Genomic DNA, 144,179 nt, shown 5'->3' with positions numbered 1-144,179 from the left:
ACTTGTATATTATTATTTGATGTGGGTTTATATTATATTGGATTTAGTGTTAATTAAACTTAAATGTGATTCATCGTCATGGAACCCTTAAGAGTTGTAACATGTTTATGTGTTGTTGATGCATGAGTGTATGTTTTGATTAAGTAAAAATAGGTTTTAATGGACTCAAAACCTTCAACAAAGTATCAAAAAGTAAAAATAGTATAACAAGAGGATTCTATGATGAAACATATAAATTCAAACCACATAAAACACAAACTAACAGGCCTCATAGAGAACATAAACCAACAAAAAGTGAGAGGCCACCCTAAAACAAAGTTGAAAGAAACAACAAAATGACAGCAAAAAGCCAGCACCCGGACAACTATGTAGTTTGCAATAGGTCAATAGCCTGATCTGCTAGAATGTGCTTGTTCTTCACTATAGCCTTCATTTCCCCCACCCTGTTTGCATCCCCAACATGTTATTTCTTTTGCTATTCTATTATTATTGTGTATGTTATCATTAAAAAAAAATGTCAAACTTAGTAAAACTTAGGTTAACTTCTTTTGGTTTCCTTGGCGGGGCGTTACATATGGATGTGAATTAATAGATGAATGAATGCATGTGTGTATGGATGGATGTATGAATGAATGTGTGTGTGAATGGATTTATAAATGAATGTACGGATGGAATTTACAAATGAATGTGAAGGTATGGAAAAACACATGGGTAAAAAGATGGATGCATGAATGAATGTGCCTATGAATAGTTATATGTGTAAACGTGTATGAATGTAGTGAATGGATGGATGTGAATGTAGTATATTGATAAAACCATAAATGTATAAATGAATGTATGAACGGTATCTAGAGATGAATGTGAATGTATGTAGATGGGTGAAAGGATGGATGCTTGAATGAATATGTGCATGGATGGACATATGAATGAATATGTAGCATATAGATTTCTTGTATATGTTGTGAGAGAGAAGCTTAGAGTAGAGGTAGTTGATTTCCTCCATTCATGTTGACTAGATAAGTTTTAATTTATTCATCTATTGTTTATTGAGAGTGATTATATAACACAATTTCATCCTCAACAAGTGTTACACTTGCATCTCCAAATTGTATGTGTTGTTGATCATAGTTGACCAACTAATGATAATGTAGCCTAAGGCTATAACTTCCATGTCCAATTTGGAATCCATCATAAAGAACATTTTCCCTAATCATGTTGTTTCCTCCCCTATTGGATCTATTAACAAAAAGACATAAATTGTAGGCAAAAAATAATGTATTTAGTATTATTTGACTCTTGTTCATATACACCTCAAATGTCTACTAACTACTACTTATTGCCTAACCAAAACAAAGACTTGAAGATTGGTTATGAAAGGCAAGTGAAATAGGGGGAAGTTGACTTCTAGAATATGTTGCTCTATCTTAAAGTTATAAGGCATCTTAAACAAAACATTTCATTTTCAAAACAAGGAAAAGAATTGAGAACCTAGAATATGCTAACTATCAATTGATGAAGATAAGATAAGATAAAATTATTAATGTCAAAGAAAAACCAAAACAATTTATGGGACTGGGCATATAAACAGAAGAGCCAGCCAAGCAAAGGCACCAAACAATGACTGAAAAGGGACAAAACAACAAGAAGAAAGAAAGAAAAGGTAAGGACTAAGGGTCCTTCATTGTCACAAAAAAATCCGTAATAGAGAGGTACATCCGTGGACAATCCATAGTCTTTGGATGCCATGAAGAACCCCTATAGGACTGATGTTGCCTATAGAGACTGGTACAATGTTTGACAGATCTGGAATGTGAAGTAGTGAAAGGCCTTTTCAAACCCCGTAGAGAAGACAAGGGAGAGAAAAAGGTGGTAATGAGCTGATCAGAAGTTCATCTTTGATGAAAGGATTGCAGGTTATTCTCTTGAAGATGGGTGGCCTCCTGAAGATAAAGTGCTAAATATTGCTGATCAATATAGCTGAAGAACATCGAGAGAGAAGAATAGTCTCTGAAAAGGCAATAGAATCTCTCTCTAATCTCATAGTAATGAGGACAATGAAATATGAAGTGAGTTTCGATCTCAAGCTCCATCCGAGTGCATAACTAGCATAACCGATTAGCTTGATCCATATGGTGATCAGTCTGAGCCCTGAGATGATGAGAACCAACCCTAAAAGAGCCCAAAGAGAACCGTAATGCATGATTCCAATGTCAGTAAAGATAGGCAGGGCGAACAACAATACCATCCCAAATAACAAGAAAATGCTCAGCATAGAAGGCCATCTTAGGTCACAAACCACCCAGGGGATGACACCAAGTAGTGGTAATGTACTGCCTATAGATATCCTGTCTGACATGCTCATTCAACTCCTAATGAGAGGGAAGAAGATGAGCTGGGGCATCCAGCGAAAACTAATAGGGAGGAAGACGATCAATCTCAATCCTGATTGAACCCAACAAAGAGGTGGCCTGAGCATACTAGCATCTTGATCTAGCAGAAGTGTTGGATCTCATAATCTCCACTGAAGAACAATATGCCAAAAAAGAGTATCTATGTCGCTCAGCACCTGTCTCCATAAAACCATGAAGCTGATGAAGAAACCAAATCAAGTCAAAAATAATGGTAAGTTTGAGAGGATGAGCACCAAACTCCACTAAAACAATGTTGTGAGGGGTGAATCTGTGACACCTAATGATACGACGCAACAAAAGTGTCTGGACCCGCTCAATAGAAGCCCAATTAGAAGCAATAAGAGAAGGTCCCCAAACCACAGAACCATAGAGGATTGTCAGATGAACCAAGGAGTCAAAAAGGGACAACTTGGACAAAATATCTAGAAAATGATGCTTGAAGCATTGTCTCTCCAGCAAAGCCAAGGAGTCCATACCCTTACTGACTCCGGAATGAATAGCAGGTCTCAAAAACTAAAATGTGGTCCTGAGAACTTCACACCAAGATACATGTAAGAGGGAGTAATCTCAACCTCCTTCCCCTGGAAGAAGAAATGGAGATGAGAGGTCTTTAAACAGTTAAAGACCATAACCCGTGTCTTAGATAAATTGACCACAAGTTGTCGCTAAGTACAGAAAGAGGCAAGACTATCAAGGAGTCTTTGTAAGCTATCAGGAGAAGAGGCCAAGAGAACGACATCATCAGCAAAGAGGAGAATAGAGATCAAAACTTAATGTAAATTACATCCATCTCCTGGTTGAGAGGATTTCATAAGGAAATCCTCCAACTCATCAATATACAAGCCAAACAATGTAGGGGAAAGAGGACAACCCTGCTTCACGCCAACAGTGCTCTGAATCAGATCAGAAAAGCCCTCCGGAGTTGTGAGCCTACCAGTAACCTTCTCATAAAGTATCAAAATAGTAGTCTGTAACATATCTGAAATCCCAATCTCCTAAAGCCGCTGAAATAAAACCAACCTAGGAACAAAATCAAAAGCCTTAGGAAAGTCCACAAAACAACAATAGGCCTTCTGAGAGCACTGTCTAGCCTCCTCAATGTAGCCCGCAATGTAAAAAACATGATCCATAGTCTGGTAGTTTGCCCGAAAGCCAGCCTGGCCTCTCGCCCTACATCCTCGTCTATCAAGCTCATTGGATAACATGGTGTTCAGAGCAGTGGCATAAAGTTTGGCAAAAGTATGACCAATCATAATAGTTCTATAATTTCCTAGATCAAAAATAGACCTAGACTTGTGAATAGGGTAAACAACATGTCTAGACCAGGAATCGGGAAACCCAGTGCAAACCACTCTATTAAAGAGTGTAGGAAGGTAAGATCCAAGAACTGAAGCACCAAGTTTGAAAAGTTCTGCTTGAAAACCCTCTTCGTCAGCTACTCTTTTGCATTTCAAAGATCTGATGGCCTCCATAATGCTAGAATAGGTGAACAAATGGCACTGGGCAGGTGGAGTGGAGTGGAGAGGAGGTTGCCTAGGAATGTCATAAAGCTTCATGATATGAGAGGTCAAAGAATGATAGTCGAGAGTGGAGGATGGGGAGGAGCAACGAGGGAAAAGGGTACGCCAAAAGATCTAGGGATTCTGGATAAGCGTGGAGCAAAGGGTTCTGCACTGAAAAGAGACAAAGGAACATTTCTTATGACGAAGAAAATGCAGATAGAAATGCACATATGGGAAAAGGTAGGAGACTGAGCTCAAAGGCGAGGCAATGGAAAGCTTTGCAGTCAGCATCAAACCATTTATTCATAAGACAGGTATTACGACGATTAGCTGTGAGAGAGAGAGGGGACCGGTGGGGAATAGAAAGGAGAGCAGAATCCCATATGGCAGAGGCAAGCAAATCAAACATGTTTGAGGCAGCCAATGAGTCATCAAAACTAGCAGGTGATAAAAGACGCCTAAGGTGATAAGTAAAGAGCTCACCATCACTCTCAGGGTAATGGAAGCGAGTAGGAAGGGAGATGGTACTAGTCAGGCATAGCAAGGGCGGGGAAGGATGGGGTGAAATGCAAATAGAAATGCTAAGAAGAGCATGATCGGCTAGCGGAAGACGTGAAATGGTGAAACTGTGAATGGAAGAAATGAAAGGAGGAGAGGAAATGATATAGTCAACAACACTCACACCACCATAGTGCAGCCAGTAGGTAAAGAGGTATGATCCAGGAAGGAAGGATAAACCATTCAGGATCAACAACCCAGAAGACTCACAAAGTTGGAGGAAGTGGTGACCATAAACAGAGAACAGCCCAAGAACATCCTCTAAAGTGCGTCGTAGACCCATAGTAGTCGGATCTAACTCAAAAATGTAGTTCGAATTAGAGCCACGATCATGTAAAGGGATCTGACGATCCTTGGTATGAGCATTGAAATCACCAAGAATAACAATATCTCCTAAAGCCTCAAACTGTGAAATACTCTCTTGAAGGTCAAAATAGGGATCGCCATCCTCTGGGTCATGAATAGCATAGGGAGAAGAGGTCGGAGGAAAATAAAAAACAACAATAAAAATATCTCTCTGTCTATATTTTTGTCGACCAATCTGGACCCACATAAATCTAGCAAAGGCATCAGAGTGAACAACTGATGTAACCCTAAAAATATCATCTCAAACCAAACAAGCAACACCCCCAGACCCACAGACTCCACCAGAAGCCTGAACCTCATCCATACACACTGAAAACCACTGATAACCATGATAACCTGGAAGAGGACACATAGGGCTCTCGTGAGTCTCAGTAACAGCCAAAATATCTGAAGACCCCACCACATCCTGAAAAAGACCAGGTAATGACCATAAAGAGCCATTACTATTCCAGCAATTGAAGAGAAGAGAAGAAGTGATCAACAAAGCAGTCTGGCTAGTACACCCCCACCCTGTCCAGCTTCCTCTAAAATTTTTACATAAAACATGCAATCATACCTGCAAGAAAAAATACCATAGATTGAATAATCATGGCACTATTTGGCATAGCTTTAAAAAGAAAACTAAGCATATCATTGAGGAAATTAAAGTAATTATGAAGTGAACATTCTTGGTAAGTTAGACAAAAGAATTGATGGTATAAGACATTTCATGTGTATTTCATTATGCCTGACATAGAAAAAATCTTGTTAATTATAATCTCAAATAATTATATTTTTCCTTCATCTGGTTGTATATTTATAACATCATGTGCATTGTGTAAGGGCTCATTTCTTGTAGTATTTTATATATTAGATTATATGTAGTGGTAATCTTTTAATGTTGAGTCATTCACTTTAATTCCAAGACCAAAGTGTATACATGTAATCTAGCAGTAAGAATTTGGCTTAGGCCAGAATTCACCCAAGAACTAAAGAACTCAACACAAGCACGTAGTAGACCAAAATAGATAGAGTATGATCAGAATGATGATATTCATTCAATAACTGGATTGAGAGTACACTAGGAGTGCCTGAATATAAAGGCCTCAGGAGAGCTTCTAGAATGCATAGAAGTTAGCATTATGATATGTCATACAACCAGGCACATGTCCACCAGATATGGGTTATCCTCCATTAAGCATGAGATTAAGTGCGATGATGTGAGGATAAGCCTACAATGGTGTAGCACGCAAATTAGTGGTGTAGACAACATGTGCTAAATGAGGAGTGCGGATAACTGTGTTGTCATCATGACAACTCAATGAATGATGCATACTCCTGTGTTGTAGACACCATGTGCATAATTAGAGTTGCATAACTCAATGAGAGTTCACAAACTCCTAAGTGTCTCACCTAAAATAATAATAAAATAATGCAAAATAATTAAATAATGCATTAACCTAAGTAAAACTTAAGTAAGTGTAATAAGTAAATACTTATTTACACCAACACCCCTCCTTAAGTGCAACTTAGGGGAATGCCCTTAAGCTTATGAAATCTAGGATGAAATGCAATATGGGTCTCGGCTACGAGGCCATGTTAGGTACCCATGTACATAATGATATGAAATCTCCCATAAAGCGGGAAAAGAGGGAAAACCCTCCCCCAAAAAGAGAGATAAATAAGGATGCATGGAAGGAGTAATCAAGACCCCCCCATTGCGACATACATCCAGTATATACATAAGAGAATGATGAGAAGAGGAAGAGAGATAGGATAGGCTCCCCCCCCCAAAGAAGAATGTCAAACAGTGACTACTCCGATGAAGAAGCTGATCCACGACTGCAAAATGGTGTTCCTCCCCTTAGGAAGAAACAATGCCAAGGGTACAAATGAGACGCTTCCACTATGTGTAGAAAGAATCCCATGGATAAGCGATGTCTCTGAAACCTGCTCAACTGGCTGAAGAACCTGTCCCAAAGAACTGTCTGACTCTACAACTGATGAAGAACCTTGCTGCAACTGCTAATCATAAGTATCCACAATTACTTCAACCTGTGAGGATCGATCATGTAGAGAATGAACAAGAGAGTCTGATGGAACCCTCATGACAACTGAAGAAGGTAATTTTGCATGAAGAAGAAGAGGCAGATCATGAATACTGTCCCTCAAATCTATCACTGAACCTGTATCTGGAAGACTAGAAGTATCCTGCTATTCTGGACCTATCACTATGGAAATGTATGCATGTGGACTGAACTGATGAAGTTACCTCTTTCTGTAACTATCGATAGAACCCCACGTGTCTGAAGTTGTTGAAGTACTATCGATGGTGTCACTATCAGTTTCCACACTGTATGATGTGCGAAGAGGAGTAGAGGACAAGCTTGGAGAAATTTCCTCAAAATGTACATCCTTCTCCACAAAAATTTGATGTGTCTCAGGATCTAGAAGTCTGTATGCCTTCACACTGTCTTCATAACCAATGAAAGTACAAGGCCGAGATGGTTGTGCCTTGCATCCCTTGGAAGATATCTTTGCCCATGCAGGACAACCGAAGACTCTGAAGTGTGTCACAATAGGTTTTCTACCGCACCATGCCTCAAAAGGAGTTTTTCCATCTAAGGTTGGATGAGGAGAACGATTAAGAATGTGAGTGGCACTAGAGATTGCTTCGACTTCTAATGATGGATCTAGAGACTTGGCATGAATCATGCAACTTGCCATAGACTTAAGAGTGCAAATCCTCAAAGCTGCAACATCTGTCTTATGTAGACTAAATGTTGAAGGAGTCTGAAGATCAATTCCCTCATGTCTACAAAAGTCCTTAAGTCTTCTGTTCACATCCATGTTTCCATTGTCCATGCAGAGTACTTTGATGGCTTTCTTGGATTTTCATTCTTCATGAGTCTTGAAGGCTAGAAATTTGTCCAACACTTCACCCTTACTATGCAGAAAGTAGACCCAAGTGAACCTTGAAAAGTCATCAACTAAGGTGACTATGTAGTGACCTTGGCTGAATGCAAAGGGACTTGCTAATACCATGTGAACCATCTATAGAACACTTGTTGCTCTTGAAGACTTCCCTCTTTGTAACTTCCCCTCTGGATGCATATCCACTGAATCTGTTGAATATTCACCCTTAGAAAAGTTGATTTAAGGTAGACCTTTCACCATGTGGTATGTGCAAAGTTGTTGAAGGTAGCGATAGTCAAGATGACCATACCGCTCATGCCATAATTACATGTTTGAATTTGATTGTGATAACAAGGCTTTTGAAGAAGACTTGGGTACAAAATGCAAGAAAGAGTACAACCTCTTGTTATCATTCACTTTCCCCACTACAACCAAGGAATTATCTTTAAGATTTTACACTTTTACTGATTCTGGAAGGAACTCAACTCTATGTCCATCTCCAAAGTGAGTGATTTGGTAGATTGATAGGAGATTTGAACTTAGGTTTGGAACATCGAGAACCTCTTGAAACTCTCCATTTTCCATCTCCACGTTTCCTTTTCCTTCAACTTCCATTTTGCTAGAATTCCCCATGAAGATGTGCGGTATCTTTGAGTGATTCATTGAAGAGAAATCCTCCTTTGAAGAACCCATGTGATATGAGGCACCCATAATATCCATTCTTTTGAAGAGTTTGCATTTGCCATGAATGCTTGCCCTTTGCCCTTTGAATCTGAAGACGATCCTTTCTCCTTGTAAGCATTAGGCAATGGAACATTATGTTTCTTCATGATGTTGGTCAACAATCTTTTTGAGATAACACTCATGCTCTTCATGACCCGATTTCTTGCAATAAGCGCACTTCTTCTTTTCCTTATTGTTGTTGCCCCCTTTCTTGTTGGAATTCGAGGACTTGCCTTGTTGATTTGATTGAGGTGTTGTCTTTTCTGCATCCTTAGATTTGCTCTTCCATTTCTTCTTACTCTTTCCTTTATTTGATGACTGTCTAGCTGAATGTTGAGAACCCTCATTGGCCACCAATGCTTTGGACTGAGGTGATTTGAGAATCCCCATTGATTTCAACTTCTTTTCTTCATCATCCAACAGTTTAGCATATTCATCAAAAGTGACTTTCTTGTAGGCAAACCCTAAGGTAGTCTTTGAGGTGTTAAAAGAAGATACAAATGTGGAATATTCTGATGGCATCTCATTATGGATGAGATAGATCAGTCTGTCATCTTTGATAGAACTCCCACAATCAGTAAGCTTTGTCCTTAATTCATTCACCTTGATGATAAAGTCTTGTATGGAGTCATACAACTTAGGATCTAAGGATACAAGCTCATCTTCAATTTTGAACACATCCTCTTTAGACACTTTACCATAAAGGCTTTCGAGGGTATCCCAAGCTTCCTTGGATGTAGTACATTTTTTGATTTGATACATGATCTTATCATCTACCCACAAACATATATCACCTAGGGCTTTCCTATCCATGGCTACCCAATTTGAAATATCACTTGCAAACACATTATCACTTGTTGGTTAAGGAAGAGTACCATCTACATATTGTGAAACTCCATTATGCATTAAGTGATACAACATTTTGATTGACCACGAAGTATAGTTATGAGAAGTTAATTTAAGAAACTTAAAGTTGCCCATAATGCAAAAAATAAAATAAAAATTGCAGAAAAGAAAGAACACAACACCAAGAACACCCCCCCTTTTCACTAAATCAAGTAGCCACCCCAAAATAGATGTTTTGGGCACTTTATTAGTAGTGCGATTACAATGTGCCACTTGCCAATTTTGGCCTTCGTGGACTTCTGATTTTGCTTATTACAACCTCTTAATGGAGTACAAATCTGAATCTTTACAATGTGCTACAATTCTGAAGCATTACAAAGCAAAGAAAGGCCCTATTGCTGAAAGTGACAATTTTGTCCACACAACACTGTAATCCGATGCTAGATCTGGAAAGTAGACAAAAAAATACGCACTTTCAAAAAAAATGGAACCTATTTTCGACTCCAGATGTGCCTGTACAGAGCGTTTGAAGTTGCAAAATGTAGGATTATCCAGGTACAGTGGCCAAAAAATGCAAATTCTGAACAATCCATGAACCAAAATCAGAAACTATCTGTACCTATGAAAAATTTAAAAAAATTTACCCAATTTCAAAAAGCATTGCACCTGATTTGGAGTCTGGATGTGCGAGTTATGGCCTCTTGAAGTTGGACTACAAAAACCAAAATGAATTTGGAGAGGGGTTGCATCAGCGAATGATAGGGTTAAATTTGATAGTCATACGATCGTCGCAATAGTTGAAATTTGCCTACAAATGACGTCCAAATGGGCATCAAATTTAACCTCTATTAAATGATGACATCAGCAGAACTGCCCAAAGATGATGTCAGAATGACGTTCCGATGATGTCAGCACTATACAGACATTATGGAAGGTCCACATGCTTGCTGACTCAGTGTATAGATTGGTTGACTTGGAGCTGAGTTGACGGATCAATCTACTGCAAACGAGGGTATAAGAGTGCTAACTCGGATGATGAGTCAGTGCCACATTTGCAGGTGAGGTGGTGGGCAATGAGTCCTGTGCAGGGTTTATCTCCACTAAATTAGTGCAATGTGGCACTGTCTGGGCGGGGTCTGAAACTGTTAAAGTGATTGTTGAAGTTCAAATAACAGTCGTCGAAGGTGGGATGTTGATCATCGGAAATAACCATCGTCGCCGGGAGTCAGACTGTCCATCGCCGGGGTTTGCAGGAATGCGCTGGGTTTTTCAAACAAAAATCCCACATGCATGGGAAGTTGATGCTCAGGGCTGAATAAAATCCAAAGTGCTCGCAGTTTATGGCGAAGAATAGTCCCGCCAAAAATTGAAGGGCTTGGTTGGTCAAGATTATGGAGGATTTTACCAGAAATTGGTGCCGCTTGCCGCTTTGCAGAAATCAGATTTTCCACGGGCTCTGCTGGATTTAATGCAAAGTACGACCTGTGGAGATGCTATGTCTACCCTGTGAATTAATAAATATCCCTATGAAATATAAAGAATAATATTCCGCCAACAATATATATAGCCCAGTCGGGGTGTCACTGCCCGGTTCGGCAAAAAATTTCTTCTATGTATATGCCCTAATTCGGAGAATAATTTCGAAAAAATACAACAAAATTACAGAGAAATAAATGAAATGCTGATCCAAAAATATAAATAATCATATCGAATTAGATCATACCCAAATTGCAAATCAGGGCCTCCGGGTTTCGATTTGCAAAAAAAATTTGCCTCACGATCAACTTTCACCCAATATAGGCAAATTTATAGTCGATCTTCACCAAATCGACATTGCGGACGCAACGGTGAGGTCAGATCTGGCTCTAGACACTCCCAATTTCTGTGGATCCTCTGGATTCGTGTCGAGGTGTTGAAGCATGAACAATCTTGAATGGCTACGTGATGAGAAACCTCCTCAACTCTGATACCATGTAAGAATTTGACTTAGGCCAAAATTCACCTAAGAACTAAAGAACTCAACACAAGCACACAGTAGACCAAAATAGACAGAGTATGATCAGAATGACGATATTCATTCAATAACTAGATTGAGAGTACACTAGGAGTGCCTGAATATAAAGGCCTCAGGAGAGCTTCTAGAATGCATAGAAGTTAGCTTCATGATATGTCACACAACCAGGCACATGTCCACTAGATATGGGTTATCCTCCATTAAGCACGAGATTAAGTGCGATGATGTGAGGATAAGCCTACAATGGTGTAGCACGCATATCAGTGGTGTAGACAACATGTGCTAAATGAGGAGTGCGGGTAATTGTGTTGTCATCATGACAACTCAGTGAATGATGCATACTCCTATGTTGTAGACACCATGTGCATAATTAGAGTTGCGTAACTCAATGAGAGTTCACAAACTCCTAAGTGTCTCACCTAAAATAATAATAAAATAATGCAAAATAATTAAATAATGCAGTAACCTAAGTAAAACTTAAGTAAGTGTAATAAGTAAATACTTATTTACACCAACACTAGCCAGTTATTTGGATAGAATGTTGATAATGGCCTTATGATCTTTCTTTGAAGGATGAGATTATTCTGTGTAATTTTGTATCACAACTATCATTTTCATATTGTCATTTTATATTAGAGGTGTGGATTTATTGCATCCAGTGTGTTGTGCAAACAATTATTGAAGTTACACCTCCTCAAGGTTATGATTCTATCTCTGACTCATCCCCATAACCCCACCTTGAGTCAATCTTCATATGTTGTTATTGTTTGCATAGTTTCATTCCTAAGCCTTGGATGTTCCAAATCTGCCCACCTTTCTCTTATTCAACCAAAAATGGATTCATACCTTGGGCAGTTGTCTTGGAAGTCAAAACATGTTTCTTTGACATTCACAACACCAATTCAACCCTTTGGATTGGATTCTTCACACACCCAACACCCTGATGCTTCAATTAGACACAGTTGCCTACTAGCCCTTGAACAACCTTTTCCATTTTTACTCCAACAATCTCCAAAGGACCCTATTATGTTTTTAGGAAATCTCAATATATTCCTTGATGCAACACTTTTGGCAAAGTTACGAGGGTGGAAACATTCAACAAACCACCTAACCATGAAACCCTCACTTGGCTTGAGTAGGCCAAATCAAACCCTTACAAAAGGAACTACCCTTCCTAGTTGGAGTTTCTCCAAAAAAGAAATTGGACGATTAGGAGGCATGAAAAAAAATCTTATATCTCCATTTATGGGGTTTGAAACAATACCCATCAAAAGTTATGAAGATTTTACTTGACAATGTAATGTCTTTTTGCCAATCACATCGAAATGTATGGCAAGGGTTTATATTTTTCTCACATAATCTGCAACCTCCAAAGCCAAAAAAAAATTCATTGTAAAGTACAGTCTCCAGTTTCTCATATCACCAAGTTTTAGAATTTTCCCATTGTGACAACATGAGATATGGAGAGGATAATAAAAATCATAGGAGCAAACAGTTTTTTGACCTCTCTATGGTTGTTACACATTTTCTCCCTTAATTTATTCACCAAATAGCCTCAAATTGGATTCAAATGAAAGAGGACTGAACAAACTAACTTCTTATTTAATTCATTTCTTTGTATACCTCCATACAGATCCGTACCAACAGAAAAACTAGTCAAAAACAAGGGGAAAATACAGTTTTATGTATATAACTTGAATAATTGTTTGCACAACTGAACTCCAGTATAAAATGGCATTATTGTTGTTTGCACAACTGAATTCCAATATAGTCACACAGAGTAAAGAGGATTTAATATTATTATTATGACATTAAACTAGACACTTGTATCATGAAGAGAACTTTACAAAAAATCAGTGAGGCAAAGAGAACAACAATCATTTCATCTTGATTTCGAAGGACATATGAATTACATTATTTGGTTTTGCTTCAATTAAAGCATCCTTATGGAAGAAAGTTTAAGAAGATAAGAATAGGAAATGGTCAGTAGTTATTTATTATTAATAAATTGAGATAATATGTGAAGTGAAATACCTCTGCTACAATAAATGTCTCTGTGACAGTGAAACAACTCTGCTACAGGCAACAAGCTACTCCTTTACAAGCAGTAAGATCACAACTCTACTTTCAAGGGTAGCAGTTGGTAAAATTGAAATCTGATAAGAAAATCACAATATCATACTAAAGCCACAAAATAACCATTACATAACAAAATTGGTAGAAAAAATACCAGTACATCTCATATTCCAAATGTACTTTAAAATAAAATGAATTGTCTAATAGATGGCCACTACATTGTAAAATATATTTTACCTTCTGAATCTTGTACCTATATGAAGTGAGGCTTGTTTAGATGGCGTAGAGTATAAGATAAAATTGTCTCAAAAGCTTGTCAACTGTTAAGGAATGCGAGATCTTATGGCAGAGTATTCTGATCACTAATTCTCTGATATTTTTGTTACTATTAACCTCATTAGATATCTTGAATGATTAGTACAGTTACTAGTTTATCTTTTCCATGATGTCTCTTGCTTTCTTCTTCATTTATTGTGCTTGTTCTTTTGTGGACACCATCTAATGCTCCGTTTGTCCGCTATCTTCTTGGTTGTAAGATTGCAGTCCTATAGACCCAAGTCTTTTGTTGGACATTAATAAAATTATCTTATCTTATCTTATCTATGATAAAAATGTAGGGTGTATACGTCCTTTGCAAGATAATGGAGAATGGAGATGATCATTGTTGTCAATGCTTATCAATCTATAGTAGATTGCAGTCTATGTAGAATGTATTGTATCTGCAGAAAACTGCATATTAGAGTGCTTAATATATAAGAACAAATGATCATGTCGATGTAGAGACATGGCCCTACATGGCATGAGCCATGTAAGGTCATGTCCCTACATGGACATGACTCAAGGTAACATAAAAAGTCTCGTTAGTTAAGCATGATAACCTCAGGGCATAAACATATATTATTCTAAGCCATTTCTTGAGTGCATTGTGCATGTGTAGACCCGACCACATGGCAACATATATATTGTTATATAATCATGAAAATGGTTCAATCAATGATGAACATCACTATTATTATGGTCGCATCTTTGCACAGTGTCAAGGGTCTTCATTGATGAGACTGATCACAGAGATGATGCTTGATCTGGGCAATGCAATATATTACTGTCCAATTTTATTGGAATGGGCATTTTTTTTAGGGTTTATCCGATGTTGGCATAGGTAGTTGTTTAAAGGCATTTTGGAATGAATACCAAGAAGGACACGATTAGGGTTTTGGATCAACTATTTATGTATCTTATTTTGCTACAAATGCTCTTTGTCATGTGCAAAAAATGTATAATATTAAGTTATCAAAATAAGCTAAAAGCATCACAAGGGCACGACAAGAGACAAAATATATATTTACTTCATTTAATGCATTGTAAAGACACAGATGACAAGGGCAGGACAAGAGAAAAAATATATGTTCCCTTCCATTCCCCCAAATACTAGGTTGTCTGTTTCTATTGGATTCTATTCCAATGTTGTGCTATGAAGTTGAACTTCCTATTACCATCCCTTCGCAACTTTCCTAACCAATTCTATCCCATTCCCCCAACTGATTGAGCAAAAGCTTCCATTAAAATTGCAAAGAATGGTAATTTTTTTTATAGTATTCATGCCTAGTCCACCATTTTCCACCCTCAGAGATTGGTTCTTCTACAAATTTGCATTTCACTTCCACATCTCTCTTCACCCGTTGTCAATTTCCACAAACACAAAAATGAACATCTTCTCTTTTTGTTTCCCTTATATTCTCATTTATGCAGCAATTGTGACAAAGTCATGGACATCATCGCACTTGCAACAGTGTTAGGAACTCTCTCAAAAAAAAAAGTCCAAATTCAAATTATAATCCCACTGCCATCACAAATAAGCATCTCAAATTGACCCCATATGTATTAGTGAATACCGAGACCCAAGGATAAGAATGTTATTGGTACAAAGTTTATTTTCAAAAACAAGCTAAATGAAAATGGATAAGTAACAAGAAACAAAGCAAGACTATTATGTAAAGGATATGCACATGAAGAAGGGATTTATTAGGGTGAGACATTTTCCCTTATTGCTACATTAGAAGTTGTAAGAATTTTACTTGCATATGGTGCTTACAAAGGATTTAAGATTTATCAAATGGATGTGAAGTTTGCATTGGACATAAATATGCAGATAGACACTTTGTCGACGGATATTTTAATATGACAATATGAATGTATTACCAGAGATATACTTTATGAATATAAGTTTTATATCATTCTTATGGGTTTTCACTTGATTTTTTTCAAGCGATTCGGGGTTGTAAATTTAAAATAAGTTTCCTTTCTAAAAATCCTTTATAGGAACAGAGTTAACACTATTAACAATTTGTGTTTGTTTCACTTTCAATACAAATTTGGTTACATAGATAAAGTTTTTGAATTCAGTACTATGATTTTCTCTCTCTATTTGTCAGCTTTTCCATTATAGAAAAGACCCTTTGGAGGTTCTCGTCTTTGAATCAATTTCACTCAATGCCTCTTCTCTTTAGGATAAGGATTAAATCCTTTAGGTCATATGATCTTGATTCGGCAGAGTAAGGACAAAACTACAATTGGGAGTTGGTATAAATGAAGTCCCTCGTATTTTATCATTTGGGTGGAATATAATATATATGAAACATTTATAGTTTGAAAGCGAGGTGGTTATGTAGCAGATACTCTAGTAATCTAGTAGACACAAATTCTTTCGGTCTCTTTAGTGAAATATGAAAAGTCACCATCATTCTTCCTTGAATCTGGATTGTCTAAGGATATGAAACAGGAAGGTGTCACTGTTTGGTATTAGTAGGGGCTCTTAAAATGAACAAAATTATAAATCTCAAGGGACCTCCATCTTAGACTGCCTTTGATGAGCCCATTTCTGGAAAACATCTTAGGGATGTCCTTCTCAACACCCATTTCATAGTAGTGATCATATCAACATTCAAAATTTCGGGAAAGCAATTCATTACCAACATGAATTTGTATCGGTTGGCCAGCCTTAAACATCGCATACCAAGGAAGAAATTAAGTTTGCAAAAAAAAATCAACTTTGACTATTTAACACTTTTAGTCTAGGAATCAAGTCTCAGTGTGTGTTGTTTAAATTGTCCAATAGCAACATCACTTCAATGTTTGTGGCTATAGCATAGTTGGTGGAAATATACAAGGATATAATATCACCACATTATGTAGACATTTGTTTGAACCGTAGTACTTAGGAAATCTGGAGAAAGTATTGGCCAATATCAGAGAAGGCCTTTGAACTTGCAAGCAATGTCATTATGATCTTCCTCAACATGTGAGACAACTTGTCCTGTTATACCCTATTATCTCTACTTTTGAACCAGCTCAAATTATGGAATGGCTCCCTGTTATCTACAGAAATTTAAATTTCCTCTTATGCTTTATATGCATGTTTGACTGCCTCAGGTTAGGGATTAGATATATCGATATGTATTCAAGGACAAAATAGGTGCTTGGGAGAGTGAGGTCGAGGATAGCCTAAAATGCCTTGATACCATGTAGTAGATTATGAGGGTAATTCAGAGGAGTCCCCCTCCTTATGCATAGTACCCCGCTATGAAGGATTAATATACATGTCTCTTGTCACTTGCTTTCAATTTAATTTTCCCTTTGAAATGTTTGGTATTACTAATGGATAATTAGATGATTTTAAATATTAATGCTTAGCTTTCTCTAATCTCTTCATAGTCTTGAATTCTATAAAGGATATAGGTCAGCAAGATGAGTGTGATTGTTCTCCCTTTTTTTTTACTAACTCCTTTTCCAGTAGCATAGATAGTTTTATGTTGGCATTGGTCGTGATGTTTTAGATATAATCGAAAGAAGGGCAGTTAGGAGAGCATTAGGTCATTTGTTGAGGATTGAGTTATGGATTCTGAACTTTTAATAATGAAAATTAGATTCTTGATTGTAATTTCATGTGCTAATACTGAAGAACTTCCACTCAACTCCATCCTCTCAATGTCTCTCAAATTGGGATGTATAGTCTTTTATTTTGTATAATCTATGGCTTTGGTCTCTTATTTTAAAAAAATGGGTTGATAAATATTTGGAGGAATAGAATTTTATCCTTTCTATAAAAAGAATTCATCCCTCTCGAATTTCTTCAGGTACACAGATTAGCGTTGCATTGCACTCTATCTCCATGAGTCCTTGCAGCTTCGTGACCATACTTTACAACTATCATTTCCCAGGAGTTAGACCCAGGCAAAGCTTATTACGGCCTTCTTCTCGCCCTTAGCTCCAGCTCGGGTGTGAAGCGACCATGTAGTTTCCCTTACATGGGTCATTCCAGATCTATGAGACCCCACAGAGGACCTCTTCGCCAGCGATACTCCTCTCATAGCACTCAGCCTTACCACAAGGCCTCTGGTAGCTGATAGCCATATCAGTCGTTGTTGGACTTTTTCCCTTTGAGGATGAATACCTAATCTTTCTGTGATATCTCCTACCTTCTTCTTCATTTATTTTACTTGTTCTTTTGTGGACACGTTTGGTGCTCCATTTGTCTGCTATCTTCTTAGTGTAAGCTTCCAGTCCCATAGACCCAAGTTATGGTCTTTTGTTGGACATTAATAAAATTATCTTATCTTCTTAAAATCTTAATGGCATAGTTTCTTGAATTGTTAGAAAGTGATGATCTAGTGTAAAATGTTGTTGACTAATGATCCACATCCAAGTCCTTACAAAGCATTCAAATATTGTTGTAATTATCTTATTAGACACATTCTATTTATCCAATTATACTAGCCAATTTAACTCACATTTTTTATCCATGACTTCATTATGTTACTATTTATTAAATTATTTAGTCTTATGTCAGGACATGGTTTCCTCTCTTTTGTAATATAGAATTTGAAATGTTTCATTTTTTCACATTAAATGTTGTAAAGTGGTGTGTTTATGTAAATTTTGTCAAATATTAGATGTTTTTAAATAAAAATCTATGAGAAATACTTGCAAGAATGAAAAAACCAACAAAACTCTAACTTCAATTAACTATATTTAAGCAATGTTAATGAATATTGCATTCACCTCTAGTTGGACAAGTTGCTTAACGATTGTCTAGATCAAGGAAACCACCTCAATTTCAAATTTCTCCAAATGCTTGGCAATAATTACTTGTGTAATATAGGACCACAAATGTCTATATGATTGTAGCTACATCCATTGTGGTCTCTCTCTACACCAACTCAGTATTTGAATTGTTTTGATTAAGTAAAAACAGGTTTTGAAAGGACCCGAAACCTTTTAACAAAAGGCAAGAAAGATATAGCAATGAGGATCAAAATAAAATTGTGGAAAACCACCCGGCAAAACAAAGGGACACACTAAAGTTCCCAACAAGAGGGCAAACAACCCAAGAAGTTATAGACTATCAAGATTTACATTTTGGTCCAGTCCTTTGAGAGCGTAAAGACATATCAAAAGAAGGAATGAAGGATTTGCCTTTTTTTCCTTTGACAGATGCCCAACCATCCTCTACCTTCCCAGCAACCTTCTACCAGTCCCAACTGACCCCCAAAAACCTCGCATCGACAGAGTCAGCAACAAAAAAAGGGACAGCAACAACATTATGATCCAAAGCCATCAAAGGGACAGCAGTCGAATCAACAGAGACAACAATAGGCAATGAGTCAAAAACAACAATCTGTTTCGAAACCATCGTAGAGACAACAGCAAGCGATGAGTTAGCAACAACATTCTGATTCAAAACTGTCGTAGAGACAACCTTCGAATCACTAGAAATAGCAATAGAATCCTCGGCCAAAGAGAGATCAATATGCGAAGAGCTATCCGAGCCATCCACCTCCGTAGAAACCTTATGAACCATATAATGATCATCTGAAACCCCCAACCACCAAGAAGGTGATTTCTTTGATCTAGCCTTGTTAGAGGAGCAACTCGCAACAAGATGTTCGATCTTATGGCATTTCTTGCATTTGAAAGGAATACCCTCATAATCAAGCAATTGAATCCAAGAACCAGTTGGAGAAGCCAACTTCAATATATAGCATTGTTAAATATATAGCAATGTGCCTTTATTACAATAAAGAAAGATTTTAGTTCACCTCAAAGATTTAACTCTCATGACTAGTTGTCACAATTCACCTTTAAATCATAGACAAATCATACTCTCTAGGGATAACTCCCTCTCCCTTTAGCCATAGCCCCAAGGGGTAGAGGTGATATGAAGTAAGGGGTAGTGATGATAAAAGTGTTTTTATATTTAAATTATATTAACAGAAAAAAATCACCTAGAATATCATTGCATGCTTATCACATGAACAAATTTTTTGTGATTCACATGATACAACAACTAAATGTAAGTTGTCTCCAAAGAAAATTGGTTGAATCAAGTTATTTACAACTACCACGTGGCCACTGACAGATTTTCTAGTAGTACATACATTATATATGCAAGTGGAAAGTCTTAGCAAATTATTTATTTAGACATTTGCAGATATTGAATTATTAATGTCTACATATCACCTCCTATATGATAAGCATCTTCAGACATTGACAAGAAGATCCACATAAAAATGATTTATAGATCCACTCCTAGTAATGACAATAGTATTTAGATGGAATCAATTGGACAAAGATTTAAATCATTAATACCCTCTTAGCAAAAAAATTTAGAAGTACCCCTTGATGGCTCTTATTGACAAAATCCTTTAATAAGATTCCTCTGTGGATAAGGTTGTCGAATCTTCCCCTTCACTTATGGTTGGATTCTATCCTAGAGGTTGTGGGGGAGGCCCTTTGGGACTTCTTGCTGGTCAATTCCGCATCTTCCAATGTTTTTCGGAGGACATATGCTCACATTCTTATAGAGATCAACGTCTCTGTTGGGTAAAACTAAGGTTCAATTGGATGGTCTTTATATGGATATAGTCGAATCAAAAATTACCCTAAAAATGTCAATCTGGGAATCGTAGACTTATGAGAGATATCACGGCTATTTGCTCAAGGGGTGAGGATAATAAATCAAGAGGTTTATGAATGCAATTACTACTTGCCAATAAATTGAACTGTTCAAATTTCCACACATTTAAGATTACTTTTTGCAGAAAGAATTCTAATCTAACATTCACACTTTAATAGTTGTACACAATGTCTTTATGAATACTATGATCATTATTAACACATCTCTAAATAATTCACAAATACTCCTGTAATTAATTAATTATAATGTCTTTACAAATACTATTACAAAGTTCTGCCTGAATAAAAGGTTGGTCTAATTTTACTTGGATTGCGGCAGGAGGTTTAGTGGCAGCAGGAGGTTATTTGCAATAAACTAAGTGCAACAGGAAGTATGATAAGAGTAACAGGGAGTATGATTAGTAAATGGTGAATAGGACAGGAAGTGGTTTAACGAATGGATGGAGATTTAAGCAATGATAAAGCAATGATAAGCGAAACAGATACAAATGTTTCAGCCAACTATTTCACCGAGCAATAAAATCTTTGATTAACAATAACAGGCATCAATGAACTTTGATAATTGAGAAATACATAAATACACACATTCAAATTAATCTATAGAAAGATGTGTAAAGAATCAATCACTGCAAAATACTTACAAAATAAACTAAAGTGATCTCACTGAGCTTCCCAAGAGGGGGCCCTCCTCTGGTTCACAGGGTGAGAGATGTCTAAAAATCAGCTACTGCAGAGACTACAAGTTCTCAATATCCCAGATTTCCAAAAGTAATATAAGGAGAGTATTTTTCATATATCATGTGTTATCTTTCTTTGCAATTTACATTCACTTATATAGACTTAATAAGTTTTAACTGAATTAATTAAACTAGAATGACAAAATGGCCTACTCCCTAAATATGGAAGATAGTTTGTTTTGGCCGTTGGCCATATAACTGTTTTACAAAACGATCTTGGCCTAAAATAACATACAACCAAAAATTGTTCTGTTTTAAACATTCAAACTATTTGCTAAAAATATCATAACAAAACTATAATTTTCAAACTGTTCCTCCACTCAAACGGCTGGCTCCACTCTTACGCATCCTTGTTTTACTTAGCTCTTGTAGCAGCATCAATCACAATATATCATTTTCATAAACTTAATAACCTTTTAGGAACTATTCTTCCCTCTTTAGAGAAGTACTTAAATATTCTAATTTCCTATCAATAGTTTAGCAAAAAGGGAATTTTATGCCAAAGAAGTGGGAAATGTATGAGACAAAAGATTAACAAAAACAGGGCACTATCAGGACTCATCATCTCCCCCCAACTAAAGGATTTTCATGTCCTCATGCAAACAAAGGATACAAACCAGGTGGAACATTGCTGTCAGGGTGCTCCATGGACTCTTTTGGAACTATAGCTGGACTGTTAATCTTATCCTGTTGTACGACCCTGGATCTGAATTGTTGAAGCTCTTGCTGAAGTTGCATAAAAGTATGTAGAAATTCATTAACAGTAACCATAGGAATGTCTGGTATTGTCGTTGTCAATGGAATAGGATCAAGAAGAGGACTAAAGGCACCCGATAGATCCTTTGGAGGCATCTCAGGAACAATCAAAGATTGTGATCTCACCGAGCGACAAGAACTCTCTGTATTTCCTGTAGCACTTCGCGGAAGGGGTTCTTTCTGAGGTGTTTCAGAGTTGTCTTGCACATTTTGCTTTAAATGATCCTCACCCTGTTCATAAGCCATCTGGATGGTATTTTGCACTATATCATCTTGCCATACAACACCTGGGTCAGATTCACCTCCTGCATCAAGTGTCTGTTGACTCATGTCTTGATCAAGATAGTTCTTTGGAGATTCTGTAGCTTTATCAGGGCTCATTTTTTATATGGGTTCACATTCAGGTTCATTATTGGCTTGACTTTCAAGGATTTCTCCTTCCTTGTTTGTGTCAGGATTTTCCAATTCATCTTGAGGGTCACACTGGTTTGCAGTAGTATCACCTTTGTGAGAATTATCTTCTTCATTAGCAGGATTTAGCAAACTTTCTATGAATGGTGCATTCCTTTGTTTCTTCGTGTGTCTGGTTTGACGGCGGTGTTCCCTACCCACTTTTTCTTTTCGTTTCTTATTAGAGCTACTGGTCAAAACCTCAACTTCGGAGTTTGTAGCAGCTTGAGCAACATTGGCTAGGTTTTCTAAGCGGCTAGCAGAGTGTGGCGGATTACAACGTATTGGAGAGGGGCTAGGTGTTTTTTTACTAGAGGAAATGCATAGGCCTTTTTTGGGTGTTTGCAAAGATTCAGCAACAGGGGTTTTTTCTAGGTCATGGTCTGGAGAGGGTTGTTCCTCAATCATAGTTTCAGTTTATTTTTGCTAGGTTTGAAGGGCATTATATGCAGGGTCAATAAATGCATCCCATGCAATGGGGGTTTCCTAGAGCTGAAGACCATGTATGACCAGTAGCTTGATTAAACCATGATGTGCTAGGGAATTTTCATGACCTTCCCTAAACTGAGTGCAAGCTCTCTTCAAGGAATAATACAGATAATAAGGAAGATTAACCAGTTGCCCTATCCTCAAATGAAGCATGAGTCATAAATGATGTGCATGAACAAAATTAAAGCGGCCTTCATAGGTAATATACTGACCTATAAATTGGGTTACCGAATCCCATGGCAAAGGAAGGATTTTGCGTCTGGCTCCTTGTCCCTTAACAACCTCCACGGACTCATTGCGCTGCAGAAAATTGGTTCTGCCAGTCTTTAATTCTGTAACCCGTGTACTGGCAGTGGGAAAATATAATTCACCAATTTGGGGAAGATCTGTTACAGCGGCCACTGTTTGCACCGTCACAAGAAAGGTGATGCCTCGTATTGTCACAGAGTCTTGATCAAAGGCATGGGCGAATTCTTCAGCAATGGTAAGGTCATAACCCTACAGCCGACGGAAAAATTGATGCCATCCTACATGATGAAAAATCTTGTAGGCTTCATTGTCTACCAGTAGCTTGTCCACGGAGTCTAGTTCAAACCGCTTACGTTTTCCACCCATGACAGCAGAAAAATTTGAATCCAAAAGGGCAAACAGAGAGGAATGGAGGGTTGATCAGAATTCGTCATTTTAATGGAAAATGCAGAGGTAAAATAATGGTAATAGGTCTCCAACCTATGTGAATAAATTATAAGGAGAAAGTGGCAGGAGCGGCAATAATTAATGGGAATGTGGAGGTACGACACCCCCCCCCCCCCCCAAACAAACTTTGGCAAGAAAACGTCCCGTTTTCGCTAAAGCTAGAAATAGGAAAATAAAAAACAAAGTACAACGAAAAAGAAGGGTAAGAAAACTCCCTAAAAAGTAGCAAAATGATGGATTGGTGATGTCAGAACGATGATTGAGCAATATCCATGCCACACGAGCCAAATATGGAGTAATTATGCCAGAAAATTGAAGGAGCATCGTGGAAACATGAAGGAAGCACGTGAAACCTGCAACAGAAAGATTTGAAAAGAACAATCATTAAGAGAGAAGATCACGAACAGAGACACGTGCAAGGAGAGTGGTGGAGGTTATTTGAAAAGGCCAGAGTGACAGGAGAGTCATGAAAAGGGACACCACAAGGATGGCGACAGGATCTAAGAAACCTCCTATCGCATGCAGCCAAGAAGGATGGGGGTGGAAAGCAAAGGGCTACAAGAGAAAGGAAACCTCCTGTCACAACCATCAAGGTTTTTTTTTTTTTTAATTTATTTACGACACAAGATCGCCGAAAAATCAATTTTCAGCCCAGTGTCGCCTGGAAGCGCTGGCAAACCAATTTTCACATCCAGGAAATCTAACAACTACAAGTTGCTGGATTACCCGGTTTTCAACAAGTAGTTGGCCAACAACGCCAGAGATCTAGTTTTCATTGTTGGATCTTTTTTTTTTCTTTTTTCTTTTTTTTTTTTATAACTAGTTTTTCCATATATATATATACTATCAATGTTAAAGGAGACCGAAGGGAACCATGGTGAGTTCCTTGGCAAGTTTCCTTTGAGAGAGGCCTCCTATATAGCTTCAATCGATGACCATTAACAAGAAGCTTGCGACATTCAGAATCCACAGTGCAGAGTTGGACCGCACCATTGTTGTATACATGTTCAATTTCATAAAGTCCAAGCCACCTTGTATGAAATTTACCTTTGAAATCCTAGAATCGGGAGTCGTAAAAAAGTGCCCAATCGCTAGGCTGAAAAGAACGCTGACAAATGTGTTTGTCATGCCACAATGTTCATTGATTTTGAACAAGTTCGGTATGAAGAAGTGCCTCTTGACGTAACTCATCAAGGGAGTGGAGTTGGGTTAGTCGTTCCTTTTGAGCATTAGAGAGACTCAATCCGAGTTCAAGTGTAGTTCGAAGAGTCTTAATCTCAAACTCAATAGGAAGTACAACCTTCTTACCATAAACCAATTCATAGGGGGTCAGACCAGTGGTGGTCTTCCACGTAGTACGATAGGGCCACACAGCTTCAGGAAGTTGTGTGGCCCAATCACGCTTATGAAGTGCAACAATTTTGGTAAGGATATTCTCCAGTTCCCGATTAGTCACCTCAACTTGTCCATTCGCTTGAGGATGATAAGGTGATGATTTCCTATGGCGAATCTCATATTCCTTGATTAATGCAGAAATGAGGTCTGAAGTGAACTAAGGTCCTTGATCGGTAGTGATTTCGCGTGGAACACCAAAGCGAGTGAAGATTTCAGAATATAAGAATTCAGCAACTTTGGTATCCCTAGCGTGTTTTAGTGCAACTACTTCAACCCACTTTGTGACATAATATGTGCAAACAAGAATATATTCCTTGTTTCTGGAAGGTGGGTTAATAGGTCCAACAAAATCAAGACCCCATTTTTCAAAAGGCTCAATAGAAAGTTGAGGGTGAAGTGGCATTTCATCTGATCGTGTAGGACGACCCATGTGTTGGCACTGGTCACAATGTTGAACATAACGTCTGCAATCCTTATGGAGCGTAGGCCAGTAATAACTTGTAGTCAGAATCTTGTGAGCAGTTCGTCAAGCAGCAAAGTGTCCTCCACAAGGTTCAGTATGACAAGCGCGGAGAATGTCAAAGACATCTTCCTCAGGAATGCAGCAGCGCATGATATTGTCAATGCCGGTTCGGAATAGAAGACCATTAATCCAAGTATATTGTCCACTGAGGCCCACCAACTTATGATGCTCACGAGGGGAGAAGTGCGGTGGAAATTTGCATGTAACCAAATAGTTGGCAATGTCGGCATACCACAGACTTTTAGCAGAGATTGCAAAGTGGTGTTCGTCAAGGAACAAGTCATCAACAGGAACAACTTCATTATCTGACTGAGGTATCCAAGACAAGAAATCTGCAACCACATTTTCTCGACCAGGCTTATCAAGTATAGTGACATCAAATTCTTGTAATAAAAGCAACCATCTAATAACCCTACCGGTTACCACAGGTTTATTCATCAAAAATCAAATTGTTGAATGATCAGTATGAACAAACACCTTATAACCAGTAATGTAGTGCCGAAATTTATTAATAGCATAAACAACAGCTAAAAATTCTTTTTCAGTTACCGTATAGTTTACCTCAGCACTAGTGAAATTCTTGCTGATGTAGTAGATTGAATAGAAGAGATTGTCCTCCTTTTGTCCAAGTACTGCTCCCATTGAGAAATTAGAAGCATCAATGTGGATATGGAATGGTAATCCCCAATTAGGACCTCTAAGAATAGGAGTAGTTACTAACTTGTTCTTAATGGTTTCAAAGGCCTCTTGACATTCGGGGGTCCAAGTGAAAACAACATCTTTAGCTAACAAGGCAAACAAAGGAGAAGCAATTTTACTAAAGTTCTAAATGGATCTCCTATAGTATCCGATGTGACCAAGGAAACTCTGAACATCTTTTTGTGTCGAAGGTGTGGTGAGATCTTGAATTATTTGGATCTTTTTGGGATCAACCTCTATACCTTTTGATGAGATTAAATGACCTAAAACAAACCCTTCTGTCATCAACTTATAGCATTTCTCATGGCTTAAAGACAAATTAGTATCAATACATCGCTTAAGCACTTTCTCTAAGTTATCTTTGGCTTCTTCAAAGGTATTTCCATGAACAGTAAAGCCATCCATATAGACTTCTACACAATCATTAACTAATCAGGAAAGATGCTTAATACTGCACGTTGAAATGTTGCAGGAGCATTACATAACCCAAAAGGAAGAACATTGTATGCAAAGGTTCCCCATGGATAAGTAAAAGTAGTTTTGTCCTGATCTTCTGGGGCAATGCAGATCTAGTTGTAACCACTAAATCCATCCAAAAAGGAAAAGAATCACTTCCCTTAAAGAGTATCCAAGACTTGATCAATAAAAGGTAATGGAAAATGATCTTTCTTAGTAGCCTTATTTAAAGCTCGATAATCAACACAAATACGCCACTTACCATTTTTCTTTGGAACGACAACCAAGGGAGATACCCACCTGCTATCCAAAATTGGATAAATAAATCCAACATTCAAAAGTTTTTGGAGTTCCTCTTTGACAATATCACACAAGGCAAGATTGAGTCGGTGCTATGGTTGTTGGATTGGGCAACTTCCCTCCTCAATATAAATGTGATGGGTACAAGTGTCAAGATGAATACCGCGCATGTCTTGATATTCCCATGCAAAAGCATCTTTATGTTCTTTAAGCATACTTATGAGATCCTTAACCTGAGCTGGTGTTAATTGTGGATTAATATTAAGGGTACGCCCAAGAAGGACCTCCATAGGTTCGAATGAGGTAGGTCTTGATGATGTTTCTGGTTTCTCTAAAGATAATAATGGACTATATAAACATTGATGTGGTAGAAGTTGATGTAACGTGAGGAAGTGCTTAATGGATCGAGGATTGCCAACTAGAGGAAAATTCCCAAAAGGACAGTCAACAGTCGCGTGAGAAGGAAAAACCATAGTTTCCAGGATATCATTAGACTCATACCTATTCTGAAGAAAATGTACTAAAATGGCCTCATCAGTTGGATCTTCAAAACATTGTACTTGCCCAATGGTGAGGACTGGAACATAGTCGTCTGAATCACTGTCGACCTAGGTTGGATCCTCGGTATCTAATAATGGTTGAGCAGGAGGATATAAGGTTAACTCTTTTGTTTGCTCACCATTAAAAATAATCATGTTACCTGATCGACAATTAATGTGGGCATTGGCTGCTGCTAGCCAAGGTCTTCCAAGAATGAGAGGATATCCCCCCAACTTAGCTTTAGGCTTAAGGATCATGAAATCAATTGGATAATCCCAACTATCAATGGAAAGAATGGCATCTTCTATAACCCATTCTGGTCTGACTAAGGAGCGATCAGCCATTTGAATCACTGTAGGAGTAGGTCTAAGTCCCTCTAAGGATAATTTTTTTGTTTCGTTTGTCATTACATTTATGGCAGCACCTAAATCCACAAGTGTATTAGGAATAACAATTGTACCGATACTTACCTGGATAACAGGACTGCCAAGATTTGCATATTTTGGGATGCTAATATTTCCCAACATTAATTATGCAAGTTGTCCAATAACTTTCATAGTTTTTGGATCCTTCTTTTTCGGTCGTCTAGTACATAGTTCATGTATCGTCTTATTGTATACTGGTACATCCTTAAGAGCCTGCAAAAGAGGAATTTTGATGTTAACATTGCGTAATTCATTTAAAATATCAAACTCATGATGTGCTAGCTCTTTAGGCTCTAGCTTATGAATGAATTGATCAAGAAAGGGTGGTTCTTTTTCTGGCTCCTCTTCAGGTTCATCTGGGACCTCTGTGATAGTAGGTCCTTTAAGAGCTTTCCCAGATTTAAGGTGTACACCATCCAACTCAACCGAGTTAACAGGATAGGTAGGCAAATTAATCACTTCACTGTGATAGATTGGTTGAGGAGGTTTATTATTGGGATTTGGATTTGGTTGAGTTGGCATGGATGTGGGTTTAGGTAGTTGTGGTGGATTTGAAGGTGGGTTCGAAGAAGATGGAGGTATGGGAGGAAGAAATTGTTGAGGTTGTTGATAGGGGCTTATTAATGGTTGTGGAGGAAAGTACTGTTGTGGAAAATAGGATTGTGTATAAGGTTGATATGATGATGGAGGAGTTGGATATGAAGGTTGCGGCCTCCATGTTTGATGCCATGGCTTTGGGGCCATTGTTGATAAGGTTGAGGTTGTTGATAACCTCCATACCATGGGCCTTGGTTAGAGAATTGCTAAGGTGGTCCGGAAAAATATTCATTGGAGAACCCTCTAGGTAAAAATTGGCGTCGTGGAGCCATATAATAAACTGGTTCTTCGGTATATTCCATAGGAATCATCCCTTCAAGAAGAGGTCGTAGCGTTGAAGTCTTACTAGCTTCCTCAAGTGATGCTACATGAGTCTGATTATAAGGGCAATCCTCCAGTCCATGCTTCTTACGACAAGTTGGACAATATACTGCCAAGGCCTTTTCAGCTTCCTCATGTTTCCTGCGAGAAGACAACGTGTCAATTTGTTTGCCCATATGGTTTAATAAGTTAGTTTTAAGATCTTCCAATAAATTACCAATTTCACGCTTGGAAATACCTAATGCATTACCCATAGTAGAAAACTTACTTGAATTCTCGCGAATAGATCAATGAGACCGTGAATAATTCCTACATATATCGCAAATATCTTCAAAGGACATTTTAGAAATATCACCTTTTCCAATTAAATTCAAGGCATCCATGGTTTCATCGCGAATCCCTCTTAAGAAAAGCATCTTAATGGTTTCTGTAGTCAAATCAGGACGTCGTGAGCGTTGTAGGCTAAAGGCAAAACATTCCAAAAAATCTTCAACTGACTCTTCTCGTTGAGTCATGCGAAAGATTTCATCTCGTACTTCCTTGGTGTTACAGTACTCCTGATATTTGGATAGAAAAGCATCTTTCATTTGGTTCCATGTTCTAATGTCCCTAAGACTCATGAACCATCGTAATGCAGCATCTTTCAAAGTAGTTGGAAAGAGCTTTAATTTTTGTGCATCACTTTGATAATCGTAGCTATTACAAAGGACATCAAATTCGAACAGGAACATATCAGGATCCTCGGAGGTTGACCCTCGAAATATGGGAAGTGTTGAGTGAGGGATATTTTCATAGGGGCATCATCAATGGGAGGCTAAATAGGAAATTGGAAGGTTGTATTATGTTGAACAATTTCATTCCTATTGTTTTCATTATTATTTCCCCCTACATTGTTGTTTTTGACATTGTCAACCATGACTTCTTCCAAAACTTTGGTTGCCCAAGGTGTAAAATATGTTTTAAAGGGTTGTTCCTGAGGCTCTGGAGGCTTACTACACCTAATCTCATATGATTTTGCAAACTGTTTAGCAGTTTCAGAGGGTGTAGTAGGAGAGGTGAATTGAGAGAATGGATGGATTTTAACTTCACCGCTTGGTTTGGTTTCCATGGTTGATGGATTTTTCTCTTTTTGTGATTTTTGATTTTTTGAGCTACCTACGGATTCCTTCTTAACAAATCTACCTTGACTATCTCTAGGCCTATTCATGCACCTAAATGATTTACTGCAGTGGAAACCAAAGGTACTATCCTAAGCAAGGTCGACAATTGCTCAAGATTTCTCAAGGGCTCACTGTTCCTATCTTGACTTATTATAGTTTCATGTCTTTAATATCTCTCCCCGGCAACGGCGCCAAAAATGTTGGGTAAAACTAAAGGTTCAATTGGATGGTCTTTATATGGATATAGTCGAATCAAAAATTACCCTAAGAATGTCAATTCGGGAATCGTAGACTTATGAGAGATATCATGGCTATTTGCTCAAGGGGTGAGGATAATAAATCAAGAGGTTTATGAATGCAATTACTACTTGCCAATAAATTGAACTATTCAAATTTCCACACATTTAAGATTACTTTTTGCAGAAAGAATTATAATCTAACATTCACACTTTAATAGTTGCACACAATGTCTTATGAATACTATGATTATTATTAACACATCTCTAAATAATTCACAAATACTCCTGTAATTAATTAATTATAATGTCTTTACAAATACTATTACAAAGTTCTGCCCGAATAAAAGGTTGGTCTGATTTTACTTGGATTACGACAGGAGGTTTAGTGGCAGTAGGAGGTTATTTGCAATAAACTGAGTGCAGCAAGAAGTATGATAAGAGTAACAGGGAGTATGATTAGTGCGACAAGAAATATGGTGAATAGGACAGGTAGTGGTTTAACGAACGGATGGAGATTTAAGCAATGATAAAGCAATGATAAGCAAAATAGATACAAATGTTTCAGCCAACTATTTCATCGGGCAATAAAATCTTTGATTAACAATAACAAGCATCAATGAACTCTGATAATTGAGAAATACGCAAATAAACACATTCAAATTAATCTATCAAAAGATGCGTAAAGAATCAATCACTGCAAAATACTTACAAAATAAACTAAAGTGATCTCACCGAGCTTCCCAAGAGGGGGTCCTCCTCTGGTTCACAGGGTGAGAGATGTCTAAAAATCAGCTACTGCAGAGACTACAGGTTCTCAATATCCTAGACTTCCAAAAGTAATATAAGGAGAGTATTTTTCATATGTCATGCGTTATCTGTCTTTGCAATTTACATTCACTTATATAGACTTAATAAGTTTTAACCGAATCAATTAAACTGGAATGAAAAAACAGCCTATTCCCTAAATATGGAAGATAGTTTGTTTTGGCCGCTAGCCATATAACTGTTTTACAAAATGATCTTGGCCTAAAATAACATACAACCAGAAACTGTTCTGTTTTAAACATTCAAACTATTTGCTGAAAATATCATAGCAAAACTATAATTTTCAAACTGGTCCTCCACTCAAACGGCTGGCTCCACTCTTACGCATCCTTGTTTTACTTAGCTCTTGTAGCAGCATCAATCACAATATATCATTTTCATAAACTTAATAACTTTTTAGGAACTATTCTTCCCTCTTTAGAGAAGTACTTAAATATTGTAATTTCCTATCAATAGTTTAGCAAAAAGGGAATTTTATGCCAAAGAAGTGGAAAATGTATGAGGCAAAAGATTAACAAAAACAAGGCACTATCAGGACTCATCAGTCTCCAAGGAGCTCCCTACAAAGATAAAGTTGACCACTCCTAATGGCTCTTGGATTCAGCTTCTTGATTATGAAAGGATCCCCTTCAAATACAGAAAATGCCATAAGACCGATCACCTTGCTACGCATTGCTCCTCTGAAAGGGTTCGATCGAAGAAGTCACCTCCTTGGTGGATGGGGGTTTCAGATGATCACTACATGGTTCAAAAAGCTTCCTTTGTTGGGGTTGGAGGGGATTCTTCAAGGGCGGATTTTGCCGCTGTCTTTGATTCAATTGTTGCCCCAACGGTGGTGACCAATTCTGGTGCCCCTCCTATGGATGTTGTAACAAGTGATTCGGTTGTGGCCCCTCTTGCAATTGTCTCTAGTTGGTGTTGTTGTCCCTTCTACTGTTGGGGTCCAAAAATCACATGGTAGTGGAGTTCCTTCTCCTGTCGCAGGGGTTTTGGGGACTGGTTGCGATGTTGCTGACTTTTAAGTGGCAGAAGGCTGCTGGGATGGTGGAGGATGGATGGATCTCAATAAAAGGGAAAAAGGTCAAATCCTCCACTCCATCTTATGATGTCTTTACGTTCTCAAAAGACGGGACTAAAAGGTAAATCTTGAGTCCTCGCATGTTTGAGGTGGTCCTTGTTGATTACCCTGGCACTTTTGGCATGATGTTCTTCGTAGTTTGTCATGGTTCGAAAATAATTGTCCTTTTCTTTTGTAACCATGGGGTTTTCAAGTTCCCGTTCTAAACTTGTCTTGGTGGTGGAAATGTACGATGTTATCTGTGAGACCACCCTGGTCACCTTGTTTTGGTTGGTGACCCGTTTCAACTTTGGGCTATAGTATTTTTGTTTGGGTTTCATTGAATACATTCTGATACGTATAGGGTTTCAGGCACCCTTCAAAACCTGTTATCCTTAATCAAAAACAAAATTCAGAAGTACCAATTTCAAATTATTTATGGTATATTAATTTCATGTAGATAATATATAGTAATATAATTCATTTATAACATGTAGTAATGTTTCCTTTATATTCTAGAATACTACCCCTCAGCACCATTAAGATGTCTGCAACATAGGACTTTGTACATAATATACTTGTCTGAATAAGACCATATAAAGAAACAGATCATTTACTTATTTAACTAACCATTTATTTATTTAGTGATGCAATTATGTCAACTTGAATTTAATTTTTCCGAATAAGCAATGTTGACATATGCTAGAAGAAGCCAATTCACGTCCCGTCTTGCTTGTCATGACTACCATTTCAAAGACTAATTTGCATTACTTTGTAATCAAATTATATATTTTAACCAATAATTTAGCATACACAATAAGTATCAAAATGCCCTGATGCAGTGCATACCAAATCAATACCGTGCAGGGAACCGGTGAAGATAGAGAAATGCAATTACTTTTGCTGTGCACAAAACTTGCTAAGGTTGTTTTCTTGCAACACAGTCTAGGAAAGAATAATTCTAAACACTGACTATTTTTTAATTTAAATGTAAGATAGTACTTGTAAAACTACACAAATATAATTAATAATATGTAAGATGTTTCACTTTATTCAATATGTTGCATACACTGTACGGCAAGTCCCTTGCCTTCTTGAAGGGTGAGCCATCTGAACTTTCTTGAATTATACAGTATAAAAATGCTATCATGCTTCTGAAAACTGCAGTAAAAATTGGTAAACATTAATTGGTAGATATTAAAATATTATCTTGAAAAAGTGCCAACATGGCATCACCATTTTGTATTTTAAATGACCACCACTGAATTTTATGTTAAGGAACATATAAATATATATGTAATCCAATCTATAACAGTAAAGTTGATCTAAGACAAGTCATTGGAAATTGCATATACGTTTCTGAGTCAGGCATCAGAATGAGTCAAATATCTTTATGGAGTGTCATAAAGCTCAAATCTTTATAGTTGAATGGAATTTCATGCTCATATTTATTTACCCTTATCTCTAGCAATGACGAGCTTTTTGAATCATTTATTTGACATAACATTAGTTTTTATCTGATCCAGTCTCATCAATAACTGGTAGATCAGAACTGATCAATGACGCATGTTTACAGTTTTCCAAAATAGACACATCTTGATCATTCATGCAATAAGAATCACGATAAGTATTCCAAGGGACAGAACCACTCAACATATATTTTGGGGATATTTCAATATTTACCCAAATAAAAATAATTTGTACCGAGTACAAATAATGATACAGGTGTTATAAGGAAGCTATTATCAATAATTCCAGACTCAAATAGCCTTATAAATGCTTCTAAGTGAGACCTGAAAAAAACTTACTGTTAGATATCTGACTTGATTCAGCTGTCTCTCCAAATAATTTGAGTACCACACTTTGGCGTCAGAAACAAAGAAGCATTAGATGAATCCATGTTTCTAACTTTACTTGCAAAATCGAGAACTAGGTTTCTACCATTGGTACTCAGTAAGTTGTATGCATTCAAGAATTTTTAAATAAAAGCAGTGTTTCAATTACTTTTGGCATTTACTTGCATGGATTGATCCAATATTTACCATACCCTCCACACAACTGGAAGGATCAAATTTCAAATGAGGATTGGATGGAAAAACAAATAGCTGCATACTAGCTGGATTAGGATGGAAACTAGCCACATACCGACTAGCAGTAAGAATAACCTGCGGTAACTGCTGCAGGCCTGATGTAAGTGGAACAAGCTTGTAAAACAATATATGGCTAGCATAAGGCAAAACTGAAATTGTATCACAATGGGCTCCAGATAGTAGGAAGCTCTGGGAGTCAACTGATGAGAATTTAATTTCCTGCAGATAAGCAGTCTCATTTTTTATGTTCAGAGATAGGGTGAAGGGTACTCCTAGTAAAGCATGAGAAGGGCACTGGACACTGATGATTAATGGTGCCTTCTCCACACATATAGGTGAAAGTTTTACTTTTGTTAAGCTCACTGAGGGCAAGCTAAAAAATGAAGGCTGAGACTGAGAATCACCCTTAAGCTGATCACAAGAAAAAGATTGGATGGATTCCGTATCCCTTTTCCATCTCACATAAATAGTTCCCACACAAAGTGATGAAGACATAATCAAGGGACATATGGAAAATATTTGTTTGAATGTTTCATCTGGCATTAACAAGCGAGAAAGATCAGGTCCTGTTGAGCTGTCACAACTTTCCATATTTCCTGTTGCAATATCCTTAAACCCACCATAAACTACATTTGTTGTCCGTACGGAGCATGAACTACCATCCTCCTCTTCAACACTTATCGATACCAATCTTAGAGGAAGATCAGAGGAATTTTTCACTGTTACCATAAGTACACTGGTTTCATTCAAAGCCAATGAAATGGGTGGAACAGATTCCTTTTTCCTTTGAATATTTGTCAGTAGTAAAGAGTCTCTTCGGAAAGGTGTCATATAACGGTGATTTATGCCAATAGCAGTTATACCCTCTATCTGTAAGCTTCTGTGCACATGGGTCTTTTGAGAAGCGTCTTCTTTTCCATTCTGAGAAACAGAGTAGTATCCTAGAGAAACAAACAATGTCACCGACTTTGGTTTGTGCCAACGTATGTATAACTGAGTTGACCAGGAGTTGCCTACATCTACATATGGAAGACAGAGAAGACCTGAGCAACTCTGAGAATTTCCCTCAGTTCCTGTTGCTCTTTCTAAATTATCTATATTGTTTGAGTCCATCAGAAGCTCTACATGATAAGACTGCACAGATGAGGAGGAAGCCTCCCGTGGACTCACCATTATACCTGATTTTGAATCAACAATATTAATCTTTAACTCCCCAGCATGGATAGGATGCCCTTTAGAATTCACAATAATGGAGACTGGGAACATCTCCCCAACAAATCCGGGCCCCGATGCACTTAAAACAACATCCACTAAAGGTTCTGGCTCTTCTACTTGAATAACCTTCTGTCCGAAGAAAGAAAGATTCATTTCTCTCATAGGAAGCATCTCCAGTCTATCTTCAAATTTCCAAAGTGGCAAATCTTCTCTAGATGCCGGACTTTCAGCTCTGCAACAGATGGTTGAATGAGGTCCTAAACGTGCAATTACTGACACACATTCCAATTTCCCACTTTGACCTGCAAAATCATATGATTATCAATACTAGAAGTAGTAAAAATCAGTTTGTCGTGTTAGAATATTTGGATATGTGATCAAAATATTTCGCAACCCGAAACTCACTAGAGAAAAGGGAGATGAACAGACTGGGGAAATTTGTTTACCTGCATTAACATTAAATGATAATCTCTTCCACTTATTTGGCTGTAACTCCAAGTCTGCCACTGTTAGGATTCTAAGCTGCTGAGCTCTGGAAGGGTCTGCCATGGCTCGTCTATTTTCACTGTGAACAAGGAAATTACAAGAAACTTGATTGAATTGAATTTCCAACTCATCTATTTCAACTGGTAAGGGTAAATGAGTTAGTAATGATATAGTAAAGAAGGCTGTGCTCCCTGGTTTTGCAACGTGCTCATGAAATGCAACACAACCCAAAAGAACTGCTCTCAGAGGACTGACGAGATCAATTTCTAGGAAAATAGGCTTGTCCTCTGTCACAAAAAGGGCACCATCTCCTTCCTGAGCCAATGAAAGAGGGGCTTCTCCTCGCAAGATTCCAATAACCTCTTCATATATATTGACCCTTCGTAAATATGAAAGTGGACCTGCTGGCACATGTTCATCTTGAGAAGTAAGGCCATCCACCTCAGGACCAGATAATATAGGTAAAGCTGCCATCTCAAGAGAATACTCAACATACTCTTTCAACAAATGCAGTTTTCTTGTACATTCCTTCAAGTAACCTAGACTTTCCCAGAGCAATGCTACCCAGGCCTCTTGTCTGTACAATCCTGCAACAGAATCAAAGAGTCTCTTGGCATTTCCATACTCCCCTGCAGAGAAATATTCATGGCCCATCTCACTTCCAACATGGTAAACCATTCTGCTAGCATTAACCATCTTATGCTCCTCATAAGCTTTCATAAGTAGATCAATCACAGCATGCGAATGATTAAACAACTTTTGCTCCACAATGACATGCCCCAAATATTCTGTTTCAGTAAGACTAGAGTGTACATGATGGCAAGTGAATCAGTAATACTTAGTACTTTGGCATCCAAAAATAGTGGACAGTAAAACACAATACATAGTGAATAATAGTCATTTATAAGTTAAAAAAATCACCTTTGAACACAAAACTTGCCAGCATCCTCATAGAATTGTGGATATTGTCCAACATAAAGAGGTGTGTCTAATTCTTGTGAGGATCTTTGAAACACATCTGTGGCTTGATTTTCAGAGGCTTCAAACTTGTCTAGAGCAAACTTGAAGGTTCTTCTTCTCTCTCTCATAAAATGTGCTGCTAACTGAAGTAGCCACAGGATTAAGTCAGAGGCTTCAATGTTGGATGCAAATAGACCGATGAAAAGCAACTAAAAGTGCAATGTAGTCAAGAGCAATGAAATTTGAAATTTCAAAGAGCTAAAATGAAATCATAAGCAGTGAGAAAACAGTAATGATCAAAGAATGTACTTCTTCCCTAAAAATTATTGTCTTGCAAAAGTGTTTTATTACATTGTTACCAAACCTGATAATAGTACCCCGGTTGTTGTTCCCACTTTGTAACAGGTGATTCAGGAATGCCCGATAAAGGGCCTGTAACTGTGGAAGCTCCAAGTGAACTCGCTTTAAGTAACTCAGCAAATACAAGGTATTGTCTGCTGACCCATTCCCAGTGAAGAAATGCAGCTTCTTGTGACCCCACCAATCTTCCATACAAAGTCATATGCTGCCTGAACCATTTTATTGCTTCTATTCCTTTTCCACCATGCAACAGTAATGTTGACACTTTGAAGTATACCTGCTCTGCCACAGCTTTGATTTCAACCAATCGTTGGATTGGATGCAATTCAGCTGGGTTATTTATCAACTGCCATTACAATTAGCAGTTAATACATTTACACTAGTTTTATTACTTTAATAAAATATGGATGCAAAAGATTTTATTGGATACCAACATTGAGATTTTGAATTGTATTGACATTGTCATCATATGTGCAAAAATATAACAGATAAATCACTATTTTCAAAGCTGGATACACATTCGTGACTGTAGTGTCCACTAAATTGCACAGGAAAAAGACAATCCAGGGAAAGCATTAGATGACAAGACAAATCAAGAATGCTGATCTGCCAATTCCCCATCTTCTACTTGGTTTATTGACCACATAGAATGATGCTCTACATTGAAGGCATAATGCATTCAATGCACAAGTGAGCATCTTGTTTTAATTCATGTCCAAGTTAAAAGGCAGATCCAGAGAGGAGAAATGAAGTGGAAAATCACTGTAGAGTAGTTGCAATCCAATACTACAATAGTGTCTAGCCAATTATTGTTGTGGGAAATAAAATTTTAATGCTACCAAACAGCAATAAATCCTTAACTACTGCCCATTCATGTCTCAAGGTTTAATGCATTTTTACAGTGCCCAATTAGGTGAATTATTATCATCTATTGCTCCTTCCAACTAATTAGATTGTTTATAAAATTAATTGTTCATCTTACAGGTTCCTCCTTTTCTTTTTAATTTTAAGCAAGTGGGTAAAATAACAACCCATTTATGGTACTTTCCCTTGCATCAACTTTAGAATACCCTTAGCGCATTTGATCAGAAAGTTACCATCTTTGCTCATTTAGCACCTTATTGATCAACACTGACTTTGCTATGCCCTTTCTGTATGTAGAAATATTTTTGTTGCAACATTATCTTTAATGCAGGTCAAAGCAGTCCCCAGCATAACTAGACACATTTTAATACCTTAGATTTGCATTATTCCTTTCTCCCATTGCTTATATTTTTTGCTTTCCTGACTAGCTATGATTCCTTCACTGTAGAATTGACATTTTTATTTGCTACTTATAAATAACATGAGTTTCTACAGGTAATTAAAGTGCACGTCAGATAGATGTCCTTGAGACTCTCTATGTGAGTTTTGTCTACCACTTTATGTATTCTGTCAACCCACAAACTGCTCACTCACTTGTCAAATAAGGATTGTTCCATGTCTGACTGTGCGTAGTTTCAAGGTAGATTCAAATTTTCAAAAAAGAATTGCTCATACTGCTAAAAACTTTGTCAGTGTCTCAATCACACAAATACAAGAACTTTATGTCTAGATCCTTGGTTGATGTTCTTGTATTGTGGTCTCTTGCATCCCATATGGCATATGCCATAGTTGGAAAACTCAGCAAGTTGTAAGATTTGCAGGTTAGTTTTGAAACCAGTATTCACAGAGTAAGCAAGGTGTGGTAGTAAGACTCAGTGAGTCCATGAATGCAACTTGCACAGGTAACCCAATGTGGCAAAAATGGCACCAAAATTGTAGGATAATCACTGAAAAAAGCAATTTACTGGCATTTCTCTTGTACAAACTGGAACTAAAACTGCACAGTGTTTTGCTTTTTAGTAAATTATAATACTGCTGCACACCATGAAGGTCTAAGTGGTTTCAAAGGGCTTTATTTGGGCTTGGTGGCAGGGCCTCCACCCCTCCAAACCATCTTGTACTACAATAGGGAACAATTAAGGAGCACTGTCCACAAACTCTTGCCAAACTCATTTGATACATTTTTGTAGCTATATTTTTCATAAGTTTGTTTCATTCAGAAATTTGACTACTTTTTTTTCAGTTGCCAGGTTTCGCAAAGACCGAGTTTGTAATTATTTAGTAGACTGTTATTCATTACAAAATCCAAGAATCAAGACACGCTACAACATATAGAAGGTCAAGTCTCCAGTTCTGTGTTGCTGCCCAGATCGTCCACTTTAACAACCAGTTTCGAAGTTACAGAATTGTGTACTTTCTAACCATCTCTGAGTCTATGGTTTACCTGTTCTCATCTGTAATCGGCATGACAAATTTTCAAAGTATCTTGCAGTTTAGGATAAAGGGTACATTTTTTAGCCTTCCAATATTTCTTGTGCCCTGGATGCTCCGGTCTGAAGTGATATTTCAAAGTAAAAATTACAGATTGGAATATGGGTCCTCCCAAGTTTTGAATCCTTAAGATTTCTTGATAGGTTTAGGAGCCCCTATCTTTTGCTTCAGATTATAGGTGCCTTAAATTTCCAATGGATAAAAATGAGCATATGTCCAGTTTTCAACACACCACAAGCTATGGTCTCTGACTGAGTTGACAAGATTAATGGCATAAGAAGTACTCGTATCTCAAAAGTGAAGACCTATCTCCATAAGACTTAATTGTTATACTCTATGTAAAGAAAATAGGTAATGCCACTTTCATGGATCACCTTATATTTGCCCCAATTCACAAATCCAAAACGAAAAAAAGAATAAAATATAGTTAGAGATATAATCCTTGCCCAAGAATAACATGAGAAAGGCCTCTTTGGAAACCTCCAACCAGATTAGACAATAGTGTAGGTATAGTAGAGAGATGAAAATTCTGGATTTGATTGTGTGACATATTTTTGCATCAATGTTTTGAGTCACGCTCAGTGATCCATCATCAAGATGAGAAGAGCTAGAGGAGATAAACAAGGCCAACGTGCAACAAGTAACATGCACTGTAAAACCCAATTTGCATGGAAAGAGGTTATTTTAAATATGTAAATGGGTTTCCAAACCCTGATTTTCACCGTAAGTCTACATTTTAAACATAATCTTCCTCTCCATTTGGGCGTCCAAGTTATTGCAGCATGTTTTTTGCAAAAGCAAGACATTTTAAACATGCAATGGCCTCTCTAAACCCTGATTTTGCCTTGGATTGGGAGTTATGCACTTGCACTGCATATTTTAAACATGCAATTCATTCTCCAAACCCCGATTTGGGCATTTGAAGGAAAATGAGGCATGTAAGAGGGCTGGGAAAGCACATTTTGAATCATGACTTCCATCTTGTATGTCCAAAGCACTTGCTGCTTAGAAACTAGGAATTGCCTTGGATTGGGAGTTATGCACTTGCACTGCATATTTTAAACATGCAATTCATTCTCCAAACCCCGATTTGGGCATTTGAAGGAAAATGAGGCATGGAAGAGGGCTGGGAAAGCACGTTTTGAATCATGACTTCCATCTTGTATCTCCAAAGCACTTGCTGCTTAGAAACTGGGAAGGGGGAGGATTTGGTGGAAGCATTTACATTATTTATGTACATGTGTTAACATCTCTAAACCCCGATTTGCTCTTGAAGAGACATTTTCAAACATGCAAATCACTTAGAGAAGCGTGCTCTGCACTTAGCAGGGCATTTGCAAACACATCTGCATCATTCAACATATGCATTTGCACTTGGAAACCACGATTTAGTGCTGGAGTTTGAATTTTCCAAAAGCATTTGATTTTACATGCAAACACATTTCCAAAACCTGATTTTGAAGAGAAGAGTGTCATTTCAATTTCTTCTTGCTCCAAGTTTTACTCTTTGCTCTCCTAGTAAGTGTAACATTTGGGTTTTGTTTGCATTTCTTGATCATTTTTGCTTATTTATTGCATTTTTTTGCTATTTGTTTTCCTTTTGTTTAAATGAAGCCCTAGATTTTTGTTCCAAGTTATCAATTTGTGTCAAAGAAAGAGATATGTTTTTCTTTTCTTTGTTTTGTAAATACTTTGTGTGCTTGTTTTTGTTTAATTTTTGGTTTGTTTGTGAAGAAAATGACAAAAGTTCTCCCAAAGAATGCAAGTATCCATTCACATTTCCAGCGTTCATATTCATTCCATCTCCAAGTTTGCCCAACTCCATATTTCCCAAATATGTATCAGACTTTAAAAGCCCGATTACACATTTACACAAGTTGAAAATGATGATTTTTCACCACATGTAAATGCATTTCTAAATCCCGATTTTGGGGAAAACTCTCATTTTTAAACATGAAGTTTCCTATCCACATGTTTTCAAACTACATCTACTTGTATTCTTAGCCAAAGAGCCACTTTTTGCCATATACAATCTGCTTGGAAAAAGACAATTTTGGCCATTATTGTCGTTATTGCCCAAAATACAAGCGGCTCCAATCATTTCCAAGCTTCCAAAGCATTCAATAAGTATCTAAATCATACCTAGAACACTTATCCTCCATGGATTTGCCATCATTATTCAAATCTTGAAACCCTCATGGATTCAATCCCAGTAAAAGATGTTTTCACCCTTTGGAATTCTCATGTTGCAGCGAACTCTTCAAGTCAAGATATGTCAGAATTTCTTCAAATAATTGAGACGTTATGTCAAGAAAGTATGCCTCACATCAAAAGAAGCAATAATTCATTAGGTCTCCACTTTCCCAGTGGCTTCCCTTGAACTAAGTTCGTGTGGGAATGTGCCAAGCATTTTGATCCAAAGGGGAAAAAAAATAGTTAAAAATGTTGTAGGGAAAGTTTGTCCTAAGTTTACATTTGGACATCATTGAGAAGGTTTTCAAAGTGTTGGAAACTCCAGAATGTGCAAATCTGACAAAGGAGAATTCACGACAACTATGGAATGAGAAAAGCTTGATTACATCAAGTTTTCATATGACAATTGGCAACTCATCAAAGACTATCAGAGGCTATCAAAAGATGCAACGCCATGGTCATCAAGGTGAATGGAGTGGCACAAAATACAAGAACTCGGAAACCCCTAATCCTGTGATCATCCGCTATTGCATTACGAAGTACAAGGCCATTGCCAATAATCTATAGGATTGATTCATTTAGAATCAACAGATTCAACATTTTCTCCAAGTGTATTTTCAGCTTTGTAGATTCAAAAGATAAGTTGTGTGTAATCTATTTGCATGTAACCCGATTACACACACCTTCAATCATGTAATCCAATAAATCTACTTTCTTAGTTTGACTGAATCAAGGTGGTTAAGTTCCTTCCACATTTTTCTCAATTTTTCTCTCTCCTTTGGCTATATAGAGGAGTGTCCTTCATTGCAAATAATAAAATAATCATTTTTTATATGCAAGAGAGCTCTACCAAACTTGTGCAAGCATAACTGTGATTGTGTGGTACGAATTTGAAACAAAAGTGAATAAAAAGAAGCAACTGGATTAGAAGCTTTGACTAGAAGCAGTTGTGGTAGAAAAAATTGGAACTTGTGACTGCAATTTGTGTCTACTACCTTTAATTCATGTTATTCTTGTATGTTTATTAAAGAAAAGTGAGTACAAGAAACAATTGGAGCCGAACCTTTGACTGGGAGCGATTGTGGTGGTATAGACTAAAAGCTTTGGCTGTGGCTTATATTATCGTCTTGCATTCATGCAATGTGTTAGAATTAAGTTACTTTCATATCTTTGAACTAAAATAGCTTATAGGATTATCGTGTAGAAATCATCTACTTCTAGAAGTATGTGCACCCCAATGGTAGAGATTTACCTTCAAAAGAATTGCATAGAGGCATGTAACCTTCATGGCTGTTCTTATAGATTAGAAAAGCTAGATATAGATCTAAGCCGGTGCACTTTCAATCAGCCTTTGAGTTGGTGTTTAGTATCGGTATCATTGTTTCCAACTATTAGATAGAAGTGCAGTTAAAGAGATCAAGCTTACTCATTGCCCACTCCACAAGTAAGTGGATTTCTTTCTTGAAACAAGAGGAAAGAATATCGGTAACACCCTTATAAATATCTCTTAACTTCTTGCTTACCTTGAGTTGATCCAAGGAACGGTGAGAATGGGGAGCCTTACCTTTAAGGTAGGAGAGACTATGCCTCAAGTTGTGGCTGGTAACCCTATTATGCGACTGAATCTGCATAAACTATCAGTTACAAAATATTCACCCGACAGGTAGCATACACTAATACATATGTTGAAGCACTATGGACTAATGGCTGATGAACCGGCTATTACAATTTTTATTTACGCGGTTTTTGTCACCATGGATGTTTGCTTCAAGCTTTGGGTATTCAAGGATCTTCAACAATTGTCTCCTACATTTCATGAGATGAAACAGCACCAACATCAAGTTGGCATTTTTGGAAGCTAATATGGAGACTATAATCTTCGTAGTGCTTCTGTGATTGTGAAGCGATGCAACCATCTGAGATACCAGTTGATACAGGACGATACATAATTGCTGTTGGTAGTGATGGGATTGTTGCCCTTGTTGTATGATAAACACAGAGTTCAATGAAAAAGGTTGTTTCTGAAGAAAGGTGTGTCGGTTGGCAGACTTGTCACAATAAACCACTTATAACTCACTTTTTTTTGAACTGGTACTTCCTGGAGATGCTGAACTTCAAACCAAAAGACATTATTGTTGGACAGGACAGCAACAGGCTCGGATTTGAAGCCACATTTTTTCCAGGTGCTGCAAATCTACTGTTATGTTATTATTTTGTTGATGAATGTCAGCTGCCGATTTTGAAGATACTGTTGATCGTCCATTCTGTTTGGGTATTATTACATTGCATTGAAGAATCATAATCCCATTGATGAATACCTGGTCTATTAAGTGTTTATTTATTGGGTTGAAGATTTATACTCCGTTATTAATGACTATATTGTTGAAAAAGAAAACCAGTCATTGCATCCATAACTCAAAAGTGTGGGTAGACATTAAGACTCCAAATCATCCATATACAATCAAACAAACAATCAGAACAACTGGTGACAAAATATCAGTTAAAGGCCTAAGTAATTCACAATTCTGCTGACCAATAATTGTTGCTGCTGATACAATCTTCACATATCTTAAAGAGTCTAATAGCCAAGACTCTTCCAAGAGTCCACACCTCTTGTGCTGAGTAATGTTAAAAGTATAAACGATATTTGAGATCATTTGAGTGATGTGAAGAGGACATTCTATTAGTAAGGGGACTATTTGATTAATAACATCAAAATAAGTCATCAATTGACAGATTTAAAGATTAATTATTATCAAATATATTGCGAAGATGCACAAATGCCATAAAAATGTATTTTAAAAAGAGGGGATCTCTTAGACATGTCTCCTAAGATACATCTTTCAGGTGAGGACAAGTTTATAAAGGAGGTGCACATATAGCATGAAAGGTAAATTGGATTGATATGGAATATATGTGACACATGTATAAAGGATACATGCATGGATATATGATAGAAAACTTTTACGTAAGACACTCAGATCATAAGATGGAGCTTATGCATCTCTATAACAAGTATGTACAGTATTAAACATACATGCTCATTAGTAGTTATTATTTCTAGGTTAGGAAGAAGAACAGAAATGCAATAAGGGAGAGACCTGTATAAATCCATCCAATCCATCATTCCCAAGACAGGGTAGGGATCAAAAACCGCAAGCGCCTTGCAGACGATTCTAAGAAAGGCTTACGGACTTGGGATCTATAAAAGCCTTGAGGGAAACTGTTCAGTTTGGTGTCTAAGTAACCTATTGCATCTCAATATTCTCATATACGGGAACAATAACCAGGATAGCATGGTCTGTTCAATTCACATATAATTTATTACTAATTTACCTACAGGGGTAGTCTGCAGAGAGATAACAGAGGTGTATTCAGGGAGAGGCTGGTGTAAATCCAGCCAATCGGTTACACCCAAGATAATGTAAGGATTGGCGACCCTGAGCGCCTTGCAGGCATGTCCCAAGAAAGGCTTAAGGGTTTGGATTTGTAAACTTTGAGGAAAATTGTTGAGTTTGGTGCCTAAGCAATCTATGTATATCCTAAGTATTCTTCATGACAAAAAATAATAATAAGAGCAAAACAAAACAAGCATCCCGCTAAGTATGTCACCTCATGTGGATGCTTAACACCTGCCAAGGAGGCCAAGGGGGGCCAAAGTTCAGCTCTTGTGCTTAGTATGGGTTTGGCTTGGAGTAATTTATCATGACTCACATTTTCTTTGAAACTTATATATACACGTATGTACTAATGATCACTTGTTGTTGTAGGATTCTATTGAAGAAGTAAATTTTGTAAATCTTTCTCTTCATCCTAGCTCACTGTAAATTGAAAATTTTAAAGCATTGATCAAGAATGCATGCATTATGCTTCTACATCGCATCCACTTTGTGTCTTCATGCATTGATAAGTCTTCTTCATGTTTTCATGCACTTACATGTTTATTTTGTGTATGCTTTGTGTTTCCATGTATTAAGATGTATACTCCATAAATCCCTTATGTTTTCTTGCATCCAATTATATGCTTTGTATGTGGTCTCTAGAAGAAAAATTATTATTAATCTTTTTTGTGCTTGAGAACAAGCAAAATTTGAGAGGGAGGATTGTGATATCCCCCTCAAAATAAGATCTATATAATCAAAATATTAATTAATAATTAATTATAAATAATTATAATTATAATTTATAACTAATAATATAAAATAATAATATAATATTAGCAATTATATTAATTATAATCATGTTATATTATCACATGATAATAATATTAAAGTAGGGAAATAAATCAAGTGATAATTAAATATTATTCTATAAAATAATAAAATATAATTTTAAGATAAATGATTAATTGATCAAAATCCATAAACTGCATTAATATTAATAACAATAACAAAATAATTTCATTATTTATAAATAATAAATAATAATATAATAAATCAATCAAATGAAAAGACACATCATTTCTGATTACAAAGTAGATAAAGGAATACTAAACCTTAAAAATGGACATTCAAAAATAGAGAGGAAAATACATGAAACTAGTCTGGAAAGGTTCAATCCAGAAATATAAGTTAAATAATGTAAGGTCCCGACAAGGGACATTACATTAACATGGAACTTGAGCAATGGAGAAAAGGCCCTAATTTGGTCCAATTCTTGGGGAGGATATAGTGCTCTAGGTAAGGTAGCTAATATGGAGACAGCAAAGGATGTGCTTAAATCAAAATTGGGTAGGTTGGTTAGGAACTATATATAGACCCAAAAGAAGGAGAAAATGTCCAAAGGTTGGAAATGGAAGTCCCTAGATTCCATGGATATCCCCAACCCAGAGAAAAACATTTTGTATAAAGTGTTAAAGGAAAGGAAATTGTCCATCAATTTGGGTAAGGACTGCCTTGTCTAACACAAATCGAAAAATGGGGATTATAGCCCAAAAGATGGTTACAACTATTTGTAAACCTCTACCCTACTTGTTTTACGCTGGGACAAGCTTTGTCTTCCTAAGGCAGGCCTATTCTCTTGGTTTTCCCTCCACAATAAGATTCTTACTGAAGATGGATTTTTAAAATGGGTTCTATGGGGCCCTAGTAGATGCCCATTCTGAGCAAATGCAGAAGAAGATGGGGATCATCTCCTCCTCAATTGTAATTATCAAGGTTGCATGAGTACTCATACCCACACCCCTGGTACTCATACCCACATACCCAACTACTGGGTACACGTATCCCAAGTACTGGGTACTCAATGGAGAGCATCATAGCTAAGGACTTTGATTAAGATTTCTGAAAAAAAAAAAATCGATTTTTTGTTTGTGTATCAGCTTGTTTATCAAGCTTAATTCAATACCTAATTGGTTTGAAACTTTGAGACAATATTGATCAACAATAAACTTTATCACTGTTCAAGTCAGAAGTTAATCATTTGAAATATGTCATTGTCATATGATTTATGATCTTCTTGTTCATGTTTAAAGTCTTCTTTCTTTGTTATGCATCTAAACATTATCATATATTATTATTACAAACATACAGCAAATTTGAAACTGAAAATAATACATTACATTTGCAAATTTTATCACTGTTCTTGTTTTCAAAAACCATTGTCATGACTCATTTTCAGATTTTCTATAAATATAAAAGTATTATTAAAAATAAAGTTTAACATACACGAGTACTTCCGTCCCCTATTATGAAAAATAGTTGTACCCATACCTTGAGTACCCCAAGTACCCCCATCCCTGTGCAACCTTGGTAATTATGCATCTCATTGTTGGTCATGAATTTGTAATAAGTTAGATTGGAGCTCAATCATTCCTAAATCCATCCTCAGTATGTTTCAAGTTTGGCCTATATTAAAACAATGATGCCTTTGAAGAGGTATATGGAAGATAGTTCACTTAATTTATGGTCATATTGGAACTAAGGAATGAACGTAATAGACGAATGTTTCAGAACAAGAAAATGAAATGGCAACAATTAGTTATTACGAACTAACTGGAAAATATTTGCTTGTTATTAACAAAGACCGAAAGGTCATTACATACAAAAGAATGGAACAATATTTCCTTAGGAACATTGTAAAGAATAGAAACCTTCTATTCTAGCTGAAAGAAAGCTAAAAGAGCTACAGCTAACTAAATACTAGAAACATTCTAATATTTACAATAGTTTACAAATAGATTACCATTAACTAATAATAGACAATTATCTATTATCGTAATACCCTCCCTGAATGGTTAATCTATCTACAACACCAAGCTGTCTTCTGAATTTGACAAACTTATCAGGACCAAGAGGCTTGGTGAGAACGTCTGTAGTCTAATCTGTGCTAGGAACATACTGCAAAACTATTGTCCCGTACAATGAACATCCACATGCTTGGTTTGTTAATGGAAGACTAGATTTCATGCTAATTTGATAACGCTTTTGTTATCAACAAACAAAGTAGTTAGTCCTGCTGGTGACATCTGCATATCTGCAAGCCTCTGACGAAGCCAAACAGTGTCATATCCTACCTTAACAATCCCTCTGTAATCAACCTTGGTAGAGGGGAGAGAAATTGTCTGTTGCTTCTTATTGGTCAATGTGACTGCACCGGATCCTAAACTGAACACACATCCAAAAGTTGACTTCAAAGCCTACCCAATCTGAATTTGCGAACCCACTAAGTCTAGGATTAGAACTTCGAGAATATAGAATCCATAATTTGAAATGCCCTTCACATAACAAAGCACATGTCTTGTTGTCATCCAATGATCAGCCTTAGGAGTTGTCATAAAGCGGGAGATGTAGCTGACTGTGAAGCTGATGTCAGGCCAAGTAGCAAAGAGGTAGATGAGGCTGTCTACTAGTTGCCTGTATGTAGTATCATCAATGGAAAGAGAATAAGACTTGGCTAATAACTTGAGACCTTTCTCCATAGGGGTAGATGTAGGCTTGCAATCTAGGATACAGAATTTGTCCAACAGAGCCCTAGCATATTTGGACTGAGAGATGAATATACTAGAAGACTGTTACCAAACCTCAACACCTAGGCAATAATGCATGAGCCAAAGGTCAGTCATATCAAAAGACTGCCATAAATTCTGTTCGATTCCTTGAATCAAAGATGTCGAGCTGCCAATGATGATCAAATCATCCACATAAATAACTAAAAGGATGATGTCACTATCAATAGTCTTGATGTGCAAATTTCAGTCTAAAGAATTCCTCTTGAAGCCTTGATCGCTGAGGTACTTATCAATTTTTATGTACCATCCCTGAGGGGCCTACTTCAAGCCATAGAGAGATTTTACCAATCTGAGAACCTGATGGTCTTTACTAGCAACCTTGAAAGCAGGAGGCTACGTCATGTAGACCCCTTCATAGAGATCAACATTCAGAAAAGCACTCTTGACGTCCATCTGATGGACCTTCCAGCCAAACTGTGCTACCATGGCTAGGACTAATCTAATGGTGCTCATCTTGCAGTAAGAGCAAAGGTCTTCTCATAATCAATGCCCTAACGCTGAGAAAAGCCCTTCACAACTAAACGAAGTTTGTACTCATCCAAAGTTTTATTTTATTTTGTAAACCCATTTGCAGCCAATGGGTTTCTTCCCTACTAGAAGATCAGAAAGGACCCAAGTGTTATTCTTCAACAAGCTCTGGTGTTCAAATGTCATTACCTATTGCCACTCTAGAATTTCTTTAGCCTCGAAATATGTTTGAGGTTCAATCACACTTTGAATGTTGGCCATTAGAAAAAAGTTGATAGACTATGTAGGTTTGCTCTTTTTCCAAGCAATTTTCCCATCAATGAGCTCATCATCACAAAGATCAACAAGTGTCTTAGCCCACCACTTAGGTCGGAGAGGAGAACGACCTACATTAGTATTAGGACATGCTTGGTGATCAAGTTCCTCATTAAAAGAATTTGGATCAAACTCAAGTGAAGCATCTACAAAGCGAGGTGATCCTACAGGAGAAACTGGAGGTGTCTGTACAGGGATCACTGGTATAATCGGAGCTTCAAGAGCTACTGGAGCCCTCCTATCAGGTGGACCTAATGGAAGCCTAACTCCCAAATCATGGGCCTTCATAGGTTGGTCTGTTGGATCAAGAATAGAAGAAACAGGCATGAATGGTCCTCATTACTCATCAAAGACTACATTATGACTGTAGATGAGACGAGATGTCTCAACATCGATCAGGCGGTAGGCTTTGTGAAGACTACTGTATCTAGCAAGCATGAGTTTCTGACTCTTGGCATCCAACTTGGTGCGTGATGCATCAAGGATCCAAACAAAAGCAACGGAGCCAAAAACCTTCAGGGGACTGATTCTGGGCTTGCGACCTGACCATGTCTCTTCCGAAGTTTTACCTTTGACTGCCACTGTGGGTGACCGGCTCAAAAGATACACTGCAGTGTTTTGATTGCTTTTGGCCAAAACTTCTTCAGAACATGTTTGTGTTCGAGCATGGATGGAGCCATCTCAATGATTGTTCTGTTTCAACATTCAACGACACTATTATGTTGTGGTGTGTGGGGTGTTGTTTATTGGCATTTGATGCCATGAGTATCTAAGAAGATAGAGAAAACATTAGAACAAAATTCCCCCCCGTTGTCTAATCTAAGAGTAATAATAGATTTTCTGCACTCTTTTTCAACTAAAGGTTTAAACTAGTGAAATACAAGAAATGCATCTGATTTCTTTTTAAGGAAATACACCCACATTTTTCTATTGAAATCATCAACAGACAACAAAAATACTTGGACCTGAGAACACGAGTGGCCATAGGGTCGCAGATATCAACATGAACAAGCTGAAGTACTTGAGACGCTTGCCATGAATCGCCACTTGTGAAATGTGTACAATGTTGCTTCCCAGCCTAGCATGCATCAGAAACTCCAAGTTGTTGAGTCTGAATCTCTGGCAATCCAAGAACAAGCTCATCCCGAGCAAGCTGTGAGAGATAATGCACATTTAAGTGCCCATATCACTGATGCCAAAGTGTGCTAACAAAAGACCGCCGAGCAGCCATAGCTAAGTCCCGAGAATCACTAGAATCACTAAGTCTGAAAAGACAATGATCCTCAAGACCCACGGCAAAAGTAGATTGAGTCGCCCGATCAATGATGGTACACTGATGTGAACTTAAGGTGACATCCAATTATGGAGAGTGTCGCAACAACTGACTAATTGAGAGAAGATTTAGTTCCATCCTTGGAATGTAGTACACATCAAGGAATATGAGATTCCTCCCAGTAGACTGAATCTAAATGTTGCCTTCGCCGACAATAGCATACTATTCTCCACCACCAAAAATAATAGAATTGGAATAAGGCTGGTAGTCACTAAACTAGTCTGCGGTGAGTGATATGACGAGAGGCACCTGAATCAATGTATCAAGTAGACAACTTGACATGATCTACAGGTCTTTTCGCCATGACAGCATAAAAGGTAGATTATGTCTACTTAATGTGCTTTGCACTATTTGCTTTGGGCCGCGAACCTAATTGCTTAGATTTTGAGCATTTCTAACATTCAAACTTCATGTGACTAAACTTGTGGCAATAGTTACATTGAATGTTCTTTCGGGAGCCATCTGATGTTGGAGCAAAAGACTTCTGCTGAGACGGCTATTGCAACTTGCTTTATCCTTCTGAAAGCATTTAGCAGCAAAGGCTTGCTCTGTGGAGCTAGAGCTGGAGCTGCTACCGAACTATTGTTTCCACCCATCTTGCTAAAGCAAAAGTGTGCAAAGATCAGTAAACTTCATATCAACACCAGAAGACGTGATGTTAAGAGTCTCAATGAAATGTTCATAGGACTTTGGTCAATGCTGAAGAGTGATAACTACAATATCCTCTTCTTCCATCTTACAACCGATGGCAAGCAACTAATCACGGATTTCCTGGATCTTATTCAGATGTGCCTGGAGCGAGGTTCGCTCATCCATGACAATAGTAAACGGAGTGTTCTTCAAAAGGAAAGCTTTGTTTTTGTCACAAAGTCTCATGAAGACCTTTGAGATGTGTCCAGATCTCGGCAGATGTCTTGCCGGGTGGAATCTGAGAGAGCTGATCGTCAGCCACCAATAACTTGAGAAGCATCATTGCCTCCCGATCATTCAGATCCCATGTATCCTGATCAGGACCAGGAGCAGTCGGGCGCTTCATAACACCCAGAACAAGTTGATCAATGCTCTGATATTCAAAAATTGCGATGATCCACTACTTCCAAATGTCATAATTTCAACCATTGAATTTAGAGTTGTGCTTGAGTAGAATGTTTGTTAGAGATGTCATGGCACGTTTTCCAATGAAAAGACGTGAAAATCTATGAAGGCATGTTCTTCGAGGCCCAAAAATGGAAGACCCAGAAAATTTGGAGACCCAACAAAGAGCTCAAAAAATGCAGAAGGAATATGTTGTTAGTTTCTAAATCCATTGGCTTGAAAATTGAGGCACAAAAATCGAGGCACCCAAAAAAATCGACGACAACCTAGTTGAGCTCTCAAAATACCCACCAAGAATCTAAAATCAAAATAATTTTTTGAGCTTAGAAATTAGGATTTCTATGAAAACCTTAGTCGGTTGCAAAACGAGCTCCAATCAATGGTGGATTTGGATGAAATTTGTAGCATAAGTCAACCAAGAAACAGGCGGATTTGAAAGGTGACAAAGGTTGTGTGAAGGGCGTAATTTTATTTGGGTAAAAACCAAAGAAATGCAGAGTCGTGAGCTCCCTTGTACTACCAAAAAACGGCGCCAAAGTTCGGCACACACAAGAATAGACACCAATTTGTCACACACATGAACAAACACAATTTGGAAAAAATTGCTTAGGGGCAGAGATTAGATGTGATTTTGCCAGTCGTGAGTAGGAGAAAATCGCACGAGATGCAATCACATGGTCGAAACTTTGCATCAACGAACCACGAACCAAGGATCATTTGATTTGCAAACAAATTTGGTGATTTGTTTCTTTGAAAACCCTAGCTGAATCTATTACAGGTGCAATTTTTTATTACAAATCTTCAAGATTCAAATAGATAATACGAAAAACAGAAACCGTAGACGGGTTTTTTTGTTATAGAGCATAAATAATTTCAAAAAATCTTAACAAATAATTTCAATAGAAATTATAAATTTTTCGAAAAAATTTGAAGCATTGACTCTGATACCATATTACGGACTAATTGGAAATATTTGCTTGTTATTAACATAGACTAAGAGGTCATTATATACAAATGAATGAAACAATGTTTTCTTAGGAAACGATCGTAAAGAAAAGAAACCTTCTATTCTAGCTAAAAAAAAGCTTAAAATGCTACAGCTAACTAAAGCTAACTAAATATTAGAAACATTCCAATGTTTACAATAGTTTACAAAAAGATTACCATTAACTAATAATAGACGATTATCTATTATCGTAATATTAGTAAACGAAATGGAGGCTTCTACAATTGAAACACTTAATAGAACCCTAAAATATTCTTGCAAAATTTTAGAGATGAGCTATTAGGATGAGAAAATGAGAGGAAGATGGCCTAGATTGAAGATCTCTCCTTTTATAGGTAGAAGAAACATTAATAAATAGTTGAGGGATGCATGCCACTAGAAGTACCTCAAACTCAACTTTGATGGTGCCTCTAGAGGCAACTTAGGCATGGCAAGAATTGGGTGTTGTTTCTATTGAATTTCAAGTAATGCTCGTTAGCTAATAGGCAAACTATCAGATTTGTTGCCTTCCCAACCATAGATGATAAAGCAGATTGTATACTTTCCATTCTATGTATCTTCGAGAGAGGAAGATTAATCTTCCTTTATACCAATCAAATGGGATACATGAAGGGAGACTACCCTTATAAAGTTTAGGCCCCCAATTACTTAACTATTAACATAATAAAGTTGGTCCCCACAAAATAATATAATGATTATTGTACTACTATATTATTGTATATAATTATATAATTACAATATAATCACATAATATAATAATATAATAATTATATTAACGATATAATTATTTTATTATTAATCACAATAATCAGCATAATTATTGAATCACAAAAATTATATTATCATAACCTTTATGATATCTACATCGACTAGAAGGATTCTAACCATAGCTACAATAACATTAACACTTCCTCTTAGCTAGGGAGGAATCCTTCTCGATAACTTTTGGTTCATCCTCTCGACGCTAACATCAACACTCCCTCTTTAGCTAGAGAGGATCTTCTATTGAACAACTAGGTCACATAGACCACCATAGTTGCTTCCAGAGGAAGGGTCCACCATGGCTACTACCAAATTTTGGAAACGATTGTCATCTTAACATAACATTCACCATAGTTACTCCTAGAGGGTGAACAAGAACAATCATGGAATATCTTTCGTGACATCCATCATATCTACTTGCAAAGGGTGGATTCATCATGCACCTCAAAGAAAGGTCTTACACCTCAATCTTCTCGAAGAGAAGAGTGAATTACCACAATTCCTACTCGTAGAGAGTGGTTCCACCATACCTACTTACAGAGGGTGGGCAATGAGAGATTACACCTTAGACTTCTTTCAAAGAAGAATGCATCAACACCTTGCCTACTCACAAAGGATGGCTCCACCATACCTACTCGCAGAGAAGAATGCATTACCACCTTGCTTACTCGCAAAGGGTGGTTCCACCATACCTACTTGGAGAGGGTGGGCAATGAGGGCTTGCACCTCAAACTTCTCCTAGAGAAGAATGCATTACCACCATGTCTATTCATAGAGGGTGGAAGATACATCTCAATGTCTCACTAATACTAAAACTCCCTCTCAATATAGGCTTGCAACCAACAAGGAAGAAGAGCATCAAGGAGTCCACAAACCACATTAGGGAGACCATAAAGCTCCCAAAGTTTGTCTCAGCTCCAACTCGACAAGGTCAACTTGACTCACAACTGGTCAAAATGATAAAACCCTAGAAATTATAGACTGTCGACACACTCGGCAATGGTATTGAGTCATGTAAAAAACAGTTTGTCCAAGCAAAACAAAATCTATCATGTCCAATTAGAAACACGTACACAAGAAAAGAAGACTAGGAAGAGGCAATTGGAAGAGTTTGTGTTATTGGCTCCCATTCATTCGCATCCCATAACTTATTCCATGCCTCCCTTTCGTCCTAGTGTTTCTACTAGAACTACTGCTTCTGTTGTTGCTCCTCCTAGTGGCACTGTTGGCCTTGGCCCTATAGTCCGGATATCCAAGTTAGACAATTATTTTGTGCCACACTACTCCTAGTGCACAACCCTCACTTGAAAGCATGGTTGGAACAAGGAGGTTCATGATGCTACAAGAAAACAAACTTGCAATTTTGGGTACTTTTGCAACATTCAATTTATTGCAGTCAGGTAATTCTTTTTAATTTGATTACTTTAAATGTAAAATTAAATTTTAAAATTTATAGCTTGAATCTGAACTCTACTTTGTCTAATCATAATCTATTTGTGATGGGCCTCCTTATTGGCAAGACATGATAGACTTTGTAATCATTTGTGCGGCACGGTTTAAAGCCCCTATTGATGTTGAGTTAAGTAGCCCCTTCTTATTAAAAAATGGTTAATAATATAAAAGTTGAGTTAGAAGACCATTGACACTCTTGGAGCCAAAAGGGTTGCACCATCATGATAGATGGTTGGACAGATAGGAGGAACAGGATACTCCTCAATTTTCTTGTTTCCTGCAGCGGTGATTGATCATTCTACTTCCCTAAATGCATTAAATAATTTAAATTTTGATTTGTTGATTGATCCATGATAATTGATACAATTTTTTTGCATTATTTCCAAGATCCACCATGTTCTTGAAGTCTATTAATGCTTCCTCACATGTGAAAAATGTCACATACTTATGTGAGGCTATTGTGGAAGTCATATGTGAGGTGGGGGAGGAAAATATGGTGACAAATAATGCAACAAGTGATGTAGCTACAACTTTTAACTTTTTAAGTTTTGATGAAGAGGCATCTATGAATTTATTTAAAATTTTCTTAGCATGTCTAAATTTCTAATGGATTTAAAATAGCTACAGGTAAACTTTTGATAGAGAGGCACTTGAAATTTTTTTGGTCTCCATGTTCACCCATTGCCTTGACCTCAAGTGGGAGGATATTGGTGATTTTGAATGGATAAAATCATGCACTAAAAGGGCCAAAAATATTTGCAAATTTATCAACAATCATACATTGGTCCTTAGCATTATAAAAAAATAAATGGGGCAGAAGGAGTTGGCTTGTCCTAGTATCACAATATTTGCCACAAATTTCCTCACACAAAAACCCTTGATGAAATCAAAGGCAGCTTTGAGATGCATGAGTATTGCCGAGGAGTGGAGTGCCTCAATCTATGATATGACCACTACAAGGATGGATGTGGCAGATTGTATTTTTTTTTTATGAGATGGATTTTGGACTCCTTGTGCAAAGATCATGCAAGTAAATATATTTTTCTTATTTCAATACACACTTGTGACTTAACTATTTTTTTAGCATTATCTACAGATCACTGAATCCCTGGTAGTTGTCCTACAAGTTGTGAGAGAAAAACTCTATGGGCTACATAAATGAAGGCATGGATGGGGCTAAGGAGGCCACTAGATAAATGTATGCAAGAATTGAGGATAAGTATGTGTTACATCCCAATTTTCGACCCAATTTAAAATGATCATATAGTTGTTGAGGTTCACATTAAGTCAGTTGACAGTTAAATTTGTTATAATCCTACGAAATGGTAAGATGGTTAGTCGTTATAATTTCATATGAAGATAACATGCTAGAGGATTATTTATTATGAATTCATGGAATTGAAAAAGCGATTAGCCGTTATGATTATTTATGATTAATAACTTGTTATGGTGATATGATTTAACTGCAGAAAATTTCCTTGTAGGGAGCACGTCAAAGGGGTGGAAGCATTGTCAGAAAAGAATTAGGCACAGGGGCATCACCATCACTGAGCAAATGGGTATGAATCGTGAATCACCATGGTTGAGGACCTAGCGACCGCATAACAGGATACACACATTAGACACGCATGAGCTATTAAATAAACATTTAAAATATTGATCATTTTAACTTAAGTAATGCGTACCCCAAATGGTTTTTATTTGACTTTTCCACCACATCATTACAATACATATTTATGTACGTACACATAGATATAAATTAAAGGTGGCATCATAATATTATTTTTATACAATATTTTATCTATTTAATAGGTACATTTAAATGCATGTACAAGAAGAGAAAATAAATCTTCCAAGATAAAACATGTATTTAGATATACATATTTAAAAGGTACGACCTTGGATAAACATTTCATATGTGCCATATTAATAAAATATATCTACATGCAAGTAAATAAATGTTTATATTACTCTTTTGATTTGTACCCTTTCAAATTATTTTTCTTATTTATTCAATTCTTTATGTGAAACCGATTGTACAATTGGCATATTTATTTGGCGTCCAAGAGCCAAGCCACTTCTTTTATGTTACAGCTTCTTGGAAGCCAAAGAGACATTTTTATCTCTTTATATTATGAAGTCGAGAGAGGCGAAAGATATTCATTTTTCTAGCACCTGACTTCTTTGTTCTAACACCCAACTTCCTTGTTTATCACCCAACTTCTCCATACTACCTAACCACGTTATCATAGCACTCAAGATCCATGCAGTTATCATTTTAATAACCATTGCATTGTTTCCCTTCCACGATTCCTGGTTATACGGATGCCCTACTAAAATCGTGAGCGATACTCATTCTGGAATTTATCATTGAAGATCTTTTCTGAAGCAAGTTGTTGAGCATCCAGCAAGACTCCATTCCTTCTTTCAGATTATACCAGGTTATGTGGTTAATCAAAAATCCAAACATTGCAATATGATTTATTTACCAATTGTTACAGCATTCCGATTTTTATAGCAATAAGCTACAGTTTATATCATGATGCAAATTATCTTGCTTACTATCATAGGTTAGACCCTCTCTAAGTTAGAGTTGTTTATGGAAAATAAAAGCCAAGTAACCATGTTATGAAATCATGATTTATTTATGCCACTAGAAATTAGAATTCAAATGATATTTTCTGCAAGTCTTAAAGAACACATTCTTCAAATCACAAATTGTGATAAGTTGGAAACATATAATATTCATGAATCAATTGAAAATCAACGGACAGAGTCGATCGCTCTGAGATCCAAGCACCTAGGACTCACCGGCTGTATAGCCATGGAAAAGGTGAAGAGGTGAGACGGAATCTGCAATGACATAGAAATAAAAGTTAGATATGATACAATATATATAATATAATATCACTTAATTGCTCATGTATGATCATGTTTATTGTTTTCTCCTCTTGTCAAGTCGAGTGGTGTGATTAGATACTAGGATGCTCAATGGCTGACAAGGTGTTCCATGCCTATTCCGAGTAGGGAGGGTTTTTCTAATTAAAGAAAGTGTGGAGATAAGTTTAAGGTCAACAATTGGGTGGTTAAGCCCCTGACAATGTTTCCCCTCTCCACAAGATGTCAGGACGTGCATCAGATAAAGATAAGTTGAGCATTCAAACATTTATTGGTAACAAGTATTTTTACTTTATGATATTTATACAAGTAGAATATATGATGGATTAATTTACATCGTTGAATTCAGTTATTTCCTTGATGAAAGCAACCTTTCTCGTCAATGTAATTGGTAACCATTTAGATTGGTTGACCTTCCAACTGAATTATGGAATATATCTATTGGATTGTTATTTCAGTCTTTAATTTATAAGAATAATGATTATGAGCATATCTTCTAATCTTATGTTATTGCCACAGTTAGCAATAGGAAGAAAAGACATGAAACAAAAGTATCTGACACCCCAAATGATACAGTGGTATCTGATGCCCTAAATGATCCATTGGTATGTGATGCCCTAATTGATATAGTGGTATTTAATGGTAATCGTCATTTGATCCTAAGTGGTATTTGTGGACTAACCTGGGTGTTTGCAGAAGCATCCTTAGATTGATTCGGCTTTGAATTCCATGGTATGTAGAGTATAATTTTCATAGAAAATTCATTGATAGTGTTTTCAATTCTTAGTTATGAAATTTTGTTTAACTGATTGTAACCGTTAATCTCATTCACATGAACATAATTGATATAACTGTCTTCCTATGAAAATGAAGTAATAACTGTATTTCTTTGATATATTAGTTGTTAGTTAACACCAAGGAAAAAGTGGATGTTACAGTCTGGCCCCATTTAAGATATAATTGATAAGAGATGACAAAACCAGCTTCACAGGCCCATCCATACAGGAAATTAATTCATCAATCTGGCATTTCCTTTCCTCAACAATTTTAAGGTGGATGAGGAGGTTCTTAAAGACATATATAGTGCTACAAAATATGTCTATTGATGGCACACCTACAATACAAGAGATAGTTGCATATAATAATGAACTAGGGGTGATTTTCACAAGCAAGATGTGCAAAGATGCTAAGACAACATTGTAGTCAGGTAGAAATATATGTTAAATCTAAAATTCTTAAGTTTATGGCTTATGCATTTTGATTCTATAATCTATCCTTAAAGTTGGAAATTAGACTGATTTTTTTTCTTTCCCTTATTTCAGATAGATGGTGCCAAATGTTTGGGCCTACAACCTCAAATCTTCAAAAAATTGTCATCCATTTTTTGAGTCAGCCATGCAACACTTCTGGAAGTGAATACAATTGATCCATGTTCAAGCACATGCACTCAAAGAGGCATAACAGATTGTTTATGAAGAGGTTGAATGATATTATCTTTTTTTATTACAACCTCCGTCATAGGACAAGACAAACTTTGGACACTAACTCCTCTCCAATCAATCTAGTGGAAATCAATTCAATGTCCAAGTGGCTTATTGAGTCTATTGATATTGTCTTCACTAAGGAATACGAGTGGGCTGACCAGGCAGATAGTGAGGCTAAGGTTGTAGCTATGGCAAAGGACGATAGATCATGATCAAGTACCTACATAGCTGATGTTGATCAAAGTAGCACCTCACAAACGAAGACTATGACTTTTCAATCATCTAGGACCTATCTCAGACGCCTTTGTAGGAGGTTGACAAAGGATGAAAGTGAGCTAGAGTCTGAGCCATAAACTTGTTTTTGTTTACACCATAGTTCAAAATAGCACAGAAATAGCATCGATATCTTGTTTTCTCATGAGATTTGGAGGCTAGTGCAAAATCTTATGTTTTTCGGGTAGAATTCCGAGATGAGATCAAAACTTTTCGACGAGATAATTGTCACTTCTCGGCGACTTCTCAACACTTCTCGACGAGAAGATTTCAAGTTCTCACAGGCTTTACCAGTTAAACTAGGACGCCCAACAAAACATATTTATTTTCCAGTATTGAGCGTCACAAGTGGAGAAGGGTGTAGGAGGAGAAAACAAGTGTTTGGCAGCAATCTAGAGTGATTGCAAGTGGATTAGGAGAGGAATCAAAGCAGATTTGAAGCTCTTTTCAAGCAAATCTCAATTCACAAGTAAGTTGAAAACCATTTCGTCTTGCCTTACTTGCATAACTTGTATCTAACTTTATTAAGGCTCTAAAATACCATTTGCATTGTTCTCTAATACGTTTTAGAGTGTAATGACTAAGATCTAACACAATGTTTTTGCAATTATCTATACAAATCATAGTTTTCTCAAAAATTTTATAACCTAATATATTTTTTGTTTTATTCTTTTAAGTTTCAGATTGTGTTTAAACTTTGAACTTATTTCAAGTTTTAATCTAATATAGCTTGATCCTAAATATGTTTATTAAATTTCTAAATTTGTGGCTTATTTTGTATGTGTAGGTTGATTTTACATTAAATGGCACATATAAATTCCTCTACAACTGAGCCAACTGTAGCATCTGGCAGTGGCCCCATAGATGCATGTCCATCTTGATTCATTGGCACGCACACTAAAGGGGATAGAGGCTTTACATGGAAATATGGCTTTGAAGGAACAGAGTATAATACTGTGATATGCGTAAAATGCGAAAAACATATTCATAGAGGCATATCTCATTTCATGTACCACCTTGCAGTTAAACAAAAGCGTGACACAAGGGTTTGTTATAAGACTCCAAAGGGAAAAAAAAGAGATGATCACTTTGCTCGATGCCCTAGAAGAGAAGTTGAAAAGGGAAAGGGCAAAATTGGCCATGACGGCATCCATTTCCAAATTGCAAGGTATGTTTCATTTTTAAGAATCATTTATTATACTAATTACCATTATTAGTTTGATTGTGCTAAAACAATGATCATGATTCATAATGAAATGATGTGGGTTGTGACCAGGTATCCCAGTCACCCTTGATGTAGAAGCAACAGTTGAGGGGATAGTGGGCTCTCTTTCTGGCTTACAGATCCGCATACCTACTAGTGCCAGGCCCTCGAGGTCAACTTCCACATCCGCTTGTTCTAGTAGAGCACACAAATCTTCTATTGATGGTTATTTTGTGCATAGAAACTCACCTGGAGCACAACCATCAACTGGAGGGTACCGGATCAAACAGTGATGTACATTGACAAGTTGACATTAAATGTGCCGATTTTTTGTTTTTTAACAACCTCTCCTTCAATGTTGCAGCAAGTCCATATTTTCTGAATTTTGTGACTAGTTGTATGGAAGAGGGAAAGGGCTACAAGCCATCTACTCCAACTTACTTGAGTGGGAGGTTAGTTTACTTGTTTCAAACTTTAATACTTTTACAGTTTTACAATTTACTTATTTTTGTTGAATGTAAATTTTCTTAATCAAAGTTGTGTACTAAATGTCATTTTTTACTTTGTGCTTGTAGATTGCTAAAAGATGTTGTTTCTAGGGCTAAAGATGTGGTTGAAGAGAAAATATTTGAAAACAATATGGCTGCACCATACTTTCAGATGGATGGACCAATGGAAGAAGTCCATCATCAACTTTTTGGTTCCTTGCAAGGATCAAGTAGTCTTTCTTAAATCCTTGGATGCCTCGGACAAGATAAAGATTGTTGAGACTTTGGCTCTAATGCTAGAGAATGTTGTCATGGAGGTTGAGGCTGAAAATGTGGTGCAAATCATAACCAACAATGCAGCAGCATATGTGGCAGCGGCTAGGATCTTATAAGAAAAGCATAGCACACTCTTTTGGTCTCCTTGTACAGCGCATGCTATTGACATTCTTTTGGAGGATCTAGGGAAATTGGATTGGGCAAAACCAATTGTAGAGGATGCAAGGAAGATAACAAAATAAATCTGCAATCATCCTTGGGTCATTCACTCAATTAGAGATTTCACCCATGAGAAGGGTTTGATTAGACTTGCGGTCACAAGATTTGCAACAATTTATTTTACATTGCAAAGTGGTCTTCATATGAATCTTTTGAGGCAGATGTTAGTGAGTCCACCATGGCTAGAGTCAAGTTGTTCAAAGAAGCCCGATGGACAGAGTATTGCACAATTGTCTTTGACAAGCACTTTTTTGATCTAGCTACAGAAATTGTGGAGGTAACTTAGAAACTTCAAGTTGAATATTTAATTTTTTACACTTATTAATCAAGTCTTTCATTATTAATTTATAAACTTACTCTCTGATTAATAATCATTTTGCATGTTTCAATTGTAGGTGGTGAAGCCCTTGGTTAGAGTTTTTGCGCTAGGTAGATGGGGAACAAACCCCAATGGGGTCCCTTTATAAAGCCATGGATAGGGCCAAAGAGGTTGTAATTAATAAATATGGGGGGACTATTAAGATAATATCTTTATTATCTTTATTAAGATATTATCTCCTTAGTTAAATACTTTCTATAATGGTCAACTACTTGCCTGTAGTTCGTCTTTCAGTCTAGAAAGGAATGTTTCCTATCTTGTCTCTTTTGCCTTCAGTCCAGATAGGTATGTTTCCTATCCTGTCTTCAGTTTTGTTTCTAATTTTGTCTTCAATCTACGTTGTTTCTTTTAGAAACAATGTCCTTGTAATTCTTTATAAGGAACACATTTGTTCCTCTGTTAATTAATCAATCATCCGGAAATCCGAAAATCTGCCAATTCTTGAACCTTGTAACATGGTATCAGAGCCAATACTTGAGTTTTTTGAAAAATTTATAATTTCATTCGAAATTATTTGCTCAAATTTTTCGAAACTTGGCTAGGTTTCTTCCTTGGAAATCGTGGAGATTTGTTTTGGACATTTTTTTTTTTCACTTTCAAATCAAAGTTTTTTTTACTTGCAATCCGCGATTCTTCTCTACAACCCGTAGCATTTTTTTCTTTGGAAATCGCAAGTTTTCTTCTGCAGAAATCACGACTTTTTCTTTTGCAGAAATCGTAGCTTGTTAGAATAATAGGTTATGATAAAAACACGCAGGTCTAGCACACGGGTATGAATAAAAATGTAGGGATTTGATCCAGGGCACATCATTTGCCGAAAATGTGTTCAATCTGTCATTTTTTTTATATATCTTGGTTTGGGTGGTCATTTAGTACAAATCCACCTATATCTGCCTGTCTCAAATCCGCCTGTATCTGCCTGTATTCGCCCTTTTTTTGGCCCTCAAAACCTTCATTGGTTGCCGACTGTTATTCTGCTTGAAACCCTAATTTTCGAGGTTTGGAATTTTTTTGGTTTCATATTTATGGTCGGTTTTTCAAGAATTCAAATGGGTCTTCATTAGATTTTTCTGGGTGCCTTGTTTTTCGTGCCTCGACTTTCGAGCCTATGGATTTGAAATCTGACTTCAAATTCTTTCTGGGTTTTGTATCAGTTCCTCTGGGTACCTGTCGATTTTTCTAGGTCAGCTAAGAATTTGCCTTGAAATCCGTGCTTATGGAATTTCAATCTTGAAGTTTGTACCTAAATTCTTCGAAATGGCATCTTTGACTAATTTGATGTTGGAGGGCAGTCTACGATTCAATGGCTGCAATTATAACCACTAGAAGCAACGCGTGTTAACCATCTTTGAGTATCGTCATTTGGATGAGCTTGTTCTAGGCACAAAGACTCGTCTGACCTCTGACCAAGCAGAATAGCACAAGTTGTCAAGCTTCCTGATCAAGGCGAAGCTACATTTTTCGCCTTCTGAATTTGTTTCTAATTGTTGATTTTCTCCTTAAAAATCATTTCATGTTGTCTGATATATGCAAGGTTGCGTGAGATTCTGGGTTTTACCCTTTTTTCCACAAAAACGAAGTTTTGTAATTGCAATCTGTTTTGAGTCATAGCACTCTTCTGGCAAAACTTCTTGGTTTCAGCATTTTGTAGATCCAGGGAGGGTCTCAATTATCCTAGAATGTTCTGACATCCGTATGTTGACCATTAAGGGAGGGTATTAAGATAATATCTTTAATATATTTATTAAGATATTATCTCCTTAGTTAAATACTTTCTATAATGGTCAACTAATTTTTTGTAGTCTGTCTTTCAGTCTAGATAGGAATGTTTCCTATCCTGTCTCTTTTGTCTTCAGTCCAGATAGGAATGTTTCCTATCCTGTCTTCAGTTTTGTTTCTAATTTTGTCTTCAGTCTACATTGTTTCTTTTAGAAACGTCCTTGTAATTCTTTATAAGAAACACATTTGTTCCTCTGTTAATTAATCAATCATCCGAAAATCCGTTAATCTGCCAATTCTTGAATCTTGTAACAGGGACAACCTAAAATTTCAGCCCATGTGGGATATTATTGATCGGAGGTGGAGCAATCAGCTCCACCAACCCATTCATGCAGTAGTTCCTCAACCCTTGTTACCGCTTCTCTCCATCATACAGGGATCGCAATGGAGAGGTCATGGAGGATTTCAATGAATCAATGCAGAGGATGGTACCTAACATTGCGGTGATAGACCTCATTGTGATCAAGATGGAGGTGTATCAAAACGCAAAGGGCAAGCTATTCTCCTCAAACCCCAGGTACAATATTTGGAATTTGGAATCTTTCACATGCATGATAAGTAAATAAATACTAAGCTATAAAAACTTGACCTTGTTAGAAAGTAAAGTCCACCAAGATAACTGAGAGGGGGGTGAATCCGTTATATATATTAAAACAACTCTTAATATCTTTATCAAATCTGAAACATGTAAACAGTAGATGCAATAACTATAGAAAGATAACCGTACACAATAAAACCAGATATGTTGACTAGGGAAACCCTTGATCAAAAGGAAAACCCCAGTGGAAATGATGCCCACAAGATGATGTACTAATATAAAAGTTCCTTGTGAAAGGATGGACTCTATTAGGAACCAATGCAATACATTCAATACATATGAGTCCCCGTTAGGAGACTTTGAATCCCTATTAGGAGATTCCAACCCTGTTAGGAGTTGAAAGGAGGACAACTTAACCCACTGTTCAAATAGCCTCAGATAATCTATCCAAGTTTTGAACTGAGTAAACAACTTCTTTGCCAATATAGTTCCTTTGAAGCTCACAGTACATCCTCAATCTCAATCTACGCTCTACTCTACTCATACATAATTCGCATCCAAGGTTCACTAATCACAAAAACGTTTGCACTGGATACCAATACACAAGGAAATGACCTTTCTTTTATACCACGTCCTAAATCAAGTATTCAGTCAGCCTTGAGGCTTTCTCAATTTACAATAAATAATATAGGACATCATTAAGATATTACAATACATGTTACATTACAATTTACACTTCTCGTGATTAATTTAACAATAGTCTGCTCATAGGAAACAACGTGTTGAACAAACTTCATAAGTCGGCTCAAACTGCATATTGGATTTTGCTATCTAGAAAATAGCATCTTGAATGTCTCTTTGACCTTCCTCTAAGCTCACTTAACCAAATTCCATCTCTGTTTAAAGATACAATTAGTTTACTAGTACCTGGTCTCGAGAAACTCTCTCTGAAAGCTACCTCCAAAAAACATCGAATAACTTTGTCATATCTTTATATTTCCTTCTGTACACATGAATTTAGCATCTGTATATGTTACTGAATATATTCCCAATTGCACATAACCAATCTGTTGACTGTTGATCGCGCCAAACAATTCTTCCTCTGCAACTCTAGTAATCTTCACAAAACAATGTATATGTTCACATCAATGACAAAAGTTGTCATGAATGCAACACATAACGACTCAATCATATCTCCAGCAATGATAGCATGCTCCCCTATAGGAATACCATCAACGTCCATGGTAACAGTCCTCACCTTGCTTTCTAACTCTTTAATATTTATCTTGCAGATGCTAGGTGGCAAATTGGGGTGGAAATGTCCCAAATCTACAAAAACTTGCTCTTCACATCTTATGTCAGCCATGTAGCTCATCCAGTTGTGAGAGTAATTGGAGCTTATTCAAATCCATTCCCACAAAGAAGAGGAACAAGTTGGCAGAGAAACGCCCAAGTGACCTTATCTTTGTGCAATATAACCTTAAGTTGTGCGTAAGAAAGGTAGAGTCACCACCAGTTGAGCCACTTGATCTGGATGACATAGATCCTTTTGGTGATTGACCATTGGACAATACAAGAGCACCCTCCATTGTTCACAGAGGATGACATATATGATGTAACATCCTGTTTTCTCGGGTCTAAATTAACAACTAAAATATTCGAGAAAATACAGTTATTACTTCATTTCATAGGAAGACAGTTATATTGGTCATGTTCATGTGAATGAGATTTACCGTTAAAAAACAGTTAAGCAAAATTTCTTAACTAAGAACTTAAAACACCATCAATGAATTTACCATAGAAATTAAAATCCACATACCATGAAATTTGAACCGATAAATAATTGTAAGAAGCCTTCTACAATCACCCAGATTAGTCCACAAATATCACTATAACAAAATCATATAACGACTACCATTCAATACCGCTATATCAAAATCAAATGACAATTACTTATTAAATACCACTATATAAAATTTGGGCATCACATACCATGGTATTAATTAGGGCATTGATTACCATTGGATCATTTAGGGCATCAAATACCACTGTATCAATTAGAGCTTCAGTTACCACTAGATTATTAAGGGCATCAGATACCACTGAATCAATTAGGGCTTCAGATACCACTACATTCAATTAGGGCTTCAAATACCACTATCATTTCTTTCCTTTCCATTGCTTAACTGTGGCAATAACTCAAGATTAGAAAATATGCTCATATTTAATATTCATATAAATGAAAACAATCCATAAATCTATCTCTCGCATCTAGGTGTAAAAAATAACTGCAATGATAATATAATTCAATCAATCTTACCTTCTTGCATATACGTCATAAAAGTGATAATACCTATTTTCCAACAACAATTGAATGTATAGCTTATCTTTATCTGTTGTTCGTTCAACAACTTGTAAGGAGGTGAAACATTGTCAGGGGCTTAAACACCCAACCTCGGACCTTAACTTATTCCCCACACAATCTCAAACGAGAAAGGCCCTTTCTACCCGAAATTGGACTTGGAACATCTGTCATCTACCGAGCAATCCTGGTATCTACACCACTCGACTTGACAGCAAAAGATTACAATAACATGACCATGCATGAACTATTAAATGATATTATTCTAGATTAAATGTATCATATCTGACTTTCATTTCCTAAGTCATTACAGACTCATCTCACCTTTTCACCCTTTTCCATGGCTATGCAGCCGGTGAATTCTAGGTGTTCGGATCTCAAAGCAATCGGCTCTGTCTATTAATTCCAACAAATTCATGAATAACATACATGTTCTAGCTTATCACAAATTTGTGATTTGAAAAGGATATTCTTAAAGATTGTAGAATTTATTGTTTCATTAATTAATTTAATCATATCTGATTTCTCTTCTGTGTTCTTGCAGAATCATTCCATTTCTTCACCATTTCATGGCTTCTTTTCCGGTGAATCCTAGGTGCTTGAAGGGTTATGATCATTCTATTTTATTTACACCTCTTCACCATGTCATGGCTTCTTTGTCGATGAATTCCTCGGTGTTTAGATTCTATGAGTATTTTGATCTTTGTTTTGGAAATTATAACAGTATGTTTATTGATATTGATTCAATTACTCATTACAACCACAATTCAATTTCATAATGATGTTTTAAAAAAGATCTCAATGACTATAAAAATGCAAGAGACCATCAGCAAGGTATTTGTATTAAAACCAAGTATGTTTGGTTGCATTCAGAATGCTACTTAAAGAAGGAAGACTTATGATATTCAAATGCATGTAATGTATCATTCACAGTCCTAGCAATTTATGTCCAATTACAGTCGAACTTATACTCCAGAAGGAAGGAAATTTGAATACATACGTTTTACTATTCATATTTCGAGCATTGTAAAAAGCTGGTTGTAGCCGGTCTTATATTCATGGAAGAAAAGAAATTATATGAAACACAATGCATAAAATCATGACCTGAGATTGGGCCAGAAGTTTGTCGGGCTGTGGCTCCTCCCGTCCTTGGCCGGAACTCATGTATGGAAATTCGTTTCACCTACTAGCTTGGACTCTTGGTTTATGTATTGCAATGATGGCAGAGTAAGGAAAAATCAGTGTAATACTAACTAAGCAAACGGATTTTAAATGGCTTGATTGGAAATGTATAATCACGGCTCAGAATGATTATCCATGGTAGAAAAAGGGAAATGTATTAGACAAGGAGAGAATGGTGCTCCTTGGTTGATTAATGGCTCTCTTAAGCACTAGCCAAAACTCCTCAGCTTCTTTTAGTTTCCAAGATGACCATTCGAATTCAAAACATTAATTCGATTTAAACAAAGAAGAGGAAAAGAAAATACAAGGTTGGAAAATAAAGTTGGAAAGATTATAAGCCATTCAAATTCCCAAGTGTTAAATCAATTTATCATGCCAAGTGTTAATCAGTTAAAAGCAAGAATATTAAAATGGAAGGAATAGAGTTCGAAGATTATAATTTGACTATTATTATAATTCGAATGTTATTATATCTTGAATATTATTATTATAATATATACTTGCATACGTTTGTGTAAGTATATCAATGGGGTGACATCATTATATTAAGTTATTATAATGTAATGGTGCCATTTCATTTTTATATTTATATGCATGTATATAAATATTTATTGTACTAATTTGATGAAAGATAAATTAAAATCCTTGAGGTACGTATTATGTTTTAATTCAATTATTTTATGTTTCTCAAATTATTTATTTAAATAGCTCATGCAGGTCCCACAGATGTATCTTGTATCAAGTCGCTAGGTCTTCAAACCATCTACCCAGTGATGGTGATGCTCCTGCCTAATTCTTTTTTGACAATGCTTCCACCCCTTTGACATGCTTCCTGTAAGGAAATCTCCGTAATTAAATTATATTATCATAATAAATTATTTAATCATAAATAATCATAACAGTTAACCATCTCTCAATTCCATGAATTCGTGATAAATGATCAACTAGCTTGTTATCTTCACATGAAATTATAACGACTATCCATCTTACTATTTTGCAAGATTATAACAAATTAAACTACCAACTAACTTCATATGAACCTCAACGGCTACATTTTAAATTAGGTCAAAATTTGGGATGTAGCATATGATTTGGAGAGGCGGGCTATGGAGGAGCAGTGTTTTGCACCGTGACTGGACAACATTCAAGACGAGGGCAGTGGGAGTGAGGACACTAGCAGTGAGTACAGTAACAATGAGGATTCAAAGGATGAGGAATCATTGCCAGGCCCAGCACCAGCACCAGAACAGACGACTGCTAGGGCTAGAGCCGCTAGACCCCCTCTCTCTCCCATAGGTTTTACTAGAACTACTGGGAGGGGAAGAGGAAGATGTAGACTAGTGTCATATTGTACGTGACATTTATATTTGCTTATCACTTTACAAAGACAATTCGATATTTGCAATTTGCTTCAAAGTTCAGAGTCTCTAACTACATCAGCGTCCCACATGAGGATGTGATTTTGTTACTTATTGCATTTGTATCTCTAGAAGAGTCTCCAACAACATCAACATTCCACATAAGGATGTGATTTTGTTATTTATTGCATTTATATATCTAGATAGGCTTGTCTGGTTTGTTTACTCATTTACTGACTTATTAGATGCATCTACTTATTGAAATTTGTTAAAAAATAAATAAATAACTAAATTTAAGTCATTTTTTAAATTCCTGATATTTTCCCAAGAAGTTACTGATTTCTCTACCATATTTGCCGAGAAATCTTTTTTTTGCCTCGCCGATAAGTCGCAGAGAACAGATTTTGAACTAGGTTTATACATATGTTTGGGAACATTTGATATTGTGGATTTCGTGGATTTTATATACATTTGACAATATTTATAATTCTACATATCTATTTTTTCTATTTTCTTTGGCTACAATTTACATTTGTACTTATGTGATGAATGTATGTTTATGTATGTGATCAAATTAGCTTCTATTGGATCATGTTAAAGTGTCTTTAAGCTTTATTCAATAACAAGTGAATGAACCAAGTTCTAAAATTCTTAAAATCTCTAAATGTCAAGTTTTTTTTATTTTGTCAAGTCATAGCCGAGTCATAAGTTGAGTCAACCTTGCCAAGTCCGAGTCAAATCTACTATGCTACATACAGATGAGCAATTATGAATACTCAAAACCATAAGATGAAAGGATGTGCAATGCAACATTTGCATGCTTATTGACAAGGCTCTAAAGGAGCACTGTATTGTATATGACTATATGTCAAGTAATCAAGCAAACAATCACCCCAACTACACATGCCAAAAATTATTTCACAAAGCACAATACCCAAGATATCAGTGTATTTTGTTATGTTATTTGACTATTAGTATAGTGGTGTATTATGAACTTATATGCTACTGCACATATGTATTTTTTATTTATATGTTTTTGTATATAAGAGCCCAAAACAAACCCAACCCCCCAAAAAATATTGACCTAGCCCGCAAACCCTGACCCCAAAGCAGAACAGTCAACTTAGAATATTTTGAGCAAGATGCTACCTATCAATTATAAGCAATGTTTTGATACTCCATTTATTGGCTTCCTTAGATGGACACCAGTTGAAAGAAAACTGCAGCAATTAGAATTTCTGAAGCTCATGCGTAATCTAAGAATGTTGAAGTACAAAGTCAATACTGTAAAAATGTAGTGTCAGAAATTTATGTCAAAGTAACCTCAAAGTGCTACACGCAATTTAGTGACCAAGGTAATCTGGGCATCAATTTTCTGGGACATCACAGAAAAGGATCTTCCATAATGAGCTACACTTTACTGACTAATTTTTTAGGTAGCCGAACATGCTATGCCGGAGCAGTGATACTCTTTTTTTGACAACAAATAACAAAGACTTTTGCACCCTCCATATTGATAAGTAGGTAGGCTCACCTCTTGAAGAACACTATATGCACTTTCATAAAACTTCAAAGCCTCTACCCAATCTCTTCGGAACTCCGCATACACAGCAACCTATAGTCAGAGAACAGAACCCATCAGTTAAAAATGGATCAGTTTGGTAAAAAAATCCACTCACCTTTCACTGATGTCATAGAGAGCAAGGCAAAAGATACTTTTAAAGGTGTTAAAACCAGAATAACCTTCAATAGAGATTACAAGGACATATTACTTAAGTTACCAATTAGAAATTTATAATTAATCAATATTAGGAAGGAAAACAATAGATTCAATGACAAGACATTAGCAAAGTTGACATATGGTCTACACATGAGTCCACTTCAAAGATTCAGACTCATGTTCAAGGACATTGCTTGCTAACTATGTAACTTCATAGAACATGACAATAATACCATGTTATGTTCACCATCCTTCCTTGATCTAGTTTAACAACTTTCAAGATGTGATGTTGTAGGTTAAGTTTGAGATCTGATAAAAATTATAACAAGACAGAAGGCCCAATTCACCTTTAAGCAATGAATTGACTGATCTGCCAACCATGTGTTCCACCTTAATTTGAATGTTCTAATTTACATTGTAAATAGCAGTGTTACCAATTAAGTATAATTTAGCATTTCAATCAGCAATTGATGACAGATGCAATGTTTAAAGCTGTTTGAACTAGCCATTTACAAAGCTGATCTAAAGATGGATTTCTATTCCTTCACGTGACATAGCTAGGAACATTGATCTGATTGCTGTCAATGGGCAAACATCACAATGAACAAAGTTTATATTACATTTTTTTCATTAATTGTCAATGCTTTGTACTAAGGGAATTTCAAGGACACAAACCACGTGACTGGTATCTACTTTTTAACACTTCCCTTTAGTTCAGCACGATGAGAAAAAACACATTATTATACTTTATAGTATTCTGTTTTAGATAGGCTTCCACAAGTTCATCCAGCACAAATTGCCACTGCCTGAGTTTTAATTACAAAAATATAGATTACTGTGAATGAGATTCCCTGTGGTAATCGCCAGAGTAAATTCATTGACAAAATATTGCATAAAGAACATTAATAGATTAAAATTTTATTGAAGATGATGTACAAATAATCCATGTTTTGGGAAATGCCAAAATAAGTATTAGTGAGGCAGAACTAACTGGCATAAGCATTTGGGAAATACTGATTATATGAGTTTTTAATTAAATTGCAAACTGGATTAAAACACATGAAATATCTTAATACTGAACAAGAACATTGCAAATGGATTCTCTGAATCTTTGGCTGTAAGATTGTGCAGTAAGAGGCTGCAAATCATTGATCGCGTGACTTAAGTACCCATATTTTTAAGCTGAGGGTATTCTGCCACCAGGTATGAGTTGAGATGGACAATAATATTCTGCGGGTTTACAACTTTCATCGTACAAATAATCCATGTTTTGGGAAATGCCAAAATAAGTATTAGTGAGGCAGGACTAACTGGCATAAGCATTTGGGAAATACTGATTATATGAGTTTTTAATTAAATTGCAAACTGGACTAAAACACATGAAATATCTTAATACTGAACAAGAACATTGCAAATGGATTCTCTGAATCTTTGGCTGTAAGATTGTGCAGTAAGAGGCTGCAAATCATTGATCACATGACTTAAGTACCCATGTTTTTAAGCTGAGGGTATTCTGCCACCAGGTATGAGTTGAGATGGACAATAATATTCTGCGGGTTTACAACTTTCATCATCTCTGTTCCCCTGAGGAAGTGGAGATTAGTAAGTACTTTATTTTCAGGTGTCATATTCACTATGAGGTCATCCCTGCAATTATTGTTTCACATATGAAGGCTCTAGTGTCCTTATTGAGTTCAGATTCTTAGATTAATAATAAATTAACATATCAAAAAATATATTATAACTACTAAAAAAAGTTTAATTTAATCAGGCAAGAGCCTACAACGCATCGGTAAATTGTGAACCTCTCATTGGGGAGGTCTTGGGTTCAAATCTACTCGAGATTAACACATAATAATAATTAATCTAACAATAATAATAAAAATGAATGATAAATAATCTAGGCTGCAGCCGATTACCTATCCAAAAAAAAAAAGTTTAATTTAATCAAAAGTCAAGGGGCATGTAAAGAACCACAACCATTGACAGAAAAAGATATATAAGAAACACCAAACAAGGACAAGTGAGCATCAGTAGAAGAACGTACTTTATATTTATTTATCACTCCTTGTGAAGTATGAATCAATATTCTAATAGGCCGAGGTTAAAACTCCTCTAGGACTGAAATTGAAGGACCGAAATCATAAATTTATCTTGTCAAGTTAGTGGACGAAAACCCTAACTTGGGCAGAAATTAAAAATATTTCAGAGACTTTATACAATGGAAGACAGCTGCAAGTTTGAAAGAAGAATTACAGCAGAGGCTAAAGGATAAGTTTTATATCTTTAGAAATAAGTTATAACTTTTAAAATCCAAATTATATAGGCAAAGGCCTACAACACAACGGTAAATTGTGAGCCTCTTATATGGGAGGTCTTGGGTTCAAGTCTACTCGAGCTTAATAAATAATAATAGTAATTAATTACAACACAGAACAATAATTAATCTTGGCTTCGGCCTCTAACCAATTAAAAAAAATATCCAAATTATATAATCAATGTTATAATAATAAATATTTACAATTTACTATGCTATTATTATTGTTACTCAGGGTTATTTATTTTAGGAAAAATAAGGAAAATTAAAATGAAACATTGCAAGAGTAATGCAACCCCAATGTCAAAAGCACCAACTATAGGTGAATGGTGCCCACCAGTGTTTTAAGAGTAGGAATTTCATTGCACTAGAGTGTCAACACATGCCAGCCCCCTCTTGGACACTGGCTATTCGCCCCACCATCTGGTTTGGATATGCAAACCAGTGCAACAACGGAACTTCCATTGAGATTTAGCCAACATACTATAGGTTTTTGTCCAGTAGGAAAATTACATGTCTACAATGCCCTACAGGGCTTGAGCTCTGACACCAAGCAAGGCAACTGCAACACCAAATAATTAAACTGATAGTGACTGACGTCCACTAGCGTGACTTTCATCCCATCAGAGTGCCAATGCATGCCAGCCCCCATTTTGAGAAGTAGCTGCTAGCCCCACCATCAAATTTGGATAGACACCCACTAGCATGACAAAGGAATGCCAACTAAGGTTTAGCCAGCATGCTACATTTTCATCTCGTGGAGGCATTACAAAGAGATATGTTTCCCAATCACAAACATGGGAAGCATTAGTTAGATCTAAGATTTTAGATACAGCCAATTCCTGCACAGATAAGGACAAGCCAATGAGACAATGTTCATCTAAACTGATTACCAAAAGACTGACAAGCTCTCATATTCATCATATACCTGGTTTTTTACTAGCTTTTTTCTGTAAGCTCTATATGTTCATTAGCCTTGGGTGCTGAGGAAACTTCTAAGGGGAGTACCCTACTCCATTCTTCAAATGCCCAGCAAATACTGCTTGGACCTGATCATTAGATCCCACATTAGCCATCTCCTGGTGGTGGTTCTTCTAGCTTAAGCCTCACTACAAGCATGCAATAGAGCTTCTTTATTGTCTTTGGTGCTCAGCTGTGATATATAGCAGCTCCTTCCGCACATGACATTCTGCAATTGTATTTAGATCCTTCAATTGAAGTTTAATCATTTCAGGTCTACTTACTCTAGGTATATCTACATGTTTCATTGTCCAGTATTTTGATACTTTTGATAACCTTGGGTAGTTTTACAGTTTACCCTAGTACTTTTCTGTCGTCACTGAATGTACTTTCCAGCTCATTTACTTAATTTGGTCATCTGCCGACATTTATACAATTCCTTTTTCCATTCTGTTATGAAGCATCCCCAACAGCCTGTGTCTTTTTGACAGAACAATGCATTTGCATCATAGAAATCACAAAACAGGCAAATAAATATGTACCCAACAGAATGAAAGGGGGCCAAAATCCTGCCTTGAAATTGTAACGAACGCTCAATTCAATTGAGTTAAAGTTTCTTTTCTCTATGCGAAGTTTGAACCTTCGTCCTTCCTCTCTGTAATATGCATTTGACAACTCTCCAAAAATATTACCCAACCTGCAAAGAACAGAATATGTGGCGCTATTAAGAAACAAAATTGGTTTTAAGCCATGTCAAAATATGCAATACACATTTGAATACCTAGCTAGAGATCGATTTAGTTCAGATGTATCATGCTTAACAAAAATTGAAAAGCTTTTTGCATCAACTTCTGCTCGCTTCCTAAGAGCTACAAGACGATCTTCATTCACATCATCTGCATCAAAATATGATTTGATATTAAGATAGACTAAAGAATAATTTGGCAAACAAGTATATCTTTCACATCATCTGCATTAATCAGACCATGAAGTTTTTATTTGCTACCAATAATTATATCATTTCAACATAGTGATGACACCTATTCTAAGCCATAGCCATAGTGATAGAAGGAATCAAGTACATTGTCTTAAAGCAATTTTAAGTTATTGATATCTTTCCTCTTCTTGCATGTAGTTTCTCTTGCTAATTTATTAAACAAAATTGCACGTGGTAACAAACAATTAGTAAAAAAATTGTTCCACAAATGGAGTCACCTACATGTGAAAGGTTTCAATAATCTGTTTAACCCAGAGATACCAGAATCACCACAATCCAGGAGATTCAGCGATCTAAGCAAAGCCAGGCAAGTAATGGTGACTTGGTGAGTAATGGCCAAAAATAGCCCAACTCGGCGATTCATCAGAAATCACCAATAATCGCTGACATAAATCAGCCACGCAGCTGAGATATTCAGCCACCTAAAAACAAAAAAATACAACTTTTTTCTATAATTTTTTAACATTTCCTTTCCTTGTAATCCTAAAAAGCCTTCTAATTGCTTAGTATGACAAGAAGAGAGGAAAAGTAAGAGAGGAAGAGAAAAGAGAAACCATAAGTTTACAACCAGCAAAAAAGAAGGGCATCAAGGAGATCACAAATCAATTTGGCAGGCCATAAGTTTGTATTGAGAGCATTAAGGTGTCAACAGCAACATTCCTCAACTCATTTGCAAGAGGTAAGTGTTAAACTTTATAGATTGTGTTGATTTTTTCTTGCATGTTAATGTATTTATCATTGTTTATTAAATTTTTTTAGTTTTAATTTGTAAATCTTGAATGTTTTTAAATAAATTGCGAAGTGCAAAGTTGCAAACCCTACAATGTTTTTGGAACAAATTTCCAAATACATATTTACAATTTTCTCAAATAATTGTAGGCTTTGCTGAAATTTTTATTAGTTTAAGTTTTTAACATTATTTAAACTTCGTAAACTTTTGAATTTTCTTATTGCAGCGCTTTTACTTTTTATTATGCCTCAAAAGGATGAGCCTTGAAAATATACTAAGGAATTTTCTGGAAGACAAAAAAATCAAACAAAATATTTTTTTGCTAAAGATATGAATTCTGGTGGCAGCTATAGATTCAAATACCATATTCCTGGCATTCATTGGACATGATATTACTGTGTGTACTAAAAAAACTGGAGCATAACATTTTTGTTATGTGCAATTAGAGACATGAACAAGAGAAGTTAAATAAGAAGAGGCAACTTGAGGAGTTGAGTGCTATTAGCTCCCATCCTCTCGCATCTACATACGCATCCACATCCGCAAGTTGTGTTGGAGAGGGTTCTAGTAGGCCTCCCTTTCATCCTAGTGCGAGTGCCAGTGTTACATCCCAAATTTTGCTACATTAGAACTAATTTTTCTAGCCGTTGGAAATTCATGTTCGGTAAATTTGTTGAAACAATTGTTCATGTGAAATTGATCTATCTATAAAGTTGTTGAGATATTTTGATTCTTGTGAAATGGAATTTTGGTTATTAGTTATTGCTTCATGTGACATGTGACGGGAATTGAAAAATGAATATCTTAGAAATTGGAAATGATTATGTGATATTTATTATTATTTAGTGACCTATTGTAATATGGTTCATTGAGCCTAAGCCAATCTACACCTAGCATTGGAACCCATGCTTTTGCAAGTTTTGGAAATATGTTGTTACCCAGAACCATTTCCATTTTTGCAGCAGCATGATAAAGGGGGAACTATTGCCAAAATGGGAGTTAGGAATGGGACACCCAAATCCACTGTCAACCATCATGTATGAAATCTAACCACCTGGACCAAGGATGAAATGGCTAGACAAGCAAGAAAGTACAAAGGATGACCATGAGCTAACCAGTTAAATTAAAAACATTATAAAAACTTAAATAAGAAATATTACCTTTATTATATAGATGAATCTCAGTGTATCTTGCAAATGCTATCATGTCCTTGTATAATAATATCACGTCTATACTCATACTTGTGTGGGTATAAAATGTGTACGTATGTACGCACACACACATGTGTGTGTGTGTGTACAAATCTCAAAATTGGGCATATACATATGTGTGTGTATGTTTACGTATATATATACATGCAGATTAAGGCTACTCAAACAAGCCTAAATATAAAGGGGCAACATTAATATACTGAGGCATGATGGAAGATGTTGTTGCCACCCTTGTTCTTTTATTTCGAACCTTGGCTATGATTTTCCTTATTTATTTAATTGCCTTGAGCAGCCAAGCTTTATTTCTTGTCGCCTTTATGACATAAGGCTATAGTCTTTTCCTTTCCTAAAATTATGAAATTGGAAGGTTGTGCAAACATTTTTCTTTGTCACCTCAATCTTTTGCATAACTGAGCATGCACACGGGTGACCATTGCTTATCTTACTGCTCTCCATGGATGCATTATGTACACATTGGTCTCATCCTCTTGGACGACAACTTTTTTTTGCATACATTTTGCTACCACAGAATTTCTTTGCCCACTCCCTAGTAAGAGGGTGAATATAATCAGTGACTGTCTCAGATTATGTCGGGCTTGTGAACTAACCCAGTATCCTTTTTTGGTTGCAATTGAAAGCTTGGAAGCATAGGTAAGTGCTCCATTCATACTTCCCAAATCGTGCCGATTGAATCAAGTCATGCTTTACATTTACATACAGTCTATCATGCTTAAGTCATGCAATCTCAACTTGTCGTTTGCTACTTAGACTCGACCTCTATATTTGTTTTCCATTGAAAGTCCAAAATCGAGATGTGTTATTTTTAAGTATCTTTTTATACTATAAACTTGTTACAAGAAGGGAATTATCTGATTGTCGAAAGGCGTTACTTCTGATAGTATTTGAATTCGAAAACACATGTTTTTGTCATGAGTACTGACCCATACAGATATATGTTTAATATATCTCTGAGATGGGATGTTGCTCTATGTGATAAAGTAGTAATCAAAATGAAAGCTTAATTCACTTATGATGCCATAGGCCAAAATTGGCATGAAAGATGGCAAATGTATAAGTACTCTTTGAACAGGATATCATATAATAAACCTCCCCAGTAATCATCCATGAGGACCTGCATGGTCTAGATGAAGGGAGAGAATGGGAATAATCCTGCAATAAAAGGAAATTATAATCATTAGTAACACTCAAATACAGTAACTAAGTTAGCTCATGGAAATCCTTTGTATAAATTCTTGTTGTCAAGTCGAGTGGTGGATGATTGAGCATCTAAGTTACTCATCCAAAATTCTTGGCCAAAGTAGTTAATGGCATAAGTGCCACTATGATCACCAGAGGTCAAAATGCTAGTAGTTGTGAGATAAGTTGATTGGAAAGTGTCCACACCCTCATCACCTGACTAGTCGACACACACCAAGATGCTCGGTGGCTGGACAAGGGTGTCCCAAGCCTACTAGGGTAGGGAGGGCCTTTCTCAATGGAGATTGTGTGGGGATGCTAAAGGTCCGCAATTAGGAGGTTAAGTTCATGGCAATGCTTCTCCTCTTGTCCAGATGCCAAGGTTTGCACAACACAAGATCATCATCCACTTATTCTCTGGTAACCTTTTCATGTTTTTTGCATTTCATTTGATGAATATGTTGCTATCATGTATTTTGAATATTTCCTAAAATCAAGAAAATAGTTTATGAAATGCAAGTGGAACGATAGTAGTTATTAACTACATGTCATGTGAGTCTAGTAGTTGAAGAGGTTATTAGTTTCTAGTTATTTAGAAATGTAAATTACAATTATCTCATATTTCCCTTCCATGTGAAAGAATAGAATAACTGATTTAATTGTATCTCTTTTCATTCGGTTAACATTGATGCTTTTTCCTTTAGTTAATTAGTTAATTAGACTTCAAGATTTTAGCATGTTACATATGGTATATGAGCACTAGGTTCAACTCTAAACCCTAGGCTCATCACACTTTTTAGTAAAACCAGAAAAACTGAAAATATAGAGTTGGATGTTAAACAGGATGTATACCCGTACGACACCTCGCAACAAACCCAAACATCCCGTCTTTTTCTACCTGATTAAGAACATGCCAAAACATGACTATTCCTATTGTTCAATACCCAAGGATAATGAAAACTTAACACAAGCATTGCAGCGAATCAAGAAAGAGAGAGTCATGTGGACTCCAACCAAGAAGGCGATAATGAGAAACAAACTTATTGAGGCATGGAATGTCAGGCGAACTAATCCTCTTATGATTTATCATTTACCATGTAAGGGGCAGGACAAGCCCAAAGATGAAAATGGATAGAATACCAAGGAATAAAATGCCCAATTTATTCTTAAGTTATTCTTTTTGATGTGTCCTCGGGAAAGGAAATTTTTGTAAATTATGTAGTTGTAGTTGCAACCATCAAATTCAGTCAAAATAATGAAATGAGCAAATGGCATTTTTTTTCTCTCGTGTTGTAATTTATCTCGTTAAGCAATCATATACTTGTTGTAAACAAATGCAAGCATGATATTGATTTAAGAAGCAATTGTATATCTCAGGAAAACTCAACCCTAAAACATGGCCAGCAACGGAAACACTATAGAGAGCGAGGTAACTAGCGGGGCCAATCGCTGGAACGACTTGGATTTGTTGATCCAGATTTTGCAAGATACACAAACAAAACTAGAAAATATGGAAAAGAGAACAAACGAAATGGCAGCCCAAATTGGACGAGGTCAACAGGAGACCTACTCCTCACTTGCTCCAAGGTCAAAACCTGAGAACTCTAGCCACAACGAAAAAGAAAAACAAACTTCAATAACACCCTATGAAAAATAGAAGTAACAGAAAATAGTTAGTGATCTGTCCACCAATATTATGAAGATCAAGCCTCCTAAGCTCTCAAGCTCCAATTCTAGAGAAGATGTCGAGGCATGGCTAACTAAAATGAAGCAATACTTCAAAATCAGCAGTTTTTATAAAACATCTAAAGCAGTATGGGGGACATACCATCTCTCTGGAGAAGCAGTTACTTGGTGGGGAAACACCAAAATAGAGCTCAACAATAAGACCACTAAAATCACATGGGACAAGTTTGTCTCCATTTTAAATAATAGATAGCTTTCCCAAACCTTTTATGACCAAAAATTGTTATTTTCCAGAACCTCAAGTAGGGAGATTTGATTGTGCATAAGTACTGGGAGAAATTCACCCATTTACTAAAATATGTTCCCCCTTACCAGCAAAACAAAATTTGAAAGTTATGAAGTTTATTATGGGCTTAAACAATAGGATTGGGGGAGTTGCAGATGTCCTCACTCCACGAACTATAGAGGAAGTTCTCGAGAGAGTCATTCGACAAGAGCATAAAATTAAAAGGGATGACTCCATCCAAGATAATAATAGGAAGAACAGTTGGAGTGCTGATAATTCAGATTCAGGAACACATAAAAGGAGTTTTAAGAACTTCAGGCTCAACAAACCAAAATTCAAGGGAAGCAATGTTCATGAGGTTAAAGGTAACCCCAATAACAATGGCAGCAATAAAGGGAATGAAAAGAAGGGGCCACCCAAAGGATGTTTTGCATCCGGCGGGGACCACTACACCAATCAATGTCCCAAACAAGTTCAACACCAACCAACAATCACGACCCCCACTACCTCCTCAGCAAGTTGTTTAATAGCAGAGGATTCATGCAACATTGGACAATCAGCAAGCTAAATATCAATTGGGCCCTATAGAAACTCCAGATAATATTTATGCCTATGGTAATCCCATCTCAATTTTGATTGATAGAAAAGCAATGAAAAGATTTATTTCCCCAAAATTGTTGAGTAGGTTTCCTAAGAGAACTGGATTTATGGCAAAACCTTGGACTGTTGAGTATGCCAACAAGAGAAGGGCTAGGGTAGAGCAGTGTTTGTTGAATTTTAGAAGATCACTCTCCCACTAACACCTTGATTGAATGATTCCCAAGAGCATTGATGTCCATTCATAGCAAGCATGACCAAATCTTTATCTGCAATTAATTCTCAAATTACAGTAAGATGATCTTTTAAGTCAATAATCTTCATGATGTATGAAACTATTTGTTAATGTTTGGCAGCTTCAATTGGCTAAACTCGTGAGACTGAACTGAAGTTATATATATGCAATATTTCTATGTGATACATATGTGTGATATATATATTTATTTATTTATTTATTTGTGTAGTTAAATAATATATTATTATGCGAGATATTATTTATTAATATCTAATTATTGAATAGACATGTCCACGGGACATGTCTCTTCATAGCCTTTTCTCATTATAAATTAGAGGTTGCTGCCGTTTGGAACACACATACCATACACCAGCAATGCCTAGTACATTTGCAATGATTCTCCATATTCAACATGGTATCAGAGCCAAGGCTGCAAATGTAAGATAAGGAATAAAGAATGGATAACAAAAAGTTAGGCTCAAGCTCAATCAAGACAATATGAATCGAGTAAGTTGTATTTGACAAGACAAAACACAAGCAAACCGAATAGAAGGAACCTTGATGGGAGAGAGTGTGGCGGGTATTGAGTGCTAACAGTGAAAACAAAGGAAAGCTATAGAAATAGCCTTACATATCAGAGGTCACAACAAAATCAGAAACCAAACCATTGACAAGTGCTCAGTACAATGTATAGTTAAAGGTTGAAATAACCGTGAGTATGAAGCTGAGAACCACAGCATTGGTCCATGATGGTTTCATAATGCGCAACAAATGAATTGATTGAAAATGATAGATGATGTTCTGGCAGCAATAGCTACACACCAACTCTTTGAGAAAATGACCATACTGACTGTGCACAGTATACACATGAAAAGACAATGTCTTCTACAAGACTGTTAGCACATTTGAAATGCATTGCCGATTCATATTAGAACATGTCAATGCGAAGATTTTTGTCATGTTTGCAAAGCAATAGTAGAATAACAATTCTAGCAAGGCCTTAGAAACTCTGATCAAATGCAGTCAGCGAGAGTTAGTTTAAAGCAATTTGATAGATGTGCATGCAAAACTTGAAGCTATAGTCAACAACATGCATACAACATGCATGTCAAGTGCCCGACTGAGACACTACATTGTCAAATCCCATTAGGCTCGTAAGCACACATAATCAAAAATAGAGAAACAAAAAATGGAAATGTCGAAGAAAGTTATCCACATCCACAAAAGCATATATGAAAATATGTGTTTTCCAAAGAAAGTTTATAGTTGGAGCTGATACATAATGGTGTTTAGAAACCTTCGATTCAAAAAAGTCAATAGGAAAAGAAAAACATTTATCTGTATAGCTACAAATGACATTCCCACCATTGAAAAGAGTATGGACTACATTCACCCTGGGGGAATTGATCCATGATTATAATACAAAGGATATATGCAAAAGAACCAAAGTATGATTATTGAAAGGAACAAATAAGAAGGTGATTCCACCCCATCATCTGCGAACAACCAAACAGAGATTACCCACTTTTTTGCGACACAATTAATGACCAACATTCACCATAAGAATTGAAATAACTTTGATGCAATTTTTAAGATCGATAAATTTGTGCAACCAGTTAAGAGTCCACAAAATGTGGATTGAGTAATAAATTTATCGGACTTTATTAGACTATTATCACCAAAGTGTATTTGGGCACAACACTTCTATATAATAATGGAGTATTCAAACAAGCCATGTGAAATTGAGATTGTCATATTTAATACGATATGTTGATGTGGCAATCAAACCAATCAAATTCTTGTGTGGCCACGTAAGCGACTCATATGGGAAGAGAAAACAGTAGCAATAAGTCAACGACAGGGAAGTGAATATATAAGTTGCACCATTTAGTTTGGAGCAAGACTATTTAAGACTAATTATAAGAGTATTTAGCCTGTAAAGTTAAGTGGTAAGTATTAATTGTTTATTTCTTATGAGAAATTAGTGAATATAGAGTTGGGAAATTGATCACCTTAGATTATCACATGTGACTCTAATAAGGATTTTTCAATTTATTAATGAAACTAACAAGTATATGTGATATATATTGGGGTCAATAATTATGAAATAAGTTTCTTCACTCTAAAGAGATAATGAACATAAGTAAAAGAGCTATGAAATATAATGTGACATTAACATAATGAAATTGGTTATTAAAAGTGATTTTTTAAGAGCTATGTGTCCTGATCTTTTCCTTCGAGAACGATGTTACAGGAAAATCGAGACTAAAATCAAATTCAGATGGAGTTTGACACTTCTTCAAAGCTAAAAGATCTTAGAAATTGATGTTCAAAGGGAGTTTGACACATACATCTGAAGGAGCGAATAGAGGATATGTCTCAGTTGATCCTTGAAGATTTTGATCATATCAGAATCAAAGGGAGTTTTGACTTCATGTGAACTTTTGGTATCATGTGTGTGATTGCATGATTTAATGGGCCTACCCCTTGTGTACATCATGAGAAAGTGACGACTTCCAAATGATTATCACTTGTATTTGCATAAGTTATGGAAAGGTGACAATCTTACAATAACTTAATTTTCTATTATGATGGATATGTTGTGATGATGTCTATGCAGATCATGATAGATTATACTTTGCATGGTGAATGTTTGTATGGTATGCATTATGAGAATGCGTGCACAAATACCTTATAAATGTTTTGAGTACATAGTGAATGTTATGCAAATTGATGTTCTAGAGGGCCATTACACAAAGTACTTGGCGAATATCATGCGACTTGATATTTTGGAGACCATTACTCACAATACTCAGTGAATATCTTGCATCTCTACATTCTGGAAGGCCATTACTCAAAGAGTATTTGGTGAATATCATTGATATTCTGAAAGACCAATACTCATGATATCAAATATGATATCAAACCTTATTGAGTAATTGGTGAATATCATGTACTCTGGAAGACCAATACTCATGATATCAGATGTGATATCAAACCTTATTGAGTGCTTGGTGAATATCATGTATTCTAGGAGCCAATACTCATGATATCAAATGTGATATCGAACCTTATTGAGTACTTGGTGAATATCATGTAATCAATGAGACCAATACTCATGATATCACATGTGATATCAAACCTTATTTGAGCACTTGGTGAATATCATGTGTTAATATTCTAAAAGACCAATACTCATGATATCAAAATGTCACTTAGAGTATTTGGTGAATATCATGTATTGACATTCTGAAAGACCAATACTCATGATATCAAATGTGATATCAAAATGATGGATATCTAAAATTTGTCATTCCTACTATTACCAATGGTGTAATATGTCTTGTGTTTATCCTCCCTAGCTAAGAGGGGATGTTAATGTTTGGTAGCTTCAGTGGGATAAACTCATGAGACTAAACTGAAGTTATATATATGTGATATTTATATGTGATATATATGGGATTTATATATATGTGTGCGTGTGATATATATGTGTGTGTGTAGTTAAATAATATATTATTATGTGAGATATTATTTGTTAATATCTAATTATTGAATAGACATGTCCCGTGAAGGGACATGTCTCTTCATAGCCTTTGCTTATTATAAATTAGAGGTTGCTGCCATTTGGAACACACATACCATACATCAGCAGTGCTCAGTACATTTGCAGTGATCCTCCAAATTCAACACTATTGATTCCCCTCTAGCCATGTTAACATGCAGAAGTTGACGTCTCAGGGCCAAAGCTCTGTTGGTGTTGCTTAATTTATACAGGTCCTTCAAAGTCTAAAACATCTCTTTAGCTGAACTCAACTTAGAGATAACGGGAACCAGATGATCCTTAACTGAATCAATCAGGATCTTCTTTGCCATGACCTTGTTCTTTTTCTGTTGAGCTTTTTCAGCTTCTTCAGCAGACTCTGCTACATCAGAATTTATATAGTCAAGAAGATCGTTCTCTTTGAGCAATCAGAATTTTGAACTTGCATGAAGAGAAGTCAGAACAACCATCCAATCTGTCTTCAACCTTCAAACCATTCACCATGATGGTAGTGTTGAGCAAATAGGAAAAGTATAACAATACTTTATTATCATGCATCTTTAGATATCACTGTTTTTGTATGATCGAAATATATCTCTATCATGTGATATTGTGACTCGTTTTTGTTCTCTGGTTTGCTTGTCTGTGTATCTCAGTTCTAAAAGAAATATTATTACCTTCTTAGATATGTATGTAATGCTCCACATATGAGCTGCATATTCATATATTTTGTTTGAGGTCTTTTCATAGTCTTGTAAATTTATCAAGAGATATTCTGTTGATGTTTTTATCTCAGATCATTGTATGATCATTGAATTTAGAAGAGTTCAAAAGGCGACAGAGATATTGTAACCAGTTTTGTTATTCTAATAAAGGATCTATTTTTGGTGGGCTGGGTTGTTTCCCTCAATGAGGAGGGCTTTTCCCAAAAATTATTCTGTGTTATATTTAATTTGTTTTTGTGATTTCAATTGCATATATATTTATTTCTGGTTCATAATTTTAACAATAAAGGCATGGAATCTGCCCAAAAGGGGAGTGCTCAAAAGGAACAGGCTGAGGATTTCTTGTCTTTTGTAAATAGTAACAGTTGCTTAATCTCTGTGGAAGCCACACATAAGGCAATGGATATTGGAGCTGGCATTGGCGTCCTTTATCACTGAAATGGATTGCAATATTAATATAGGGAGCTATTTCCTACAGGTAGTGCTTATTTTAATAATAAATATGATTTTTAATTAATAATTAATATATTTAATTTTATTATTAACATTTGTCTCCACCTATAATAATAGTTGCAAGGTAGGTATTGCCAAAGCCAATAGCTTGCTAATCTTGTACTTCAACTAAACAAATGCCTATGTAATCAGCAATATCAATATAAATTGCAAATTTCTATTTTCTACAATTCATGGGTTAAACTCTATTCTATTTGCTCTCCATATCTCTATGCCATATAAATTCCCTTAAATTTTAAAAAAAATGACTTCTACAATTTCTTACATCTTTTGGACAATGTGATTTATTCTCAATTTTTCAAAAAATCTTATGCTTTTGCTTTGCCAATTTTCCTCCCCAACACTTTATGCTTCTATGCTAAAAAGAATCACAGAGTTGACACACCTACAACAAATGCGTAATTTACCTCAAACCATAAAATGTAAAGTTGGCCATCGTCTTGAAACTGCTGACATTTTATGGAGCCACAAATATTATTATTAGAAAATCCAATGATTTCAGTTTTTGTCCTGCAAAATTTAATCTTACCACTTTGAGTTGATTGTACTACAATAACAACTAGCTTGATGTTTCTTCCACGAATCACAGTCCTGTTTGCACACAACATAGAAAGAACAAAGATCAACATATTATCGTCGTGCAAGCTTAAACTATAATTTGAGACATACAAAAAGTGAAACAAAATTTACCCTATGAGTATATGATTAAAAGAGGTGGCATTAGGACAAAAGATAGCTCAAGCTTTCGAACCCGGCTTAAAAGATTATGAAATGCTTAAATGATGCAACACTTAAAGACCAAATTAAAAACAATGAGGAAAGTAGATTAGACAAAATCAAAAGCATTATATGAAGATTTGTCTGCATCTGTACAACAGTTCAAATACTACTGTTTTTTAGTAATTTTACAGACTTCAAAGAGATTGACACAAAGTTGATTTCAGGGTTGAAAAAACTCAAAAATACTAATTTCAAATCTCTAAAAGTCTTGTAATCTTAAATTAAATTTACACAATTCTTGAATCAATTTTGAAATTAAATTATTAATCGTGTATATTTGTTTAATGCAACCAATATTCATAAATAATCAAAAGTTAGAATAAAGAGAATATTATTTCATCATTATGCAGTCTTAAATTGTATGAAAATTCCAATTATAGAAGATGTGGAGAAGGATGGATTGTAGGATGCCCTAAGACAGTAGTTCTCCCTCCATACAGTCCTACTCCATTCTTCTATGGTTGGAGTCAACTATGATTCATCAATAGTCTCCTGACATAGGAGTTGGAAAGGTACTTGCAGCAGGTTGCCCTTAGCAGTTCTCCCTCTCATAGTGCAGTAGGGTGCCTGCCTGGTTGTTCTCCCTCTCTCCCATAACTACACTGCAGCAAGGTGCCCTTAGCAATTCTCCCTTAACTGCAGACTCTATCCCACTCCCTTGTGACAGACTATTGCAAGAATAAATTTATATTTTAATGTTTATTAACATTTAGACAGAGATGCATTATAAATTCATATAAATAATCAATCATTGTTTCTGCATTACCAATAATAGACTAATAGGATACCCTAGACCCAGATCTGATTACTCTTGTTCTATCCCTGGTATTGGGTATTCAATCTGCTGAAGAATATTGTGTCTTCTTCTAATTCAATCTTTTGCTTGTTTGGCTCTTCTATTTTATGCCCTTAACCAAAAAGGATGTTGTCCCTTTATATCCCATTATGCAGAGTGGAAAATCCTGTCCTTTGTGTCGGTGACCAAGTGAGGCATCACTTACCATAGATCATTGCTTTCCACAATGTCTCTTGGAAATATTTGCTTTCGAGATAGAAATTCTCTATCATGATTTGTTTCTTTCCTAGTTATCAATCAATAAAGCTTTGATGATCGTCTCTTAACAAATTGTGAGCAACCTTCACATTGCAATGGCCTCATTCCTTAATAACAGTTATTGCAAAGCGATAAAACAGATTAGATTACTGCATTTCTGGATTAATTTGTGTACAATTTTTCATCATCAATATTTTGGATCATACCACATGATCCATCATTAAGATGAAGCAATAGCCAGAGAGGTTTCCAAGAAATGTTTGATACCTCTCTCTGGCTGTTGCTTCATCTTGATAATGGATCACGTAGAATGATCTGAAATGTTAATGATGAAAAATCGTGCACAGTTTAATCCAGAAATTCAAGACTCTAACATTATGGACTGGAAATTACATGAATAAGATAAATATATTGTTAATCTGGTTGCACTCCACTCAGCACCAGATCATCAGTGGAACTGTTAGGTTTAACTTTAATCCAGAAATTCAAGACTCTAACATTATGGACTGTGGAAATTACATGACTAAGATAAAAAGATTGCTAATATGGTTGCACTCCACTCAGCATCGGATCATCAATGGAACTGTTAGGGCACATTACATATTGTTCTAGCATGAGAATGATCACTTTGTTTGCTATGATATATTGATAGAAATAGCGCCATACCACACCTCCATAATTATTATAAAATCAAGCTCCAGTATTTATCCAAGGTTCCAAATATTTTATTAATTATCTTCTATGGTTCGATATAAATATATATTATATATACCAAATTATAGACTCCAAGCTCTCACAGAAACTATCTGCTGTAGAAATAAATCAAGCTCCTGTATTTATCCAAGGTTCCAAATATTTTATAAATGATCTCCTGTGGTTCAATATAAATATATATTATTCATACCAAATTATAGACTCCAAGCTCTTGCAGAAACCATCTGCTGTAGAAATAGACTCGGCCCAATATACGACCAAGAAATATATTAAGGTTCTCAAATAATATTAAATTCATCTCCATAGATATGAATGGCAACAATCTTCACAAATTATATTTATGAAATAGTTGATGAATATATAGGCGCCAAAAAACTTGACTTCAGAAACATTCATAAATAACATAAGATAAATTGTTAATGCCCAACAAGAGACCACAAACGGGCCTAAGGAACCGAAGATACAAACAAAGGCCAGAAGGCAGCAGGACCACCAAACGATGTCCAAGAAAAAGGAAACAAACAAAGCAAGACGCAAACAAAGAGAAACAGCACTATACAAGAGAGACTACGAGTCACCAAAAAGTAGCCCAAAACCGAAGGATGACTATCTATGTGCAGAGAAGTTTGAACCCGACACCAAAGAGAGGGGGACAACTAATGTTCATGGTGTATGTGCATATGATCTCTACACGGCCTCATCGATCTGGTGTGGGTAACAATGGACGGGCCCCCAACACACTTTGTTCCTCTAGGAGAGGTAACCGAAGTGAAGAAGGAAGTGACAAGCTAGTGAAGGGATGCAGACCCATTGGGGGTTAGTTCCTGAAGAGTGAGATCCTGAAGACGGAAGGCCTCCTAGAGATAGAGTGCAAGGCATCGTTGATCATCATAACTGAAAAAGGAGAGGGACCTGCACTCTCTAAATAAGCAATGTAACCTCCCACAAATCTCGTAGTAAATCAAGCAATAGTAGAAGATGGATCTCAATCTCAGCCACAGCCAAGTCACAACACAAACAAATCCACTCATCCCTGTTGATCTGGTGATCTATCTAGATACAGAGCCGGTGAGAGCCAACTCTGAAAGAGCCCAACTAGGTACGTAAGGCATGGAGACAACACTGGGAAGAATAGCAAGGTCGATCAACGATGCCATCTTGAATGTCAATATAGTGCTCCGCATAAAAGGCCATACGAGGGCAAAGGCCCCCAACAGATCAACCCAACTCACGTGAATAAACCTGTTGTAGATGTCCATCCTAGTAATCTCATTCAGCTTCTCTTACGGGGAGAGAAGATGAGCGAGAGGGTCCAAAGAGTACTGAAAGGGAGTACGGCGGTCAATATCAATACCCACAGAGTTGAGAAGATTGGAGACCTCAGCATAGCAACATCTAGCATGACTAGTGAGGTCAAAGGCCATAGGAATAACGATATCTACCATCAATAGAGTCCACAAAGCCCCTAAGTCTATGAAGTAACCAAACCAAATCAAAGATCGTACAAAGTCTAAAGGGATGAGCAGCGAACACGGCAAAGATAAACACTAGTAAGAGTGGTCGGCTAACAACGAATGAAATGCCAAAGAAGAAGAGTTTGCACCTTATCCACTAAAGCCCAATCAATGGCTAACAAGGAGGGCCACCAGATGGCAAGGAGGGCCCCAAGATGGTCGAGCCATAAAGGATAGTATATCTGACCAAGGATTCTAAGATAGACATCTTAGACATGGTATCCTAAAAATTATGTCTGAAGCACTGCCTCTCAAGCAAAGCAAGTGAACCAAGCCCCTTGTTGATCCATGGCGTCATGGCCAATCTCAGAGTGAGACATGGCCCAGAGAATATGATGCCCAAATAGGTGTAGTTAAAGGTCATCTCAATCCCAGACCCTCTAAAGAAGCAATGGAAATGAGAGGTTTTCAAGCAATTGAAAACCATAACTCAGGTCTTGCCCAAGTTAACCACCAACTGCCGAGAATCACAAATGGAGGCCAGATCGTCCAGAAGACAGTGTAACCCATCGAGGAAGGAGTATAGCAGTACCATGTCGGCAGCAAAGAGAAGGATGGATATCAAGACCTAATGAAGATAACAACCATCCTCGAGAAGCGAGAATCTCATCAGATAAGTCTCAAGCTCATCAATGTAGATACCAAATGGCTTAGGAGAAAGAGGGCAGCCCTACTTGACCCCAATAGAACTCTGAATGAAATCGGAGAAGCCCAAAGGAGTCCTAAGACAACCAACAACCCTCTCGTAAAGGCTAACCACGAATGTCATAAAGGGTGACGATGTAAGAGAGGAGAGAACTGAAATCTAGGTCAGGGGGGAAAGCGAGGTAGCAGGGGAAGAGCATGTGCCAAAAGTACTTTGAGATACCCAAAGTAAAGAGTTGAGCGACCTGCACTACTCAAGGTAGAAGAGACTTCTTCCAATGAAGGAAGCTACAGTAGGAGAGTCTAACACGGGGAAAGGAGGGTGATCAGTGAAGGTGGAGCGAACAAAGTGGTAAAAGGACTTGCAATCGTCATCAAACCAACAATTCTAGGGATAGAAGCTGGGGTGAGAGGGATGGGCAACAAGGACTAGAAAGAAATCTGCAATCATACTCCTATGACTTGTAATAGAGATAACCACTATTAGCAATTGTGTGTTGACCCAAACAGCAATAAACCATATTGTTTGCCACATACCAATTGAGTTAAAGATATCCATGCTTACTTCTGGAGCATTTGTAATTACTAAAACTTATATGCCTAATGCAATAGATCGTACTATCCATGATCTTACAATATCTTAATTAACTTGTGATCATATTTTAATATTTTTATAATTATTTTCATTTATTATATTTTAATTTTATTATGGTTTAAAATTTTAATATTAAATTCCATTTCAAGAAGGGAACATTACATTTTCATATCTTTTAGCCCAAAAGAAAAACAGCAGACTCTAAGGTCGTGTTGGTGTTTCCCACTGCCATTAACGGGTGCCAATGCCCTTGTAAAACACAAATCATTTGAGTGCTTAATCGGTCCTAACTAATTAATAAAAAGGTTGAATGCTAGAAGTCAAGTGCCTAAAGGAACAAAGTACCCATAGCCATAGAGAATGGTGGTAGTGCTTAAGGTTTGAAGGGCCCTTCCTCTCCCTCTTATAGATAGGTCAAGGGAATCTTGGACAACTCATTAATACACCTAGAACCGCGAGATCTACTGAATACGGATCGATGGTCTCCACCACCCCTAAGTGGGTCCGAGCCAAGGAATCAATCACACTGCTAAATGCACCCTATCCATTATTGAATTTAATATTATCTTTAACCCAATTTTAGATTGGGTTATCCTTTAATTGAGTAAATGCAAACTCATGTTGACTAATTACAAAGAGGAACTAGATAATGAGGAGCAAGTTGTAATTAGAGAAAAAAGACAAGGCATGTAAACAAAGCCTTACCTATACTATTATGTACAAAAAGAGACTTAACTTCTCGAATTTGTCTATGTATAAGACTCTATATCTACTAGTGTTACAAAGAAATGTGTTCCCTCACCTGTTGAACAAAGGAAACTCATGTGTATAATGTCCCCATGTTTGGCGAGTCTCTACCGTTGATTGAGTCAGTTCATCATAGTGACCCTCGTGATTTGACAGTGAGATTTGAGGGTCTCAATTAAGGACTTACTATTTTTAGAAAGTCTAATTTGGACAATTGTCATATTTGGCAGTGTCATTGATGGCGTTGCCAGATAGTCATCACCTGCATTGGATGGGGCTATTTAATGGACAGGTTCATATTTATTAATTAATTCTTAAGGTTACATTATTATAATGGCACTTTATTATATTTAATGTTATAAAATGATGTTGTGTTGATGAAACTTTTTAAGTGAAAGGTGTGATGAAGAAGCTATGTGCCATTTGGTGTTATAAATATGAGCCCATTGTGAAAGAAAAGACATCCAATTGTCTATTTTCTTTTGTTATCTTTAAGAATTTTTTTTTTTTTTCCTGAGCTTCTAATTCTCAATTCGCTTCTGAGGTGTAAGGGTATGATCTGAAGATTTGAGAGTAAGCTGGTACTTCAAAATCAGCATTGAGGTATGGTGATTTTGTTATATTCTGAATATTTGTTATATCTCCCTTCCTGTGTTTCCTGTGGCTGGGAGAATTAATTGAGCTGAGAATTATTGTGACTTCTTCATATTCATGCTGTTGCTAAGAAATCAGTATCTGTACCGAGTTGTTTGGAATTTTATTGCAAATTGAGGAGTCTTCATTCAGTGTTCAAACATCTTATATTTATGGTCTTTGGGCGTTGGCTTTTCTTGCACAATTGGGCATCTCATATCACTATCTCTTGGGTGACTTAGGTCTGCAAATTTGCTGCTATTTCCATCTATTTCTGGATGCTGAATTCTTTGCACATTGGTGTGGGAATTTATCAGCAAATTAGTGATTGTTTAACCACTTCCCTGGACGCTTAAAATACTGATCGGTTGGCATTGAGAATTGTTGTTGTTGGGCATCCGTTAAATCTGGGTGTTTGGCACGACTTAGGACTGCAAAATCTGGGCGCTTGCATTCAGTATGATTTGTGGCGTTAAATGACTCAGGTTCTGACTGTCAGGTGTGTGGCGTGCAAGGTAGTGACCATCACAGCTGGCAGCATTTTAGAGTGTAGGATTTCCTTGCACATTCCAGGGCATGCATTCACTTGGAAGCCTGGACGAGACCATCTTGGCTGCTATTTGCTCACTGCAGTAACATTTTCAGGTTCATGTTAATCCAAATGTCACTTTGTTCATATTGCAGCTGTGATTTGAATAAGAATTGCATACTGTTCACATTCTGATAATGGTATATTACATGAATTGTCCATTTAAGTTTTAGGATTCATTTCATCCTCGTATATTTATGTATTCAAAAATCATTAAGCCCAAAATTGCAAAAGATGATCATATCATTCAATATTTTAAGCTAAAGCCAGGTTAAGCTCATTATAGTGGTTGAGAATTTGCTTGCCAAGTGTTTGACGAAATGTCAAACAGCTGATTAGTGAAAAAAATCGGTCTTTGTTTTGAACTATAACTGGTTGGAGGTTATTACAGTGGTATCAGAGCAGTTTCCTGCCAGCCTGCAATTATTGGGCTCAGTTGCCAATTGATCACTGCATTGTTTACTCCGAGTAGACATTATACCCGCAGAGGTCGTACATCCCCACTTGGTGATGGGGAACCTGATATTCAGTTTGGCAGTTTGGCTGACAAGAGTGTTGGTGGTCCCAGGGGTTCAGCCGATACAGGTTATAGAAATGTTGGCACAGGGTCTGAGGTAAATAGAGAGGTTTGGGACACATTCAGGGATCTTGTGCATGGTAAGCATCACGTTCTCGAGGTGTTGCAGCAGCCTTCTAACACACTGCAGTGGATTGCACTCCCTAGAGATCGAAGTAGGGAGCAAGGTGCTTGTGATGGTTATGTTAGTTCACATTGATCCCGAGTTGATCACAGATACAGCGATGGTGACAGGGCTAGAGTTGAGGATCGGGGGAAGATAGGTAACAGGGTTGACAGGACTGGATAGACGAGCACTTATGATAGGCCACAGTAGCCCACATTTTAGAGACCTGAGGCAGATGCGGTCAGTACTAAGTCTCCAACCTTTTGCAGATGGCATGGTGGCACACTTTGCAAAGTGGGATGCTCTACTGCAGGCGATTAAGCAACATCTGAATTTGATAGATTTCTAACACGTAAGTGGGAGCATTCTAGAGGTAGGCTACATCTGATAGACCTTCGCCATCAGATTTGAGGCCTTCTTGGGTGCACACACCTCAAGTTGCTTCAGCTATTTGGTATGACATTATCCCTTGAGTTTACACCACTTTTAATTCTGAGATTTACACTTAACGCCTGACTTTTGCTCCTCTAATAACCAGGTTCACAAGCCTCTTCTTGGTCTTCTTTGCACTTGATTTGCTTTTGATTTGAATTGGATTATGATTGAAATGAATGCATCTGATTTGTCTTTATAGGCTACTTTTCCAAAAACTCACTTCTTGTTGTCTACAAACCAGCTTCAAATTGCCTTTAAACACCTTTATCTGCATATCTGTTACATTCCCAAGCCGATCTTCTCAAATACTTACACACTTGATTTTGCAAATTAATATAACCAAACAAGTCAACCTCATATAATATTTAAACATTTGAATTACATAACCTCCAACTGCCAACCTGATGGTAATCTTGAATTCCACCTTAATCATATTGACTTTGTTAATGACTTCCTTGAAAATTTGGTCCAATGAGAGGTCGGATATCAAACCTTCCATGGGATTTTCACTGAAATTAGACTTGAGCAAATCATTTAGCCTCCAAGATCAGGTCAGAAATCCACTATTTGATTGGATTTCTTCAAAATGCAAATTGGGTTTTCATTATCTGTTTGGAAATTGATCCAATGAAGGGTCAAAATTTACACATTCATCAGGAATTTTGACTGAAACTAGTCTAATGAAAAGTCAGAACTCCAACCTTTATTGGAAATTCACCTTGAACATTTTCAATTGCATGTGAGGATCTCAAAGGGTAGATCAGAAATTCACCCTTTGTCAGGATTTTTTTTCATCAAATACATAAAGGAGCTTTGATGCTTATTTGGAATTTGCTCACAACCTAGGTTGGAAATCAGGTTCATTTGGCATCTGCATGGAGATCAGATCAGAAATCCACATGTTGTTAGGATAAATGCTTAAGATCTAGGCAGATGAATGTTTGAAATTTTCCACCAAAACAGATTGGATTTTGACCGTGCCTTCGGACTTTTCATCAACATGTAGATCAGATTTTCACCATGCCTTTGGATTTTTCCTCAAATGCAAATCAGAAATCAGGAGTCTGTTTGGATAAGCCAAACAAAGCCAGATCGGAAATTAGGCATTCGTCAAGACAAAATGCTTCATCCAAGTTGGAAATCCCCCAAGTGTTGGAATTTCCTCTCGAGGACAGGTTGGATATTATCAACTTGCTTGGACAACCATCCCAAAACAAGTTGAAAACCAGATACTTGTTTGGATTTTTATTGAACACTCAATCTGATTTCCATACTCATCAAGAATTTCACTCTAAGAGGTGGTCAGGTTTTGGCCATGACTTAGGATTTTTGCTGAACAGCAGATTGAAAATCAGGCCCTTGATTGGAATTTTCCCACTAGGAAATAGGAATTTCACATTTGTTTGGATTTTCATCCAAGACTGAATGGATTTCCTCGATGCTTGAGAATTTTGATCAAAAGGATGTTGGAAATTAGAAAAGTGTTAGGATTTTGACTTGCAGATTGAGAGTTCCCTTACACTTCCGTTCTTTCACTGCCCAAATGCATCACTCCTCACCTTTTGAACCTTTATGTTGCCCAAATTTCCTTACTTCGTCAATCACCTAAGACTTGCAAAAAGCTGCCAAGCCAAGACCTGCCTAAGCAAACTACTAGACTACCAAGTAAAAGGGGGGGTCCCCATTTGCAATAGGGTGATGGTGTGAAAAGGTCACAACAAATCCCTTGAAGATCATTATTACAGTTAAGAGTTAGCAGACAATTGACCAATTGCTTGTTGGTGGGTCACCATTCCTCGTAGGTCATTATAACTGTTGATGCCAATAGAAATTTGGCAATTAGCCTATTGTTGGTTGTTAGGCCAGTGAGTTGATTGAACTCTGTTGATTATCTACAACTAAACTAAGAATGGTGAATACTGACAGTACAAGAACATGCTTACATCTTTTTAACCTTGGCCAAGATGGCACAATGCAGTTGCATACGACCGTTATTCACATGAACCACATCATGTTCTAGTAAGATGGTCATGCTAATTAGGAGGTACCTATAATGTGTGACTAATTAAGAATTGTGTAGGTTCTAAACACCTGGCTTAGATGACAATTAGGCATATCCCTATGTGTACACCATTGTGATGGGTAGGGATGCTTCAGATAGCAAGTATTGCAGAAGGGCGCTGGTCTATTGTTGCAAGGAAAAGCACCTGATGATGCTCTCCCTCTCCCAGTAATGTCAAGACCTGTAAGAGATTCCAGGTTGGAAGAAAGAAACTAATATTCCTTTCTCTCTCCTTTGTTATTGCATTTCTTTATGAGAGAAAAGAGCACTTGAATTTATTATTTAGTAATGCTCATGCATATGTGAAAAGAATTTCACTTTTTTTCCAGTTGTTAGAAGTAATAGAAAGTGCAAATTTTTATTTTATCAGTTTGAAATTATCTTAATGGTGACATTTGGCTGTGATTTAAATTTGAAATGGTTAGCATGTTACACTTCTAGTTGATAGAACTCCATACCATTACCGTCATCGCATGTCAAGGTGCTTGACATCAGTTGGATTGTTTTATTCTCCGCTGGAAATGGATGACTTTGCACCATGTATGAGATGACAGCGCATCAGAGTGACTCGGCATCATGAATTTACTTGGCTTTGAATCACATCACTTCATAGTTATGAAGAATGTTGATGGTTTGTTGTTGATTCTTCCATTGTTCCCTTATATCTGAAGGTGTTCATAATTGGCATTTTTTTTTTTGTGATGACTTGGCACCTCAGAGTAACTCGACATCATGACTTGACTTGGCTTTCAATCACATTGCTTCATAGTTTTGAAGAATGTTGACGGTTTGTTGTTGATTCTTCTGTTGTTGCCTTATATCCAAAGGTGTTCATACTCGGCATTTTTTTTTGGCATGTATGAGATGACAGAGCATCAGAGTGACTCGGCATCATGAATTTACTTGGCTTTGAATCACACTGCTTCATAGTTTTGAAGAATGTTGAAGGTTTGTTGTTGATTCTTCCGTTGTTCCCTTATATCCGAAGGTGTTCATACTTGGCATTTCTTTTTGTGATGACTTGGCACCTCAATCAATATTGGTATCGGTAGATATTGTTTTCATATATATTCAGCTCCTCTCATGAGCGTCAACCAATTGTGAATTAAAGTCCACAGTTACATTCTTGATGGTGTTGATTCATCGTCTAGTAATTCTGTGTGTGCCTCTTTCTCTCTCACCTTTTGGTATTTGTAAGCAACATGTTCAAGAAATTGTGGTGTTTTTAACTATTGTTGGTGTTAAGGAAAACATGCATGAACTTTCATCATATTTGGAATTTTAACATCTTGTTTTTTTTTGTGTGTTATTATTCTGCTCTGTAGGAGCTGCATAAATATTAAAAAGACTTTTGTAATAACTACTGTCTATTGAGTATAGCAATTATTCTCTGTGCATTGTGATCTGATATATTCTGTATCGCGTATATCTATTCTCAGAATATTATACTTAGTCACAGTTATATACCGTTGTTTTTGTTATTCCCAATCAGTGTGTGATCGTTATGTAGATTCAGGAATTCATTATTATTGATTGTGAATAAATTGCAAAAGCAAAATTGCAGGCTTATTGACTATTTGTCTGAAGACATCAATTATGAGCAAAGATTTTGTAATGAGCTGTGAAATCTGAATAAAGGAGTTGTCATTTTGTGTGCTGGGTTGTTTCCAGAGGAGAGCTTTTACCAAGATAATAATGTGTCATTTGTTAGGCATTCCTGATTATTGCATTCGTATATTAGAGTGGATCTAAATAAAAAATCCTGAACCAGAACTCTTAAGACTTGAGATATTCTATTTACAGTGAATATTCTCGGACCATCACAAGTTATGGACAGGTCTTCTTGGTTTAGTTATGATCATTCAGGATTGAGGATTGTTCATGTTTTCGAGAGTTATTATTTGAGGAGATGTCTGTCAGCTAAGTTACCATATTCACCCCTCAGCATGCAAATTTGACATTCGATTCGTAGCTAATTCAAAGTCGGTTCCGGTTCTTGTCAAATTCATTATTTGTCTGATGGATTCCCTACAAATTCTCTTTTTCGGAACCTAGCTGAATTTGGGCAAATGTCGAATGAATTTTGTAGTTGACTGAAGAGCCCAGGAGGAATTTGGAGCAAATTTGGGCATACAACCAAAAAAGTTTGACTTTTTAATGTTTTTTTGGTTTAAATATAATCTGATTTATTATCCAACCGACCCAACCCTAAAACATGCCCACACTTCATATAGTGGTGTACGAACTTATTTGCTGTAGCATAATTTTACATACATATTTAAAATAATTAAAAAATCTTGTACAGATGAACCCAAAAGAAACCCGAACCCAAACCCAGCCCCAAAAAATTTTGATCGAATTTCAAACCCAAATGTCGAACCCGCATCCAAACCAGCAACTTAGTTTGTCAGTATTCATTGCACAAGATAGGATGCATGCAGTGCTATGATCATCATATGAATGTCGCTTTCACTGGATATTGTTATTCGTAAGCAACGTGCTCAATATAGTGTTCCATTTTCTTACTATTGTTGGTGTTAAGGAATTTCATCATATTTGGACTTTTATCATCTCAATTTTCTGTGTGTTGTTATTCTGCTCTGTAGGAGCTGCATAAAAGACTTATGTAATAACTACTCTGTGTATCGAGTATAGCCATTATTCTCTGTGCATTGTGATCAGATATACTCCGCATCATGTATATCTATTCTCAGAATTCTGTACTTAGTCACAGTTATATACTGTTGTTTTTTGTTATTCCTGATCAGTGGTGATTGTTGTGTACATTCATGGATTTATTATTATTGATGAATCAATCATAAAAGCTAAATTGCAAAAGATTTTCTGTCCGTCTGAAGACGTCAATTATGAGCAAAGATTTTGTAATGAACTGTGAAATCTGAATAAAGTGATCATCATATTTTGGAATGTGTTGTTTCCCTCAGAGAGAAAGGTTTTTCCCAGGATAATAATTGTGTCATTTGTTATTATATTTTTAATTATTGCATTCTTATATTCTGGTTCTAAAACTTAACACAAGTTTTCTGTTTTTTCCCGAAAGACATAGATGCTACGGTCTACCATGCGTATATTTCTTAATTTAAATCTAAATAATTGATTTCATACAAAAATAAATAAAAATAGCTTGCCCGATAAGTAAGATTTTTAAAACCACTTCACCAAAAGTATCCCATAAAACCCCCAAATTGGTTATTCCCAAACATCTGAATTATGATACTATAGAGCATTACAGTCCCAAGGTTCGAAAATCATGATTAAGCAACCCCAATTGTGTTTCAACTCGACAATGTTGGGCTGAAGCTCATGGACCAGCTAGGTCTCAAACCTAGGACCTTTCATTTGGTGCTGCTCGTAAACAACGTTGTAGGTGCTTGGGGCCATGGCTTAGTCTGCTTCTGATACCATATTGAAAAAACTGCCCATGGACCAGCAGGGAATCGAACTTAAGACCTTCCATTTGTTGCTGGAATACTCCTGACCCCTTTAGTGGCTAGTTGATCATCGGTACAGGTGTGGCTTACTACAAACTTGGCAATTTAAAAATCACCTAAATTCATCAAAACTGGATAAAAACTTAGCATCTGACAAGCATACAGTACAGATTGGACATGGGTTCCAGCTTGCAACTCAGCTGCGAGTAAGTCAATGAGTCAGTCGGCTGCAGTTGCAGTTAAAGGATTATGAGTCTGTGTTATATATTGTACACTTCTAATATTTACTGTCAATAAAACTGTTCAACTTGTCAAAATATACATGATTCAGTTGTACTGTCGACATTTTCCGACGGCATTCATCCAAAATGCTATTTCTCAGATTCTGATCTTAAGATATTCAACGAGCGTTTTATACTTTACAAACAATTCAGACAAAGGCAAGGGTTAAACTCTCGACAACATTGATCTCAGAGATACCCTACGGTCGTGGCTAATCCAAACGCTGTTCAAAAAGGGTGAATTAACCAAATAAATTATATCTGAAAGGCAAAATAGAAACATTTATATGCAGGAAAAAAACGAACATACTTGAGGGTATCAAGGTTGGTGCAGACCTGCAGCCACTGTGCGGGATCTCCATAGACGTGCTCTCTGCTAAACAAAGCCGCCGCTACGGCAGGCACGCGTGTGCGGTGCTTCACTAGCCAGTCAGTTTTGAGGATCCCATGGGTTTTTGAGGGCTGGATCATACGACCAGGAGCTTGCTCTTGTTTATCTTTTTTAGCAATAATAGAAACTTTGTCGAAATCGGGAAGAGCGAGGGTATTTATAGGGGGCTGCTCTGAGTGCAAGAAATTGGATATGATGGAATGCAGCTCCGGCACTCCTACCAGCGAGACCAACGCCACAGGAGGGGTTCGGAGCTCCTCGGGGTATTCCTCCATGGATTCAACACTGCTGCTCTTTTATTCTTGCCTTTTTATTCTTTCTTTGCCACGCCAGAAACCAGTTTTTGTGAAATTTGTGTCAGCTTGTTCGCATTACACTCAATTTGGAACGTGCGAATCGGACATAAACGCATCTGCGGTGATATGGGAATAAGTGTAGCTGAATTTGCAGAGTTTGCCGTTAGATGTCGATCTCGCCAGTTAGGCAGGGTCCTGTGGGAGGGGCTTGGGCTCTATTTTTGTGGAGCAGGTGGTTCCATGATACTTTTTAAGTGGGGGAGGGGCTTGGGCGCTATTTTTGTGGAGAGGGTGATTCTATGATACTTTTTTAGTGGGGGCTAAAGAGTTAATTGGAATCTTTTCTTACAAAAGAGGAGCTCTGAATTTTTAACCCTCTCAATTTGAGCTGGTGAAAAAGGGGTGGCGCTGAATTTAGCCCCACCAACTTAGGAAAGAATTATGCCATTTGTCAACAATCTAATCGTCATTTTCCCACCAAAACGAATTTCCATCAAACAAATTTATGAATGAATTTTATTTTTATTTTTTTTTATTCATGAGACAAAAGCTTCTTTAAATTTAGCAATTATGTTTTTTTGAAGCGGATTCATTTATAAATCCATAGGACCACTTCCTTTTTTAAATATCCCTAAAAATTCTCAGCAACACCCATTCTATTTTTTAGAAAATGGGTGCTTATGAGACCCCCGCCTTATACCGAGTGGGTTTTATTGTATTGCAAACAATCAGGTAGAGATTTTTAGAACGTTGTTACTTTGGATCAAATTGAAAATGAGAATGGGTATAGGAATGTGGAATGGGAGTGATAATCCAAATCTGTTTGGTTCACCTCAAATTTATTTGAAAATATGTTAATATTTTGTTTGGTTGTACAAAATTGGAATTGGAGTGAGGTTAAGTTTATATTTTTTTCTCCTCTAATTTTATTTGTTTTAGTTTTTTTTTTTTTTTTTTCAAAGAATGTAGATTTATTTTTATTTTATTCATTGAAGTTAATAAGAAATTTAAATTATTTCAACTTTTTTAAAATAAATAGATAATATTACTTATATATTGGTCATTTGTAAACAAAATTATAAAAAAATAGTATCAACGATCATAAGTAAGTTGAAAACAATAAAATGGACATATCATTACTTAAATTTGTCCACCATCAGGTATATAAAGTCATAATACAATTTACATCTTCAATATTTGTCTTTTAACCATATTCATGCATTTGTTCCCAAACTAGCATAACCAATACTATGATTATAGCAATTAAAACACAAATAATACATAGTTAAAACATTATTTCAACTTTTGTCATGGAAGCAATCTCTGTGGCAGCAGAATTTCGAACATTGCACAACTTGCAACCATTCCTTTCATCTTCTGTATAGTTAGATGTGGTTGACATAGATGGGCTCTCCTTGGCCCATTGAAAGAAATTCCAGCCATTATCCCCCTGCATTCCAAAATTACATAAGTGTCGCCACAATAATTTAGTACATAAAAAATAAACAATAAAAAAATAGTAACAACCTTTCAACTTTTTGGACAACAAAGAAATTTACACCCACTATTACAGTATGTAATTGAGGTCTTCATTACTACAATGCCAGCGCCACAGTCACACAATGGTAAAGTATTTGAAGCCATCAGCCTTATATAAATAATGAACAAATATAATGAGAGAAAATAAATAACCAACAAAATATAAACTAAATATTCCTATTGATCAATGTAAACATAACTCTAAAAGCATGTAACAGAAAATAACTAATTATAATTCATTCTTCATATGCAAAAATAAAATACTTGAATAATTGAGAAGACAATAGGCAAATATTATAAGAGACAATTCAAAATGCAACACAATAACCCATCATAGTCTTCTAACTTTTCAAGGAAATACAACAATTCAACAAAAACAATAGTAATTCAACCAAGCAAGGAATGAAGCAATTCATAACATCATTTAGCAACTATATACAAGAAATTATCCTTTGTATGCACAGATGTATAAAAGTTTAACAAAGAACAACACTTAAAGCATTATTTAGCAATAAAATGGTGTCATTGAAGTTGAAGCAAAGAGAGAAAAGATTGAAAAGATTGAGAATATAGATGTTCACAAGTTTGAACCACTCAACAAAATCATTATATCCATAAACATAGAAACAACTATTACAAGTCATAAAATATAAGCCATCAGGATTACAAAGATGGCTTCAAAAAGATGGTAAGTTCACAAATAGTCTCAAAAAAAATGTAAGTTCATAAAGATTGTAATATATTAGAGAGCTCCTCCAAACTTATATCTAACATACGATTCCCTCTCATCTTTACTCATCTCTACGAAACCCCAGGCTTTTGTAGGTTTAGAAGTAAAAAATTCATATGCCACAATCAAAGTTTCTCTAGTAATTTTGGGCATGGCCTTAAGGGTAGCATATGGACTTGATATATCTTGCTTGATTTCCCTTTTATGAATATTGATATTGTGAGCCTTGGTCATGCCCCGATCTATGTTTTGGATGCTCTCACATATGACATCCAAACAATTACCCATGCTTGGATTCTTCCTCTTTTACCTCCTTGTTGGGGTAGAAGGATTTTGTCTTACGGATGTAGTGGAATTGTTTGATTGAAGGAACTCTTCATCAAACTCAAAAGTATTGAATCCCCCATCCATAGGTGTAGTGAAGCCCCCATCATCATCAAAATCAACAACCTCTTCAAATAGTTGCCCGTCTTCAGTCTCTGTAGCTTTTTTTGTTGTAGTTCCTTCAGCTATGTTGTTCCCAAAAATGATTGCTAACTCATTGAAGCAAAAGAACATCTACCTCTTATACACTCTAGCATTTTTTAAGAAAGTTCTCTAAATGATGGAAAAATTAAGGAATTCGATGTATTTCGTTGCAATTGATTGAGAGATAATTTACTGACATAAAAATATTGTCTAGAGAACATTACCTTTAGCAACTCGTCCCATACACTATCCTAGGCATCCACACATTGAGTCATCTCATTCCATGCAAAACTGCTCATGTTTCACAACTCTTTCGTAATTTTGAAACCTTGTTTCCACGTCTTTAACTTGTTTTTAATGTTGTCCTTTCCAAGATTCATATGCATATCTTCATTGAATTTCTTTTGTATTGTTGTCTAATCTTCTTTTTTAAAGCCCCTATCACCTTTTCTTCCTAATTGAATCTTTTCAAAAAGAAAATCGAGAAATTTTTCATTCCATCTCTCTTGTCTACACTACTTTGGCATTTTTAGTCATAGTAGTGTATGCGTGAATATGCGGCCTCTGCTAACACACACACTTCAACACGGTCTTTATTTGCGGATTCATCCCGGAATGAACATTAGATTGTTCATCCAAAAATCAGCCAGCAAGGTGACCTGTTGCCTTCTAGCTAAAGGGAATTGCTTGTTAGATATCCTCATATTTGAGGTGTTAAGCAACCAGACCCTCTAAGAATGAAGGATTTAAGAAATGAAATTAATCTCTATGATTATGCAGATTAATTTAGAATGAGAAATGCATTCTAATCTAAGAACAAGTAAAGGAAACTAGATTAATCATATGCATATTATGCTAAATGAAATTAAGCTAAGGATGCAAATGTATGTAAAATATGAGCAAATGTGAGCAAATGTGAGTATGAATTCCAGTAGCAATTTGATGCAAATTCCAAATTCATCCTCTCCCAAAATGGAGAGATGAGGGTCTCTTAAATAGACTTTCCTGGAATCCATCAACGGTTGAGATCGATTTCAATCAACAGTCAAGATTAAAGGTGAAGTTCAGTCATAAAGGAAGATTCTCAAATTAAAGGAAGTTAACTGATTTAATTTGAGTAGAATAAGGAGTTAACTGATTTAATTTGAGTAGAATAAGGAGTTAACTGATTTAATTCCTTTTTTATCAATAATGAACTGAAAATTTCCCTTTTTGAACTAAAGAAGGATTTTGGAGAGATATTTAATTTAATAAAATGAGATATGCTCTCATAAATATATTTCCTATTTAATTAAATAATTTTATTTAATTAATTAGAGACACTTTCTTATTTAATTAAATAGCTATATTTAATTAATTAGGAATTACTTCTATTTAATTAAATAACTTTGTTTAATTAATTAAAGAATAGCCTTCCATTTAATTAAATAATTTTCTTTAATTAATTAGAAATACCTTTCCCATTTAATTAAATAATTACATTTAATTAATCAAGATAGGCGTATTTATTAAATTAAATAAATTTAATCCCATAGTACATTAGCCTTAGGAGATAATTTAATTTAATAAAGTATAAATACTTTTAAATTAAATTATAATTAAATCAAGTAGGTTTAATGTGACTAATATGAGTACATACTATAGGAATTAAATAAGAAATGTGATGAATGCAGATTAGGGTCTTCTGCATCTGACAATTAAGTCAAGTAGCGAGTTAGATCAAGAATGTGTCTAATGAAATAGGACTTTAGCAATGATCAAAATAGACCAGAATTGGTATCATGACAATGAGCCAATTTTGGGGTGTTACAAGTAGTAACCATAGTCACATGTACCTCCTCATCCATTCTTGTTAAGAGATTGGTGAATGACATTTGTAGCTATCAATGGGTAGTTGCAAAACTTCCAAGAACCAATCAACATCTAACATAACTCTTTTACCAATAATCACATCGAATATAATGGTTGACATAACAAAATAATTATATAATACTACTCTGATATGTCAATAGTATAAAAGGGTATCTAGTAAAAATGCAACCGCCATATTCCACTTGCAAGTTAGCTTAAGAGCAACAAATGTAGTAACAAAGCTAATTAGAGCAACAACTCCAGTTAGAAAGAATAACAAGGAGACTTCCAGTATAGTGAGGCCCATTTCCAAATGTTTAGAACCATATAAACCAAACAACATCCACAATGATCCTAGTGATTAGTCAAAGGTAATATCACTATGACATTAGTCAAGAATAAAGAAGCTAAATAAATAGAGAACATAGATCCTCCCTTAACACAATTAGCTTGGTCCAAAAGAGGGATAATATTTTGTCTACAAGATATAAACAATAACAATTGTTTGTGATGCAGTGCAAAGTAGGAGAATCCCCAAAGGAGATGTCCTAGCCCTCAGCAAATAACCACACACCGAAATAATAAATAATAACACAGATAATTATATCCAAAATAATGCCAATTCTCATAATTTAATCATAAGATTTATGTCCAACATGCCCAACTGTAAGGCTTTATGAGTTACGGCCAAATGCATAAGCAATTACAATAGTAAGTCTATAAGATCCCTCAAGATCCAATCTCAACTCTAGCTAGTCCAAATCTACACTCCAGTAGAAACCTCCAAGGAAGATCTCAACTTGTGCTCACAAGCCCACCAAGAAATCTCCTTATTTTCCAAGCGGCAACTACTAGCTCTTCTCAAACTTTATCCAAGATCCAAGTGTAAACTGCCTCACATTCGACGCTTTGTCTATACACTAGAAATCTTTTCTCACTTAGCTACTCCATCTTCCATTCTCTTCTCCAAGCTGGATGATTAATCACATTCCCATTGTAAACTGCCTTGCATTCGATACTCTGTCCATAGACTCAAGAAAAAACTCGCTCTTTAGCTACTATCGCCACTCACTCCTCCAAATGAATGAATGATGACAAGACAAAGCCCTCTACTTATACCAAACCAAGCCACAAATCGGCCACTAACAAGTTACATTAAATAAACCCTCAAGCCACAAGTCGACTTAGCAAGTTACATTAAATAAACCCTCTAGCCACAAGTTAAATTTAATAATGTCACCTATTAAATGCCTTTTCCCTCTTTTCTCCAGTTTTATTTATTTATTTATTTATTTATTCTAATTTTCATCACTTTTTCTCTCCTCCACAATTTTTTCTTTTTTTATAAATATTTTTTGTCTCTTTTTAAAAAACAAAAACAAAAACAAAATTATTTCCCACTTTATTTTCTAATGCAAGATGCTCTTGCATCAGACTCCCCAAGTAGATAGAAAAGTGTGTTCCACACTTTGACACCAAAAGAAATATGTATAACCATCTTCATCTCCACCAAAGGCTTTCACTCCAACAGGGACAAGAAAACCAACATGCAAATCATCCACATCTTCATCACTCCATCAAACACCAAAATTTCAATCATCCAATCAACATGCTCACTCCCAGGAACAAACTGAACATAATGCTTCATCAAAAAACCCTCATCCACATCAACAACTAGTGAATCCACACCAACATCAACAAACTCCATATTGACAGTAATATGTAACCCCTTAGCAATATATGTCAAACTCCCGACACCAGTAGTCTCATTGTGCACAACAAGATACTCTGCAACACACAAGTCACCACCAACAACAACTGGATCATCCATGACCAAGTGCTCTAAAATCTCCACGTCAAACTCAACCAACTGATCATGAAAACCAATCTTCATCCCAGCATCAATAAGGTTAAGAATATCCTCAACAACAATCTCTAGTTGATTTGTAGGTTGTGTATTAGACTCCACAAACTGATCAACAAAATCAACATCTTCCACCTCCACCTTGCTATGCTATCTTCTCTTTCGAACAAGTCTTCTAACCAGCCAGCCAACTCACTTCTAGATTAGTAGACTCCAACTCCAATAGTATATAACTTCCTTCTTTTGTTTCTCAACTCTTTTAGAAAAAGCAACATCCACAACAACATCCACTTGAGCTATTGTCTCATTTATCCTCCTCTCTACTATATCACGAAGATTTGCAATCATCCCAGGGTCCAATCCTCATAGAGCCATCTTCCAAGATCTTCACAAACCCTCTACAACAAATCACCAACAAATTAATCTTCTTGAACAAGATCAACCTTCCATCCTGGCAACCATAGATCCATTTGCATGTCCTCCCAAGATCCTGGTGCAAACTGCCTCAACTTCAGTGATCTATCTACACACGCAGGAACAACCTTCACTCTGATACCACTTGATGTAGTGCAAGGTAGGAGAATCCTCGAAGGAGATGTCCTAGCCCCAAAAAAATAACCACACAATGGAAGAATAAATAATAACACGGATAATTAGATCCAAAATAATGCCAATTCTCATAATATAATCATAAGATTTACATCAAACATGCTCAGATGTAAGGCCTTTGAGTTACGGTCAAATACATAAGAAATTACAATAGTAATTCTGCAAGATCCCTCAAGATCCAATCCCAACTCTAGCTAGTCTAGATCTACACTCTGGTAGAAACCTCCAAAGAAGATCTCAACTTGTGCTTGCAAACCTATCAAGAAATCTCCTTATTTTCCAAGCTGCAACTACTAGTTCTTCTCAAACTTTATCCAAGATCCAAGTGTAAATTGCCTCACATTTGATGCTCTATCCACACACTCTAGAAATCTTATTTTACTCAGCTACTCCATCTTCCATTCTCTTCTCCAAGCTGGATGATTAATCACAATCCTATTGTAAACTACCTCACATTCGATGCTTTGTCCACAGATTTAGGAAAAAACTCACTCTTTAGCTACTCTCCATACTGACTCCTCCAAATGAATGAATGATGACAAGACAAAGCCCTCTACTTATACCAAACCAAGCCACAAGTCAGCCACTAGCAAGTTACACTAAATAAACCCTCAAGCTACAAATCAGCTTAGCAAGTTACATTAATAAACCCTCTAGCCACAAGTTACATTTAATAATTCCACCTATTAAATGCCTTTTCCCTCTTTTCTCCATATTTATTTATTATTTTTCTTCTAAATTTTGTCACTTTCTTTCTCCTCCATTTTTTTTTTTTTGGCACTATCTGTGGGAAATGAACCCCTCCTGAACCAAGATAGAAATTAAAAACTTAATTTTCCTCCTAACTTCAAGAAAAGAACAGATTGTGCTAGAATCACCCAGGATATACCCAAGTGATAGAAGTGTCAGTATAATGTTTCCATCTCCTTAGAGGAAGAACTTTATATTAAACAAATAGAGTTGTTTCAAAGGATATTCAACATTCTGAGTCAATCTATCAAAGAGGAGTTTCAAGAGGAATAACAAACTAGAGGAAAAAGTGGCAATTTAACAAAATAGGAAAACAAAAAGCTAGTTTAGTTTCATGTTTTAGAGGGATTTGCATTGTGATAATAGGATGTACATACTTCAAGGTAGTTTTTCTTTTGATTGTTAAAATATGTTAAAGAAGTGATCATGGATCATAAACTATTTAATGTGTAAAAACTATGTGTGGTAAGGAGCTAATTATATGTTTACAAAATGATAGATTGCCAAAAAAGACTTAGCAAATAATGAAGAAAACCCACCAAGAAAGGGATATCAAGAGATGCATATTGATAGGTTTCTTGCATAGAGCATAATAAGGAAAAGTCACATATGTAAATGCAACTATTATATGATTAATGCCTAGAAGACATGAAATGTGAACATAAGTTGTAACATTGTAATCTAGACATGGAACTGGTGTCTCATAAGAATGCAAAGTAAGGTAGGAGGCATGTTTAGGTACAGGGTATGTTTATTCCCATCCATGTAGAAGAAATCCTACTACCATTTAAAGAGGTTAAAATAGACAAGCAAAATCGTGTATCTCGATTATTTTGTGCAATATGCATTTCTCTTTCCATGGTAATTAAATTGCAGATGTGAAATGGTATATTTAAAGTGTTATTGATTTAACGTGTAAAATTCTAATGTTTTTATTTTTAATATACCTCTTAAAACATTTACAATACTAATGATGAAAAATTTAGTAAAAACAGTAGAGTTAGAGTTGGGTAAACTATTGTATGTAGCGTGTTCAGTGCAAATAGCAACCAAACAAATAGAAACATTAATGAAAAGAAGTTGACAAAAATAGAGCCAAAGGGTAGATGATGACCATCAGATAGCAAGAGACATCAGATAACAAAAGAGTAAATACTAATGAAAATAGTTAACACAATCAATTCCCAAAAAAAACACTATTACACAACATCATGAATAGTAAAAATCTAATGTCTATAACACAAGGGATACCCCTTAAGTTACAATAATTATTTACACAATAATGATGATTTAAAAAATAGTAGAAAATCTGACATATATATGTAGCTTGTTGGGTGCAAATAGCAACCTAAAAAATAGAACTCCAATTGGATGCACAACACATCACAATAGAAAACTCGACATAAGTGCAAAGAGAAACAATGCCAAATTATTAATCTTCAACTGGACAAACCATTTAACTTAGTCCCTAAATGTAGCTATATGGAAAGTTCCAACATATCCCCAATACCTGATGTAAGGATTCAGTCTCTTCCAATAACTCTCTCTTTTGAGAGATCTTGGGAGAAATTTTGTTATCTTTATTGCACCTAAATGCAGTCCATGCCCTTCAAACGTGTCATAACAGACTAGTTTTAAGACTCTAGCAAACCCTAGTGATCTCCTCTGCATGGATTTTTTTTCATCTTTTAATGCAACACCATCCATCCCATAGCCATAGCAGTACAAGACCCTGCCTCAAATCCTAACGAGTAACCCACTCTACTGCCCTCATAACCACTAATTGATTATCATTAAATTAGAATTATTTTCTTCATGTAATAATGTCAATGAATACAAAGTAATATCTAGAACTATTGGTTGATATGAAGGAAAACAAACGATGCTTCTCTCATCTTTTCTGACTAGAGACACAGATTAAGGGAATGGGTTTTGGGGAGAAAAGATTGTTTTCATATTTTGGGGATGGTAGGGTATGTATTATGTTTATCAAATAATATATAAAAATCAATATTGGAAAGTTTAATCACAAAATATTTTAAGAGAAGTTGTGATTTGTTATATATGTAATCAATAAATAATCAAATAGTAATTTGATATTAGATAACCAATAATCTTAAGAATGGTGATCAAAGCATTTTCGTAATATTGTTGATTAAGTTACCTAAACAATAAATAATTACCATCTTACAATGGTCATCCATGTACAAAAGTGAAACGTATGAGACACCAACCATAATGCATAATAAGCATAGCTCTATTGTGGATGTCCAATAGCATTGAATGATACAAAACAATCATGAATAGGTTATGATCCATGACCAATATACTAAAAAGATCAAATAAATGTTAATGTTTTGAAATACAACTAAGCTCAACAGATGCAATCTTCCCACATCCTTCAGGGTATTTCATCTTAAAATTTCCCCCTATCATCTCTATCTCGCTGATTCATTCCATAAGTCTCAAGAATTGGCACATTTACCCCAGCACGATCATCGTCCTCTTCAATATCCACTTCAGATGGAAGACCATCCTTCATGCTAATGAAGTTGTGTAGTATGTCGCATGCCAAAACAATCTTTTTTTGGGTAAATATACTATAGGATGTCGCATGCTTCAGGATAGGAAAATGTTGCTTAAATATACCAAATGTCTACTCTATCACATTCCTAAGAGAGGAGTGTTAGTGGTTAAATAAATCTTGGGGAGTGTTAATTAGGTTTTCTCTACAAAACTCTTTTAGGTAGTAACACGTACACCGATAAGGGGCAAGAGGTCCTGGTGAATTTGGATACCCAACATCAACTAAATAGAATTTGCTTACACAGATAAAATTAAAGATATAGTCAAAATAGAGCATAAAATTTTTGATTTAATATAATTACAATATAATCATATCAAATATGTATTAATATACCAGGAGGAACCGCAAGTGGATCCTCTCTAGAAAGAGCTGAAGCAAGCACTCGACTATCTATTGCAAACCCTTCCCAACCAAGAAGAATGTATTGAAACTTATAGTCGAACGAATAGACACCCAAGATGTTTCTTGACAATTTTCCTTTTCTATCGCGACATTTTGCTTGAATGTCCACATCGATAGTAACTAGCATATGGGTTCCATCAATTGCATCAATACAATCCTATAACAAGCAATATTAATTTCTAATATAAATAACTCTCTAGCAATGAAATACATGCCACTATGATATTTACCTTGAAATGTAGATCAAAATGGTCCTTCCTAGCTATTTTTTGAGTAGTTGCAACAGGGGGTAAAAGGTAATCGCTATGAAGCACTAAGATAACCTTTAGGACCTTGTGGAAGTGTTAACTCACTATTTCTTTTGAGTGACCAAAGTTATGGCCAATCTTTCAATTCCTTAGATTGTGGCCAAGGGTGTGGAGGACCATCACTATTTGTTCTTCCAATGTTATGTTTGTCATATCTTGAATGCTCCCTTTTTGCCTTAGAATATTGGCCAAGTGAAAGAAGGCTACTCTAGTCATGCGTATTTGTTCATGGCAATCTATGTTATTGGAATGGATAATATACTTATAAAAAGGACATGCAACTCTCCTTCGCTTACGCCTATGTCTTTTGGCCTCTTGTGAAGAGGCTAGTATAAATACTGCGAGTGTGGCAAGTAAAACAACAAGTATTTGCATGATCTTGATATTTGTAACTATGGCTCCTTGAACCTTAATACCATCAATAAGACCCATTTAATGACCTGAAACCACATAATAGAGTTATTATATGGTGCAATAACTAAAATAAATATAAATATAAATATAATTACTATAAATAATGTAGTACAACAACTATTATTGACAATAGAAACACATGGATCTAACAGTTATGATAAATTTTGACAACTAAATAACTTCTACTCTACTTTGACAACTAAAGTTGGAGATTGCTTGGAGCTTCATCATTTTATTGTTATAGTCTGAAATCAGTGACAAGAGACTAAAAGATGCCAGTAGTGCGCAACAAGCTACAACTGATGTAACTATACTTAATATGAAGCTTCTATTAGGGGTGCCATACCAAGGTATGGAAAGATGCTAAATGAGTGTACAAGTCTAAGGATCTTAAGAGGGACATCCTTTATCAATCAAGGGACCTCACAGTAGTACCAAACATAGTCACCTAGCTATGTAAATAAGAGAAATCTAGAGAAACAAGTTTGGGCATGAATGAAGACATTAATATGTTAACATCATTTTTGATATAAACTTCCAAGTTTATAGTATTTGTGAGTTGCTTATGCTTGAATAACTAAATTCGATAACTATTGTATTGTGAAAACACTTGTCTCTTTAACTTTTCATTGTGTGTCATTCCTATATATTGCACAAATATTTATTATGTTTTGAAAGAACTATATCACTAGCAACAACAAATAATATAGAAGACACATTTACTTCAACATACATTTACAACATGTAATCGTTGCATCCAAGGCTATAAACAAAATGGTGGTAAAACATTACTACTAGTTCAAACTAATAAAAGTGTAGTTCACAAATTTACCAATAGAGACTACTCTTAATTCTTGAGCAAGAGATGGGTAGATGACATGGATGTGAAACCATTGGGAGTGGTAATGATTGGTGCCACTACGAATGTTTTTTCTTCAATAGAATCCATTTGTTGTTTGAACATGAGATGGTAGATGGATGTGAAACATTGAGATTGTCACTGATGATGTATGTTTCTTATTGGTTAATTTGAGAATAATATTTTATATGATCTGAGCTATCATAGGCAAAAATGAGTATCAATTTCATCTAGTCAAACATATTAATGTTGAACATTGCATTTCAAGCCAAAGAAGTTGTTCCCAATTTCAACTTTATGGGTATGGCAGTGGATGATGATGGCTTCTTTTTTTCCATTGCAACCAATTTGTCACTTTTGGAGAAGGGACATGGCACATATTTCTAGTTAAAAGTGAAGATGTTACTTCTATGAAGGTTGAGGACAACAATCTTAAAGAAGGCATAGAAAGAGGGTCACAAGATGCTAGCCAATTGTATGCCTCTAAGTCTGAAACTATTTTAAAGGTGAGAATCACTAGTGAGCAGAAGTTGAGTGAAGGTTCAGAGAACAAAGATAAATATTTATGTGAACATTCAAGGGATGTGTCAACTATACATATAGATAAGGCATCAGAAAATTTTGAAAAGGAGGAAGGTTGCAGTCAATGTAGGGATTGTCGTGAGAACTTTTACCTAGAGAGCAGATAGCAGATAAAGAGCAAAAACCATATGAACAAATTTTTGGGTTTTCTTCCCTTGCAAGCCATAGTGAATCAGAGATGGAAAATATAGATTTAGATAATGGAAATGAACTACATAAAATGAGTGATCAACATGTTGAGCTTCAGTTTCATGCTAGTGCTGCAAGAAAGAGTAAGAAGTTATTGGATCCAACTCTTGAAGGCTTGATTAAGGGACTTGAAAACCTAAAATTATACTCACCCCTAATAATTCATTAAGCATATTAAATTCCAACATGCTCATATTTAAATGATAAATTTGGATGACCAATCACACAATTGACAGGTCCTCAATAAGACAAATCTTCTTTTCTTATTAATTAATAGCTCTTTGAAAAACCCACTTACAATTCATCTGTTACTATCTACAATGAAGAGTCCTAGTTCCAGTAGCTTATATAATTTATTCATGTTTCAACTTAAAATCAAGTTTCCACATTTGTTTAAATTTGATATGGAGTGCTTGAATGACTCATTAACAATCACAAAGAATGTACATATTTTTAGTACTTTCTTAGAGTCTGCATTTTATTTCATGTCACCTAAAGAGGACAATATACTGCAAAGATATGCTCTTAAATATGGCCATGGAAAATGGATTCTAGTTCCCAAGCTAGTTGGTTAGTTGGAGCCTACAACAATTGTTTTACTCCTTGATCTCTTAAAAGAATAGTTTGTATCTTTATATTTCATTGTGGTCTTAGTTTGTAGCCATGGTATTTATTCTTTGTCTTAGTTTGTAGCAATATATATGATTGTGGACATGGAATTGTACTATAGGCTTACAAAGGTGTGGAAAAAGTTGTAGACATAGGTGGATCAATTACTTGAGGCCAGGGCTGAAATGTGGGAACTTCTCCCTAGAATAACAAATGATTATTATCAATACACATGCAATAATAGAAAATAAGTAATGGGTCCTCTAATCTTTTCGATATGGTAGTTTGCTATCCTTGTTTTTATTATGTTGTATTCTTTTAAGAAGAAAAATACCCCAAAGCAACCTAGAAAAATAGGAAACTGAAACCCTAAAAATTTGTAATATGTCAGGTGGTTAGAGATTTCTTCCTTGCTACTAGGGAAAATTGCTAATGAGATCTCTAGCATGCCCATTTGAAGAAGAAGCTCAAATTGAACATTTTGGTTTGTGATGGAAATGCCACAATACTCTTGCCAATGAATGCATGGTGTTTATTAACACAAGCCCAAACAAATATGCAAATGCCTTGCAAATGGGTGTTTTTCATTCAAAAGAGGAGTACAATATGCAAACCTCAACATCTGGACTTTCAATAAGTCTTGCAATGCCATTAACTATTTAGTGTTCAAATAATGGGTTTGAAGATGTCAAGCTCAATCGTGTGTTTAAAGGCTTGCAAGAAGATTCTTCTTTTTCTAAGTGTTCTAATTTTCCAATGGTTTAACTCACAATAGAATGAAAATCCCACCATTGACATGGCTTCCAAAACATTAGAGATTCATCAAGAGTACTCACAATTGATTGCTGACTTCATTAGTTGTCAGTCAGAGCTGCTTGGAATATCAAATAAGTACCCACTTTGAAAAGAAATGAATAACATTACAAGTTCAAATATCACCACTGGACTACATAGGCCAATTGCAAACTTGCTCTCTTTTGATCATTCTCTGCCATGTCATGAAACTATTCTTTGTAATGACATCTCAACAACCTTGGAAAACAGTGCTAGTTTGAACATTGCTAAAGATTGGGATATCATGGGCTACAATAAAGTCAATTTGGGGATGAATTGTGACACTAATTTTCTTGAGATTTTCTCTTTGCTAGATTTGGATTTGAGATAATTTCTTTGCCTAACAAAGATTTTTCAACACTAATAAAGCATGGCGATTTCTTCAATTTCTTTAACTTCCATGGGAATGTTGTAAAAAGCATTCTTAAAGCTCACAAACTTCATGTTAATTAAATGTTGTTGTTTCTTTAGTAGATTTTTAAAAATGTTAGTAATTAGCACACACAATTCATGGTAGACCTAGAATCCTTATCTCAATGAGCGGTAATTTTTGTGACTAGTTTATATGTTGCTACATGCTTAATTTTACATCCTATTGGGCTTTGGGACCACAAGTGTGTTACGTTATCATTAAATAACAAAGTAGTCGCTCAAACTAATGTTCATTGTCTATAAGTTTTCTACACTAATACCTAACGTGTTGTAGAAGATAGGATAAAGATGTTAGATGATGACAAGACTAGTGTTGACTCTACAAAATCCCCTTGTTGCTTCACAAAAGTTTCATCTAATTGTTGATGTAGAGGATGAGAAGAAATGTCCAAAAGCATAGCAGTTTGGGGAGGGAGGAAATGAGTGGCCTTGATTTGTGTATGAAACCAGTTAAAGAGACGTGAAAATCATAATTATCTTCCTTCTTGTGATTCCTTTAGTGCCCCTCTCTTTCCAAAGTAAAATCTATTGACATACCTTTCTAGTGTGGGTTATCTATGGATGGGATAAAGAAAAATATGGATTTCTAGAAGAACAGTGTAACATACCTTTCTTTGGATGTAAGCAGGAGACTATATGATCAGAGAAAAATGTTGAACTCCCACAAGATTCACCGTTGGAAAATAACCCTACAGTCGGAAGAAATAGGGTAGAGATAAGGAAAATAACCCTGCAAACAACAAAATATTGAATAGAAAAAACAAAAATTTACACCACCTACTAATGGGAAATCACCATCGAGCAGAGGAATCACTACCGAGCTCTCATCAAACACACTAGTATGAAATCACTCTCATCTAATACACCAATATGGAATCTCTCATCAAACATACCGGAGCTCTCATAAAACATTTTTCAACAATGAGTGAGAGTTTAGCATTCCACCCAAAAACATACTTGTGCCTACCACAAACCTGATGAAATGTTAAATATGGTTAAGTGAGATTAAGAATGGGAAGGGGCATTCCAATTACAAGTATTTTTGGGAATAGATAAAAGCTCATTTTGGGCTATAATGGGAATATTTAATCCTATTCTGCATTCCAATTCCACCAACCAAACAAAGAATTAAAATTGTATTCCAATTATCAATGACTATTCCCCCTATATTCTAGCAACCAAACATGCCCTTACCGCTTTTAGAAGTGTCATTAAATTAGGTCTGACCCAAAGTCTAATGAGTTTTATAAATAACTAGAGTCCCACCAACAAGTGTGTAATGGTTAGCTGGTAATAACTAGCATATGTACTTAAAGGAGGTGCGAGGATACATTGATAAGCTTTTAGAAGTGTTATAAAATTAGGTGTGACCAAAGTCTAACAAGTTTTATAAATAACTAGAGTTGCACCAACAAGGGTGTGATGGTTATCTGGTATAACTAGCACCTGCACTTAAAGGACGTGCAAGGATATGTTGATAGGCATTATCAATGTATGTGATTCAAAAGAATATTAAATGAAGTTTTATATAACAAAAAAAAGAGTATAAAAGTGTCAGTCTAGATACATATATCATTTTTTTTGTAGATCCTAAAACATCTAGCATTGAAATGTGTATATTTGTACCTATAAATATTCTTAGTTTCCTATTCTCAATTAGCAAGTATAAATTTTTAGAAGAGAAAATAATGTCATTGATTAGTCAAAATTGTCAGTTAGACTACAAAATTTGTACTCGCACTTTTACAAAATTTGGCAGTTAGTCTATTGATCTTCTCTACACACTGCTTCAATATTACTTTAACTATCAAGGAAATGATAAATGCTATACAAAAAACCATACAATGTTCCACATAGAAGCATACATCAATGATGCAGATATTTTTATATGGAAACCCCCATGGTGAGGGTGAAAACCATGGTGGGAGTAATGTACCCACTAGCCTTTCCTTGCAAGAAAAAGGGTGTCATGTTAAAGGCTTACAATTGTTCCTTCTGAGAATACATGTTGTTAGGAATGTCAATACCATATTAGGATTACAATAGTCTGTTAAGGCTACCTCACTAGAGGATTCAAATCTCTTTCTTAGAGATGCCTAGTGAGAGGATTTCAAATACTTCTTGCAAGTATACCTTGTTAAAGGCTCACAATAGATACAGTGGCCATAAAGAAAACTAATGCAATGGTGTAAATATGTGGCACATCTTTCCTGATAGAACCTCTATTATGTTACCTCAAAGATGCTTTGATCTTCTTCTTCTTTTGCTTTGGTTTTAATGAGAGTCATTCTAGTCCCTTGCCTCATTCTTCTTGTGTGCTTGGCACTTGTTGTAGCTTCTTGTTGGCAATTGTCTTCTTCTAATGGATCTCTTTCTTAAATAGTCATGAGGACATCACATTCTTAGCTCTTTCTTTCTGTATAGTGAACCTCTTTACTTTCTCACCTTTTGGTCAGTAGTGTAATAACCTGAAATGCTTATAACTCCACCAAACATCAATTTTCCTTTATAATCAATAGTTTAATATTTCATTAAACACTTGGCACACAACTTTTCTTAAAACTATATGTGATGTTTGGTATGTATTTTTTTTGTGAATATATGATTTTGATATTAAAAAATGAAATAAGCCGAAATGTAGTACTGAAGATGTAATGAAAAATTCAACAAATATAAACAACTCACACTAACAAGCTCAATTCCCAGAACTAACATGCAATTATTAATTCCCAAATTCATCATACAATGATTATTTACAATATGAGCTCAATTGGAACCTGATAAATGTGAATATCAGTAGATAGCCAATGATTTGCATAAATGCAGCCTCAGAAGCTAGTAATACTATGACATTTGATCCCACCAAATTGAGCCTTTAATGCACGTTCTTAACTAGAGTGATAGTGTCATAACAATGAGAATCAACACTAAAAATGGTAAATTCTATAAGAATAAATTGTCCAACTCCAATGCCTAATGATTAGTCTAATATAGGCCTTGAATGTGGCTCAATGCTCTCAAGGAAACACACCAATCAAAAAAAATGTTGGTGCTAAAACAAGCAACCTGATAGGGAAAATTTATCTCTCAATATGCCGATTATTCTTCTCAGATAATCGCCTAGATTAGTAGCCACATAGACGTCCAAACAAGAGGTATTAATGACATTTACACAACCAATGGTTCACCCCAATTTGTAAGAGATAATCACTCCAGAATTATCACTGAATCAGATGCCCAATAATAGCTATAAGCAAATGCACAAAGCCTTAATTTAACAAGTTGCCACTATGTGAATATCATAGTAGGAAAAAAAATCAAGCCAAAATAATTTTATGGCCTTCTATTCATAGTAACAATAGTCAGTAGGTTGCAAAAAAATCACAAATCTATTTTCCAAATGGTCACCCAAATCATATGAAGCAACCAAACCCATTCCACTATATTTTCGACAGTGATTTGGAAAATCAATTTAAGCTCCAAATCCACAGTAATGAATTGCCTTTCAAGCCACAAAAGAAAGACAATATGAGAAGACAATAATAATACTCATAAATAATTCACAATACCTTAGCTGTGAATTAATAGGCACTTCTCAATTCCAAACCCTTATACTCCAAGAAGGGCAAAGAAATCCACAAACTCAAAATCTCTATGTAGGCAACAAAAACAAATAATCAATCAGATGTTTTACTCATCAAATGGGCTCATATTTATAATCTCCAAATGACACAAAGTTTCCCAAATGAACTTCACTTAAGAAGCTTCCCACACACAACATTAAAATATAATAAAGTGCCATTATAATCTAATTTATTAATTGCCTTTGGCTCTGAAAATGACCTCTTTCCACCATAACTTAATATTCTAACATGTTAGGCCATTATATCTTGTTCCTATGATTTAAAACTTTTTGTCCCAATTCCAACAATCTATGATACTAATGTGACTAACCAAAAAAAATAACAACCTCAGTGTATTTAGATTAATAATAATAATAATTCACCCATCTTGCAAAAATAGCTAAAGAAGCATTAGAATCAAAATCCAACAACACCAAAGTGATCTTGTTGATGAAAGATGATGAATGAACCCAATGGGGTGACTTACTATAAATAGACACTCCCTCCAAGATTATTGGAGCTCAAACTAGAAGCTCAAAATAAAAATCGAGAGCATCACCCAACTCCTCTAAATCAACTGAGCTTACTATAAATAGATACTCCCTCCAAGATTCTTGGAGCTTAAACCAGAAGCCTGAAATAAAAACTGAGAGCATCACCCAACTCCTATAACTCAACTGAGCTCATCAGAACCAACAAATTAAATTACTATAAATAGTAAGTCCCTCAAATAGAGCCAAAATATACCATAGGTTGTTGGATTTCTTGTCCCTCCCTTATATTGCTTGTCCCCAAACAATCCTAGAGAAAAATGAACATCATAGTCCACTTGGATCCCATAGGTAGAACTAGGTACTATCCCTGTTGTGTAAAAGCAACTCTTGTAGCACCAACACCCAAATAAAGGGCACCAACACTCAATACCAACTCTATGCACACCTGAGTCCCCATCAAACTGACACTCACACCTAACTACATTATGGAGATGGTAACAACCATAGGTACCTAGAACAGTACCACCAATTCCAACCTCTGCCAAACTATCTTGGGTGTGTAGATACTACAAGGGGTCAAACTTGCACTTGTCAATCCTATCTACAAAAGATGGTGCTAACCCATCTCATAATAAATGGTATGAAACTAGAGTCAACCCACAATGACGTGAAACCAAATCCTTTACTTGTGGGTCAAAATAAAATTGATGAGCACTCCTCATAGTGTAATGCCAATAAAAAATCCCAATCTCTATCATGGGCTCATCAGTATCAAACTGGGAATTAGGAGATGGCTCCAATCTCTAACTCTGGACTACCTGTCAAGTAGGATCTTGGGAAATCCTCTTAGCAAGCCCAACCTCAAAATCCTCATGGGGAAGAATAGTAGATAGAGTCTCTACAATCTTTCCCACCAACCTCTGAATAACATGAGAACCTTAGATGAGAGTACCCTCTGACACTCTATATGAATCCTCCCGCATATTCGAGTCTCTAGAAGATACTCCATGAAAGATTGTGTAGTAGAAATTATATGTGGAAGCATCAACCTACTACCCTGCAACCCACAAATGATCCCTCTAAAAGTGTGGCACCACCAACTGTCCAATGCTATCAACTGTATGAGATGAAGAAATAAATTCGCTTCCAGCAGAAGGAAGCAAATCATCATGAGAGTTTGACTCTATTGATACTCTTACCTCCGTACCTACTGCACCCATATCTTAGATAGATGTATCAACCACATCATCACATCCCTCATCCCCAATAAGGGAAGTAGACTCACCACCAACCACAATAAGAAACTACATTGGATTTGGGGGCTAGTGTGGATCGTACATGCTCCAACTCCATGGTCACCTCATCCAATTGTGACTGTGACTCCTGAAGAGCCAATTGAGTACACTAAAGAAAGTCCACAATCACCTCAAGCTCATGGGTGAGCTCAACCTCCTCCTCCTCTTCCTCTAACAATATATCACAAGAGTTGCTACCTCACTCCAAAAGGTAATCCCTATTGGCAACTAGCTACAAATAGTTGTGCTTCTCTCTTGAAGTGCATGAATCTCTGCTAGAGAAAGAGTACTATCACTATGCTCATCAAACACAGGAGCACCCCAACCAGATGTAGCTAGCATATGATGGATAACACTATAATGCTCAAGAGCTGATGAAGAAATGTCACTATCACTCACCTTCAATTGACTGGTCACATGATGCTTTTGTAACCCATGACTCCTATGCAAGTTCTCTATTTCACTAACTGCATTGTGATAGGAAATTGAATCATAACTAAACACCATAAGATCGCTCATACATGTGCTATCATCCTCACACAACTTTACATTCAAGATACAACTCTATGTACCTCAACCAAATCCTCATGTGAAGAAACGGAAGCTCTCATAGTATCAATTTCCTCCTCAATAGTAAGATCTTATAAACATTGATCTTAGGGCCCATCCAAAACCTCCTTGGGATCATCATCCATTATCTGACAAGGGGTTTTATACCTAGTGCAACTCCTAACCTTTCCAAATGTATCATCAGATATGTCCATACTATCTACATCCACATCTCCCAATAAAGCCTCAATTGCTGACAACCGACTTTGCACACATGACTCAATGTCAAGCTGTGAATTAATAATACTAGAGCATGAACCCAAATCTATTAACTCTGCTATAACACCTAAATCATCAACATCACAATTGGGTGACTTTATACGTGCCTTGATCCCACCTAAGAAAGCAACTACCTCCTATACTGGAGTAACACTACGATAGCTTATATATAAGTCTCCAATAACAATTCCCTCCTTGGGAGAGTCTGAACAATCAATGACAACTACAACATTAGCTACCTCTGAACTAATTGTAGTGACTACTTTGGGAGGCTCAACATGTTGAAGCGTAGTATTGTTGTCCACCAAGGGTATTGACACATCCACATGTCCCCGTGAAATAAGTCCATCATCAACATTGCAGTTAGGACTAGCAAGTGTTGTACTAAATATAGGTACATTTGCATCATGGACACCCATCAAGGAAAACTCAAGCTTCCTTTCATGCAACCTTAATGTTGACTTTCTAAAGGCAAAAACCATATGCCTTGCTTCCCTCTCAACTATCTCTTGATCCAATAAGCTCTTTGCCAACCTTTATTGATGAAGCTTAAGTTTCTCCATACTCTTCGACAAAGTACTCATTTTTGTGCTAACTTCCTCATTACTCCACCGAGTTCTAGAACTACAAGTCCTCTTATGTCTATCCATGGCTAGAAAACGCTAGAGTGTTGGTCCCTCCAAATACAACAACAAATTTGAAAATAAAATAATTTCCTACCCCATAGGATGGAAGGAAACTACTTTGATACTATTGTAATAACCCAAACTAGTTACAGCTCCACCAAACATCAATTTTCTTTTATAATTAATAGTTTGACATTTACTCAAACACTTGGCACACAACTTTGCTTAAAACTATATGTGATGATCAGTATGTATTTATTTATATTTCTCGAGAATATATGCTTTCAATATTTAGAAATGAAATAAGCCCAAACTTAGTATTGAAGACGTAACAAAAATTTAGTGGATATAAATAAATCACACTAACAAGCTCAATTCCCAGAACTAATATGCAATTATAAATTACCAAATTTAGCATACAATGGTTATTTAAATATAATATGAGCTCAATTGAAAGCTAATAAATGCGAATAGTAGTAGATAGTCAATGATTTGCATAAACGCAACCTCAGAAGCTAGTAATACTATGACATTTGATCCCACCAAATTGAACCTTTGATGCACGTTCTTGACTAGAGTGGTAGTGTCATAATAGTGAACACCAAAAATGATGAATTTTGCAGGAAGAAATTGTCTAGCTCCAATGCCCAATGATTAGTCTAATATAGGCCTTGAATGTGGCTCAATGTTCTCAAGGAAGCACACCAGTCACATAAAATATTGGTTCTAAAACAAGCAACTTGACAGGGCAAATTTATCTCTCAATATGTAGATTATTCTTCTTAGATAATCACCCAGACTAGCAACGACATAGATGCCCAAACAAGAGGTATTAATGGAACTCACACAACCACCAGTTTACCCCAATTTTTAGGAGATATATCACTCCTAAATTACCACCAAATCAGATACCCAGTAACAACTATAAGCATATGCACAAACTCTTGATTCAATAAGCTACCACTTTGTGAATATCATAGCAAGAAAACACCTCAAGCCAAAATAATTTTATGGCCTTCTATTCATAGAAACAACAATCAGTAGGCTACAAAAAATTCACAAATTTAATATCTATATGGTCACCCAAATCGTATGAAGCAACCAAACCCATTCCACTATATTTTCAACAGTGATTTTGAAAGTCATTTTAAACTCCAAACCCAAAGTAATAAATTGCTTCTCAAGCCATAGAATAAAGATAGTATGAGAAGACAATAGAAATACTCAAATATAATTCATAATACCTCAGCTGTGAATTACCAGACACTTCTCAATTCCAAACCCTTATACTTCAACAACGGCAAAGAAATTTGCAAACTTAGACACTTGTCACAGGCAACAAATGCAAATAATCAATCATATGCTTTACTCATCAAATGGGCTCATATTTATAATCTCAAAATGACACAAAGTTTCCCAGATGAACTTCACTTAAGAATTTTCCCATACACAACATTAAATAAAATAAAGTGTTATTATAATCTAATTTATTAATTGCTTTTGGCTTCAAAAATGACCTTTTCCAGCATAACTTAATATTCTAACATGTAAGGCCATTGTTTCTTGTTTCCACAATTTAAAACTTTTCATCCTGGTTCCAACGAGATATGATACTAAGGTGACCAACAAACAACACCAACAAAAATAACAACCTTAGTGTATTTATATGAATAATAATAATAATTCACTTATCTTGTAAAATAGCTGAAGAAACGTGATCTTGATGATGAATGAAATTGACGGGGTGACTTACTATAAATAAATGCCCCCTCCAATATTCTTAGAGCTCAAACTAGAAGCCCAAAATAAAAACTAAGATCATCACCTAAGTCCTTTAACTCAATTGAGCTCATCAGAATTGATAGATTAACTTACTATAAATAGTAAGTCCCTCAAATAGAGCCAAAACACACCATAGGTTGTTGGAAAGCCTATAGCCACACAATTAAGACTCTCAAATCCCAATGTTAGCTCACAAGGGCCGTGATGGTGAACTAACCTGACCAACTATAGGAACCTGCTAAAAATGGGGACATTACAACAAGTACAATAACTTTTTGATGAGTGTTAAGTGATTCTTTTAAATCACTTCATTAGAATATGGATACAAACCCTAAAGTTGTACCACCCAAACTACAATTTGAGTTTTGAATTCCATAGCGAGCATAGTTACAAGACACTCATGACTACCTATCCATAGATGCATATGCTTATAGGCCAACTTGGTCGTTTGTATGCCTGTAGCTAGGCTTGTGACCTTGCGTGCTTTGGCTGTATTTTGCCACACTATTATGATGTATGTCTTTGTTGTGTTCAAAAATTCCTTTCATGTTGTCACATCAATGGTGACTGGGTTGTGGCCACTTAGCATTTGTGCTTCTCTCTTCACTCCATTGTCTTGATCGGTACACCTTTAAGACTTCTTATTAATTGATTGCCAATCAATGACAACACATTCTTCTAACTCAGTGCTTGAGTTCATCGCTCATCATTTTCCCAATTGACATGGCTTTGTTCAACAATATCTTCCTTTGGCATTGATGACAAAACATTTTATATTGTATTGTAGGTTAACAAGATATTTAGATTGAGATGTGACCTATCTTAATGCTTAGCTGGTTTATTCTGCATGTTTATTCCAAACTATTTCTTCCTGATCTTTGTTTATGTTATATTTTGTTTGGATGATTATCCATGCTCCCCTTAAGGTATATACTCCTTTTGTGTCTCTTATGTATTATCTTCTTCCCCTACGCACCTTTATTCTCCCCCTTTATGTAACTTCTCCCCCTTTGTGTCATCAATGACAATGAGAATAATGGAGGTAATTGCTCCCCCTTGGTGCTTGCTCCCTATGTGAGGGTGATCCCTTTGTGCCATATTTTTTATAGCTTCTAGAAGAAGTCCTTGTACTTCTCTTGTTAAGTTAAGAATGGTCTCTCACGACTCTTTTAAATCTTATAGTGCAATCACTTCACTCCTTAAATTTGTTAATTGCCTCTAAAGTGCTTCATTGTTCTTTGTTGGTGGTGAGGCAAGTAGTTCATCGACCCCTTACAAGGATGCATTGATGTACCCTATCATTGGAATCAATAAGGATTGAATATCCAATAGTTTGATAGTTCTTTTCTCCTCTTTAGTTCGTAGTTGGTGCAATAGGTATATAATGTCCTGTATCTTGGTGATATGTTCAGTTGTTAATCTAAAGAATGGATCAAATGCTTGTGTTTTAATATCAAGTTATTATTGAGCCTTTGCCTTTGCCTGTTCAAGGTCACTTGTTAGGTTGTGTGATGTGATTGGTTTCTAAATTACTAGAGTGGCTTCTTTGAAGGCTTTTGATAACTATCCTTAACTGTCGTAAGTTCCCCTTTCTTTTCTTCAACAAGTTTCTTCTCCTCTTCAAGTGGTCTCACTAGAACCTAAAGTTTCATGATCCTTGGAAGTTGGATTTCCTTTTCATCTCATTACATCTATGATTTGAGTAATCAAATCATTATTTTCATTATAGGTTTCTTCTATTGCAAGACCCTTCCAGATTTCATAAGCATCAACCAGTGTTCTTGCATGTTCATATATTTTGTTGTTTTGCTTCATTTTCTTGTATTTCTTAGTGAGCTTAGTGTATTTTCCAAGCTCCTTTGATTTAATTCATTTGGTTCTCTTACTCATTTTATTAAAATGTTCCTTAGGTTCTAGCATATTTATAGATTTGGCTACATTTGAGTCATATAGTGCTCCCTCATCCTCTGATATGTCAGACTATATCGGTTCCTAGGATGCTTTTTATCTCTTTGATACTTTTCTTACTTCCTGATTCCTTTGAGTCTCTCTTCCGTTTCTCTGGCTTGTTGACACTCCTTTGTCCTTTGGAGGGTGTTGAGGATGGATCAACTATTGGTGTTTCTTGAGGCTGAGTGGGTTGTGAGGCTTTTTCCCTTTTTGTTGTATCTATTTTTCTTGCATGTTCTTCTCCTACATTAGTTTGGTCCTCCATTATAGGTGTTGAGATAATGGGTGTTGCACACATTGCATAATATTGTCATATTGTATTATTTTATTTTATTATGTAATGTTGCACCTAGATGGACATGCAACATGTAAAGATTCTCATAGGATATGCTTGACAAGTTATATTGTAACATTATGATAATATTTCATGTAATTATTTAATATTGGGGAAAAAGAAATTAAATTTCCAATATTAAATGTGGAGTCAGTGGGTTAGGTAGCACATGGTTTATTTAATACCACTTGGTGGTTTTGTGGGACTTGCTACTATATAAGCAACCACAAGGGTAGTTGTTGGTGTGAGAAAGAAGAAGGTAAAAAGGCAAGAGGTGAGCGGGACAAAGCTTGATAGGTTAGCCAAGGGAGCATTTGCGAGAGTTGGAAGCATGACATGAGATGTATGGATTCATGATTGTCCACATGGATTGCTTGGTAGTGGCTACAATTTTGAAAGCTTCCATGGTTGTATTGCAATGGTGTTTTTGCTGAATAATACATGGTGATGGATGCTTTTGGAGGCTAAGTTTTTTCCCTCAACGAGGGTTTTCCAAGGTATATGTTATGTCACATTTTTGTGGGTATGTTGTCTATTCTCTTGCACATGGATTTTGATTAAATATTTATTTCAGATCTATTATAGGTTATGTGGAAACATTTATATTCTTTTTGGTAACTTTCCTTACAAGTGGTATCAGAGTTATGATTTTATTATTGTAACCTTAGATTGAATCCATGGGAATGCATGAGAGGATAAAAGATAGAGAAAGATATATAAGTTTTTGTTTTAGATCTGAGGGTTTTTGGGTCTGTCGTTATGATGGATGTTGGTAGATTTTGGGCATGTGAATATATATATATTGGTCAAATAGATTTTTTGGATGTTTTATTTAAATGAGGGCTTTAGGTGGGAGCTTGCAAAAATGACCTCCTAGGTAAAAACAAATCTCACCATTGGATCTAGGTCGATGTTTCCATAAATTTTAATACATAATATGCCCTAGTTTGGCCATGTTTAGAGGAAATGAAAGAATTTTTTAGTTTCATCTCGTGATGGCCATCAAATTTAATCCCATTGGAATTTTCATCACAAAAAAAATTGTAGCGAAAATGGTAAAAAGACTATCTTACTAAAATGACCATAACTTTCTCTTAGGATATCAAATTTCAAACTTCTTATAGGCATTGGAAAGCTAATTTAGAGCACTACAAGTTGGGTAGGTTTGGTTCTATGATTTTGATATTTTGTTAGGTTTTAAGAGCCTAAAAGTTAAATGTTGTTTATTTTGAGCACAAATTAGGGCATAACTTGGGCATACAAAGTCAAATTTTGGACTTCGAGTAGTCAATAGAAAGCTCTTCAAGAGCTCTACACATTGGCTCAAATTTGGTGTAGATTTAGCATGGTTTGTTTGGTGATATATTAATATAAACAATTTATGATATATATTGACTATGGTAACATTAAGAGTTTATGACATTGTATATTTTGGAGATTTGGATTTGATGTCATTGTATACTCAATTCATATTTCAAATTGGTCTCATGATGATATGGTTATCAGTGTTTGGTTTGGATATGTATGATGACTTGTTGGGTCTACAAGTTGTACAGTGTTGTAAGTGATCTATACTTATAAGTTGCATTTATAGTTTGGTTATGGGTTGTCTTGGCCTATTGATCTTTCATTATTGATGCATATTTAGATTTGTGGCTTAGATATGGGTTGTCTATGCCCTACGTTACATGATTTGCTAATTTTTTTTCATGTAGAATGGATAAGATGTTGTTACTAGGTATAGTCATGGTGGAGGATTATGGTTGACTATTTTATGGTGATAGGTTGGGCACTTTGAGAGTTAGTTGCTAAGTTCATGGACGTGATCATGGTGCCATGGATTTTTGCATGACATGATTGGATATACAGGTACGTCCTTGATGTTCATTGGTTTGAATTTATGATTTAGTTATGGTGGTATATCTTCTTGGTTGAGGATCATGGTTATTTGGTTTCTTTTGAGGAGCTCATGATGTGCACTTTGAGTTATTTAATGGTTTGATGCCTTGGTTGATTCTCATGGTTAGAGGATGGTTTTTTTTATCATAATGTCATGGATAGCTTGGATACACAGTTTAGTGAGAGCTTGTGATAGTGTAGGAATAGTTACTGGTTTGGTTTGTATCTTCTTGGTTTGGAGATCTTGGTTTCACTTGGTACTGACACTTTGGTTGTGTGAGTGTAGACCTAGAGGATCTTCATGTAGGAGATGGATTTTATGATGCCATAGGTGACTTGGTACCATGGTTGAGTGGGAGTTGTTGGCATTGATACATTTATTGAGTGTTTGTAAGTGTTGGAGGTTTGTCTTAGATCTTATTGCTATAGAAGCATCTTTAACATTTGCATGGTGTACTTGGTTATCTTCATGGTATGTGAAGATGGTTAAATCTTGAGGACTCATGGGGTTCTTGGTTATCTTCATGGTGTGTGGAGATGGTTGCATCTTGAGGACTCACAGGTTTCTTGGTAAAGGTGTGGTTTATGCTTTCATTTGACATGTTATCCTTGGTGTGAGGATGCTTTTATTATTATGTCATGGTATACTCTTGATACACGTTTAGAGTTTTGACATGTTATAGTATGTTCATATGGAGCATGTTATCTCTTTGGTTGAGATGGTTTAGATCATGTTGTCATGTTTATGTTCCTAAGGCCATGGTTGGAACTTTGACATTGATTTTGGTTTAGTTTCTTGGTATTGAGTACATTGATCATAAGCTAGATACTTCATCATATTGCTATGTTGCATTTGGAGTTGGCATGGATTGATTGGTTATAGGTGCTCATGAATACTTAGAGACAATGGTGATGCTGATTTCTCTTGGATTAGAGAAAGATTTGTTGGGACGGTTGATGGTTTCAACAGGAGAGTCTGAGGGGCATTCACCTGATATGGACTTGAGAGGAGATTGTTCTTAGACGAGTCTTGGTTGGAGACTTGGATATCTTGATGAGCATTCTAATTTCCCACTCTTGGTCTACTCGGTGATTTTTTACTTGAGAGGCATAGCCCATCATTTCTCTCAGGTGCATTATGCTTATGCTTGTCTTTCATGAATATGAATCTTGAGCTATGGTAAATGAGTTAGTTCTAGAGGGTTCATTTGAGAGATGGTTTAGCATTGATTATCTCCATTTGCATATGTTGTTATGTTGGTTGAGTTTGGGAGATGGTTTTATATTGGGAATATTCCTTGGATTAGGAATGGTTCATGAGTTTGATCTTCTTATGAGAGGCTTACATCCATGATTAGTTATATAGTATGGTTTGGGTGTTGTTGTGGCTTCTTGGTTAGGGTTTTATGGAGGAGATCATACTTGCACAGTTTACATCTAGAGGTGTGTGTAGAAGGACATGATACAAGTTATGATTTGCATGGTTTCTCTTTGGTCTTGGTTATCTTCATGGATGTTTGGTTTTGCTTACATTGGATTTGAGATTGGATAAAGATTTTCATCACTAGTTTGTGCTCATGTATGTCATGTGAGAGATGACATGGTTATTCCTTTATCTCTTTCCTTTGTTGGTTGTGGAGAGCTTAGGAGACTGTTGGAGATATTTTATGAGAGTTGTTCTTGTAGGTTATTGGTTTCTATATTATGGATGTCCTTGAGACTACATGGATTCACTTCTTTGAGATATTATGAGTGGATTGGTTATAGATTTGACATTATCTTTTGTAGTTGGAGCTTCTTGATATATATGTGGTAGGTATTTCTCTTGAGGCCTATGATTGCAGGTTACAGATTGGATATGTTGATGATGTGAGATTCACTTAGTATGCCTTTGGAGGTATGGATAGTTGGATGGGTTTCACACTTGTTGTGGGTGCTATTTCAATTATGGATATTTTGACAACTACAGATACATGTGATTACCTTTGGATTAGGTTTTTGTGCTTGGCATTTCAATTGGTATAGGATTTTATGATCTTTTAATTTAATAGTTTGGGTGGCTTTCTCTTTGGATGGCCTCTATGTATGTTCGGTGGCAATGGCATAATAGGAGGTGAGATCATTGATGTTTGAGATGCTAGAAACTTTGATTTTGTTGCAGGTATCAGGATGGAGCATTTTGTGTATTTTGATCCATGATGATGGATGTTCTAGGAGGGATTATTCCCTTGTTCATTTATGTGGCTACAGATTCACCCTATGTAATGTATACATCAAGTAGGAGATTGTTAAGATAATGGGTGTTGCACCCATTGCATAACATTGCTATATTGTATTATTTTATTTTATTATGTAATGTTGCACCTAGATGGATGTGCAACATGTAAAGATTCCCATGGGATATACTTGATGATTTGTATTGTAACAATATGATAATATTTTATGTAATTATTTAATATTGGGGAAAAGAAATTAAATTTCCAATATTAAACGTGGGGTCAATGGGTTAGGTAGCACATGGTTCATGTAATACCACATGGTGGTTTTGTGAGAAAGGAAAAGGCAAAAAAGCAAGAGTCGAGGGGGACAAAGCTCAATAGGCTAGCTAAGGAAGCATTTGTGAAGGTTGGAAGCATGGCATGGGATGTGTGGATTCATGCTTGTTAACATGGATTGATTGGTAGTGGTTGTGGCTTTGAAGGCTTCCATGGTTGTATTGCAATGGTGTTTGTCCTAAATATTACATGGTGATGGATGCTTTTGGAGGCTGGGTCTTTTTCCTCAATGAGGGTTTCCTAGAGTATATCTTGTGTCACATTTGGGTATGTTGTTTATTCTCTTGCATGTGTATTTCAATTACATATTTATTTTAGATCTATTATGGGTTATGTGGAAACAGTTATATTCTTTGTTGCAAGTTTCCTTACAATAAGTAGTTGTGTGTCACTTGCTTCATTACCTATTTCCATCTCTTGTGCTACTTTTCTCCTCTCTTCTTGTCCAACTATTTCATTATGACCAGTTGTTTCTTATTCTTCATGTTGGTGCACAAAATTATTGGTTGACTTTCTACAAGCTTGCCTACTCGATGTTGGGAAACTCAAAACAATTTTAGTCAGCAAAGAAGGTTGAATCCTGACTCCTTCAACTTCCACACTTTAGGCTCTACAAGACCTAGGTGGTAGTACCTTTGATTAATGATGCAAACTATACATATTTAACAATGCTCTTGAGTTGACAAAAGTTATCAAGGATAAATTGATTGTAATAACAAATGTTTGTAAAAAGAGGGATGATTTTAAACAAAATATATAATTGTAAACTACAACACATGAAAGTGGACTGATACTAATTGTTTACCTTCCACAAAGTTGTTCTTAATCTTAAAACTATAATTAGACCAATGCCTTCTAGAATGGAGAAGAGAGTCAACTTTCATGATTGCTTGATAAATTTAATTTCTTGGAGATGGGCGTGCCATCATCAACTAATGAGAAGACAAACTAAGAGAATTAAAAAAACCCTAAATAGTTGAATTTAACTTCCAGATGAAAACCAATTATACACAACATACATAAGCATATGAGTTTTTCTTTCAATGGTTTGCCCCAATTTTTCTCTACAAATAGTGTTGATAAAAAAATGAATTTGATCTGGCAAAATCAATGACTAGTTCCCAATCTTTTCGAAAAGAATATTATATATTTTATTAATTCAAAAATGAAGTACAACTAGGCTATAACAAGTTCCAGTATCTAGTATCCACTATACATGTGAGTATTTGCAATTTTTCTTTGTGTATATTTTTTGCATCTCTGTATATCTCTATCTATCTATATAAGGCCTTGGTACCCTTTTTTATAGATCATGAAAGGGTGCAAAAAAAGCTTTAGGCCTTTCCATCCTAACTACCTAGAAACCAACTGCAACTTGTTACAAATAATTACAATCAAAAGAGAAACATAAGAAAAACACAATTCTTGAATCATGTTGATAATTTCCTCTTAACGCTCGACAACTTCTTCATTTGGCGATTTGATTAGCATGTTTTGGGCCTCTTCAGTTTCTTCTTCCATTAGGATTTCATGGCACTCACTTTAGTACTGCGCATATGTTGTGCGCAAATCCCATGTAGCTATCTACATATTGTTGATAATATCAACTTGATCCTCTTGAGCTAGTGTCAATCTTGGTTGCATAGATGGGTGTGGTACTTCATTTCCATTATGTGATTGCACTAGCAAACCCATATCTCCTATCCTACAAAACAAACATAGAAAAATGCACAAGAATGTTTTTGTATGAAAAGAAGAAACCTACCATATGTCCTTATATCTATGAACGAGGTATAATGCACTAAATGACCATATTTCCTTCAAATCCTTACCACAAGCCATCCTTGGTTAATGCCATATTGGAAGCAAATCAGAAAAATAGAAAAAAATCCTTAACATAGCCTCTTCTTTTGATCAATTTATGAAATTGATGCCCCTTTATGATTCTTGGAACTATCGATTGCTAAAAAACTAGAATCATCAAAATCGCAAAATTGCTAACCGAGGATGTCTCCTCCACCGAAATTGTGAAATCAGAACACAACTGGAAGTCTAGTTTTGATTGTGAAATTATAATGTAGCAAAGGTTTAGTTTTAAAATTGCGAAATTAGAAGTTGAGAATTCCATATATCTGGAAATTGTGAAATTAGAATGTAACTTAAAAACTACTCCTCGAATTTGCAAAATTCAACAACTTTCAAATTTTGAGGTTCCATCAGTGGCTCTTTTTGGGGATGCATATTCCTTTGGGATATGACGAGAATCCAACTATCTCCGGGACATAAAAAACAAACAAACAAGAAAACATAAAACATAAAACATTAGTCCTACTTAATAAGCAACAACAAATGAATAAACACCTAAGAGAAAAAAGGTTTAAGGTATTGCCCATGAACAAAGAATTGTAATATATGCCTATCAGTTTCTTGAAGAAGAAAGGAATGTTCTCTAGTTTTATCAGTTATAACATAAGGCCCTAACCATAAATGATCAAATTTTCCATGTTTTCCTTTGTCTTGGTCCTTAACATTCCATTTTAATAACAATGTGTTGAGTTATTTTCAATATCGATTCATATTGAAAATAACATAACATTTCATGAATTGAGTTAATAATACAAATTTACATAACATTTCACAAATCAGTATTGAAAATAACTCAACACATTCTTATTGGAAAATCTATCAAGTGGAGTACTCACAAAAGAGAGAAGAGTTTACATATACAAATAATTAGCCTAAATCAAGTTTTTCAATTTCAAATTCATTCCTTTAGCCATATTTTTTTGTCAACATGGATATTCATTGAATAAAAAAAATGGTCCAGAGGTGATCTCTTTGTATAGCTTCCAAAACATGTGTTGATTGAATGTAATAGACATAGAGATTGATTTTTTAGCCTTTTTTCTTTATTTGACATAAATAGTTTTGGTACAATTTATGTTCAATCATTTTAAGTTTGCATATTAGAATTAAAACTTTTTTTTCCCTAAGTCAACGCATTGAATATTGAAATTACTAAGAGTTGTTAAAACCTTGAATATGATAAATAATCTTAAAAATTGCAATTTAGAATGTTAAATTTCATATGAAAGGTTAAAAATTCTTTGAATGAGGATTGGAAATAATGCCATTTTTATATGGATTATGCAAAGCTTTAGAAAGTTTCATGAAAGCATCAACCTTTAAGTACCATGATAAATCAAAAAATAAAAGGTCTGTTAAAGAATTAGAATTTTAGGGAAACCACCTATAATTTGAGGCACCTTCGACTGCCAATAATTATTTTAGGCTCATCCCCAATCCCGGCACATGACTGGGCACTCTGAATCCTATTGCCGATAGAGATGGGGTGTGCTGCCCAGCCCCCATGCCCGTATAGATATAGAGGGGCCCAGCCCCCATGCCCGTATGTATGGATTCGATATAGAGGGCCCCAGCCCCCATGCCTGAACCCTAGCCCCCAGTCCAGTCCAGGAACCCCAGCCCCCATGCCTGAAATGAACCCCAGCCGATAGCAAAATGAGAAGGGCGCTTCTGCATCGTCACCCCAGCCCCTGGCCCAGTAAAATAAATTGGATGATAATGTAATCTTGATATACTCTTAACATACATGCATACCCAATACACTTTTTAAATATTATTATTACACACACACACACACACACACACACACACACACACACACACACACACACACATTATAATGCATATAAATATATTGGCATTCACTAAATATGTTATCGTTTAGAAAATATATCTTTGATTTGTTCATACAAGATCAATATCAAGTTCATCATCATTCGTCCTAAGAAAAATCATATTTAAAAAAAAAAAGGTTTTATACAATGTATTGTCTAAGACCCTACATTAAAGCATGGTTTCTCAAAGTTAAAATATCTTGTAACATTAAACAATACTTGATCTAACACAAGTGGAATGTATTTTTCCTCGTATCTATTTTCATCCAATTTCTACACTTAAATATCTAATTTCCTCACACAACCAACCACTACTCATTGTCACGAAAAGTAAATTCCTTCTTAAGTTTTCAAAAATATAGTTTTAACCATTGAAATTATCTCCACTTACGAAAAGGTTCATCATCATAAAGCCAAGACTAGCCTCTCAAATTATAAACCTAGCTCTAGTACCAAATGGAGAAAAAACTGCGCAAAAAATGCAATGCACCATTATCTAAGTGTAATGGTATTAAAATATTTTAGCATTCAAAACACACAAAGGCATTTCTCATTGTAAAATTTTGAGCTTTGTTAATATGTAGAATTTTAGGTAACTTTCAAACATTAGATCTAGCTAGAAAAGAGAGATAGATAAGATCAGATAAATTTATTAATGTCTAACAAGAGACCAACGAGGATCTAAGGGACTGGAAATAGTACAAAGGGCAAAACACCAGCAGAGGGAGCACCAAAATGGCATTCGTAGAAAGAATGGGAAAGCAAAAACAAGAAAAGAACCAAGAACAAGGAAAGAACCAAGAAAAAGGAATAACAACAGCTAAGAACTTCTCACAGGCGAGAAGTAGTCTAGAATGGAAAGGTGGACATTAGGGCAATCGGGTACTTTGGAAGGTCGCCTTTGAGGTCTACTAGAGGGACGTTGCCAAGTGTAATCTCTGCGGGGTCTCACAAATCTAGTGTGAATCGAGATAGTGTAGAGAGGCTGCTTCGATCCTTAGGCAGAAACTGTAGGACTGAAGAAAGAGGTGATGAGTTGCATATCCTAGAAGTGGTGTTGAAAATATTGTCACTCAAGAATAGCAAGGGAGTCGAGCCCCTTGTTGACTCTGGGTAGCATGGTTGGTCTCAGGCTGAAACGAGGTCCAAAAAACTTAACCCCAAAGTAAGTATATGAAGAAGCGATCTCGATCTCGATACCTTGAAAGTAAACATGGAGATGGGATGTCGTCAAACAATTGAAGACTATAACCCAAGTTTTGCCCAGATTTACAACTAGCTCACGTGAGTCGCAGAAAGAGGCCAAGCCATCAAGGAATCATTGAAAACTATCGAGAGAAGATGCTAGGAGAATCACATCATCAGCAAATAGGAGAATAGAGATCAATACCTGATGTAGATAACAATCATCGCCAAGGAGCAAACAATCATGGAGAAAAGCCTCAAGCTCATCTATGTAGATGCCAAAGAGAGTGGGGGAGAGAGGACAACCCTGTTTTACCAGGATAGTGCTATGGATAGGATCAAAGAAGCCTTGTGGAGTCCTGAATCTGCCCTCTACACGCTCGTATAACCTCATAATAGTTGCAAGAAGAATCTCTAAGATCCCAATGTCCCTAAGACACTGAAAGAGAGCCACCCGAGGAATAGAGTTGAAAGCTTTGCAGAAGTCAACAAAACAACAATAAACTTTCATCAAGTGGTGGTGAGCCTCCTCAATGATGGCTCGTAAAGTCAAAATATGATCAGTGGTCTGAAAATTTGAACGAAACCCAGCTTGACCTCTAGCCCAACAATGTCATTGATAGAGCTCACTGGAAAGGATACCATTCAGCAGTGTCGCATAAAGTTTGGCGAAGGTATGCCCAACCATGATGGTCCTATAGTTTTTGGGATCAGAGGCTAGCCCAAATTTATGGATTGGATAGATAATATGTCGCGACCAAGAGTCGGGGAAGCTGACACAAACCACTTGATTAAAGAGCACTATAAGAAAGGGACCTAGGACAAAGATACCCAACTTGAAGAATTCAACTTGAAATCCTTCCTCATCTGGAGTTCTGCTACTGTTCATAACTCTAACTGCCTCACTAACGTGGGAAAAGGAGAAGTGGTGACAACAGGTGGGGGGGAGGATGAGATGGAGAGGGGTTGGCCAGGAATATCATAGAGTGTGAAGGTGTGGGAGGCAAGGGAGTGAAGGTCCAGAGTGGGGGGGGGCACCAAAAGAGCTTTGGGGACTAGAAGAACATGGCACAAAGAGACTTACACTGCAATAAAGTGAACATCCATTTCTTATAGCAAAGAAAGCGACGATAGTCGAGCCTCAACTAAGAGGAAGAGAAGGAAGAAGTAGTGAGTGGAGTAGAGTGAAGCATGCGATGAAAGGATTTGCAGCCCTCATCGAACCATTGGTTCATCGGACAAGACCTGCGAGTGCGGCGAGGGGTGAGCAAGGAGGTGCAGTGGGGAATGGAGAGAAGGGCAGATTCCCACAAGGCGGACGCAAGTGAGTGAAACATGGAGGTGACATCCCCGGAGTCGAAGAAGGGGTCGTGGGGGAGAAGTCATTTGAGGTGATGGATGAAGAGCTCTGCATCTCCATCAGAGAATCGAAAAGAAGTACGAGCATGGGGAGAGGGAAGAGGGGGGGCAAAAAGAAGTGGATAAGCAAGGAGGAGAAGGTGTCAGGGGTCCTCGAAGGGTGATGCTAAGGAGGGCATGGTCAGCCAAAGGAAGGCAAGAGATGGTAAAGCGACAAATGAGAGGAATGAAGGAGGCAGTAGAGAGAACATAGTCAACAACACTAGCACCACCACCGTGTGGCCAACAATTAAAGAGTTTGGATCCAGGAAAGCAAGAGAGTCCATTCAAGATCACTAAATTAGAATACTCACAAAGTTGTAACAATTACAACCATAACTGGTAAAGGGCCCGTAACAATCCTTGGAGAGCCGAAGAAGACCCACAGAACCAGGATCGGAAGCAATCGTACACATGGGATCAAACTTGCGATCATGGAGAGGAGACTGTAGGTCTCCGGTTTGCGCATTAAAGTCTCCCAAAATAATGATGTCCCCCATGGCAAAGAATCTGGTAATGTGCTCAAGAAGGTCCTCATAGGGGTCCCCATCCTCAATGTTGTGAACTGCATAAAATGAAGATGTGAGCAAGAAGTAGCAGATAGCAATATAGGTATGATGCAAGAGCATCTCACATGAGAAAAAAATTTAATTTTTTTTTAAAAAAATAAATAATAAAAATTGTGGAGGAGAGAGTGACGAAAATAGAAAGAAAATAATTTTAAAATAGAAAATAGAAAAAAGAAGAAAAGAGGAATTTCTATTTTCGAGGTGCATAGGTGGCATAAATAGAAAAAAAAAAAAAAAAAAAATTGTCATTCCATTTATCGAAATGTGTAGGTGGCATCTTAGAAGTTTGTGGAAAGTTTCTTAAATCATGCATTTAATATTTGTTGTGATCCATAAAGGAAATGTAATTTTCTAATTGGGCCACATGGTGGTGCTTAGTTGTATTTAGGTGGAATTCTAGAAAGTTGTGGATATTGTAGAAGGTTGTGGCTATTGTGTAGGTGGAATTCTAGTGTGGATAAGTCATGCATTGGGTGGTAAGTGCCTATTTAAGCAAGGCATATGAGCATTTCTAATCAAGCTTTGGAAGCTTCAAGGCGGAAAGCTTTGGAAGGTCAAGCTTCGAGGTGAAAGCTGGAAGGTGTGAAAGCTTCAAGGTGTGAAAGAGAAGGAGGAAGTGAGGAGTGAGTTTTTCCGAGTCTGTGGACAGAGCGCCGATTGTGAGGCAGTTTACAGCAAGATTGTGGTGGAGTTGTGAGTGTGTGGACAAAGCGCCAAATGTGAGGCAGTTTACACTTAGATCTTGGATAGAGTTTGTGAGAAGAGCTAGTGACTACGGTCTAGAAACAAAGAGGTTGCTTGGTGCCTTGCGAGCACAGGTTGAAATCTTGGAGGTTTCTACCAGAGTGTGGATCTAGACTAGCTTGGGTTTGGATTAGATCTTGAGGGATCTTGCAAAACTGTTATTGTAATTGCTATTGTATTTGGCCGTAACCGGCAAGGCCTTACAACCCGACACATTGCATGTAATAGTTATTTTATGAATAAAGAAAGGTGATTTGATATCAAATCTTGCATTATTGGTTATGAGTTGGTAGGGTGGTGTGGCCCTTCATCAAGGTATCTCTATAGAGAAAGGTTCCTCGATCAATGCAAATCCACATGAATCTAGCATAGTTGTCGGAGTGAACCAAGGAAATTTTACTGAAAAGGTGGTCCCGAATAAGACAAGCGACCCCATGAGAACCTCTAACCCCACAAGAACACCTAACTTCATCTCTAAAAAAGGAGATCCACTGATAGCCAGAAATACTGGGAAGAGGATGCATGGGGCTCTCATGTGTCTCTATAATAAAAAGAAGCTCAACAAAACCAATAGCATCATTAAGTAAGTCAGGCATAGACCAAAGGATACCATTAGCGTTCCAACAGTTGAGACACAAAAACCCTGTGCTCAATTGTCGCTGAGCCAATCATTTGGCCTTAGAGGCCACCCTCGAAACCCAACATGTAGGAAAAGTGTCGCAGATTATTGCTTTAAGATTTCTGATGACTACATATTTACCCTTTTGTCTTGCTGTCACAACAAGGGCACAAGCTTGCTTGAGTTCTACGACCTGTGATCAAGTGAGGTCCTCCTCTAGGTAGATCTTAGGGGAAAGAGAGAATAACTTCTTTGCCCTAAGAGCCCGCAACCTATCAGAGAGGGAGAGGAACCAGATGAAGAGAGTGCCATCAAGGCCTAACCAACACTTGTCAAGAGTAATGTCTGAAATGTCCAGCTGATCCTTGAGGAAAGAGTATCCAACAGTTGAGGGATCATCAATGGACGAGAGACCACAGACTCGGTAAGTTTAGTTCACGAGTCCGCCTTACCCGCTCATTGTCCATTTTCCCTTGAACTAACTTCTCAACACTTGAAAGGGGAGCCTCATCCACAAAACTACATAAACAAGCCCACGACTTCACCTTTAATTCAATCTCTATTAACAGTGAAGAATGCCTATTGACGATCTCCTATTATTTATCCTTGATAGTGTCTAACTCCTTGAGCTGCAAGGTAGCAAATTCCAGATCAGCCTTGAGGCCTATATTTTCAATAACTAGAGAATGCACAGTATCTCGTAGAGTGTGGTTTTCAAATTCCAACAAAGAAAACCATTATGCGATTTTAACATAGAGTGAAGTTGACTGAGCAACAACAGTTTGTAGGACAACATTAGCAGATTCCACTGTAGCCAAGCGATCAGCGAGATGCTGGAGTGTAATTGGATCAGACATTCTATCAAACACCTATCACAATGCCACCAAATACCTCCACACAACAATGAACAAAGGCCCAGTTCACCAGTCAGACATTTCGTCAAACGAATCCCATGCAAAGAACCAAACGTTGTTTACAAATGAAGATCGCACATCCCTTAATATCAAAACACTACCCTATATTTCAAATCACAATGCTCTAGACATGAAATACAGGCCAAAATATCCAAACACGACCCTTGTATAATCAATCTCAGGAAATCCTTTTGTCACTCATTTGTGGATGGATTCACATGGCATTGGCTTGGATTCAAACACTTCAAACCTAACCCCAGGCAAGACATGGCTCACGGCCCGAACCTGCACACAATGAAGTAACACCAAGGAGGGCACAAGTGCAGATCTAAGAAAAAGAAGAAAAAATCGAAAAAGAATAAAAATAAGAACTATAACTTCTTTCTTATTGATTTATATGTGAATATAATTACAATATATAAACTTTCTCAAAGAAAAAAGTGGAAGAAAAATAGAAGAAAACTATATAAACAGAAATATTCGTTAGCTTACAAACTAAGCACGTGTAAGTTTATTCATAAATCAAGGATAAAACAAGTTGTAAAAAACTTCCTTCCTTGAAGGTAGAAATAAGAAAACAAATCTTGCTAGTTTTATTGCACAACACCCAACCCCCTCTTAAGCATAACTAAAGGGGACAAAAACATAACGAAGGAAAAGAGGGAAGAGAGAAATCCCAATAGGAATAAAACCGTCCCTCAAAATATACTTCAGAAAAACATCTTCCAAGGCACAAGAAAAGTGTGGACAGCCATTGAATGATAACAGTCATATTGTTGAATAAAGAACATCCTTTAAAACCAAGATGCAAATCATGATTAATCCGCATAAGTGCCCCCAATGATATTACTCAAATAGTGAGCAGATGGCAAACAAGGCAAAAACATCTATCAATCGAAGATACAAAAGACAAAATATGCATAGGAGCCCCCGAACAATGAATAGATGACAAACAAAGACAAAACATCTACCAATCAAAAATGCACATGAAACATGAATATGTACAAGTGACCCTAATGACACTCTCAACCACATAGATTTTACCATCACACCAAAAGCACATGTTGGTGGTGGAGAGAGATCTCATTGGGGATATAATCGCTACCCCAACACCCCCGCCCCCACCCCTCCTCCACCCCGCCACCCACATGATGGAGTCGGATACAACCATTTAACATGTGGGATTTGTACCCACTACATCCCATGTTGATAATCCAAGCCTATGTGGATGAAGGGTCAAAGGGCTTGAGAGTCGATGACTTGCACACTAATACCATGTAAAATTTTGTACTCTGTTACCTTGTAGGATTTTAGCTAACTTTCAAACAGTAGATCTAGCTAAAAAAGAGAGAAGAAGCATGCAGCCAAAAAAGAAAAATAGAAGACTAAGAACTATAAACTCTTTCTTATTGATTTATATGTGAATATAATTACAATATATAGACTTTCTCAAAGAAAAAAGTGGAAGAAAAATAGAAGAAAACTATATAAACAAGAATATTCCTTAGCTTACAAACTAAGCACGTGCAAGTTTATTCATAAATCAAGGATAAAACAAGTCGTAAAAAACAACCTTCCTTGAAGGTAGAAATAAGAAAACAAATATTGCTAGTTTTATTGCGTAACACCCACCCCCCCCCCTCTTAAGCATAACTAAAGGGGACAAAAACATAAAGAATGAAAAGAGGAAAGAGAGAAAACCCAGTAGGAATAAAATCGTCCCTCAAAATATACTTTAGAAGAACAACTTCCAAGGCACAAGAAAAGTGTGGACGACCATTGAATGATAATTGTCATACTGTTGAATAAAGAACCTCCTTAAAAATCAAGATGCAAATCATGATTAATCTGCATGAGTGCCCCCAACAATACTACTCAAATAGTAAGCAAATGGCAAACAAGGGAAAACATCTATCAATCAAAGATACAAAAGGCAATAATATGCATAGGAGCCCCCGAACAGTGAATAGATGGCAAAAAAAGACAAAACATCTATCAATCAAGAATGCAAATGAAACATGAATATGTACAAGTGACCCTAGTGGCACTCAACCACGTAGATTTTACCATCACACCAAAAGCACGTGTTGGTGGTGGAGAGAGCTCTCATTGGGGATATAATCGCTACGCCAACACCCCCCACCCTCACCCCTCCTCCACCCTACCACCCACATGATGGAGCCGGATACAACCATTCATCATGTGGGATTTGCACCCACTACATACCATGTTGATAATCCAAGCCCGCGTGGATGAAGGTTCAAAGGGCTTGAGAGCCGATGACCTACGCTCTGATACCATGTAAAATTTTGTACTTTGTTACCATGTAAGATTTTAGCTAACTTTCAAACATTAGATCTAGCTAGAAAAGAGAGAAGAAGCATGCAGTAAAAAAAGAAAAATAGAACAAGACTAAGAACTATAAGCTCTTTCTTATTGATTTACATGTCTCATTGGGGATATAATCACTACACCAACACCCCCCACCCTCACCCCTCCTCCAACCCGCCACCCACATGATGGAGTCGGATACAACCATTCATCATGTGGGATTTGCACCCACTACATACCACGTTGATAATCCAAGCCTACGTGGACGAAGAGTCAAAGGGCTTGAGAGCCGATGACGTGCGCTGTGATACCATGTAAAATTTTGTACTCTGTTACCATGTAGGATTTTAGCTAACTTTCGAACATTAGATCTAGCTAGAAAAGAGAGAAGCATGCAGTAAAAAAAGAAAAATAGAACAAGACTAAGAACTATAAACTCTTTCTTATTAATTTACATGTGAATATAATTACAATATATAGACTTCCTCAAAGAAAAAAGTGGAGAAAAAATGGAATAAAACTGTAGAAATTAAAAATATTCCTTAGTTAGCCTAAAACTAGTCAAGTGCATGTTTATTCATAAATCAAGTTGTTAAAAACAACTATCCTTGACCTTGCTAGTTTTATTGCAGTAACACTCACCTGTGCTTAGCCGGAATCCATCTTAAAGTATTTGCACAAATCTCATCATAAGTCACCACTAACCATTGTTACAATAAAATGGATAATGATCTATGAGCTGAAAAGCCTTTCTGTACCAGCCCATAGCCAAGGCAGTACTCCCAGACCAGACTCCGTAGGGTATGTAACATATTCATTATACAAGACATCAACAGATGATTTATCAGTCAGGTTGAAATCCAAACATTGGTGTGAAGTGACAAGAGCACTTATAACTCTGTTGTGTCAAATTAGTTTGCATGTTTGTTGGATCGTGATGCTTGTCATTTGCTTTTTAAATTATTAAGTATTGATCGTTTTGTTGAAAATACGTATGTAGATTATGGGAGATGGATTTCCAAAAATATATATAACCAAGGAGAATACTGTATATTACTGCTCCAGATTGCAAACTGCTTTCAATGGCAAAGCAACTCAATTGTGTGAATTAGAATTTGCTCTAGCAAAGATACCTGGCCATTGCCATTG

At 36.3% G+C, this 144,179-nt stretch overlaps 2 protein-coding genes across 3 annotated transcripts; both read right to left on the bottom strand.

The window, feature by feature from the left end:
• Positions 1–24,629: 24,629 nt before the first annotated feature.
• LOC149563063 (uncharacterized) lies at positions 24,630–25,316 on the bottom strand. The gene is made up of 2 exons (XM_089828063.1): positions 25,188–25,316; positions 24,630–25,010 (listed from the first exon to the last, which is right to left on the bottom strand). Exons 1-2 carry the CDS (start codon positions 25,314–25,316, stop codon positions 24,630–24,632), a joined length of 510 nt encoding a protein of 169 aa, XP_089684189.1.
• Positions 25,317–33,597: 8,281 nt separating this feature from the next.
• Positions 33,598–101,313, bottom strand: LOC149563062 (trafficking protein particle complex subunit-like protein). 2 transcript variants are annotated; one of them, XM_089826477.1, is made up of 9 exons: positions 100,780–101,313; positions 86,815–86,876; positions 75,346–75,460; positions 75,138–75,261; positions 71,102–71,182; positions 37,144–37,485; positions 36,741–36,922; positions 35,780–36,621; positions 33,598–35,635 (listed from the first exon to the last, which is right to left on the bottom strand). In XM_089826477.1, the coding sequence occupies exons 1-9, from the start codon at positions 101,133–101,135 to the stop codon at positions 34,029–34,031; spliced, it is 3,711 nt and encodes a 1,236-aa protein (XP_089682603.1). In that variant the 5' UTR covers positions 101,136–101,313; the 3' UTR covers positions 33,598–34,028. The 2 variants fall into 2 exon arrangements, with proteins under 2 accessions (XP_089682603.1, XP_089682604.1); XM_089826478.1 differs by having other exon boundaries at positions 100,806–100,975.
• Positions 101,314–144,179: the final 42,866 nt, after the last annotated feature.

Source organism: Cupressus sempervirens, chromosome 4 (assembly GCF_028749045.1).
Source record: "Cupressus sempervirens isolate cs-2001-9-10 chromosome 4, ASM2874904v1, whole genome shotgun sequence".
Classification (NCBI taxonomy): domain Eukaryota; kingdom Viridiplantae; phylum Streptophyta; class Pinopsida; order Cupressales; family Cupressaceae; genus Cupressus; species Cupressus sempervirens.
The sequence above is the reverse complement of the archived record's forward strand: the minus strand, read 5'-3'. Positions and strand labels throughout refer to the sequence as shown.

What these genes read in the sequence shown, in the direction of transcription:
- LOC149563063 (XM_089828063.1), bottom strand. Translation starts at nt 25,316, where the DNA reads ATGGGTCGTCCTACACGATCAGATGAAATGCCACTTCACCCTCAACTT. An exon ending in GAAACAAGGAATATATTCTT is followed by an intron (nt 25,011 to 25,187) that starts GTTTGCACATAT and finishes GCATTAATCAAG; the next exon opens with GAATATGAGATTCGCCATAG.
- LOC149563062 (XM_089826477.1), bottom strand. Translation starts at nt 101,135, where the DNA reads ATGGAGGAATACCCCGAGGAGCTCCGAACCCCTCCTGTGGCGTTGGTC. An exon ending in AACCGGGGTACTATTATCAG is followed by an intron (nt 36,923 to 37,143) that starts GTTTGGTAACAA and finishes TGGCTACTTCAG; the next exon opens with TTAGCAGCACATTTTATGAG. An exon ending in GGCAAGTTTTGTGTTCAAAG is followed by an intron (nt 36,622 to 36,740) that starts GTGATTTTTTTA and finishes TGTACACTCTAG; the next exon opens with TCTTACTGAAACAGAATATT.